Here is a 144179-nt window from a genome sequence, read left to right on the forward strand (position 1 = left end):
CATTTTGTTGCACCTTCTGACACTAGGCATGCATGTGGTGGGTGCTTTGTGAGCTCAATGAGGGATTGATTGGAGGGTGTATCTTGAGTTGTCAGTAGTAGCAATGTGAATTATGGTTGGATTTTCATGAAGAAAACACCTTCTTTCCTTTCATTTTTTTGTATCTAAATGAGAAAATCAATATTTTTCTACAAAATTGGTACAAAGAATCACCTTGGATCTACAATTTTCAACCAAGAAGAAGGAGAGAAATTTTTATTTTAAAGGCAATGGTAGGAGGCTTCTTGGCTATATATTTACCATAACATCAAGGTTGTGTACCTATAAGTTTTAGTATTGGAGAGAAGGGCGTGTGGATGCCATGCCTTCCTTATGCATGAGCAACTTTGGCATTGTGTCTCGAGCCTTTGCATTTTTCCATCACATCTTTGAATGGAGATTTTGCTACCTCATAATTTTCTCTTAGAAAAAGTCATTTGAGGTTTTTTTAGTGCAACCATAGCCCTCCACTTTTGCCCCATTCTAATTGTAATGCAACCTTAGCTCTCCACTTATGCCCGTTTACTAGTGGTAGGAGATGCCCTCTACTCTCAACAAATGGAAATATACTCCTTGTTAGAGGGATTATTGTCACCTTTTCGTATTAACAAATGAAAAAATACCATCAGGTGCACCTACCTAGTGGCCAATATGTCTTCAAGAGAAATCTACAAAGCTACTTTCTATGTATCATGCTGTTTAATTCTTCAAGATATAGTCACTACAATGAAAATATGTAAGAAATTATGCATTGATTTTTTTTTTGTAAAGAGTCTCCAATAAAAACTTTTAGTAAGCTAAAAATATATGAATGGTTTGTATAATACAAAATACGGATGAATATACAAATAATCTAATATATCTATTTTTCATTGCATCGGAAAAATGACAAATGTTGTCTTGAGATTATTACCATTGGAGAATCAAATTGCTCTATCTTTGGAATTTTGAAGAGAGTTGATGCCTACAGGTTGGGAATAACCATGGGAGATAAAAATATCAGAACTTGGGGGTCATTTGGAAAAAAGGGGGAGCAATTAGAATTATGGTTCATAATAGTCATCACTTTAGGGAGCGATAATTTTAATGAGATAAAAGAAAATGCTAGATATGGTAGACATCTACATAGTATTAGTATATACTTTGTTTAATGGTCATTATATATATGTTAATTTAAGATATTTATATGAAAATAGAGATGCATTGTTTTCTCATGTAGACTAAAAATCATTGTAAAGTTTATTCCTATATCTTATTGGAACTAATAATTGCAATGATCACATTCTTTTGGATTAAATAGCTTATGTATATTCTATATTCTTTTTTGAATTATATGACTTATATCTATTCAATTACATGCTTAGATTTTGAAAATAAAATCTCAAGTATGAAACCTTGATTTCTTAATATGTATGTGATTTACTTTAAAAAAACTCATGTTTGGAACAATATTTAGGTTTTATTAGAGAAAAAAATCATAAGCACAAAGAACAATTTGAAGCTTCTCAAAAGAAAAGGAGGTATAGTTTTAACTCTCTCTTTCTGCTATTTAGAATTTGTGATTATGTATGATTGTTGACTATATAGCTTCTAAATATTGACATATATATGTGCATATAACAAAATAGATTATATGAAAATTTGATAATTTTCTTATACAAAATTTCCTATTGAAATCATTGGGAAAATAAGTGCAATTATTAGCTTCTATGAATATAAATATATCGATAAAAGTTAACAAGCATGAAAATACTAATCATATGTCAGTATATTCTCTCTACATATACTCTACCACATACAATATAGATACAAATATATTCATAGAAAAAATTAGTGCATACACATTCATAGAGCTTGCAAAAGGTCTTTCAAAAACATGAAGATCTCTATCTGTTTCGTTGACATTATGAGCTTACATATGAATTGATTATTCTACATATATAATTTTCAGGAAAGTTTCGAAGAACATAACTCAAACTTATAATCTACCAGTGATTCTATAAATAAATAATAATGTAAACAATATGTAGATTATTTAGAAAAGTATGCTACTATGTATTTGGAAAAACTATTATTTTGAGACACATCATGTAAATCAAGCTATAGATCGAATCGAGAGAAAATATTCTTATATTTATGTGAATTCCTATATGTTTTTTATTAAATCATTTTTATACATAAAAACTCAACCAAAGTGTGAGATTTAGATATTGACTCCATCATTGATAACTATGTCTATTTCTTTCACATAACTCTCTCTCTCTCTCTCTCTCTCTCTCTAACACACATATACATGCATAAATTATCATTGCATCAATGTAATGTGTGATTTAGATTATGATATTTATTTCATCTAATTGATTACTACATATGGACATACACTAAACATTCACACAAACACATCCATGTTCTCACAAACACATCTAGCATGCTCTCTCTCTCTCTCTCTCTCTCTCTCTCTCTCTCTCTCTCGATTGAAAAGAGCACTTGCTACTTAAAATAATATTTCATTTAAGGAAGAAATAAAAAATCATGTTATTTAATGAAGATACAATTGTGCGAACCAAAAACATTATTGAAATTTCTCATTACATGTGAAAGATTATTCATCACAGATTGTTATAAAGTGAAAATAGCTGAAAACAGAGAATTATCAACAAAATATGTATACTTTAGAATCCATTCTTTGAAGAGAATAATCAATTCTAAGAAATCAAAGTGATACAATTGACGTCATTGAAAACTGGGCATTGTAGGTGAACTTATAGGCAAAGGTTGAGGTTGGAGTTTGTCCCAAGCAAAAAGATAGTGCTACCTTCTTAGCTAGAAATAGCTGCTTGCTTTTTGGCACTTTGCTAAAAACATGGGCACAGCTTTTGACAATCGACTCTCCCAATTTCCCTTCAAGTGTCCGCTTTGCTCTGTTATGCTTTGGAAAGATGAACCTAAATATTTTTTAAAATGTAAAAAAGATAAACATTGCTACACTAATGGCGAAATAGCTTTGGAAAATCTCTCAAAACCTCCTCAAGAACTCAAAGAGCTCCTTGAGCCATATGATTCAAAAAGCATAAATTTTTGAAAGAATATCCGCACTCATACTAGTACTTTGGCTTTTGCATCTATTCGAGCAAATATTGATGACAACCTTATAGGAAAATGAGTTTCTAACTTTAGAATACATGGATCCATATATCAAAGAATTGATAATTTATTACCAAATAAAAAAGATAAAATTTAGCAAACCGAAGTATGTTGAATTAAATGTTTACGACACGGAACATGAGCTAGATAATCGATAAAGGGAATGACCAAAATAGATGCAAAAATTGTTCTCAGTTTGTTAAAAAATGATGGATATGTATCCGTATGTAGAATGTCTCAAAGAATTCGAATCAAAATGCTAACAATAATGTCAAGTTAGTAATTTATCAGTCTAGCAAAGTAGCAAAGCAATATGAAGCATCTTCAGGAAGTGAAGTTGCAACTTTAATGCCAGAACATGGAGATGATGAGCATATTGAACATCATGATATTCAACTTTTGAATATTAATGGCAATATTAAGAGAATCATAAATCTAACAACTCTTATATGTTTAATCTATATTTTGCTTTTTCCTTAAGGAGATGAAGGTTGGCATTTGAATATGCCTACAAAATATGTCCATACACGAAAAGAAGAAAGAAATTATTTTATTACTCAAAGAGAGTATTATGCCTACAAATTGTAAATTAGAGAAGACATCAATACATGCTTGCTAAGAGGAGGTAGGCTTCTTCAACCATATTTAGTCGACGCTTATAGTAGCACTAAGAATCCATATTATTTTGGTTAACGAATTATCAATTGAATCTAAGAAGTGAAGTATATCAAGGAATTTCCGATATGGTGAGTACAACGGATGCTTAAATCAAAATTAATGGAAACAGTATAGGAAGAAGAATAATTCTACCATCAAGTTTTCAAAAGGGTCATGTCTCTGTTATCAAGTTTCAAAAGAGAGGTTTATCCCATTCTCATAATCTTCTAATCTTGGCAACAAAAAGCAAACCAAGCAATATTAAACACTATGATAGATTGGTTTGTGTTGAGATTTCAGACAAAAGAAAAAATTCATGAACTTTATAATATTGTATGTTGCTCTGCAATATACATGGTCCATGTGGAGATTTTATTAAAAATTCATCTTGTATGAAAAATGAAAAATGCATTCGTCATTATCCAATAAAATTTATTGAAACCATTACATTGAATGGTGATTGGATATCCAATAAACATGAGATGAGACAACGGAATATCAATACAAGCTAAAGAAGAAGAATTGGATAATAGATGGATTGTTCCTTATAATCCATTTTTTACCATGAAATTTAATACACATATAAATGTAGAGGTTTGTTCAACCATATCAGTAGTAAAATGTCTCTACAAATATGTAAACAAGGATCATGACAGAGCAACAATGTATTTACAAAGAAGCAAATAATCATCAACAAATAGAAAATGATAAAGTTGATGAAATAAAAAAGAATGCAAGATACGTGTCTTTGGAGAATCCTTCAATATAAACTTCATGACAAAAAGCTAGATATACAACGATTACAAGTATCTCAATTTTATTTATAAATCCTAAGATAAATCTTATATCTTTTAACATTATACTTTTTTAATAGATCTACTTAGAGAATCAAAACCATGTATATTTTCAAGATAATGATTATTTGAGGTAAATTATTGAAAAGAAACAAATAAAAGGACAAATCTTACAGAATGGTTTGAATGTAATAAAAAGAACAAAGAAACGCAAAAGGTATTATACACTGACTTTTCAAAAAAAAAAAGTGCTTTTGGAATAAAACATTCGTAAGTGGATAGAACAAAAAAAAAAGACTCAATTGATCTAATGTATCATATTTCCGCATCAGCAAGGGAATAATATTTTTTGAGAATGCTACTAACAAAATGCCAAGTTGCAAATTTTATGATGAATTAAAATCCTTTGACAATTTATTCTATGCAACCAATGAGGGAGCATGTCTTGCAAGAGGTCTTTTGGAAAATGTTCAAGAATGGATAATTTCCATAAGAGAAGCTTCTTTACATCAAACAGGATTATAAGTACGTGATCTATTTACGACAATACTTATCTTTTGTGATCCAATTTCTCCATTTTCATTGTGGAAAAAAAATTCAGAGGATATATCCAAAGACATTGAATTCTCTATAATAATAAAAACATGTCAATCGAAGAGATTTGCTCATCATTAGCACAAAATAGAGCTCTAATAGAAATTTTTAATATACTTGGACTAGATACATTTAAGCAATACTCTTTATAGCATCAATAATAAAATATTTTTATATGTTGGCAATCACGTTAAGATATATGTTAAAACTCCCAAATTGTTATAAACTTCACATGTTCAACCATATATAAACATTAATTTCTATAAACAGGCATGCCCATACCTATAGAAGATGAAGCATCCTTAGATTCGAATAGCCTATTACAAGAAGAAATAAACTTTGAGAAATTAGATGAAGAAGCAATGGCAAATGAAATAGAGAAAAAGCTAAATATTTATCAACAAAATGCATACAAAAACATAATAGAATGCATTTCTCAAGAAGATTCAAAGTTTTTTGTTTTAGATGGTCCTCGTGGGATTGAAAAAACATATTTATATAACTGTGTTTTCAATCGATTGCAAGGAAATAGAAAAATTGCATTGGCTTGTGCTTCATTTGGAATACAACATTACTAAAGGAAGAACAACACATTCACATTTTAAAATTCCATTGGATATAACTCCAACAAGTACTTACAATATAAAAAGTAATAGTGCACTAGTAAACTTGATTCAAAAGACAAGTTTAATTATATGAGATGAAGCATCAATGAGTCATAGATTTGCGTTTGAAGCAATTGATAGAACTTTTAAAGATTTGATGTCAAATTGGAGGAAAGAACATTCTTTAGGTGAAGATTTTTGACAAATATTGCCACTTGTACCAAAAGAAAGTAGATTAGATATTGTCAATGCATCACTATGTGTAGAAATTCTAAAGCTAAGCGAAAATATGAGGTTAAAGCACGATAGTTGTTTGCAAGATAAAAGATGTATGGAATGGATTCTTACTACTGACAATGGAAAAATAGACGACATTAATCAAGCAACAATCAAAATTGATTTAAAAAATTGATAGAAAAACATGAAGTGAGAAAGCTGATTTCTTGGCTATACGAAGGTACAAATAATAATAGATCGTTTGAAATATGATTATCAAGAAATTGTACTCATAAAAATCAACTAGATAACAATCATTTTTTTTCTTTCAAATAGGTGTAAATAATATAGAAAATTTTCAAAAGTTCTTCAAGGAGAGCTATTCTTGCACCAAGAAATGATGAAGTTCATAAAGTAAATTTGATGTCTATGGATTTCTTGGAAGAATATGTAGTAACATATCTTAATGCATGTTCAATATCAAAACAAAATGAGAATACAAACCTTAAATATCTTAAATCTTGGAGGAGGATATCCACCTCATAAATTGCAGTTGAAAAAGAATGCACCTATAATTTATTGAAAAATATAAATCCCCGAAGAGGTCTATGCAATGAAACGTGCATGATCTATAAAAAAACCTTCAAAAGAAAGCTTGAAGTTGAAATCATTACAGGAACTCGCGTTGGAGACAGTTTTTTGCCAGGAATAATGTTCATTTCAAATTTAATGACTTTATCGTTTGAAATGAGATGAGGCAATTTCCTATACAACTAGCTTTTGCAATGACAATAAATAAATCTCAAGGATAAAGTATATTCAAGTTGAGAATATATTTACCAACACCATTATTTAGCCATGGATAGCTATATGTTACGTTATCAAGGACAAATTCTTCGAAAAAATATAAGACTTTGCTTAGGAGTTAACAAATAACGTTTATTTCGATATCCATTACAAAAAATAAAAAAAAAGATCAAACATATTAAATAACAAAATAAACCTTGAATATTATTAGCATCAAAAGAAAGTTCATAAATTTCATGTTGATCCAATGTTAATAAGAGACGAACAACAGATATTGTCATGCTCAGATTTTAAGGAATGCTCAATAAAGATGGGATCATAAAGCAATCCTTTGCCTCAAGAAAAAATCACCTATACTTGTGAGTAGAAGGCATGGCATTATGTAAAACTTGAATATAAACAAGCAATTATATTGACACTTATACTTGAAAGATGCTCAAAATTTATTTTGTTTTGTAGTGCTCTATGTATGTCAATTTTTGCTACTTTTGAAAGCCCAAAAAAACTATCTACTTAACAAAAATTGCATACAATATCTTTCATTAATGTTTCTTTTTCCATCTCGTCTCGAAGATGGGTTTACACACTAGTTTCATACAATTGCGATTCACATCACTCTACCATGCATTCATTGTTTCATTTGAGACTTAAGTCCATTAGCTCACCTATCATTGAATTCCTTCGAGATTCCACACCAATAATTTCCTTCGCTCCACTCTTTGTCGCTTCATCTGCTGCATGTGCTCTACAACAAGCTCGTTTCATCTAGCACCCACCCCAAGTTACCCCCTATTGCCGCCCAAGTTCTCTTTGCATGTGATGTTCACACCATCAAGTCTCCGGAGCTATGCCATCTCGTACTGATCGTCTCATACTCTCTCCACATGAAGCTATGAAGTGATTGCTAGTGTAGTTGATGGAGATGAAGGGCACACAATTGACGTATTTTTTTGTTTCACCCACTAAGAGCCCTCCCTTATCTTTTCTAATGGGACATATGCTTTGCATGCCTCTTCTACGACAAGTTCTCATCATCAATGGCACTAGCCTCAAGCCCAACAACCATGGAAATTCCAACTGAAAGTCTCATAGAATCCCTTTAATCCCCCCCCCCCTCCCCAAAAAAAAAAAGAGATGTGAAGCCAACCATCGCTTCTAACAAAGAAGAATCTCGTTGGATGATGCCAACTATCAAGACAACACGAGAGTTACCTTGTTTATGTATTGTGTTGATTTGCACAATACAAGTGGGAGTAGTGGGAAGAGGGAGAATACCAAAAATAGTGAAAGAGAAGATTTCTCCTGGTTTGTAGAACCCTTGATGTGATTCTTATATACCTCAAAAAAACGAGGTATTATGCTATTTTCTGTTGAAGCTCGTTTCACGCATATGCTTCCCCATTTAGAAAGCCTCTAGCCAAGTAGACTCACTTTGTTGCTTTTTCTTCTCTCAACTTCCTTAGGGTGTGACCCACATGCATCCTTTACCCCTCTCCCCCCTAATCGTACAAGGTGCGACTCGACCCTAAGAAAGCATGAAAAAACCAAGGGAGAAAAGAAACTTATGTGTGTGTGTGTGTGTGTGTGTGTGTGTGTGTGTGTGTGTGTGTGTATATATATATATATATATATAATTAGAGAGAGAGAGAGAGAGAGAGAGAGAGAGAGAGAGAGAGAGAAAATTAGCACAATTTCATATTTTTTTCAAAATGGTCCCATGAAAGTGAATGGTCGAAAGACTTTCCGTGCCCGTATAAAAGGTAGTCTAGTTTGCACTCATATATTTCCTAAACTCACCCTTGACTTGTGCACTCCTACTGGCTCGCCTAAAATAAAATACATTAAATTGAAAGATGCCTTGAAGATTCCCTCTGCCCTCATTGCCTACTAGCCCTCACCTCTTGCTCGTGTCGCCAAACTTTCCCCTGTCTGCGTGTTGTCCTTCCCTACCTCTCGACACGCCTCTCTCTCTCTCTCACTCACACACACACACACGCACGCATTTTTCTTTGAAGAGGAGGTCAATCTTAACTCGATCTTGTTGGTTTGAAGTTCACATATATCAGCCTCATACTGGACTGAATAAAAGGAGGAAAAAAGATTGTGCCGTTGAGCTCATTGGCAAGCGCAGAGGCCGTTCCTTTTGAAATGGGCTCTATGTAAGACTGACCACTCACCAGGGGCACGGGCCACACTCTCCAGGCCATTTCTGTCTCTGCCCTCTTTGAAAAACGGTGGGTGGAGCAACAGTGCCTTGGTGCAGCAGGGGTTCCATTTAGTGGTGTAAGCAGTCAGTCTGCCATTACGCTGTCGGAGTCCAAAAACTTTTGTTGGCCACTAGCAGCTTTTCTTTCCCAGATGATTCTATGTCTGAGTTGTAAATGTTACTTGTCCAGCGAACAGCAGGCATCATTTTTGATAATTTTTCCAATGTATCTGGAGTGTCTCGAATTACAACCATACCATCTGGCCGCAGTATCCGGTCCATTTCTAGAATTACATCAACCAAACTGCATCTGAAAAAGAAAAAAACTCATTGCAATTAAGGTTAAAAGAGTAAGGGAGGAGATCAGCAGAATTTTAGTAGGAAGGTCAGGTAAACCTCAAAAAAGACAGCTCATGTCTGCTCTGCTCCATGCATGCATGCTTAAGACATGTTCTCACCTATTCTTCTCTCCTGTTCTATCCATTATCAAGGATTTCAAGTCCACCACATGGATGAGATCATATGTCCGTGGATAGGTGGAGAAAGCTTCACACCTGTCAGCATTGTAAGACCGATCAGGACCTCCCCAGAAAAAAAACATGGTTCAAGCCACAAATAATATCTCACGAAGTACTGGAACAGCCTACACAGCTGGAATACTAACCAATCATGTGTCACTCCTACCAGCCCACGATCATAAATGACAGGCAATGTATTCAGACTAGAACTTGGAACAACATTCATAACCCAGACAGGATCTCCAATCAAGGCAGCTGCAAATCCTCCGAAAATTGCATTCATATCCATCACATTTCGAGTTCTTGAAGTACCAAGTGCCAAGCCCAACGCTTTCTTATAAAATCTGACTCTCCTCTCCCAACGATGTATATCTGCTTGAAAGAGTACTGCTTTGTCTCCATGTGGAACAACTGAAAGCCTCTTTGTGGGGTAGGTTAACCGCTTTGGCCACTTTGGAACAGTTAAATCCTCAGGGATAGCCTTCTTGGCAGATACTGGTAATCGGCTCACACAACTTTTCAATGGTACATACCTGCGAGTATGAGTTTAACAGGATCAGCAGCTCATTATACACAACTGAAATCAAAGCACAATTCCTCTTAAATAAAAAGATTCCACGCTAAAAAATCCTAAGATATACCATGAAGCATTGGGATCATCCTTTCGGTTGCACAACTGAACCTGTGCATTTTTGTGTTTCATTAAGCACGAGTGGTTAAGAGGTTTCTGCCATATGGCAGTGTTGCCTTCCACAGACAACAACTGATAGCACATGTTGCTTGCCAACCCTTGCAAGCTTCTCCATTCGCTTTCTTGTTTTGGCCACTGTACTGGAGGGCCAGACAGCACAAAATATCCTCCTGGACGAATCAGCCTGTCCACCTCCAGAAAATAAGATCCATCTGTAAGAAATCAAAAGAATTTAGACAATTTATTGCACCAAGCCTGAACATCACATCTCTTTTGAACGTAGATACGGTATAAATCAGATTTTGTTCACCAAGCTCCTGTGAAGCTAATTTAAATTTCTTTGATAATTTCAACTGGCCAATTACTCTTAGTTTGGGTTTTTTGGAGTTTGCTTTCAGTTAGGCAGAAACAATTTCACACACAAGCCACATTTATTTGTTATATAGAAATCGTAAAGACTTGTTGAAGAGTTCGTCACTGAGTGATTTATAGAAGTGGAAGAAGCCCTTGAGCATAACTCTTGGTTGCATGCCATGCATTCGGAGCTGAAGGGAATGCGGCTTGGATGTTGGTTCCTCGGCCTAGAAAGAGGAGAGCCATCAGGACCACGTGGATCCTCAAGATGAAGTACAAGGCTGACGGTTCCATAGAGAAGCACAAGGCGACACTTGCGGCTAAGGGCTTTGCACAACGCTCTAGCGTGGACTTTAGCAAGACTTTTGCTCCTACAGGTCGCATGACTACCATTCTGACAGTGATCTCCTTGAGATCTATTACCACAAGGGATCTTCTTCTTCAGCGGAAGTATTCCAGAGACATCCTTGACAGATTTGGGCACTCCTCTTGTGGCTAAGGACTTTGCGCAATGCTCTGGCGTGGACTTCAACGAGACTTTTGCTCCTACCGCTCCCATGACTATCATTCTGACAGTGATCTCCTTGAGATCTATCAATCTTCTTCTCTCAGCCGAAGTATTCCAGAGACATCCTGGACAGATTCGGGATCTATCGGCACTCCTCTTGTGGCCAAGGGCTCCGGCGTGGACTTCGATGAGACTTTTGCTCCTACCACTCGCTGACTACCATTCCGCCGAATGTGATCTCCTTGAGATCTATCACAACAAGAGATAATCTTCTCTCAGCGGAAGTATTCCAGAGACATCCTCCACAGATTTGGGATCTATCGGCACTCCTCTTGAGCACACAGAGAATGTAACTTTGATGTGGTGGTGATGAATCTCCTCCCCTTGAGGATGATGTGACATAAGCTCCTCCTAACAATTTAATAAACCCTTTTGTTTCTTCTCCTCTGCTTGAAGTGAGATGGGGCTGATTCTTTTCCATCAAGAATAGTGACTAAGTGATCATATGAGGGTGGAAGGGCACTTAGAATGACGGCCACGTTGTCATTTTCAGGGACTTCACAATTGATATAGGTAAGTTGAGTGATGATGCTCTTAAGCCCCTTAACTAGTGTCACAAGTTTGTGACATGGCAGACTCACAGGGTTGGGGTTTAATAAACTTAACCCTCCCCAACTTATAAGATTGGCCGAGGGGGCACCAAAAGGTAAGGGTTATATAAACCTAACCTTCCTAACTTATGAGAGAATGGCCAAGGGGCCTTATAAATAAAAATAAAGCAACTTGTGAATCTTGCACACGCAACCAGTTGTACAAACATCTGGAAATCGCGGAAGCTACTGACATGGCATCCATATAAATTTCCGCGTTTTGCGGAACAGCCCTCTAGGCACCAGCTTTTGGAGGCGGAGCTTTTCATTGGCAGTTGCTTTTAGGCCAAGGGCCTCATGTAAAACCTCTATAAGCAAAGCCAAGGCCTCTTCTCTGGCTCTTCTCTGGCAGATTAGCTTCGGAGCACTGCAGAAAAAGGACCCTTGGACATTGTACCTTGTGAAGCATCAATAAGAAAGAAATACAAAAGGGGCACCAGTCTTTGGGGCCAGTGTATCTGGGAGCGGAACCCCACCGTTTCGTGTCGACTCTCTCTCTCTCTCTCTCTCTCTCTCTCTCTCTCTCTCTCTCTCTCTCTCTCTCTCAGACTTCTTCAGAGCTGCCACCACTGGACACCCGGAGGAGTTACTACCACAGCAAAGCTCGTCGCCTTACACCAGAGGCATACTGATCGATCGAGCGACTGAGCTGGGGAGATCCAGACGCCCACGACTGCGGAGGACTACACAGCATCGACAGAGGCTGCATCAGAGGATTTGGGTCACTTTGGCTCGACATGCACGACGAACGGTCAGACTACTGACCATGGAGGAGATTGATGAGATCCGCCAACGACCGATGCTGGATCTCCTGTGATCTAGCTATCCCAGCTAGCTGTTTAGCTGCTTAGTCCACACCTAGCAGCAGTAGCAGTTTAGGATTCCATAGTATTTTATTTTATTTTGTCATTCTGTCATTTTGTCATCTTGTTACTCTGACTCTGTATCACATCCACCACATTGTAACTTTCTGGTCTCATAGGTCACTTTGGCCTTTTGAAGATGTTAATATAACATTTCATTTCATCTCTCTCTCTCTCTCTCTCTCTCTCTCTCTCTCTCTCTCTCTCTCTCTCTCTCTCTCTCTCTCTCTCTCTTCAGTTGTTTGCAGTTTTCTCACGTGTGTTGAAGTAGATTTCTCGCTTGGAGTGTCCGGACCTGTTACAATAGTATCCAAGCTCAGACGATACTTCTTCTACGAAGGATCCGATCCTTTTTCCCACAGCACACATCGATTCTCATAATGAATCCGGCAGAGAGGAAAGTGTTCCATCGACCATCCAACTTCAAGAAGATGGAGTAAACCCCAATCCCAGTCTGGGAGCAGCAGAAACCAATGGAAATTCCAATGGGAGCTGACCTCCTTCCGAGGGAATCGGGAGAAGATCATGGCCCGTTTCGACAGGTGATCTTGATAGAGGGGAATATCAGCGTCAACTGCACGTTGACACTTGTGCCAAAAAGATGATCAAGTACTCCAAGGATCTCCATTCACCTCTCAAGTCAGTAATGAAACCGAAAGCAAAGCCGAGTACAGAAAAGCAGAAACTATACTCAATGCTCTTGAGCAAAAGGTCGAATTGATGAAGACTACAAAGCATTCTCGTAAGAAGAACCATTCAAAGGATTATTTATCCTGGCTACCTAGGTTGGAAATCCACTTTTGAGAAAGCTAATAAACCCAAGAAGCGTGTTCGCTTTGAGTAAGACCCAAGTTCTCTGTCTTCTTCCTTGTCTTCAGATAGCTATAAGAGTTCTTCTTCTTTGACTCCAGCACGGAGGAAAAGAAGCAAACGAAGCCAAGAAAGACAGAGAAAAGCAGATCCCAGACACTCATTCCAACACCTATGGGACTATCTATGGAAAGAAACACGAACCCCTCGTGCTTCCAGCTCAATATGATTATCTCAGGAAAAAGGGCAAGAAGAGCGAGTTCAATGATGGAGAACAAGCAGTGAAGTTTGACACGTTTTCAGGCTTCAAAGATATCCATCTAGCCCTTGCATTTAAGCAAGAGTTTGACATCGCTTTTTCGGAGGTTTGTTGCACAGAGAGCACCTCGGAAGTGGATCAAATTCAAAATAATCTTCCCTTCGGCATGAAGGGAAGAGTATGAAGAGGATGTCATCACGGCTTGGCATTGTCTGAGGATGACAAAGAAAGACACTTTGGTTACTTATTGCCAGAGGTTTTGGGGTACCTCTTTGCCAGTTGCTTCTTTTTGGAAGATCACTTTTAAGGAGCAGGTAGAGTGGTTTTGTTGTGGACTTCCAAAAGAGGTTCAACGGTTTTGCATGAAGCAAAAGTCAAAATACATTCACAAGCTTATGGGAATGCCAAGAAGCGCTTTGGTATGCATTTCGGCTCTTTGACCTATCCCACGGACAACAAGCCAATGTCTGCTTTAACGGGGAAAGACTCTTCCGACGACCAAAAGAAGAAGGGCAAGCAATAGAAGAAGAAACCCACCAGCCCGAAATTATCAATAGAGCAACTCGCAAAATACTATAAAGAGAGGGCAAGTTTTACAGTTGTGGGAAACAAGGGTACGTTCTTGCGAAGAGTCCAAAGAGAGCACCTAAGGAGCAAGCTGAGGACAAACCAAAAACATTGAAATCAGCACGGAAGCATGCAAAGAAAGGAAAGACAAAAGCAAAATTGGTTCCAGATTGTGTGGGAGCAAGCCTAGAGCAGAAGGATGAGAGTACAAAGCTCTGCACAGCATGAGACAAAGTACGAGATCAAGAAGTCCTTATATTCTTTGATAGAGGAGCCAAGGCCACCCTCATCTTACCCAAATTGGCGACTCGACTTGGAATAACACCCCAAGAAATAGGACCACCGCTAGATGAAGTTTTAGTGGCACCGGAGTATGATGTCGCCATTACACCTGTCATAGGCAAACTTCGGTTGCATTGTCACGGGTATCTAGGGCACTAGGACTTCTATATCATGCCTCTGGAGGAGTATGATGTACTCTTGGGAATCCCTTGGTACCTTAAGAAACGTGTTGTGGTTGATTATTGGGCTAGAAACCCCGCATTGAAGAATGAGGAAGGCAAAGAGATCACCTTTGATGTAAAATTAAAGGGGAAATCTGTCCCACTTGTATCATCGGCTTCAGCCGTTTCCGAATTATTGAAATCCAGTCTTTTTGTTTACTCATCTATTTGAAGATTCATACGAACATAGCAAATCAAATTTGACAAAATTAGAACAAGAACAACAAGAATTTTTGCAAGCTCAAGCCGATTGTTTCTCTGAGGGTTCACCTGGAGAGCTACCTCCTGAAAGACCTAAAGATCACACAACTGATTTGATACCTGGTAGTACGTCACCGAATCGGCCACCTTATAGAGTAAACAAAGCCCAAAATGGGGAAATAATGAGCCAAGTAAAATAACTTCTCGAAAAGGGTCTCATTCAACCTAGTACATCGCCTTTTTAATCACCAGTGCTTTTAGTTTCATATAATGCATGTCATGGATGCTATGGACAATGCACGTACTATCAAAGCCATGCCAACAAATGAGGATGTTATGCATGAAGAGGCTCTTGGTTTGTGTGCAATTGCAAGTATTGCAACTTTGCCTATTGTTGGAACGTCCGGTGGACCTCTATGGTGAGTAAACCTCCAAAATGTGCAATTGTGGGTAGAGATCTACCAAAGAAAGTGCATGCCCGACATATTCAAGCTTCTATTGATGATAATGCGGCTCATGCTCGCAATGGTAAAGTTGAAATTGATGCTCATGTAAACGATGTTTGCAATAGTTCTATTGAAGTTTCGAGACATGACGACGCCTATGCTCACAATGGGGTTTTTGAGAAAAGCCATGCTTGTGTGAAGAGTTACAGGCAACTCAAGAAGTAGGTTAAATTGCAAAAGCCGCATGTTAAGAAGGGCCAACCTCTTGATGTGGAAGCATGCCATGATTCTGGAAACGAACATGCATCTGTAGGTGAAGAAGATGAGTGTGATGATGAGCTTTTGGAAACAAAAGGGCCTGTCTTGCGTGATAGTGACGATGAAAGGGATTGTTCTATTGTGTCCATGCCATCTTGGAAAAGTGGGGATAAGCTTCATGAAGGGACGTTAAGAGACTTCCAATGTTTGTGGATATTGTGGGTCCGGAATTGGGACAAATCCCACGTGAGTTCACAAAAATCTAGCTTTTTTTGTCTCTTTTCCCGCTTGATATAATAGATATGATTGTGGAAGAGACCAATCGGTATGCTATGGAGAAGCGAGACAAAGTATTGGCTAAGCATGAGTCAACCTGTAAGTGGAACGCTTTAGATCGACACTATTTTGTGCACTTTTCGGGTGTTTCTATTGGTATGGCTTTGCAATTTATGTCTGATAAAAAGTACTACTTGAAGGGCACATGCGGTACTGTTCGATATCCTAATTATGCAAAAAAAATGGATCAAATTCAATATCCGAAAATCAAGAGATTTTTGCATATTCGGGACAATTCCCAATAGCCACTTGTAAAGGGTACTAGTGATTACAAGTTATGGCAAGTTTTGCCTTTAGAGGAGAGATTGAACCGTACATTTCAACTGCACTTCAACTGTGGAAAACATGCTACTGTTGATGAGACGATAATTTCCTCTAAAAAACCTTGGTAAATTGAATTCTTGTCGTGTGTACAACCCTATAAAGCCACATAAGCTTGGAAAACAATTACGAAATTTATGCGATTCCGAAACACGTCATAATTATGCTTTTTGGATCTATGAAAAGTTGCCATGCCAAGTGTTGTCCTTCCATGTCGTGTCAAGGCTTGTGGAAAATAATCTGAAGCAAAGAGGGCGTCATATCTTTTTTAGTAGGTGGTTTACTTCCGTAAAGTTATTGATGCATTTAACGAATGAGCGATATGACGCCACAAGAACTTACATGACAAATAGGTAGAACTTTCCAGATTCACAAATGCTACATATGGATCATCGTGAGCGAAGATCATCACGGTTTGCTTTTGATGCACGAAAAGGTCTTGTCCTATGTTCGTGGATGGAAAAAAAAGCCTATCTTTTCTGCTTCTAATGTGTATGGCATGAGGAAAGGAGAGGTCCAAAGACAAGTTAAAAGCCGTCACAAGGTTGCCCTCACGTGTCAAGATGTGCCGTGTAATACAATAAGTACAAAGCTGGTTGTTATGTTTTTGATTCCATGGTATTGGGTTCTGCATATAGCTTAGAGATGAGTATTTATGGATGGAAATGGTGGTATGCCTTGTTTTCGGGCATGATGGATGCGGTCTTTGCAAAATGCATGTATAATATGCTTACATGGGAAGAAGGGTACAAGTCGCTTTGGGTTTATGGTAAGATTGCATTTTGCCGGACTACAGACTTCGAGGGCATACATGTATTCTAGTGATTCTATAGGTGGGCATACATTGATGAAGATGGCCTCACATGCAAGCAAGTTTTGTTATGTATGTGCTAGCGAAAGGAAGTGCTTGATGAGAACTCTATATGGATGCCCAAAGTGCAACAAGTTTTTGTGTGTAGAACCATGTTTCTATATAAGTATCATGCAATGGCAGGGCATGACGGACTTGGTGTGGGTGCTCAGCATGTTGTAAGATCGTATACCTGCCCCGCCCTATTGAAGTTTGATCACATCTTATTATGAGTTCATGCTAGGTTTGGTTTCACTTGTATCATCTCAATCATTTCTATGGACTGTTTTGGCCTCAATTGATCGCTGAATTTGAGAGCTACAAGCAAGGCTTTTTTGGAGTGTTTCCGGAGGATTGCATTGTCCTTTATGGGCAGAAATTCATGTTTGTTTTGGGATCTTTTTTGGACAGTTTTACGCACAATTGCGTCATCTTCGAAGAGCTGAAGTTTCCGGACAGTTAGTTGAGAGCTGAAAGTAGGGCCTTTTTGGGTTGTTTTCGAATAATTTTGCTATTTTTAACCGGCTGAAATTCAATCTGTTTTGGGCTGTTTTTGGGATACTTTCTGCACATAACTGCTGTGTCCTCAAAGAGCTGAAATTTCAAATTATTATGGGTTACTTTTGTGACAGTTTTACGCATGACTGTCGTGAACGCTGAGCTCAAATTTCAGATTATTATGGGCTGCTTTTAGGACAGTTTTGCGTACAATTTTTGTGTCCTCCAAGAGCTGAAATTTCAGATTATTATGGGCTGCTTTTGGGACAGTTTTGTGCACGACTGTCGCGTCCTCCAAGAACTGAAATTTCAGAATATTACGGGCTGTTTTTGGGACAGTTTTGCGCATGACTGGCGTCTCCTCAAATAGCTAATTTTTATAGGCTGTTTTTGGCACAATTTTGGGGCAACCTATGGATTGTTTTGGTGGATACTAATTGGTGAAGTTGGGATATGAAGATAGGGATCTTTTTGGGGATAGCTTATACCCCGTTGGCCTTTTGAGTGCTAAAATTTCTAATTTGTATTGGCATGGATTTGACTCAATTTTGGGCAAGTTTCAAGTGCATGCTTGGTGAGTTTACTGCATGCTTTGAGCACTGAGTTTTGGTGTATTGAGTGCTCAATGCTATGTTTCTATCTCAAGATGGAGCTTGCTCAAAGTGTGTCTCGTAGATAGGAGTCAAATGTACTCTTCAGCCATGGAAAAAAGCATACAAGATCAGTGTTCAGCAGTTAAATTGTTGGATGGACCTTTTTGGCATCACTGGCAAATATGGACGATAAGGCATGGCCTTTTGTACAGGCATAGACACTACATCTACTGTCACGATTGTGACTATGTTGCAATATTACATCTCTTCCTAGTTGCAGATACGTGAAGTGCCATGCCAAGGAGGACCCCTGCGCTTGGATGGTCACACCCCTTCGCCCAAAAGACATACCTCTTCGCCAAAAGCCACACTCCTTCGACGACTGGTCACACCCTTCACCCTACGGATGCGACTCTTCGCCTAATGGTTGCAGCTCTTCGCCGAAAGGATGTGTCTTTACGTCTAAAGTCATGTCTCTTCACCAGGAGACGTCTTTTCATTTGTGTCTCTTCGTCTCCTATATAAGGAGCCTATTGTACTCAGTTTTTAACAAGTCAATCAATCAAACACAGAGTCTTCTAAGTCTTGTTCTAAGTTCAGTTTCAGTTTCTTAAGTCTTAATTATGAGTTTAAGTACTTAATTAAGGATTAGCGACTAGAATCCTTACAGTGGTATCAGAGCAAATTTTTTTCCCGGGACCCGAAGGTTGTGAGCCTCTCACCCTCGCCGCTACCCTCTCCCCCCCCCTTCCCAGAGTTGCATGGAAGCAGAAGAAAGGTGGGCTTTCCTGATGGATACTAGCCGGCGTACTTAATCTTACCCGCTCCCGAAGCAAACATTGCCTTGCAGAAAGATGACGTGCATCTCTTCCTGAAGCTTGGGCTCACGTACTTGCTGATTCTCTACATGCGTGGCCCGGTAGCAGGTGCTCGTTCTGCATATGCCTCTTCATGTGTTGCCTTCCTTGGTGAAGGGACACAGTGCACATACCCCTTGGTGAAGGGACACACCCTCTCACCTTTTGGCACTTCTACCCACTGGTGGCTGCCCAAAGTCTTGCACCCCCTGTAGAAGATCGCACCCTCTAGTGCCTCTTTGCATGTCTCTTCCTACGCACACAAATCAGCCAGGCGTCTCCTCACCAATCGCTGAAATCTTACGCTGGCTGCCCTTTGCGCGTGGCTTTTCATTGTGCGTAGAGTTTCCACGCTGGCTGATTACCTTGCGCTGGCTGAAAATTTTTTCCGCACTGGCAGCGTGCTGAGTTTTTTTTTTACGCTGAGGGTTATTACGCTGGCTGGCTGACCCTTCATAAGCTTATACATTATTAAAGTATTCCTAGCGCTGGAGTTTATTGCTAAGTGGCTAAGTGACCACCCATTAACAATTTAAAAAAAACCTTGGCCGACCGCCCAATAAGTGCCAATGGGCACCCTTTTGGTTCCCCACATTAAAAAAAATAAAGGCCACCAACGGCAGCCAGCGAAATGGCCATCCAGAACCAGCGTGCGCATTTGCTACTGCCCCCTCTTCTGCCAACTTTCCGCGCAGCACAGTCTGGCCTTCGGGACATTTTTTTTTCATGGCCGATATACCTCTTCTCTCGTACATAGATGAGATTCTGACCATTGTTCTCCCGGAAAATTCCCTGGCACCCGGCACCTGGCACTCGGCACCCGACGTGATTGTCATTTCAGATACTCCCGGAAACAAAACCAAAGCCTCTCTCGGAACCGGAACCTCTCTCAGAACAAGTACCCACACTCGTTCCCGCATTGACACCTGCAACAGTGAGCCCTCTTTCAGAACCGGTTCCACAATACCTATTACTCGCTCCAGAGGCCAACCCCATACAACAAGAATACACGTGGTATGTGACATATCATCACGCCCCACAGTTCAATTATTCCCTCGAAGCAGTCAGCATGACCAGATCACAAGATGGCAACGACCATAATATGCCGGAGGACCCGATAGCGGTTCTTAAAGCGCATATGGCAGCACTTTCAACAAGCCTCGCATCGATTCATACTCGCTTGGATCAGATGCAGACACAAACCTCTTCTCGGAGTCACCCAACAGCTTCTCGGACAATACAGGCATCTTCTTCCGACGCTTCAGTGGTCCACCAGGAAGAACCACTCAAACAAAAGCCTTCGGAACTCAAATTTTCTCACCCAGAGCATGGTTTCTCAGAGACAACTAGACGCAAAGTACCTTCGTGCGAGCAGGAAAAGTCTCAGCATGAATATTCTTGGAAATGCTACAATTCTAAGCAACCAACTTCTTATTGGAATCATCAGCAACAAAAGCAGCAATATGAAGCTTCCAACAGATTATCAGCAATATCAAGATGGGCTTACTTAGTGACACATACATCCGACCCTAGTCAAGTACTCGGTCGTGAACGCCGCGACGCTGGACAAGTTCCCCCTCGCGAGCCAAGCCCTACATTTAAGTCTTTCTTGTATGATGGTGGTAAAGTTGAAGATTTATTGATCCTTTCCTTGTGCAAGAGGATCCTTCAAAGGTCTAAGAGGCGGCAACTCCCTCGACCTCCCCCTTCCCAACTGGAAGCCTTAATACCCGCTGAGAAAGCTGAAGATTCAGAAGGTTCCAGTTCTTATGTGAAAACCAACAAGCACATAAAACACTTTCCGCCTTTTGTATAGTGTGCAATATGCTAGAAGTAAGAAGAAAACAGGGTTGAATGGTGCCTTGACAAGTGCATAGTGCCATGAAAGGTGAATTTTGTCCCCACAAAACTCTAATACAAAGTTTTTGTCATGTGTGCTTCCCTTGCTTACAAGGAGGAGCTAAGAATTTAGATCTTTTAATGTTGATTTTTTTTAATGGAGAATATCGTAGTATCACTAAAAGTGTCCGTGCTGTTTTGTACCACTCCATGGTAGGAAGGCCATATGCAGAGTGTAACTATACCATATTCTATGTTTTATAATTTTTACTAGAGCCTTATATAACATATCAGGCTTCCTCAAAAGGACATGGGCAAATTATCTCTACCAAAGATAATTTTTTCTACATACGCTAAAAAAACACTAGCGTTTTGTTTAGGTACCAAACTAGAGTTAATTGTCTTCTTTACCGGGATGAAGTAAGCTTAGTTGCTAAATCTGTCGATGATGGTCCATATACCAATAAGCCCACTCCAAGTCTTTGGAAGATCGAAGATAAAATCCATTGCTATACTCTCCCAAGGTCGGTCTAGAATCGAAACAGAAAATTGCTTTTAAACACGCCAAGTGGCACAATTTGGTGCACTTTCCTCTTGCAATAAAATGGGCGCTGATTTTTAAGTCGGGAGAGGGCTCATTTGTTGCCTACCATAGGTTAAGAGCTATTGACTGCAAGCTTTCCCTCTCATGTACAGTGTGGTGCAAGAGGCCATGTCCTACACACCTCACACCGCTCTCTCTCTCTCTCTCTTCCCCTACATGCAGTAATGTGATGCCCCACAAGAGGGCTCATCATTTGACTCATCTACGGTTGTGTGGTTACATGCGTTTTTGCTAAGGCAAGAGCCTCTCTGAGCAGGAACAGGAGTAGCTAACTGTTACTCCAAAAGCAGGCACCGGTGAGGGTGATAACCTCACCATACATGTGCCATTTCAGTGCTGGTTATGAGCTGTATTTTGACTTTTTTTCAGCCATACGGACACCAGAACCATTGGGAACAGTGCCCCACTGATAGAGGACAGTTCGGGGACTGTTTAGGACTGAAAACAGGGCAAAAACCAGTAAATACAGCGAGCTGAATTTACTATTTTTGGCAAGAATCAGAGGGTTTATGCTAATGGAAGTGAGTTCCAACAGGGTAATCGATTTTGGGCAAGTTTTGGGGCTGTTATGCTGCAGAAATTTTGCAAAAACAGGTGGTATTGTCACCAGCGTGTGACTACTATCTATCCTTTTTGTTGATTTCTTTCTTATTATCTATTTACTTTCACTTTTTGGAAACACCCCTCGGGAAATCTAACTGCCCTGCATTGCATAGCTAGTGTGGAACTGTCCAGAGGGAGTCCAGGCCTGAGGGCAAGAGAGCACTAAGGTTGGACAAGGACTATGGTTAGCCAAGTGGGGTCATTGACTAGCCAAAGTGGAATCCTTTGCTACAGAGGCTACATTTCAGTTTTGGATGTGGCCGCAGTGTACAAAGAGGGTCGGATGACCTAGAAAGATACAATGGCAGCATCTCCTAAAATTTAGGGAACTGCTATTTTGGGACCTGAAAATGTCTTCGCGTCATTACGTGCAGTTTGACATGGGGATCATTTTGTTACTCTGTGGCCAAGTCAACAGAGGCTGCAGGTGAGATATTTTTAGACCCGAGGGTCTAAAGCGGGAAAATGCACAAATGAGTGACACTTGGCACTCTGAGGCCAGTTTACTACTTATAGAGAAGGCAAAAACGTGATTTATAGCTGGGAGGCTCATTTTGCAAGTGTCTGTCACAGGTTAAGAGCTATGGAGTGCTTGCTTTCCCTCTTATGCACAGTGCGGTGCCAGGAGTGATGCCCTGCACGCTACGCACTGCCCTCTCTCTCCCCTTTGGCAGTATGTTATGCCCCTCTAGTGGGCTTTTCATTTGACCAATGTACAGTTGTGTGGGTTCATGCGCGATTGCCGAGGCAAGAGCCTCTTGCACAGGTACTGGATTAGCTAGCGGCTAATCCCCCCGCAGGTACAGGTGAATTCGGAGAGGTTTCACGCCAGAAATCTCGTCCGATTCAAAGGGCAAGTAGCCCTACAGGTGCGGGAGCTCGAGGACTTGCTAGGGATGCGACCGGCACGCGAAACGGAGCCCGAAACAGTGAATTACAGCCTGCTGTGTATTTTTGCAGGTTTAGGGTTTTGGCCCTAAACGGACCCTAATACCCCCAGGAGGTTCGGGGACGCAAGGGGACCGCTGTACAGGCGATCTGGCGCATTTTCAGGGCTGAAAACAGAGAATTCAGCGTGCTGCAGATTCTCGCCAGGTTTTGCAAAGTGCCCGTATGCGTCGGGAAAGTCAGTCAATGCGTGGGAATACTGACTGTGAAGGGTTCTAGTACAGTTATGCTGCCGAAATCAGGCTGGAACAGTGGAAATTCAGCCGAGTTTGTGCGGGGCAGCTTGTAGGGAACCACAGCGTTTATTCCCTCTTTTGAACAATAAAGAAATACCGAAAGGGGCGCCTAAGTTAGGGGCCAATCTGGTGTCCGTCTACTCATACAGGTGCAATCTAGCAGCCTGTATCCCTCTCCCCTTTGTTGTGTCTTGAAAGTACAGGTAAAATAGACGACTAATAATGGGTGAAAGCTAAATCAAGGTTTAAAGTAAAGTCTACCGCCCTTTTTGGATTGAACAGGCCGGTTTCATGGTTCCATCGACGGGATTAAATCACTTTTTCCCATAGAAGTGAGCCTTGGTCAGTTTTGGGCTTGAAGACACAGGGGATCATAGACCAGACACAGGGAATTGCAATTATGGCTGACAGACCAGATGATGTGACTGAAGAGGTTTCCTCTTCACAGGGTCAACAGACACATGAAGTGGGTGAGTCCTCAAGACCACCACAGACTGATGATGATATATTCAGGACCCAGTTGGCTACTGCTGTGGCTATGTTCACACAAGTAATGCAGAACCCAAGGTTTTTAACCTTTCTGCAACCTCCTGTTCCGTCTCAGCAAGTTGGGTCACTGGATCATATTCAAAAGCCTGTTAAGGCTCGAGCACAGGTGATTCATACCGCACAGTCAATGGAAACACCTGTACACTTGACGGAGAACATGCAGTCTCCACAACGTATGCCTAAGGTGCAAGAACAGGTGGCTGAGATGCCAGTTTTTCAAGCTGTACCAGTTCAGCCCGCCACCTTTCAACAGCCTATAGCTGGTTCTAATGGGCAGGGAAGCAACTTACAGGCTATGCAACAGGTCTTCCCACCACCTTCAGTACATCCTGTTCAATCCGAAAAGGGCGGTAGACTTTACTTTAAACCTTGATTTAGCTTTCACCCATTATTAGTCGTCTATTTTACCTGTACTTTCAAGACACAACAAAGGGGGAGAGGGATACAGGTTGCTAGATTGCACCTGTATGAGTAGACAGACACCAGATTGGCCCCTAACTTAGGCGCCCCTTTCGGTATTTCTTTATTGTTCAAAAGAGGGAATAAACGCTGTGGTTCCTACAAGCTGCCCCGCACAAACTCGGCTGAATTTCCACTGTTCCAGCCCGATTTCGGCAGCATAACTGTACTAGAACCCTTCACGGTCAGTATTCCCACGCATTGACTGACTTTCCCGACGCATACGGGCACTTTGCAAAACCTGGCGAGAATCTGCAGCACGCTGAATTCTCTGTTTTCAGCCCTGAAAATGCTCCAGATCGCCTGTACAGCGGTCCCCTTGCGTCCCCGAACCTCCTGGGGGTATTAGGGTCCGTTTAGGGCCAAAACCCTAAACCTGCAAAAATACACAGCAGGCTGTAATTCACTGTTTCGGGCTCCGTTTCGCGTGCCGGTCGCATCCCTAGCAAGTCCTCGAGCTCCCGCACCTGTAGGGCTACTTGCCCTTTGAATCGGACGAGATTTCTGGCGTGAAACCTCTCCGAATTCACCTGTACCTGCGGGGGGATTAGCCGCTAGCTAATCCAGTACCTGTGCAAGAGGCTCTTGCCTCGGCAATCGCGCATGAACCCACACAACTGTACATTGGTCAAATGAAGAGCCCACTAGAGGGGCATAACATACTGCCAAAGGGGAGAGAGAGGGCAGTGCGTAGCGTGCAGGGCATCACTCCTGGCACCGCACTGTGCATAAGAGGGAAAGCAAGCACTCCATAGCTCTTAACCTGTGACAGAGACTTGCAAAATGAGCCTCCCAACTATAAATCACGTTTTTGCCTTCTCTATAAGTAGTAAACTGGCCTCAAAGTGCCAAGTGTCACTCGTTTGTGCATTTTCCCGCTTTAGACCCTCGGGTCTAAAAATATCTCACCTGCAGCCTCTGTTGACTTGGCCACAGAGTAACAAAATGATCCCCATGTCAAACTGCACGTAATGACGCGAAGACATTTTCAGGTCCCAAAATAGCAGTTCCCTAAATTTTAGGAGATGCTGCCATTGTATCTTTCTAGGTCATCCGACCCTCTTTGTACACTGCGGCCACATCCAGAACTGAAATGTAGCCTCTGTAGCAAAGGATTCCACTTTGGCTAGTCAATGACCCCACTTGGCTAACCATAGTCCTTGTCCAACCTTAGTGCTCTCTTGCCCTCAGGCCCGGACTCCCTCTGGACAGTTCCACACTAGCTATGCAATGCAGGGCAGTTAGATTTCCCGAGGGGTGTTTCCAAAAAGTGAAAGTAAATAGATAATAAGAAAGAAATCAACAAAAAGGATAGATAGTAGTCACACGCTGGTGACATACCCCCCTCTTGAAATCTCAAACGTCCTCGTTTGCATCTATGTCGTCCATGCTTACTGTCAACACTGATGTATTCAACACCTGTCGACACATATACGACACATACATGCTCATTGTCAACCCTGGTGTATTCAACACCTCGTCGACTCATGTATTGCCTGCGTGTGAACCCTGTCCCAATGACATAGTGGTAGCTTCGCACTCTGCCATTGCTTTGAGTCACGAACTTTCCAATGACAAAATGGTAGCTGCACATTTTGCCACTGTCTTATAGTACACGTTGGATCCCGTAACACTTGCGAGCATACCCAAACCGACAGTTTAAGAATGCAGTTACACATGTACTCTTTAATAGAAGCAATCACTGTATCCTTGACAGACTGACAAGAAATACTCACTTCTATAGCACTAACCAAACTTTTGGACATTCCATAAGAGCAATTGCCAAACTGACAATCTGTACAGCTCTAACATTCATGTAACAGGTATTTGATTTGAGCTCACTTTAAATACCATGTACATCATTTGTTTCAAAAGCCATTGTCACACTGACAATCCATTTAGCTTTGAAACTCAAGGGGTCAAGGTAGGTTGCAAATCGAAGGCTTCCAGGTAAAGTGATAACACAGTTGGTGACTCTGCAAGTTCACCTTCTTCCATCCACTTAGCATCCATTGGTGGATAGTTTCTGAACTTTACCAAGTAACGCCTAGCAACCTTGCCTTTCACTTTCCTTTCTTTGTGTGCCAAAATCTGTTCAGGGACCAAGATTTCGTCAAGTTCCTCGACTTCCGGCTGATCTTCAGCTGGTATATCTTCTGGCACATCACCCACATAGGGTCTGAGAAGACTCACATGAAACGCATTGTGAATCTTCCAACTGTCAGGCAATTTCAGCCTATATGCAACATCACTGATTATGTCGCATACTTGAAAAGGCCCATAGTAACGCATGCTGAGCTTTGGAAAGAGTCTTTCCTTGCCCTTCATCTTCTTTAACCTTGCCTTTTCAAACCGTAGAAGCACCCAATCACCAAGTGAATATACCACTTCACGACGGTGACGATCAGCTGCTTTCTTTTGCTTTGCCTGAGTCCTTTCTAAGGCCACTTTGACCTTCTTGTACATTTCATCCATGTCCTGAACATACTTATCTGCTTCAAATATCTTGTCCTTTGTATGCAGTATGGGAGGAACTTTCTTGCCACCTTCAACTATTTCAAAAGGTGCCTTGCCAGTTGATGAATGCACTGTATTATTGTATGCATACTCCACCAATGGCAAATACTGCTCCCACTTTCCTTTATGCTCTGACACATAGCACTTCAGCAGATCTAGGACAGTAGAATTTGCCTCTTCTGACTGCCCATCTGTTTGAGGATGAAATGACGAAGAGAATTTGAGCGTGGTACCCATATTCTCAAACAAGCCTTTCCAGAACAAACTAGTCATGCGTGGATCACGGTCGCTAATAATCGACTGTGGCATGCCATGATACTTGAAAATATTGCTCATAAACAAGCGTGCCATCTGATCTGGCTTTATCTTCTTCCTGACAGGAATAAAATGAGCCTGTTTGCTGAATCTGCAAATAATGGTCCAAATACCATCGTTTCCTGTCTGCGTTCTCGGAAGATCAAAGATAAAATCCATAGCAATACTTTCCCATGGTTTATCTGGAATAGGTAGGGGTTGCAATAACCCTGGTGCCTTTTGCCTGTCAAACTTGACCTTTTGGCATATTAGGCATTCTCGCACAAAGGCATCCACATCCCTTCTCAATGTAGGCCAATAGAAGAATGTCTCTACCGCTTTAACTGTAGCATCGATACCACGATGCCCTGCATACGGTGGGACATGACTCTCTTCCATAACTTTGCGTCGCAATGGCTTTGTGACACACAATCTGGCATGCATCATCATGAACCCGTCTTTAAGAAGATAGTGTTCATGACGTTGTCCATCCATTAGTTGCTCGAAGACCCTTGCAAAATCTTCATCATTTGCATACTGTTCTCTCATATCATCAAGTTCATGATGATAAGGAATCGACACAGCTGAAATTTGTGGCTTCCTTGACAAGGCATCAGCCACAACATTCTTCTTGCCTTCCACATGCACAATCTGAAAATGAAACATGGACAAGATATTTGCCCATCGCATATGCTTCTCAGATAACTTTGTCTGTGTCAAGAAGTATCGCAAGGTCTGATGGTCCGTTTGGACAACAAAATCTGCACCTAGCAGGTAGTGTTTCCAACTTAAGAGCGCATGAATCACAGCCAGTAACTCTTTCTCATAGACCTGCATGGTCATCTCTGGCCCTTGCAAAATTCTGCTCTCATAGGCTACTACCTTGCCATCTTGCATTAGCACAGCACCAATGCTACTACCGCAGGCATCACACTGGACCACAAATGACTTCCTAAGATCTGGCAACACAATGACTGGATCCGAAGTCATCTTTTCCTTTAAGAGATTAAAAGCTGAAATCTCTTTTTGTGTCCATCTAAAGGTGACTGCCTTCTTTTGAAGAGCATGTAAAGGTGAAGCAATCTCAGCGAAATTTCGGATAAACCTTCTGTAATAGGAGCATAGTCCCAAAAAGCTTCGGACATCATGCACCGTCTTCAAATTTGGCCATGACTTGATCGCTTCGACTTTTGCAGGATCCATTCTGACACCGTCCTTTGAGACAATGTGTCCCAGAAAGTGAATCTCTTCCAGAAAAAACTCACTTTTCTTTGCATTGATGAGCAACCTATGACTGCGTAGCTCTTTGAACACAATGGCCAAGTGATGCCTATGCTCCTCTTCATTCTTTGAATAGACTATCATGTCATCATAGAACGTACCAACAAACTGCTGGTGTGGACGGAAAATTCTGTCCATCATCCTATTAAACGTAGCAGGAGCATTTGTGAGACCAAAGGGCATCACTAAAAATTCGTAAAGGCCAAACGTTGTTCTAAAAGCAGTCTTGTGCACATCCTCTGATCTAATGCGGATCTGATGGTACCCACTCTTTAGATCTATCCTGCTAAACATAGCTGCTCCTTCTAATTTGTCCATAATATCATCAATTCTAGGTATAGGGAACCTATTCTTGATGGTATTCTTGTTCAGTGCACGGTAGTCGATGCACATACGCCATGAGCCATCTTTTTTCTGCACCAACAATACTGGAGAACAGAATGGAGATGAACTGGGCTGAATCAGCCCTTTTTCTAACAGCTCCTGTACTTGGCCCATTATCTCTTTCTGCTGAGCCGCACTAACCCTGTACGGAGGCTTATTTGGTGGGCTACAGCCTGGCACCAAATCTATCGCATGGTCCTCGGGTCTCTCTGGCGGTAATTGAGACGGTAATGAATCGGAAAAACAGTCACTATACTGTTGTAAAAACATTGACCTTTCTTTATCTAGCACAGATAAATTTGATTCATCACAATCTGACACTTCACGTGCAAAAACCAAGTACGCAGAAAGATGCTTTTTCATTACAGAAGTAATAGCAGAAGCTGATACAGTAGGAATAGACTCCCCTTTAAGCTTTACATCCAGAATGTGAGTCTTTCCCCTGCTCTGTACAGTGATCTTTTTGTTGTAGGCATCCATGATTCCCTGTACACGAAATAACCAAGGAATACCTAACAACACATCACATCCGTCCAGTGGCATGATGTAAAATTCTTCAGCATCTACATAGGACTGGATATGTAGACGCAACTTTCCAATGATGGGTGTCACAGCCTCTGTATGGCCAGGACATGCCAAACCTGCCTCTGCTGTATACCCCATCTCTTCAGGTCTGATTCCCAACTTTGAAGCCAATTCTGGGGAAATAAAGTTGGCTTTGGCACCTGGATCAAAGAAGATAAGCACTGTTTGATCCCTAACCTTTCCCCATGCTCTGCAAAGCTCACTTGCATCTGAATTTGGCTTGTCGCCCACCATATCTGGCACTAGACCAGCCATGGGCTTCTTTCCTTTCTTGTCTTCCTTGTCTTCAGAATCAGCTGGCCTTTTCTTTGTAGGACAGTTGTAAGCGATGTGGCCAGGCTGCTCACATATAAAGCATTTGTTCTCTGTCCTCAGGACCTTCTTTTGCTCTTCTGACTTGCGAGGAAAACGTCTTTTCCATTTCTTTGCTGGTCCTTTTTCTGATTCAGCCGTAGCTTTGTCTTTCCCTGCGTTGGCCGACTCCTGAGTCCCTTTAGGAGCCTCATTGGGAACGTGCTTCTTGGCTGAATTTTTCTTGCCTGATCCTGCCTTGACGCCAGTGTTAAATTCACAATCTTCTCCCTTGAGCAAACCATTGCCAGTGTTTGCTACCTCGATGAGCTGCGTCAAAGTAGTGACTTTGGTCTTTGTGCAGTATTTTCTCAATCCTTTGGGTAGGCCACAACAGTATTTTTCAATCTGTTCTGTCAATGGCACAAACCTATAGGAAGTTACTGGAAGTAGAGCTTTCCAAAACTTCCGATTGTAATCATCCAGATTTCTGCAAGTGGCAGCATTAAGCTGGTGCCATTCTGTCATGACATCTGCTTCGAAATCATCAGATAACCATGCTGCTGCAAAAATCTGCTTGAAGTAAATCCATGTGGACGGAGCTTGCCCTTGAAGCAATAAAGTTGTCCACCATTGTCCCGCATTCCCTGTCAAGAAAGTGGCTGCCTTGCGGACCTTTGAAGCCTCTGTAAAGTTTCCCCCTGCATAGGCCTTGTCAAACTGCTGGAGGAATGAAAGAGCCTTCTTCCTGTCATCAAACCCTGTAAAGGTCGTGAATGACACTCCTTTGCCACCTTCTTTGTACGGAGTTGGCCTCTCCAGCGGCGTTAAATTGTCATATGGAAGTGACTGAAACATGGGAACACTATTAAGGTTCATCTGTGTTCCTTGGCCGCTATTAACTTGACCTGGAAATGCCATATTTGGCTGCTGATTTGTAATTCCAGCCATACCAAAATTTGCTTGTGGCATCCCAAATTGTCCCTGAGTGCTTTGAAACCCTGGTTGCATACCCATGACACTGTACATGGGGTTAGGCATCATCGTTTGAGCACCCCCGAACACTGTTCCTGGCGTATAAAACTGATTTCCAGGTGCATGACCAGCCATGCTCTGAAATACCGATCCACCTCCAAAATAGCCAGGGTGTACTAAAGGTGGTGGGAAGACCTGTTGCATAGCCTGTAAGTTGCTTCCCTGCCCATTAGAACCAGCTATAGGCTGCTGAAAGGTGGCGGGCTGAATTGGTACAGCTTGAAAAACTGGCATCTCAGCCACCTGTTCTTGCACCTTAGGCACAGGTTGTGGAGACTGCATGTTCTCCGTCAAGTGTATAGGTGTTTCCATTGACTGTGCGGTATGAATCACCTGTGTTCGAGCCTTAACAGGCTTTTGAATATGATCCAGTGACCCAACTTGCTGAGACGGAACCGTTGTTGGTGCAGAAAAAGGATGGCTCATGGCGTATGTGCATCGACTACCGTGCACTGAACAAGAATACCATCAAGAATAGGTTCCCTATACCTAGAATTGATGATATTATGGACAGATTAGAAGGAGCAGCTATGTTTAGCAGGATAGATCTAAAGAGTGGGTATCATCAGATCCGCATTAGATCAGAGGATGTGCACAAGACTGCTTTTAGAACAACGTTTGGCCTTTACGAATTTTTAGTGATGCCCTTTGGTCTCACAAATGCTCCTGCTACGTTCAATAGGATGATGGACAGAATTTTCCGTCCACACCAGCAGTTTGTTGGTACATTCTTTGATGACATGATAGTCTACTCAAAGAATGAAGAGGAGCATAGGCATCACTTGGCCATTGTGTTCAAAGAGCTACGCAGTCATAGGTTGCTCATCAATGCAAAGAAAAGTGAGTTTTTTCTGGAAGAGATTCACTTTCTGGGACACATTGTCTCAAAGGATGGTGTCAGAATGGATCCTGCAAAAGTTGAAGCGATCAAGTCATGGCCAAATTTGAAGACGGTGCATGATGTCCGAAGCTTCTTGGGACTATGCTCCTATTACAGAAGGTTTATCCGAAATTTCGCTGAGATTGCTTCACCTTTACATGCTCTTCAAAAGAAGGCAGTCACCTTCAGATGGACACAGAAAGAGATTTCAGCTTTTAATCTCTTAAAGGAAAAGATGACTTCGGATCCAGTCATTGTGTTGCCAGATCTTAGGAAGTCATTTGTGGTCCAATGTGATGCCTGCGGTAGTAGCATTGGTGCTGTGCTAATGCAAGATGGCAGGGTAGTAGCCTATGAGAGCAGAATTTTGCAAGGGCCAGAGATGACCATGCAGGTCTATGAGAAAGAGTTACTGGCTGTGATTCATGCGCTCTTAAGTTGGAAACACTACCTGCTAGGTACAGATTTCGTTGTCCAAACGGATCATCAGACCTTGCGATACTTCTTGACACAGACAAAGTTATCTGAGAAGCATATGCGATGGGCAAATATCTTGTCCATGTTCCATTTTCAGATTGTGCATGTGGAAGGCAAGAAGAACGTTGTGGCTGATGCCTTGTCAAGGAAGCCACAAATTTCAGCTGTGTCGATTCCTTATTATCATGAACTTGATGATATGAGAGAACAGTATGAAAATGATGAAGATTTTGCAAGGGTCTTCGAGCAGCTAATGCAAGGACAACGTCATGAACACTATCTTCTTAAAGACGGGTTCATGATGATGCATGGCAGATTGTGTGTCACAAAGCCATTGCGACACAAAGTTATGGAAGAGAGTCATGTCCCACCGTATGCAGGGCATCGTGGTATCGATGCTACAGTTAAAGCGGTAGAGACATTCTTCTATTGGCCTACATTGAGAAGGGATGTGGATGCCTTTGTGCGAGAATGCCTAATATGCCAAAAGGTCAAGTTTGACAGGCAAAAGGCACCAGGGTTATTGCAACCACTACCTATTCCAGATAAACCATGGGAAAGTATTGCTATGGATTTTATCTTTGATCTTCCGAGAACGCAGACAGGAAATGATGGTATTTGGACCATTATTTGCAGATTCAGCAAACAGGCTCATTTTATTCCTGTCAGGAAGAAGATAAAGCCAGATCAGATGGCACGCTTGTTTATGAGCAATATTTTCAAGTATCATGGCATGCCACAGTCGATTATTAGCGACCGTGATCCACGCATGACTAGTTTGTTCTGGAGAGGCTTGTTTGAGAATATGGGTACCACGCTCAAATTCTCTTCGTCATTTCATCCTCAAACAGATGGACAGTCAGAAGAGGCAAATTCTACTGTCCTAGATCTGCTGAAGTGCTATGTGTCAGAGCATAAAGGAAAGTGGGAGCAGTATTTGCCATTGGTGGAGTATGCATACAATAATACAGTGCATTCATCAACTGGCAAGGCACCTTTTGAGATAGTTGAAGGTGGCAAGAAAGTTCCTCCCATACTGCATACAAAGGACAAGATATTTGAAGCAGATAAGTATGTTCAGGACATGGATGAAATGTACAAGAAGGTCAAAGTGGCCTTAGAAAGGACTCAGGCAAAGCAAAAGAAAGCAGCTGATCGTCACCGTCGTGAAGTGGTATATTCACTTGGTGATTGGGTGCTTTTACGCTTTGAAAAGGCAAGGTTAAAGAAGATGAAGGGCAAGGAAAGACTATTTCCAAAGCTCAGCATGCGTTATTATGGGCCTTTTCAAGTGTGCGACATAATCAGTGATGTTGCATATAGGCTGAAATTGCCTGACAGTTGGAAGATTCACAATGCGTTTCATGTGAGTCTTCTCAGACCCTATGTGGGTGATGTGCCAGAAGATATACCAGCTGAAGATCAGCCGGAAGTCGAGGAACTTGACGAGATCTTGGTCCCTGAACAGATTTTGGCACACAAAGAAAGGAAAGTGAAAGGCAAGGTTGCTAGGCGTTACTTGGTAAAGTTCAGAAACTATCCACCAATGGATGCTAAGTGGATGGAAGAAGGTGAACTTGCAGAGTCACCAACTGTGTTATCACTTTACCTGGAAGCCTTCGATTTGCAACCTACCTTGACCCCTTGAGTTTCAAAGCTAAATGGATTGTCAGTGTGACAATGGCTTTTGAAACAAATGATGTACATGGTATTTAAAGTGAGCTCAAATCAAATACCTGTTACATGAATGTTAGAGCTGTACAGATTGTCAGTTTGGCAATTGCTCTTATGGAATGTCCAAAAGTTTGGTTAGTGCTATAGAAGTGAGTATTTCTTGTCAGTCTGTCAAGGATACAGTGATTGCTTCTATTAAAGAGTACATGTGTAACTGCATTCTTAAACTGTCGGTTTGGGTATGCTCGCAAGTGTTACGGGATCCAACGTGTACTATAAGACAGTGGCAAAATGTGCAGCTACCATTTTGTCATTGGAAAGTTCGTGACTCAAAGCAATGGCAGAGTGCGAAGCTACCACTATGTCATTGGGACAGGGTTCACACGCAGGCAATACATGAGTCGACGAGGTGTTGAATACACCAGGGTTGACAATGAGCATGTATGTGTCGTATATGTGTCGACAGGTGTTGAATACATCAGTGTTGACAGTAAGCATGGACGACATAGATGCAAACGAGGACGTTTGAGATTTCAAGAGGGGGGTATGTCACCAGCGTGTGACTACTATCTATCCTTTTTGTTGATTTCTTTCTTATTATCTATTTACTTTCACTTTTTGGAAACACCCCTCGGGAAATCTAACTGCCCTGCATTGCATAGCTAGTGTGGAACTGTCCAGAGGGAGTCCGGGCCTGAGGGCAAGAGAGCACTAAGGTTGGACAAGGACTATGGTTAGCCAAGTGGGGTCATTGACTAGCCAAAGTGGAATCCTTTGCTACAGAGGCTACATTTCAGTTTTGGATGTGGCCACAGTGTACAAAGAGGGTCGGATGACCTAGAAAGATACAATGGCAGCATCTCCTAAAATTTAGGGAACTGCTATTTTGGGACCTGAAAATGTCTTCGCGTCATTACGTGCAGTTTGACATGGGGATCATTTTGTTACTCTGTGGCCAAGTCAACAGAGGCTGCAGGTGAGATATTTTTAGACCCGAGGGTCTAAAGCGGGAAAATGCACAAATGAGTGACACTTGGCACTTTGAGGCCAGTTTACTACTTATAGAGAAGGCAAAAACGTGATTTATAGTTGGGAGGCTCATTTTGCAAGTCTCTGTCACAGGTTAAGAGCTATGGAGTGCTTGCTTTCCCTCTTATGCACAGTGCGGTGCCAGGAGTGATGCCCTGCACGCTACGCACTGCCCTCTCTCTCCCCTTTGGCAGTATGTTATGCCCCTCTAGTGGGCTTTTCATTTGACCAATGTACAGTTGTGTGGGTTCATGCGCGATTGCCGAGGCAAGAGCCTCTTGCACAGGTACTGGATTAGCTAGCGGCTAATCCCCCCGCAGGTACAGGTGAATTCGGAGAGGTTTCACGCCAGAAATCTCGTCCGATTCAAAGGGCAAGTAGCCCTACAGGTGCGGGAGCTCGAGGACTTGCTAGGGATGCGACCGGCACGCGAAACGGAGCCCGAAACAGTGAATTACAGCCTGCTGTGTATTTTTGCAGGTTTAGGGTTTTGGCCCTAAACGGACCCTAATACCCCCAGGAGGTTCGGGGACGCAAGGGGACCGCTGTACAGGTGATCTGGCGCATTTTCAGGGCTGAAAACAGAGAATTCAGCGTGCTGCAGATTCTCGCCAGGTTTTGCAAAGTGCCCGTATGCGTCGGGAAAGTCAGTCAATGCGTGGGAATACTGACCGTGAAGGGTTCTAGTACAGTTATGCTGCCGAAATCGGGCTGGAACAGTGGAAATTCAGCCGAGTTTGTGCGGGGCAGCTTGTAGGAACCACAGCATTTATTCCCTCTTTTGAACAATAAAGAAATACCGAAAGGGGCGCCTAAGTTAGGGGCCAATCTGGTGTCCGTCTACTCATACAGGTGCAATCTAGCAGCCTGTATCCCTCTCCCCTTTGTTGTGTCTTGAAAGTACAGGTAAAATAGACGACTAATAATGGGTGAAAGCTAAATCAAGGTTTAAAGTAAAGTCTACCGCCCTTTTTGGATTGAACAGGCCGGTTTCATGTGTCATTGGAAAGTTCGTGACTCAAAGCAATGGCAGAGTGCGAAGCTACCACTATGTCATTGGGACAGGGTTCACACGCAGGCAATACATGAGTCGACGAGGTGTTGAATACACCAGGGTTGACAATGAGCATGTATGTGTCGTATATGTGTCGACAGGTGTTGAATACATCAGTGTTGACAGTAAGCATGGACGACATAGATGCAAACGAGGACGTTTGAGATTTCAAGAGGGGGGTATGTCACCAGCGTGTGACTACTATCTATCCTTTTTGTTGATTTCTTTCTTATTATCTATTTACTTTCACTTTTTGGAAACACCCCTCGGGAAATCTAACTGCCCTGCATTGCATAGCTAGTGTGGAACTGTCCAGAGGGAGTCCAGGCCTGAGGGCAAGAGAGCACTAAGGTTGGACAAGGACTATGGTTAGCCAAGTGGGGTCATTGACTAGCCAAAGTGGAATCCTTTGCTACAGAGGCTACATTTCAGTTTTGGATGTGGCCGCAGTGTACAAAGAGGGTCGGATGACCTAGAAAGATACAATGGCAGCATCTCCTAAAATTTAGGGAACTGCTATTTTGGGACCTGAAAATGTCTTCGCGTCATTACGTGCAGTTTGACATGGGGATCATTTTGTTACTCTGTGGCCAAGTCAACAGAGGCTGCAGGTGAGATATTTTTAGACCCGAGGGTCTAAAGCGGGAAAATGCACAAATGAGTGACACTTGGCACTCTGAGGCCAGTTTACTACTTATAGAGAAGGCAAAAACGTGATTTATAGCTGGGAGGCTCATTTTGCAAGTGTCTGTCACAGGTTAAGAGCTATGGAGTGCTTGCTTTCCCTCTTATGCACAGTGCGGTGCCAGGAGTGATGCCCTGCACGCTACGCACTGCCCTCTCTCTCCCCTTTGGCAGTATGTTATGCCCCTCTAGTGGGCTTTTCATTTGACCAATGTACAGTTGTGTGGGTTCATGCGCGATTGCCGAGGCAAGAGCCTCTTGCACAGGTACTGGATTAGCTAGCGGCTAATCCCCCCGCAGGTACAGGTGAATTCGGAGAGGTTTCACGCCAGAAATCTCGTCCGATTCAAAGGGCAAGTAGCCCTACAGGTGCGGGAGCTCGAGGACTTGCTAGGGATGCGACCGGCACGCGAAACGGAGCCCGAAACAGTGAATTACAGCCTGCTGTGTATTTTTGCAGGTTTAGGGTTTTGGCCCTAAACGGACCCTAATACCCCCAGGAGGTTCGGGGACGCAAGGGGACCGCTGTACAGGCGATCTGGCGCATTTTCAGGGCTGAAAACAGAGAATTCAGCGTGCTGCAGATTCTCGCCAGGTTTTGCAAAGTGCCCGTATGCGTCGGGAAAGTCAGTCAATGCGTGGGAATACTGACTGTGAAGGGTTCTAGTACAGTTATGCTGCCGAAATCAGGCTGGAACAGTGGAAATTCAGCCGAGTTTGTGCGGGGCAGCTTGTAGGGAACCACAGCGTTTATTCCCTCTTTTGAACAATAAAGAAATACCGAAAGGGGCGCCTAAGTTAGGGGCCAATCTGGTGTCCGTCTACTCATACAGGTGCAATCTAGCAGCCTGTATCCCTCTCCCCTTTGTTGTGTCTTGAAAGTACAGGTAAAATAGACGACTAATAATGGGTGAAAGCTAAATCAAGGTTTAAAGTAAAGTCTACCGCCCTTTTTGGATTGAACAGGCCGGTTTCAGGTATCTACCTAGATACAGGTAAAAAATTCCCAAGACTCTACTTTGTAATCTACCCTCTTAAAGAATAAAGAAATACCGTAAGGGGCGCCAATTTTGGGGCCTACAGGTTGTCGAGCTCTGCTCCGGAGCATTCTAGCTTCCCAGCCGTGTGTGTGCTTTAAGTGTTAACTCCCTTCGCAGGTTCCTTTTGCAAAGTACTCTCTCTCTCTCTCTCTCTCTCTCTCTCTCTCTCTCTCTCTCTCTCTCTCTCTCTCTCTCTCTCTCTCTACAGTAAAGTAAAGAATTTCGAGTGAAAGCCAAAGTCTACCGTCCTACGGGCCGGTTTCACTTTACGTCCAAAGTCGTGTCTCTTCACCATGAGACGTGTCTTTACATTTGTGTCTCTTCGTCTCCTATATAAGGAGCCCATTGTACTCAGTTTTAAAGCATTCATTCAATCAATCAAACACACATTCATCTCTCGAGTCTCAGTTTGATCTTAAGTATGAAGTTTTAGTCTTAAATATAGGATTAGCACCACTAATCCTCACAGTGGTATCAGAGCACATTTTTTCTCGGGACCCAAAGGTTGTGAGTCTCTCACCCTCGCCGCTACACTCTATCCCCTTCCCAGAGTTGCATGGAAGCAGAAGAAAGGTGGTACACACATTCACAAACGGGCATGAGCTAACATGACTTTTTATGTTCCAATTACAAAAATAACAAACAGAACACAGATGTGTGTGCGACCCCATGCACCTTTGCTCGGTGACACCCTTTCGAACCCGCCCTCGCACCCCTTCGTGCGAACAGGCACACAGCAAGCAGCATACATGTGCGTGTTGAAAATTATTGCAGGCGCTGAAACCGGCCTGTTCAATCCAAAAAGGACGGTAGACTTTACTTCAAACCTTGATTTAGCTTTCACCCATTATTAGTCGTTTATTATACCTGTACTTTCAAGACACAACAAAGGGGAGAGGGATACAGGCTGCTAGATTGCACCTGTATGAGTAGACGGACACCAGATTGGCCCCTAACTTAGGCACCCCTTTCGGTATTTCTTTATTGTTCAAAAGAGGGAATAAACGTTGTGGTTCCCTACAAGCTGCCCCGCACAAACTCGGTTGAATTTCCACTGTTCCAGCCCGATTTCGGTAGCATAACTGTACTAGAAACCTTCACAGTCAGTATTCCCATGCATTGGCCGACTTTCCCGACGCATACGGGCACTTTGCAAAACCTGGCGAGAATCTGCAGCACGTTGAATTCTCTGTTTTCAGCCCCGAAAATGCGCCAGATCACCTGTACAGCGGTCCCCTTGCGTCCCCGAACCTCCTGGGGGTATTAGGGTCCGTTTAGGGCCAAAACCCTAAACCTGCAAAAATACACAGCAGGCTGTAATTTACTGTTTCGGGCTCCGTTTCGCGTGCCGGTCGCATCCTTAGCAAGTCCTCGAGCTCCCGCACCTGTAGGGCTACTTGCCCTTTGAATCGGACGAGATTTTTGGCGTGAAACCTCTCCGAATTCACCTGTACCTGCGGGGGGATTAGCCGCTAGCTAATCCAGTACCTGTGCAAGAGGCTCTTGCCTCGGCAATCGCGCATGAACCCACACAACTGTACATTGGTCAAATGAAAAGCCCACTAGAGGAGCATAACATACTGCCAAAGGGGAGAGAGAGGGCAGTGCGTAGCGTGCAGGGCATCACTCCTAGCACCGCACTGTGCATAAGAGGGAAAGCAAGCACTCCATAGCTCTTAACCTGTGACAAAACTGAAAATGAGGCTCTTCCCTCTTCAAATTCAGCGCCACTTCTTGTTGCATGAGGCAAGTGCACCAGAATGTGCCACTTGGCACATTTACAAGCATTTTCCCGTTTCGCGGTTGCCGCCTAAAAATATCCCAACCGGTTACCTAGTTGAGTTCACAGCACAGTAAGAAAATGTTCCCTTTGTCATTCCGGCGGTAATGACGTCAACACATTTTCAGGTCCCAAAATAGCAGTTCCCTAAATTTTAGGAGATGCTGCCATTGTATCTTTCTAGGTCATCCGACCCTCTTTGTACACTGCGGCCACATCCAGAACTGAAATGTAGCCTCTGTAGCAAAGGATTCCACTTTGGCTAGTCAATGACCCCACTTGGCTAACCATAGTCCTTGTCCAACCTTAGTGCTCTCTTGCCCTCAGGCCTGGACTCCCTCTGGACAATGCAGGGCAGTTAGATTTCCCGAGGGGTGTTTCCAAAAAGTGAAAGTAAATAGATAATAAGAAAGAAATCAACAAAAAGGATAGATAGTAGTCACACGCTGGTGACAGGCGCTCTCGAACTGCACCTCTTCATTGGCAACTTTCCATTGGGTCGTGCCTCTTCATAGCCGGGTGGTACCTTTCAATAGTGGCTCTTCACCGGCTGCCGTACCCTTCTTGAAGGTACCCCTCCGTCGTGCATCTACATTGCTGCCCCACCTTTTCACCTACATGGCACCCCTTGGGATGCATACCTCCCCCTGCATGAAGAGGTGCACACCCCTTCTCAAGGATCGCACCCCTTCACAAATCGTTGGGATTAACTTCTGAGTTGGCTGAAATTGAACGTCCAACCCTTCGCTGGCTGTTTTGGTGACCTTTCGCTGGTGTTGTTTTCTTAGCAGCAGCATATATATTTTTACACTTTCAGCCAGCAGTGGAATACTTTTAAATCAACCCATTAGAATGCTTTAACTTGGCCGGCCTTCCCCCAAATTAACCCCAAATTTAAAGGGTAATGTGAAACCGGACTTTTAATACCCACGAAACCTCTAGCCGTCTTACGTAAAAACAAAAACATGACCAGCAGCCATTATTCGAACGCTGCCCTCTCACCCTCCTCCAGTGCTAGCAGCATTTTGCGGCTCTCTGCGATGGCCGACGGGGATTACTAGCATATTCCCTTCATCTCGTATATAAATGTTGTTCCGGAGGACGTTTTACTGTCACCAGCGTGTGACTACTATCTATCCTTTTTGTTGATTTCTTTCTTATTATCTATTTACTTTCACTTTTTGGAAACACCCCTCGGGAAATCTAACTGCCCTGCATTGCATAGCTAGTGTGAAACTGTCCAGAGGGAGTCCAGGCCTGAGGGCAAGAGAGCACTAAGGTTGGACAAAGACTATGGTTAGCCAAAGTGGGGTCATTGACTAGCCAAAGTGGAATCCTTTGCTACAGAGGCTACATTTCAATTCTGGGTGTGGCCACAGTGTACAAAGAGGGTCGGATGACCTAGAAAGATACAATGGCAGCATCTCCTAAAATTTAGGGAACTGCTATTTTGGGACCTGAAAATGTGTTGACGTCATTACCTCCGGAATGACAAAGGGAACATTTTCTTACTCTGCCGTGAAGTCAACTGGACAACCGGTTGGGATATTTTGGAACTGCTATTTTGGGACCTGAAAATGTGTTGAAGTCATTACCTCCGGAATGACAAAGGGAACATTTTCTTACTCTGCCGTGAAGTCAACTGGACAACCGGTTGGGATATTTTTAGACGACAACCCCGAAACCGGAAAATGCTTATAAATGTGCCAAGTGGCACATTCTGGTGCAGTTTCTAATGCAAGAGAGAGTTGGCGCTGAATTTTAAGCTGGGAGAGGCTCATTTGCAGCTTTTGTCACAGGTTAAGAGCTATGGAGTGCTTGCTTTCCCTCTTATGTACAGTGCGGTGCAAGGAGTGATGCCCTGCACGCTACGCACTGCCCTCTCTCTCCCCTTTGGCAGTATGTTATGCCCCACTAGTGGGCTCTTCATTTGACCAATGTACAGTTGTGTGGGTTCATGCGCGATTGCCGAGGCAAGAGCCTCTTGCACAGGTACTGGATTAGCTAGCGGCTAATCCCCCCGCAGGTACAGGTGAATTCGGAGAGGTTTCACGCCAGAAATCTCATCCGATTCAAAGGGCAAGTAGCCCTACACGTGCAGGAGCTCGAGGACTTGCTAAGGATGCGACCGGCACGCGAAACGGAGCCCGAAACAGTAAATTACAGCCTGCTGTGTATTTTTGCAAGTTTAGGGTTTTGGCCCTAAACGGACTCTAATACCCCCAGGAGGTTCGGGGACGCAAAGGGACCGCTGTACAGGTGATCTGGCGCATTTTCCGGGCTGAAAACAGAGAATTCAGCGTGCTGCAGATTCTCGCCAGGTTTTGCAAAGTGCCCGTATGCGTCGGGAAAGTCGGCCAATGCGTGGGAATACTGACTGTGAAGGTTTCTAGTACAGTTATGCTACCGAAATCGGGCTGGAACAGTGGAAATTCAGCCGAGTTTGTGCGGGGCAGCTTGTAGGGAACCACAGCGTTTATTCCCTCTTTTGAACAATAAAGAAATACCGAAAGGGGCGCCTAAGTTAGGGGCCAATCTAGTGTCCGTCTACTCATACAGGTGCAATCTAGCAGCCTGTATCCCTCTCCCCTTTGTTGTGTCTTGAAAGTACAGGTAAAATAGACGACTAATAATGGGTGAAAGCTAAATCAAGGTTTGAAGTAAAGTCTACCGCCCTTTTTGGATTGAACAGGCCGGTTACATGGTTCCATCGACGGGATTAAATCACTTTTTCCCATAGAAGTGAGCCTTGGTCAGATTGGGCTTGAAGACACAGGGGATCATAGACCAAACACAGGGAATTGCAATTATGGCTGACAGACCAGATGATGTGACTGAAGAGGTTTCCTCTTCACAGGGTCAACAGACACATGAAGTGGGTGAGTCCTCAAGACCACCACAGACAGATGATGATATATTCAGGACCCAGTTGGCTACTGTTGTGGCTATGTTCACACAAGTAATGCAGAATCCGAGGTTTTTAGCCTTTCTGCAACCTCCTGTTCCGTCTCAGCAAGTTGGGTCACTGGATCATATTCAAAAGCCTGTTAAGGCTCGAGCACAGGTGATTCATACCGCACAGTCAATGGAAACACCTGTACACTTGACGGAGAACATGCAGTCTCCACAACCTATGCCTAAGGTGCAAGAACAGGTGGCTGAGATGCCAGTATTTCAAGCTGTACCAGTTCAGCCCGCCACCTTTTAGCAGCCTATAGCTGGTTCTAATGGGCAGGGAAGCAACTTACAGGCTATGCAACAAGTCTTCCCACCACCTTCAGTACACCCTGGCTATTTTGGAGGTGGATCGGTATTCCAGAGCATGGCTGGTCATGCACCTGGAAATCAGTTTTACACGCCAGGAACAGTGTTTGGGGGTGCTCAAACGATGATGCCCAACCCCATGTACAGTGTCATGGGTATGCAACCAGGGTTTTAGAGCACTCAAGGCCAATTTGGGATGCCACAGGCAAATTTTGGTATGGCTGGAATTACAAATCAGCAGCCAAATATGGCATTTCCAAGTCAAGTTAATAGCGGCCAAGGAACACAGATGAACCCTAATAGTGTTCCCATGTTTCAGTCACTTCCATATGACAATTTAACGCCGCTGGAGAGGCCAACTCCGTACAAAGAAGGTGGCAAAGGTGTGTCTTTCACGACCTTTACAGGGTTTGATGACAGGAAGAAGGCTCTTTCATTCCTCCAGCAGTTTGACAAGGCCTATGCAGGGGGAAACTTTACAGAGGCTTCAAAGGTCCGCAAGGCAACCACTTTCTTGATAGGGAATGCGGGACAATGGTGGACAACTTTATTGCTTCAAGGGCAAGCTCCGTCCACACGGATTTACTTCAAGCAGATTTTTGCAGCAGCATGGTTATCTGATGACTTTGAAGCAGATGTCATGGCAGAATGGCACCAACTAAATGCTGCCACTTGCAGAAATCTGGATGATTACAATCGGAAGTTTTGGAAAGCTCTACTTCCAGTAACTTCCTATAGGTTTGTGCCATTGACAGAACAGATTGAAAAATATTGTTGTGGCCTACCCAAAGGATTGAGAAAATACTGCACGAAGACAAAAGTCACTACTTTGACGCAGCTCATCGAGGTAGCAAACACTGGCAATGGTTTGCTCAAGGGAGAAGATTGTGAATTTAACACTGGCGTCAAGGCAGGATCAGGCAAGAAAAATTCAGCCAAGAAGCACGTTCCCAATGAGGCTCCTAAAGGGACTCAAGAGTCAGGCAACGCAGGGAAAGACAAAGCTACAGCTGAATCAGAAAAAGGACCAGCAAAGAAATGGAAAAGACGTTTTCCTCGCAAGTCAGAAGAGCAAAAGAAGGTCCTGAGAACAGAGAACAAATGCTTTATATGTGAGCAGCCTCGCCACATTGCTTACAATTGTCCTACAAAGAAAAGGCCAGCTGATTCTGATGACAAGGAAGACAAAAAAGGAAAGAAGCCCATGGCTGGTCTAGTGCCAGATATGGTGGGCGACAAGCCAAATTCAGATGCAAGTGAGCTTTGCAGAGCATGGGGAAAGGTCACGGATCAAACAGTGCTTATCTTCTTTGATCCAGGTGCCAAAGCCAACTTTATTTCCCCATAATTGGCTTCAAAGTTGGGAATCAGACCTGAAGAGATGGGGTATACAGCAAAGGCAGGTTTGGCATGTCCTGGCCATACAGAGGCTGTGATACCCATCATTGGAAAGTTGCGTCTACATATCCAGTCCTATGTAGATGCTGAAGAATTTTACATCATGCCACTGGACGGATGTGATGTGTTGTTAGGTATTCCTTGGTTGTTTCGTGTACAGGGAATCATGGATGCCTACAACAAAAAGATCACTGTACAGAGCAGGGGAAAGACTCACATTCTGGATGTAAAGCTTAAAGGGGAGTCTATTCCTACTGTATCAGCTTCTGCTATTACTTCTGTAATGAAAAAGCATCTTTCTGCGTACTTGGTTTTTGCACGTGAAGTGTCAGATTGTGATGAATCAAATTTATCTGTGCTAGATAAAGAAAGGTCAATGTTTTTACAACAGTATAGTGACTGCTTTTCCGATTCATTACCGTCTCAATTACCGCCAGAGAGACCCGAGGACCATGCGATAGATTTGGTGCCAGGCAGTAGCCCACCAAATAAGCCTCCGTACAGGGTTAGTGCGGCTCAGCAGAAAGAGACAATGGGCCAAGTACAGGAGCTGTTAGAAAAGGGGCTGATTCAGCCCAGTTCATCTCCATTCTGTTCTCCAGTGTTGGTACCGAAAAAGGATGGCTCATGGCGTATGTGCATCGACTACAATGCACTCAACAAGAATACCATCAAGAATAGGTTCCCTATACCTAGAATTGATGATATTATGGACAAATTAGAAGGAGCAGCTATGTTTAGCAGGATAGATCTAAAGAGTGGGTACCATCAGATCCGCATTAGATCAGAGGATGTGCACAAGACTGCTTTTAGAACAACGTTTGGCCTTTACGAATTTTTAGTGATTCCCTTTGGTCTCACAAATGCTCCTGCTAAGTTTAATAGGATGATGGACAGAATTTTCCGTCCACACCAACAGTTCGTTGGTACATTCTTTGATGACATGATAGTCTACTCAAAGAATGAAGAGGAGCATAGGCATCACTTGGCCATTGTGTTCAAAGAGCTACGCAGTCATAGGTTGCTCATCAATGCAAAGAAAAGTGAGTTTTTTCTGGAAGAGATTCACTTTCTGGGACACATTGTCTCAAAGGATGGTGTCAGAATGGATCCTGCAAAAGTTGAAGCGATCAAGTCATGGCCAAATTTGAAGACGGTGCATGATGTCCGAAGCTTTTTGGGACTATGCTCCTATTACAGAAGGTTTATCCGAAATTTCGCTGAGATTGCTTCACCTTTGCATGCTCTTCAAAAGAAGGCAGTCACCTTTAGATGGACACAAAAAGAGATTTCAGCTTTTAATCTCTTAAAGGAAAAGATGACTTCGGATCCAGTCATTGTGTTGCCAGATCTTAGGAAGTCATTTGTGGTCCAATGTGACGCCTGTGGTAGTAGCATTGGTGCAGTGCTAATGCAAGATGGCAGGGTAGTAGCCTATGAGAGCAGAATTTTGCAAGGGACAGAGATGACCATGCAAGTCTATGAGAAAGAGTTACTGGCTGTGATTCATGCGCTCTTAAGTTGGAAACACTACCTGCTAGGTGCAGATTTCGTTGTCCAAACGGATCATCAGACCTTGCGATACTTCTTGACACAAACAAAGTTATCTGAGAAGCATATGCGATGGGCAAATATCTTGTCCATGTTCCATTTTCATATTGTGCGTGTGGAAGGCAAGAAGAACGTTGTGGCTGATGCCTTGTCAAGGAAGCCACAAATTTCAGCTGTGTCAATTCCTTATCATCATGAACTTGATGGTATGAGAGAACAGTATGCAAATGATGAAGATTTTGCAAGGGTCTTCGAGCAACTAATGAATGGACAACGTCATGAACACTATCTTCTTAAAGACAGGTTCATGATGATGCATGGCAGATTGTGTCACAAAGCCATTGCGACGCAAAGTGATGGAAGAGAGTCATGTCCCACCGTATGCTACTGGCCTACATTGAGAAGAGATGTGGATGCCTTTGTGCGAGAATGCCTAATATGCCAAAAGGTCAAGTTTGACATGCAAAAGGCACTAGGGTTATTGCAACCACTACCTATTCCAGATAAACCATGGGAAAGTATTGCTATGGATTTTATCTTTGATCTTCCGAGAACGCAGACAGGAAACGATGGTATTTGGACCATTATTTGCAGATTCAGCAAACAGGCTCATTTTATTCCTGTCAGGAAGAAGATAAAGCCAAATCAGATGGCACGCTTGTTTATGAGCAATATTTTCAAGTATCATGGCATGCCACAGTCGATTGTTAGTGACCGTGATCCACGCATGACAAGTTTGTTCTGGAGAGGCTTGTTTGAGAATATGGGCACCACGCTCAAATTCTCTTCGTCATTTCATCCTCAAACAGATGGGCAGTCAGAAGAGGCAAATTCTACTGTCCTAGATCTGCTGAAGTGTTATGTGTCAGAGCATAAAGGAAAGTGGGAGCAGTATTTGCCATTGGTGGAGTATGCATACAATAATACAGTGCATTCATCAACTAGCAAGGCACCTTTTGAGATAGTTGAAGGTGGCAAGAAAGTTCCTCCCATACTGCATACAAAGGACAAGATATTTGAAGCAGATAAGTATGTTCAGGACATGGATGAAATGTACAAGAAGGTCAAAGTGGCCTTGGAAAAGACTCAGACAAAACAAAAGAAAGCAGCTGATCGTCACCGTTGTGAAGTGGTATATTCACTTGGTGATTGGGTGCTTTTACGCTATTAAAAGGCAAGGTTAAAGAAGATGAAGGGCAAGGAAAGACTGTTTCCAAAGCTTAGCATGCGTTATTATGGGCCTTTTCAAGTGTGCGACATAATCAGTGATGTTGCATATAGGCTGAAATTGCCTGACAGTTGGAAGATTCACAATGCGTTTCATGTGAGTCTTCTCAGACCCTATGTGGGTAATGTGCCAGAAGATATGCCAGCTGAAGATCAGCCGGAAGTCGAGGAACTTGACGAGATCTTGGTCTCGAAACAGATTTTGGCACACAAAGAAAGGAAAGTGAAAGGCAAGGTTGCTAGGCGTTACTTGGTAAAGTTCAAAAACTATCCACCAATGGATGCTAAGTGGATGGAAGAAGGTGAACTTGCAGAGTCACCAACTGTGTTATCACTTTACCTTGAAGCCTTCGATTTGCAACCTGCCTTGACCCCTTGAGTTTCAAAGCTACATGGATTGTCAGTGTGACAATGGCTTCTGAAACAAATGATGTACAAGGTATCTAAAGTGAGCTCAAATGAAATACCTGTTACATGAATGTTAGAGCTGTACAGATTGTCAGTTTGGCAATTGCTTTTATGGAATGTCCAAAAGTTTGGTTAGTGCTATAGAAGTGAGTATTTCTTGTCAGTTTGTCAAGGATACAGTGATTGCTTCTATTAAAGAGTACAAGTGTAGCTGCATTCTTAAACTGTCGGTTTGGGTATGCTCGAAAGTGTTACGGGATCCAATGTGTACTATAAGACAATGGCAAAATGTGCAGCTAACATTTTGTCATTGGAAAGTTAGTGACTCAAAGCAATGGCAGAGTGCGAAGCTACCACTATGTCATTAGGACAGGGTTCACACGCAGGCAATACATGAGTCGACGAGGTGTTGAATACACCAGGGTTGACAATGAGCATGTATGTGTCGTATATGTGTCGACACGTGTTGAATACATCAGTGTTGACAGTAAGCATGTACAACATAGATGCAAACGAGGACGTTTGAGATTTCAAGAGGGGGGTATGTCACCAGCGTGTGACTACTATCTATCCTTTTTGTTGATTTCTTTCTTATTATCTATTTACTTTCACTTTTTGGAAACACCCCTCGGGAAATCTAACTGCCCTGCATTGCATAGCTAGTGTGGAACTGTCCAGAGGGAGTCCAGGCCTGAGGGCAAGAGAGCACTAAGGTTGGACAAAGACTATGGTTAGCCAAAGTGGGGTCATTGACTAGCCAAAGTGGAATCATTTGCTACAGAGGCTACATTTCAATTCTGGGTGTGGCCACAGTGTACAAAGAGGGTCAGATGACCTAGAAAGATACAATGGCAGCATCTCCTAAAATTTAGGGAACTGCTATTTTGGGACCTGAAAATGTGTTGACGTCATTACCTCCGGAATGACAAAGGGAACATTTTCTTACTCTGCCGTGAAGTCAACTGGACAACCGGTTGGGATATTTTTAGACGACAACCCCGAAACGGGAAAATGCTTATAAATGTGCCAAGTGGCACATTCTGGTGCACTTTCTAATGCAAGAGAGAGTTGGCGCTGAATTTTAAGCTGGGAGAGGCTCATTTGAAGCTTTTGTCACAGGTTAAGAGCTATGCAGTGCTTGCTTTCCCTCTTATGCACAGTGCGGTGCCAGGAGCGATGCCCTGCACGCTACACACTGCCCTCTCTCTCCCCTTTGGCAGTATGTTATGCCCCACTAGTGGGCTCTTCATTTGACCAATGTACAGTTGTGTGGGTTCATGCGCGATTGCCGAGGCAAGAGCCTCTTGCACAGGTACTGGATTAGCTAGCGGCTATTCCCCCCGCAAGTACAGGTGAATTCGGAGAGGTTTCACGCAAGAAATCTCGTCCGATTCAAAGGGCAAGTAGCCCTACAGGTGCGGGAGCTCGAGGACTTGCTACGGATGCGACCGGCACGCGAAACGGAGCCCGAAACAGTGAATTACAGCCTGCTGTGTATTTTTGCAGGTTTAGGGTTTTGGCCCTAAACGGACCCTAATACCCACAGGAGGTTCGGGGACGCAAGGGGACCGCTGTACAGCTGATCTGGCGCATTTTCAGGGCTGAAAACAGAGAATTCAGCGTGCTGCAGATTCTCGCCAGGTTTTGCAAAGTGCCCGTATGCGTCGGGAAAGTCATTTAATGCGTGGGAATACTGACCGTGAAGGGTTCTAGTACAGTTATGCTGCCGAAATCGGGTTGGAACAGTGGAAATTCAGCCGAGTTTGTGCGGGGCAGCTTGTAGGGAACCACAGCGTTTATTCCCTCTTTTGAACAATAAAGAAATACCGAAAGGGGCGCCTAAGTTAGGGGCCAATCTGGTGTCCGTCTACTCATACAGGTGCAATCTAGCAGCCTGTATCCCTCTCCCCTTTGTTGTGTCTTGAAAGTACAGGTAAAATAGACGACTAATAATGGGTGAAAGCTAAATCAAGGTTTGAAGTAAAGTCTACCGCCCTTTTTGGATTGAACAGGCCGGTTACATTTACCCGAAAATCATTTTCCACGAGAGATGATCATAATTCCGGCCACTGTTCTCCCAGAAAACCTCCCTTGCACTCGAAGTGATAAGTATTCCTGATTCCCAAACTTCAGAGCCGGAACCTGTTTCCGAACATAGCTTCCGCTCTCGGAGTGCCCGTTCCAGAACCTGCTCTTGCACCTGTTCGAGTTCCCTTTGGGTGTAACCATGCCGACTTCTCAGAACGGAGGTGGTCAATCTGACGATGCCCTTACTCTTATCAAGGAGCAGATGGCCACACTTTCCACAAGACGAGCATCATTTCACACTCGTTTGGATCAGATGCAAACGCAAAACACTTCCCGGAATCGTCCTACAACTTCTCGGACTACACATGCTCATTCAACACCTTCATTTGAAGCTTCAGTGGACGACGAACCAGATCCAACTGATGAGATAACCAATCGCGAACTTCAATTACTTCATAAAATTTTTAATGTTGCACAGAAGAAGAAAATGGATGTTAAACTGCCCGAGCCTTATAATGGTCGTTGCGACAGGCGCATACTGGCCAATGGCTATTCAAAATGGAGGTTTACTTATCAAACGCAGACTTGGTCGAGAGTAAAAAAGTTGCACTTCCCGCGTGCTATTTGCAAGGCGTTCGAACCTGCCAATGCGGATTTTCGTGCCCGATCCTCTCTTCGTCGTCTGAGCCAAACTGGTTCCTTCGCCCCGTATATCACAGATTTTCAAAGACTAACTCTGGAGATAGAGAATCTCAACCCCTCTGATATACTACACAGTTTCATTGACGAGCTTGAACCAACCCTGAAGGACGATGTGCACAAATACAACCCTACCACCTTGGATGCTGCAATAGCCTATGTGGAGCGTCTTGGCGATAATCGGCACCCTACACGGAATTTTCTCCCTGGTGACAGATCTTCAAATAGCGCTCGTTTTTCACAGCGCGATTGCAGGGAAAGTTATAGCCAAAGTCAACAGCAACAATCTCAGCTCAGAAAACAAGCCAAAGCGCCTTATTCAACTTCAAGGTTCTATTCTAAAAGATTGACAATCTCAAAGCAGATCTTCTTCAAATGCTCCACTTGATTGTGGTAAAGGACGTGATCTTTCTCAAGATTGGCATTCCAATGGTCAACAAGGCTCTTCCTCAAATGCATCTTCGACTTCAAAGAAGGAAGGATTATGTACAATTTGCGGTGGTGACCATAGATGGTATCAATGTCCAAAGAAACCAAATCCGTCTAATTTGAAAAGAAATTCCAACACGAAAACATCATCGAGTGCTGAACAATCAGCTTCTGCTAAAGGAAAATCTGTGGTCAACACAATTCTTGTTTCCAAGGATACAATATTCTTATGAAGCATGCTCAGTGCAATTCTTCAGTTTTGGAGCCTCTCTCAAAACAACTTTTGAGCCTTCTTGGAACTCTCAATGGTCGCTCCATCAATACTTTGGTGGACAGCAGATGCTTAAATAATTTCGTCAAATATTTTGGCGCATCTCAGATTTTGGTCGTTTATGCATTAGTTTTGGCATAGTTTTCTGAACATCAGACAAGATACACAGGTTATCTTCTACGAGCATTTTGGCAGTGATTTTGGAGCTTTTTGCACACAGGTTTCATGCATTGAGAGCTTGGCATGGTTTATGTGTCTAGGTTGTTAGCAGGCTTGCTCGACTAGACTATTTTATGCGCAATAGATTCCAGAGTTGGGATTTGATGATCTTTTCTGATCTGCCATATGCTATGGCTGTTATGTACACCGATATGCTCTTTTGAGAGAGTTTCTTCATAGGATTTGACCACAATTTTTGTCTACTCCCAAAGTTCTCATCGAGTGGGAGTTGTTTTGGCATAATGCTTGCACTTTTTTTGGCGTCCGTTTGTGCACATATCCTATGATTAGCAATGAGAACTGTACGTTATTTGTGGATACTGCCATCGTACGCTTTTGTGGAGCCATATTTGGCTTGTACGGCATTCCCGGCCATTTCTGAGACTTGGTCCGGAAGATAGCCATTTTTTAGACTCGGCTGTACGTTTGTTGCATATCCTACGTTGAGAGGGTCGTGGTGAGGTTTTCTTGAGCTGGGTTTTCTTGAGTTGGGGTATTCTCAAATGTGGAGATACTTTCGGTGATATAGGTAGCTGGAGATCCCCCTTCGTGGCCTCGCCATAGGATATGTATAGACTCTAGAGAGGACTAGGTGCTCATTAGCCATGATGGCATTTGATATGTCAGTTTGACAGTTTATGCATAGCTAGTACTCTCAGTTGTTCTTGCTATTTGGTCAGAGATACCCTTTTATGCGTTTGGTTACATTTCTTGGCACTTTTGGTCTCTATTTTGGTTGAGATTTGCTCCCAAAAACAAAGGAGACTCTACCGAAATTTTGGGGCTTATAGTTTGCCAAGATGTTGCTTAAACAGCGTGATGTCTTTGACATAAAGAAGTTTGATGGCACAAACTTTGCTCTTTGGAAAAACCAAATGCAAGATGTTCTTGTCCAAAAGAAGCAAAAGTTGCCTATCATGTACAAGGAAAGAACTGAGCAAATGGACATGACTCAGTTTCCGTGGGATGAGCTTGATGAGCTATGCAAGTCTACTATTAGATTGCATCTTGCCAAATCTGTTTACTTTTCCATGTTGGAATGTGAGTCTGCTTACGCGGTATGGCAAAAGCTATGCAATACCTATGAAAAGGATACGGCTAGCAATAAAGTTTTCTTAATGCGGAAACCGTTCAACCTTCGTATGTAGGAGTCTGCTAGTGTTGCCAGCCATATCAATGATTTTGACTCTTTGTTTGTTCAGATACGTGCGCAGCACATGAATATGGATGATGAGATAGATTTTCAAGAAATCTTTTCTCCAGTGGTCAAGATGACGACACTGAGAATGTTGCTTGGTTTGGTTGCCAATGAAGATTTGGAGCTTGAGCAAATGTATGTCATTACTGCATTCTTACATAGAGATCTTGATGAGGAGATTTATATGCAGCAACCTGAAGGGTTTGTGCTAAAGGGAAAGGAACATTTAATCTGTAAGCTTCTGAAAAGTCTTTATGGCTTGAAGCAATCATCTAGACAATGGTATCAAAAGTTTGATGCATTTATGCGTTCCCAAGGCTATAAGCGCAATACTGAGGATCCATGTCTTTATGTGAAAAGACAACCCAATGGACAACTAATTATGCTTATTCTTTATGTGGATGACATGCTCATTGTTGGTCATTCAAAGAAGTACATTGCTGACCTCAAAATGAAGCTGAAGAGTCACTTTGACATGAAAGATTTGAGAAATGCAAATCACATTTTGGGTATGCGCATTACTTGAGACCGTAAGAAGAGATTGTTATACTTATCTCAAAAGGATTATGTGCATAAAGTTCTTGAGCATTTCAACCTGCAGAAGGGGACGGCATTGAGTACCCCATTGCCTGCATATATGAAACTTAGCAAGAACTATTGTCCCAAATCTGCTGGGGAAAAAGCTGCGATGGCTAAGGTTCCATATGCTTCAACTTGTGGCAGTCTCATGTATGCCATGGTGGCTACGAGACCTGACATTGCACATGAAGTGGGAGTTGTCAGCAAATTTATGTCTAACCCTGGTAAAAAGCATTGGAATGCAGTCAAGTCGATTCTCAGATACTTGATTGGCACAGTGGATAGACAATTTTGCTATGGTCGTGGAGATCTATCCATCAAGGGATATGTGGATAGTGATTATGCAGGCTGTGTTGATACACGTAGACCAACGACAGGCTGGATCTACACATTTGCAGGTTCTGCTATCTCTTGGAGATCTGTTCTTCAAGATTGTACGTCGATTTCCCCTACGGACGCCGAGTATGTTGCTTTGAGTGAAGCATGCAAGGAAGCTATATGGCTTGCTCGCCTAGTGGGAGATCTTGGACTGGAGCACAAATTGCCAGTTCTTCACTGTGACAGTCAGAGTGCTATTGTTTTGGCCAAGAATCCGGTGTTTCATTCGAGAATGAAACACATTGATGTGCGGTATCACTTCACACAAGAGTGCTTGGCAAACAAAAAGCTTGACTTGGTGAAGATTCATAGTCAGAGAACACAGCGGATGCACTCGCGAAAAGTCTCTCCAGCCATCAATTTCGGCACTGTCGTGAGTTGATGGGCATTGGGTGAGATGTAGTCGTCCTCACTCATTCTTTCTTTTGGCCTCCCACATTGGCCATCAAGTGGGAGATTGTTGGGTTTGCTGGCCTATGTCCGGCCGACCATCACTAACTCCCGTCACTAACTCACTTACACTTTCTTTATCCAATTGTATAGATAATACATTATGAGCCATACACACTATCTAGATATAGTGTGTGTTGTGTAAGAGGGCAAGGCTCACCCTCACCTGTGTCTGCGTACTCTCTTCTCTCTCGCACTCTCTCTTTTTGCTCCTGTACTCGATCCAACGGAAAGCTGCTTCTCGGACAAGAAGTATCATAAACTCTGATAATATGTAAATACCATGAAGTCTGCTCCAAGAAAAAAATGTCTCCACTGAGTCAGAGCATGTATGATTGCTAACAGCTCTTTCTCGTAAATATGTGCAACCCTCTCAGGTCTAGAGAACATTCTACTCTCGTAAGCTATGGCATCACCCTCCTACATTAAGACCGGTCCTAGACAAGAAGTACCATAAATTGTGATGATCTGTAAACACCGTGAAGTCTACTCCAAGCAAGAAATATCTCCACTGAGTCAAAGCAAATATGACTGCTAACAGCTCTTTCTCATAAATTTGTGCAACCCTCTCAGGTCTAGAGAACATTCTACTCTTGTAAGCTATGACATGCATAGTGACCCGGGACCGGAGATCGAAACGGGGAATGTGTTTCGGACACTCACGTTTGAAACACAAAATGGGGATTCGGAACGGGAAGCTAGATTGGGAACGAGGAACGGAAAATGGCCATTCCCTGTAACTATGATGACATGGCCCTCCTGCATTAAGACTGGTCCCAAACTGCCACCACAAGCATCATAGTAAACCTCAAAATGTTTCTGCAAATCTGATAGAATCAAAACAAGATTAATTGTCAACTTTTCCTTGAGTGTATTGAACGTTGCAATTTCGGAAGGTCCCCACGTGAAGGAAACACCTTTCTGAGTCAGGGTACGCAATAGCGCAATTTCTGCAAACTTTCTAATGAACCGGTGGTAGTAAGAGCATAAACCCAAAAAGCTTTGAACTTCATGCACATTCTTTCGTTCTGGCCGATTCCGAATGGTCTGTATCTTGGCTGGGTCCATTTATACACCATGTGCTGAGACAATGTGTCCCAAAAAGTGTATCTCTAGCAAGAAACCCTCACTCTTTTTCTCGTTGACTACCAATCTGTGCAACCGTAGTGCCTCAAAAATCTCTAAGAGGCGGTTCCTCTGATCTTCGTTCTTGGAGAATACGTTGATATGCCTTCAAATGGCCTGTACTCCCTAAAAATCCGGTCCATCATCATGTTGAACATTGTAGGAGCATTTGTGAGACCAAAAGGCATCACCATATACTTGTACAATCCGAAGGATGTCGTGAATGCGGTTTTGTATACATCTCCAAGAGCGATCCTAATATGATGGTAGCCACTTTTCAGATCGATTCTGCTAAAACATGTAGAACCTTGTAAGTATATCATCGAGTCTGGGTATTGGAAATCTGTTCTTGATGGTGATTTTGTTGAGAGCTCTATAGTCAATGCACATTCTCCAAGATCTATCTTTCTTTTGTGCATCATCACATGGCAATTCGACCACATCAAGCACAAATGGTAATTTTGCTTGAGGCAATACATTGGAGTCTCTTGCCATGGAAGCCTCGCATTTTCTACATGCCAAAAACTCACCAAAGAAAAGCTCATCATTAAGCTTTTGCACATGCATGTCGAGCACTTCTGCAACTTCAAGAATGATATGACTACGTATGGAATCCCAAGAAAGCATGTAACGTGTTTCATCCTCATCGAACCTGCATTTGGAGAGTTTTTTGCATGCATTGAAAGATTCACTCACATCTTGGTCTCCCAATCAATGGGGTGTTCACGTTTTGCCCATTCAAGCCCGAAATCCACGGCTAAATACAACAGCTCACTGCCTTCTAAAGCCCAGCAAACATAGTCACCACTCGAAGCGGAAACGAAAAAACCGGTGTTTCGGAGTTTCGCCAAAGGTAGAAATGGTTGAGAAATGGCACTTTTTTTTTCAATTTGTAAACAATGTATTTCATAAAACAAGTAGCCAAGGAGGGGCCATAGGTGTATTCACAATTGAAAAAGGAGAAGACCTAATTCAAAAGTTTCACACTTAATGCTCAAACACAGAAATGGTAAACCTACTAGTTACAAGTTTACAACTTACCACTTCATAGACTGTTTTGCAAACCAGAACCTAGTACAGTGACGAGTCAAACCAAGATACAATCACACATGATACAATTAAAATGTCAAGAGCCATGACTCATAGTATCCATGATCCAAAACATTAATGTCATAAAATACGAAAGGTGAGAGTCCTAATATGTCTAATACATATCACTGAAATCATTGCAAACATAAGATAGGGTCCATAATCAAAATAGTAGTCCATAATGTGAATGATCATGCTCAAGAATCTGAGTGCTGAGCATCATCCTCTGCCTCATCCTCTTCGCTCTCCGCACTGGAAGAAGAGAAAGAGGACTCTTCTGCACTTCAAAACAACTGAACTGAAAGAGGTGCACGAAAAATGAGAGGCGTAGTAGCAGAGTTCCACCCCAAGTGAGCATTTGCAATTCCCATACTTCTCCCACCATGAGACACGCTTGAGTTGTGTGTCCCGAAGCTTTGCAATGGCTCAACCAAAGTGACTGCTTTGATTCCGAAAAGCCAGCAAATCATCTTCTATTCTTCTTGCTATCCTTACATCACCGAGCGTGTACTTTGCCATATACTCTTGAAATCCCTTGTGTAGCTCATTTGACAAAATTGGTCTTCACTACGCTCTAAAGGGTATAACACATGCGCCACAGCATAGATTGGTTTGTGAAACACACCTCCCTCAACTCATCAACCATGTGACATTGAATGGCATGACACATATGACTTAAACATGACATTTGAAGTAGCTACAAATTAGATAGGACTTACTTTTCTAATGGCCAGTACGTATATTCCTGTTGAGAGCTTCCCCAATTTTATCTATGTACTCATAGAGTAGGCCTAATGTGCTCCCCTCCATGTCGGTGATGCATAGAACCGTGTAGATTGGATTCAAGGATTTTACCAATGCCTACGCCTCCACCAACCAAGATTCATTGAAAATTATTACGCCGGAACTCAAGGAACCTTGGCTTAGTAATGTCATTCCAAGCAAGCCGCACTCTAACGAGACACTCAAACACAATGAACATGTAAGCAAACCTAGTGGAGGAGGGCTTCAAGAGCTCCAAAGTACTATTGGCCCGAAACATGCTGAGTGATTTAGGCCTCTTAGTCACAAACTTGACCATCTTCCTAGCAATAGCAAAGAGCTCACTTACCCAAGGTATATTGCCAATATCCTAAATGAGCAAGTCCAAGGAGTGAGAAGCACAAGGTGTCCACACAATGGTAGGAAACTCATTTTCCAACATGTGTCCTGCTGATACACATTTGCCGATACACATTTGCTGCCATTGTCAGTCACTACTTGCACAACATGCTCTTTTTCCAATCTCCTCAATGACCCTTTTAATTTGTCCAAAGTTGTAAGCACCCTGTGACAGTGACACATGCACCTGAAGCATCTATGGCCTTCCAAAACATAGTTCCCTTGCATTAAGAAATCAAGACATTGTAGACACTTCTCTTGCGCACATCTGACCATCCATATCACAAAGAATAGTGATCCATACTTCTTCCATGTTTCCTTCAAAAAATCAAGCTGAGTCTCTACACATATCTTCTCCTTCTTAAGCTCCCGTGTGCGCAAGGTCTCAGATGAAGGACCTTCCCACTCACATCCTATGCAACTGACTACCCTCATTGTCCTCTTCCATTGCTTAGTTCCGGCTACATTGAATGGAATAGCACATCTTATGAAGAGGCATGTCACCTCACACGTAGCTATCTTCATAGCTTGCCTTTGAATGCCATCTTTAATGCTTGCAGATTGGAGAGTGATAGACCCCTTTTTACCTCCATCAACATTTGGCAAAGGAGTCCTTTTTGCATGAGAAATCGATGACACACCTGCACTTCCTGCTACTGTGGATTCCAATCGACTTCTTTTTTAGCTCAATTGGCTTGCTTCTCATGCACTCTGACTTGTTTGAGTCTCCTCTTCAATGTCAACCAAAGCCAAGCGCTTTGCTTTCCATTCTGTAGGGCCAGTTTTCACGTCAACTTGGACGTGTTCACAAGGTGCCATATCCTTGCCAGGTACATGCCCAAGATGATCTTTCACATGAGTTACACTTCCTGTCTTCTCAAGCCCACAAAAGTTGCATCTCCATTTTTTTGAGCCCCCTCTTCCTCCATAGCCGGCCAATTTGGTCACATACCTCCAATATGTGTCATGGATGCATGAAGACCTAGGAGCCCTGCAAGATACGCACACAATGCACACACTCAACCCACAAAACCCACACACTATCACATGTGACATTAAGCACTCACATAGCCTTAGATGGCAGCGCAAATCACATAGGATCAGGGGTGCAAAGAGGGGCATAAACGCTACCTGGAATCGGCGCAACACGTTTCCTTCGCTCAAAAAATCGCCCACGCGTTTCTGTCCGCAAAAACCAGTGCTCACATTTTTGCCCAAATTGCACTTTTTTTAAAAATAGCACCCCGAAACGCCGTTTCGGCCGGTCCGAAACGGTGGGGAAACTCCGTTCCCATTTCCCCTCCCGAAACGTTGTTGCATGTGACTATGCCAGCAAAGAGGCATCATAGGTAGGGAGGAGGTCACCATGTGCTAGAGCTGAAATTGCAACCTTTCCAAGTGCTAGAACTCCCTGCACACACACACAGGTCTGTTCTTCTAATCCACGCTCTTTTGATTCAAAATTGGCTCCTGTTGTTATAGGTTGGACACTCCAAGCAAGAAATCAATAGCTACACACAAACAAAAACTGCAAATAATTGAACGGAACTTGAATAGAGACAGAAAAGGAGAGTCGACACGACACGGCAGAGTTCCCAGCCAAGACGAACTAGCCCCTAAGATTAGCCACCCTTTTGGTATTTCTTTTATTATTGCTCTTCACAAAGTACAACTCCCAAGGGGTCCAACTCTCTCTGAGACTCTGCGTCCAGATGCTCTCCGAAAGAGTGGCCTCTTACAAGCTTGGACACTCCAAGCAAGAAATCAATAGCAACACACGAACAGAACCTGCAAATAACTAAACTGAACTTGAATAGAGAGAGAAAAGGAGAGTCGACACGGCACGGTGGAGTTCCGAGCCAAGATGCATGCGCCCCAAAGACTGGCGCCCCTTTCGGTATTTCTTTATTATTGCTCTTCGCAAAGTACAACTCCCGAAGGGTCCAACTCTCTCCGAGACTTTGTGTGTCTAGATGCTCTCCAAAAGGGTGGCCCTCTGGGTGCTACAAGGGATATCCAAAAGCACTTATCCCCAAAAGCTTTGACCCCAAAATAGAACTCGAAAAAAAAGCTAGTTTTAGATTTAGTTTTGAATTTTAGATTTGAAGGTGAGAAAACCTACAAAAGTTAGAGGAATTTACTGTAAAAACCTTCAAATTTAGTCAATCTCCCTCTGAAATTTCTCATTTGTAGGTTCGTCAAGTTGTTGGGAAAAAGCTTTTTTGAGCTGCCCCAAAAGCCTTGCGTAAAACTACCAACTCAACAACGCAAATCGCGGAAATCTCGTACAACAATGCCATGTGGCAACCAACCAACGCGTTCTACGAAAATCAGCCCATAGTTCAAGCTTTTGACTTTGGCCCCTCGGCCGGTGCTCCATTAGTTGGGTAGGGGTAGGTTTATATTAAAAACCTAACCCCTTCTGTTTAGGCCCCTCGGCCAAACTTCTCAGTTCAGTTCTTCTTGTCTTCTTGGCCAGTTCTTCTCTGTTGGGCACGCCACGTCATCACTTTGTGGCATTCCCCCCTCTTAAAAGAATTGTAATCGCCCTCGATTACACTTGCAAAACAGCGAAAGGACATAAATTTTCTTCAACAGACACTAACTCTATGTACCCATGCACTAGACTCCACCAATCAAACACTTTTACAAAGACATCAGTAACTGATCAATCACACTTCTGTCGAGGGTCTCATATACAAATCATGATCATTGTAACCCATTTAGCAATCACATCTAGACCACGTTGATTTTTTCACGAATGTCTTGAACTACTAAATCTTGTTACTATCAGATTCATATCCTTTCTTTTCACATTTCAATCAAGCAAACCATCCCCATGACTATCCCCACCAGACAATACATCCACTTAGCATGCAATTCACAAAATCACACACTTATTTCACACTGAACACTCTGTTTCAATCATTCAATCTAGCCATCTCATCCCGTCCAGAACTCTTGATGCACCTAGATACTTTGCAACCATCTCATCCTTCTAGAACTCTTGATGCACTCACAACAATATCCAATCATCTCATCTAAATAGACATCTTGATGCATTAGAATCTCATTTAGTTCGCATTCACTTAGCCATCACATAAAAATCTCGCTGATCTCTAACAAATGTGTAGATTCACTAAGTTCAAATCATTCATCAAAACAAAATGCTCGAGACATTTCATCTTTCTCTACATGTCTCTAACAATACACACATGAAAGAGCACACGTCTTCAATTTAATCAAAGAAATTTTCAATTCAATCACGTATGTTCATAAAATCATCCGCAAAATGTTGTCAGCCTATCAGTATCCCTAAAATCTCATATAGAAATTAGTAACTTTATTCAATCTAGGCAATGTATGACAAAGGAGTGGAATGGCTCCCCTCTTGTGCAGTCCACACCGCACCAAATTCAACCTACTGATTCATCGGTAGCTTTTGGCATAGAGACTGTTGATATTCCAAAAGCTTCAAGGTACAACTCTCTATGAAGAGAATTTGAGATGTTCTCCTCCTCCATCCACTATGCATAGAGGGCCAAAAAGTACCCTTGACCAAATCATCCATTGGACCTAGCTTACCTTTCTGTTCTTTTTTTGTGCCGCCTGTGATCTGTTGGTAGCCCCGCTGGCCTCCCCTATCCACTGGCACCTCAATCTGAATCATTCGAATTCTATTATGACCCATCAACCAATTTCCTTATTTCGTTGAAACCCTCGGATGCACTTTCATCAGAGAATCCCTTACTTTTGATTCCCTTACTTCTTCGAAATCCTCTGATGAAGTTTCATCCGGTTCCCTTGGTTCTTTCTCTTCATTGGAAGACTCTTGCCCTGTTGAGGTGGACACTGGCTTGTCCCTAGGATAGAACAATGAGCCGCATGCATTCCAAAATCTTGTTTGGCATGCCCCATAAGTCTTTGAATGGAGTCAGAATTCTCTTATTGACAATACCGTCGAATCTCTTTTGGCAATCCATAGCAAAACCGCTCAAGTTGGTCCTTCAAAGTGACCCTCCGAAACGAGGACACTGGCAAATAGGTATCCGAAAACCTCTAGCAATAGTCATCCAATGTGTCTTTCTTAGTCATTCTCATATGAAGCCAAGCCGTGATGACGTTGTCAAGCGTTTTTTGAATGGGCAAGAAGCTAATCAGTAGAGCGGGAATGCTTGTCAAATTGCCTGTTGTACATAGGCATGCATAGCCCATTGCACTTGGGAAGTGGTTTGTAAAGGCAGATGTAGAAAGGTTTGGTTTGTCTTGTCTGTTTGCTGATGTTTTTGGTCAAAACGGATATCATATGTATTGTTATTTGGAGCTTCTCCATTGAAGCTATGTTGAAGAATTTTTGGGATGTGCGAGCTCGATGCAGTTGGTGAGTCTGAGCTTGTGTGAGTTTCGTTGAGAGGTTTTGTATTGCATGCTTGGACTCACTTTATTATTGGTGCAAGGGTGGGCTAATGTATCTACAAGCAAAGGTAGAGGGTTAAATGAAAAAAGCGTCTTTCATAACTACGGGAGAGCTGTGAGTAGTGGAAGGTCATTTTTGGAAAGGGGAGTGGTGGCAAGCAGAGAGAGAGAGAGAGAGAGAGAGAGAGAGAGAGAGAGTGCCAGCTTGGGGGAAACAGGGATGCATATGTTTTGGCTGGAGTACTATCATTCAGCCTATGTAAGGGGAATCACCAATTAGAAGGGGGGAAATGGAGCTACCAATGGTAGCAGGTGTGGAGCATGCAGGGAAGAGCCAGGTTGTGGGTACATGAAGGAGCTTGCTCCCTTGTGGAGGGGTGTTGCGTGGTTTGTTTTTGTGCCGAGGCATCTTAAAGCAGACCGGGGTAGTCATGGAGGAGTTGCTGCCAATGATAAGTGAGTCGGAGTTCCCTACAAAGTTACGCAACATTTAGCCTGTTATTTTGCAAAGTTCATACTTTCAATTGTTGATAAGAGCCATCATTCACCTTGGGGGCCAGTGAGATAGATGGAGACATTAAAAACCAGATAAAAGAAAGCGAGACCTGGCTATGGATCACAGTTTGTGGCACTCAAGCTTTGTGGGGGGACTTTTGAAGGTTTCGAATGAGGTCGCTGGCAATTAGAAAAGCCATACATGCCATTACTGATGTGGGGCTATTGGATAGGAGTTGATATCTGTCCTACTCGTGGCCTCTCAGATGAGTGTGTGTTTGCACAACTCGGCATCAAGGGTAATCTGCACTGATCTACCAGAGCATGCGTTAAATGAGGCAGATACATCAGCCTTTTGCAGAAGACGGCTATTCTGCCAGCCTTTTCAGCGATCAATCCTAGCGTGCAGATCAGCCAGCAGGACAGGGCGGCCTTTTTGCTCCACAGCAGCATTTTCAGATTTGCAGGCCGCCTCCTTGTGATGAATCGGCTCAGATAGAGACAGAGAGCTGTTGTGTAAGCAACTATGACAATCGAACTCGCTCTGGTGTAAGGGCATTGCATCAACAAACAAAAGTGGGGAGTTAGCAGCAAGGATGTTGCTAAATAGATGCGAAGGATAATCTGCAACAAGGACAGAATGGTACTACGTTTATGTACTTGAAGGAGTTCATAGCAGCCTTATTGCCCGACTTTATGGAGTTTCCTTTTAAGTTAAAGCACTTGGGAGAGGGCTTGAGTTGGTAGCTCTATATAGTCTTTGGAGTTGTAATTGCACGTGTTTGAGTGGATAGGTTTGTGATCCCGAACTGACAGAGAAGCATTGCTATAGAGGTGCCCCGCTCCGGCTTTCTTCTGTCAACGCCGTCTTAATATTCTTTTGTTATCCAAGCTAAAGTGAAAATTCTCTTGAACTTTACCCGCTCCTCTGCGTAACAACAGGTAAGATGCCACCTTTCGCACCTTGGAGCGTTCTGAGAACTAACCTCCCGAAAAGGCGACATTAAACTGTTGTATGAACTCAAGGGCCTGATGGGTGTCTTGGTAGCCTGAAAACGTGTCAAACCTAACTACTTGACCCCCATCCTTGAACTCCTTGGTCTTCTTGTCCATTCGTTCACTGTCAAAAGAGGATGAACTCTCCTCCTCTAAACTGCTAGAGGGCCTGCCATGCCTTCTATACTTTTTACAAAAATTTGCTTTTTTTGTTTTTTCTCCACTTATTTCCGCCTTTTCTCATCCTCTCTAGGACTAGAGGACGATGAACTGTCGAAGCTCTCTGAAGATGAAGAAAAATCTAGGTCATCCTCGAAAATGAACATGCTTCTTGGATATGCTTACTATCTTGAAAGTCAACTTCCGGCCCAAATAACAGGGGAAATCTACTGATTTCCTCTTCTTTCAAGAGTGCTTTAAGACTTTCCTTGATTGGTTCATGTTCTTTTGAAGAGCTCTGTCCAACTCTTTTTGCAAGTACTCTTTCCACTTTTTTGCACTCGACTTTCTTTCAACTTTCTTACCGCCTTGAGAGGAGAATTGACGGCCTCTCCCCATCTCAAGTGAATCTCATCAATCGGGTAATTCTTCAAGTGTTCCACATATTTCAGGTCGCTGGAGTACTTGATCAGTCTTTTCACACATGTGGCAACCTGCAATTGACGTTTGTACTCATCTCTGTCAAGATTTCCCACTAGAAATTTGCCGAAATCTCTGTTGGTTTCTTCAGTTCTCACGCTAGGATTCAACTTTTCTTCATCTCCCCACAAATGGGTTTTTTCTCTGTCGGATTCTCCCCAAGAAACCATGTGTGTTGCAGAAGGATCAAATCCTTCGTAGAAGAAGAATCGTTATGAGCTCTGACACCACTGTTTCAGGCTTGGACACTCCAAGCGAGAAATCAATAGCAACACACGAACAAAAACTGCAACTAATTGAACTGAGCTTGAATAGAGAGAGAAAGTACTTGTTACTATAATATCAAACCTGGTATTTTTAAGTTTGTCACTGCCTATATTATCTCCAAACATGTAATTTATATAAACTCCATTTATACATGTATCACTTCACAATCACATCACTTTTGCCAGTGCTAAGCCTTTCACACTGTACCATAATGCAAACGCATGTTCATCACATACAAAGAACTACATAAAATCTTTGTTCTATCTCAGTATGACTAATTGGTAGATGAAACCTTAAATAAAAAGCTAAAATTGCTAGAACAAACTTGCAAAGACGAAGTAATACATCACACGTGGAAGTTAACAGATAAATAAAGCACAGCAACTAAGATGACTCACTGTATGATGGAAAGGATATTAGACAACGAGAACAATGTGCAAGGTCAAATCCAAAGGAAGGAAATGGAAGCCGATGAGTTCCAAGCATGGCTACAAATGCTGGGATCCCCCTTTCCAGAGCAAACTGTATCTGCGCCTTATGGGAATCACGAGGGGCAAATGAGATCGTTAAGACATCTTTCTCAAGCATATAGCCTCCAAAACTTGCCACCTGCCAGAATTCCATATACATGCACATTGCAGTCATTCAGAAAACATTTTTATAACACAATGTAAAACCTCAAGAAAAGAAACCAGAGAATAGATGTACATACGCCACTTCCAATATCCAGAGCAGTCCTCATAGATCCGTCATTCAGAGGTAAAATAGTTTCTAGCTTCTCAATATATTGACGTGCCCCATCAGTGAACATGGTGCCACCTCCAGGAAACACAAAATAGCTTCCTTGTTCTTTCATCCACCCCTGATGACCTTTTCGCTCTGCTATCTTGCTATGCGGCATGTTACTGTACCAAATCTGCAATCTTCCACTAGAACTGTATAAGAAATCATGAATACACAAGCTAAATAACTGCCTCTTCTGATACAGCATGACACGGATCCTATTTTAGTCACAACATAAGCTAACAAAACATGATACATCCACAACAAACATTTAATAAAACAGTCATTTCCACAAATTGAAACAAAAAGAAATATATAATCACGGCACTTAAAGGCTAAGATTTCCTGCCTCTTCTGATACAGCACGACATAGATATACCTAGATGAATCCAGGGAAAGCCCACATTTACCTTAAAAGGGAAATGCAAGCTATAGAGTCATGGTAGTCATCCCAAAAAAAAAACAGCCATCAGCTCCATCATGCAAAGTATGGACTAAATATAATGACATCCTCTCTAGATTCTAATTCAGTCACAAAATAAGCTCACAACTAAACACAAGCGTGACGCGATACAGCCACAAGCAGCAGTCTATAAAACGGTTGTTGTAGGATGGGTGCCCAAACAGCTGCTGCATACGTCATAGCAGGGGTGACTTAAGTGATGAAAAGCCACCCCTTTGTGCAAGGCTCTTGAAATTGTGCTTGGTGGAAACGCTCTAGCATCACCAATGCTGCATACCCTCTAGTAAGTCTTTCTTGGGCTGCACTCGCCATGGAGAAGCGTCCTGTGCTGGCTGTTGCAACAACGAAGATATCTCCACATAATGTATGATGCTCCTCACATCATGTAGGCCAATTGCAGATAGCCTCTATTTTTGCTGCATCTATAGTAGCACCCATTGTCACGATTGTGACTATGTTACAGTATTACATCTACTCCTAGTTGCAGACATGCAAAGTGCCATGCCAAAGAGAAACCCCTACGCTTGGATGGTCACGACCCTTCGCCCAAGAGACATGCCTCTTCGCCAAAAGCCACACTCCTTCGATGACTGCTCACACTCCTTCGCTCTACGGTTGCGACTCTTCGTCCAATGGTTGCAGCTCTTCGCCAAAAGGATGTGTCTTTATTTCACGAGGACGTGGCAATTGTTAACTATGTCACGAGGACGTGGCAAATGCTAACCTTAGTTGTTGGTTTCTTTCCAATGACTTTTGTTTTATTTTTGAGACCCTCTTTTTGAGGTTGCAAATGGTCGGACATTGTATGGCCAATGTGAACGATAGTTTCACCCGCAGACGGGAAGTTGGTTGGCACTGGAACTCGTATAGTAAGAGGATGTCTAGGCTCAGTTCAAGATCATGTATCTCCCCCCCCCCCGCACTTACCAAGTTGGTGGATACTAGGAAGTGAACGGAATAAAGGCATAAAGCCAAGGTGGGGTCACCCAAGGAAAGTACCCAACAGTTGGCCCACATTGCATTTTTGGATGCGGTCCCAATGGGAATAGATGGTAAGAAGACCAGTGGGAGCCCAACGGAAGCATCTCCTAAAATTAGGGAACTGCTATTTTGGGCCATGAAATCTACTCGCGTCATTACCTCCGGAATGACAAGCGGAACGTTTTAGAACTCTGCCGCAAAGTCAACTGGGCAACCAATCGGGAGATTATAAAGCGGCAACCCCGAAACGGGAAATTGCTTGTAAACGTGCCAGGTGGCACAATTTGGTGCACTTTCCTCTTGCAAAAAAATGGGCACTGATTTTTAAGCTGGGAGAGGGCTCATTTGTTGCCTACCACAGGTTTAAGAGCTATTGACTGCAAGCTTTCCCTCTCTTGTACAGTGTGGTGCAAGAAGTCATATCCTGCACACCTCACACTGCTCTCTCTCTCTCTCTCTCTTCCCCTACATGCAATAATGTGATGCCCCACAAGAGGGCTCATCATTTGACTCATGTACAGTTGTGTGGTTACATGTGTTTTTGCTAAGGCAAGAGCCTCTTCGAGCAGGAACAGGAGTAGCTAACTGCTACTCCAAAAGCACGCACCGGTGAGCGTTATAACCTCACCGTATAGGTGCGATTTCAGCGCTGGTTATGTGCTGTATTTTGATTGTTTTTCAGCCATACGGACGCCAGAACCATTGGGAACAGTGCCCCACTGATAGAGGACAGATCGGGGACTATTTAGGCTGAAAACAGGGCAGCAACCAGTAAATAAAGCGTGCTGAATTTACTGTTTTTGGGCAAGAATCCAAGGGTTTATGCCAGTGGAAGGGTGAGTTCCAACAGGGCAATTGGTTTTGGGCAAGTTTTGGGACTGTTACGCTGCCGAAATTTTGCCAAAACAGGTGGTATCTACCTAGATACAGGTAAAGAATTCCCAAGACTCTACTTTGTAATCTACCCTCTTAAAGAATAAAGAAATACCGTAAGGGGTGCCAATTTTGGGGCCTACAGGTTGTCGACGTCTGCTCGGAGCATTCTAGCTTCCGAGCCGTGTGTGTGCTTTAAGTGTTAATTCCCGTCGCAGGTTCCTTTTGCAAAGTACTCTCTCTCTCTCTCTCTCTCTCTCTCTCTCTCTCTCTCTCTCTCTCTCTCTCTCTCTCTCTCTCTCTGTGTGTGTGTGTGTGTGTGTGTGTGTCTAAAGTAAAGTAAAGAAATTCGGGTGAAAGCCAAAGTCTACCGCCATACGGGCCGGTTTCACTTCACGTCCAAAGTCGCGTCTCTTCACCATGAGACGTGTCTTTTCTTTTGTGTCTCTTCGTCTCCCATATAAGGAGCCTATTGTACTCAATTTTAAAGCATTCATTCAATCAATCAAACACACATTCATCTCTTGAGTCTCAATTTGATCTTAAGTATGAAGTTTTAGTCTTAAATATAGGATTAGCACCACTAACCCTCACAGTGGTATCAGAGCAAATTTTTTCCCGGGACCCGAAGGTTGTGAGCCTCTCACCCTCGCCGCTACACTCTATCCCCTTCCCAGAGTTGCATGGAAGCAGAAGAAAGGTGGTACACACACACACAAACGAGCATGAGGTAACGTGACTTTTTATGTTCCAATTACACAAATAACAAACAGAACACAGATGTGTGTGCGACCCCGTGCACCTTTGCTCGGGTGACACCCTTTTGAACCCGCCCTCGCACCCCTTCCTGCAAACAGGCACACAGCAAGCAGCACACATGTGCGTGTTGAAAATTATTGCAAGCGCTCTCGAACTGCACCTCTTCATTGGCAACTTTCCATCGGGTCATGCCTCTTTATAGCCAGGTGGTACCTTTTCATAGTGGCTCTTCACCGGCTGCCCTGCCCTTCTTGAAGGTACCCCTCCGTCGTGCCTCTTCATTGCTGCCCCACCTTTTCACCTACATGGCGCCCCTTGGGATGCATACCTCCTGAGTCCCCCTGCATGCAGAGGTGCACACCCCTTCTCAAGGATCGCACCCCTTCACAAATCGTTGGGATTAACTTCTGCGTTGGCTGAAATTGAACGTCCAACTCTTCGCTGGCTGTTTTGGTGACCTTTTGCTGGTGTTGTTTTCTTATGCTACCAACCAGCAGCGTATATATTTTTACGCTTTCAGCCAGCAGTGCAATACTTTTAAATCAACCCATTAAAATGCTTTAACTTGGCCGGCCTTCCCCCAAATTAACCCCAAATTTAGAGGGTAATGTGAAACCAGACTTTTAATACCCACGAAACCTCTAGCCCTCTTACGTAAAAACAAAAACATGACCAGCAGACATTATTCAAACGCTGCCCTCTCACCCTCCTCCAGCGCTAGAATCATTTCCCCCTCTCTGCGATGGCCGACAGGGATTGCTTGCATATTCCCTTCATCTCGTATATAGATGCTATTCCGGAGGACGTTTTACCCGAAAATCCTTTTCCGCGAGAGGTGATCGTAATTCCGGCCACTCTTCTCCCGGAAAACCTCCCTTGCACTCGAAGTGATAAGTATTCCTGATTCCCAAACTTCAAAGCTGGAACCTGTTTCCGAACATAGTTTCCGCTCTCGGAGTGCCCGTTCCAGGACCTGTGCGTGCACCTATTCGAGTTCCCTTTGGGTGTAACCATGCCGACTTCTCAGAATGGAGGTGGTCAATCTGACGATGCCCTTACTCTTATCAAGGAGCATATGGCCACACTTTCCATAAGTCTCGCATCACTTCACACTCGTTTGGATCAAATGCAAACGCAAAACACTTCCCGGAATCTTCCTACAACTTCTCGGACTACACATGCTCATTCAACACCTTCATTTGAAGCTTCAATGGACGACGAACCAGATCCAACTGATGAGGTAAACAATCGCGAACTTCAATTACTTTATAAAATTTTTAATGCTGCACAGAAGAAGAAACTGGATGTTAAATTGCCCGAGCCTTATAATGGTCGCCGCGACAAGTGCATACTGTACCAATGACTGTTCAAAATGGAGGTTTACTTATCAAACACAGACTTGGTCGAGAGTAAAAAAGTCGCACTTCCGGCGTGCTATTCGCAAGGCATTCAAACCTGCCAATGCGGATTTTTATACTCAATCCTCTCTTCGCCGCCTGAGCCAGACTCGTTCCTTGGTCGCGTATATCACAGAGTTTCAAAGACTAACTCTGAATCTCAGCCCCTCTGATAAACTACATAGTTTCATTGACAGGCTTGAACCAACCCTCAAGGACAATGTACACAAATACAACCCTACCACCTTGGATGCTGCAATAGCCTATGTGGAGCGTCTTGGCGATAATCGACCCCCTACACAGAACTTTTCCCTGGTGACAGATCTTCAAGTAGCGCTCGCTTTTCACAGCGCGATCACAGGCAAAGTTATAGCCAAAGTTAACAACAACAATCTCAGTTCAGACAGCAAGCTGTCACAAAGTGATGACGTGGCTGCCCGAGAGGAAAACCCTGACTGCTGCTAAAAACCCTAAATCTGCAAACCCTAACCCTAAAACCTGCAAATCCTAAAATCTGTCAGAAACCCTAAAATCTGCAGGAACCCTAAACCTAACCCTAACCTAAAAGGGAAGCAGTGAAATGCGCAAACCTAATGACGTGGCACTGTACGGCACAACCCGCTTTTTGCGGCGTAAATTACGGAAAGGCCAGCTTTTGCATGGAGATAGCTTTTGCGGCAGCTTGCTTTTGGCTTAACGTAATTGGAGGGAGAGAGAGAAAGAAAGAAAGAAAGAAAGATTTTTAACGTCTATGTCAGGCCGAAATCGGCCTATGAGACAGATCAAATGTACATGGTGTGTATGTCATCCGTCTATCGAAAAGACAAATGAAACAAAATTGATACAAAACTGAACTGAATGTAGGTAGTGGAGTATCTGAGGAGGGATGGAGCTCTATCTCTAGGGGTATATGCATGTCTGTATGCTCAAGGTAGTACAATCATGAGAATGCATCAAGCTATCTAGCTCCATCCTGTACTAATGGGGGGATGTAAGATGTGGTACATGGGTGGGTCTGGTGCCAAGGCTACCCGGATGAAAGCTGTCGGGTCGGCCCTCATCTGAGCCACTCGCTCCTCAGTGGCACGGCGCTCCCGGGCTCGGATCTCCTCGATCTGTCGGTGGTGGGAGCTCGCGCCCCTGTAGCCTGTGACTCGTGGTCGTCGTCTAGCTCGGTTCACCTCCGCCTGTGGGAGTGTCACTCCCCTCTGAGTGTCTGGTGAGGGGGGGGCGGAAATCCTCTGAAAGAAGTCTGAGCTGCGACTGTCTCCCCTCTGTCTGTGTAGCTGTGTGTGGCTGTAGTAGTGTGTCCCGATGGCTCTGTATCTCTAGTAAGAAACGTCCGAGCTGTCTCTGATCTCGAGATTCCATGATCTCTCGGAGAGTGGGTTGTCCTCTGAATAAGGCCTCATACCTGCCTCTGATCTCAGTGTATGCTCTGCATCTACATACAAAGTGCTCCTCACTCTCCACCTCCTCTGTGCAGGCTCTGCAGATTCGCTCCTCCCTGGGAACACCAGTATGTCTCTCGATCTCAATCTCTAACCTGTGTGAAGCCACTCTCAGCTGACCAATCGCCACCCGTGAGCTATGTGGCATATATGTGTCCATGTAGCGTGGTCTCTATATGAACCCCCCAGACAATATGGTGAGAAACTGGTCTCTGTAATCTGACATCCTCGTCCCCAAGCTAGGTGCCTCCCAGACTCTCCTAGTGTATAGCTGCCACAGATCCTGTCTCAATACCAAGTTCCTCTCACTGCGAGAGAGGTGAACATATGGTGAGTGGGGGTCGTACTGGAATGGTGGTAGGCTCTCCATGTCAAGACCGTGTCCCTCAAACCATGCTCTGACCTGTGAGTACCATGCTCTCTCATGTCCATTCTCTGATAGCTATATAGCTGCCTCAAATGCTCTACGGGTAAGTCTGTCAGGAGGTAGCTCTCTCATCCTCTGGATGAAGCAAACTGTCTGGAATAGTGCCTCTACAACCATAGGTGGTGTGGCGAGCTCGGCTCTAATAATGTCATGTGGCACTGTCTTCTTGCTGCGGAGCAAGCGTGAGATCATATATACCTGTGGTCTCTCAAGCTGTGTCCACTGGTCAGCTGTCAATCCTGGTGCCCATACTGCCGCCGAGTACATCAAGGCCGGGGTGACTAAGGTGTCGAAAAGCCACCCCTTCGTGCGGGGCTCCTGAAAGTGTGCCTCTGAAATCAACACAATATCATCAGCATATAACATGATGTGGACCGGAGTACCTGCCAAGTCGCTCCCCTCTCCCCCTGCTCGCAGTATGTAGTCGGAGATCTCGTCGATGTATAGCCCAAAGAGTGTCGGGGAGAGTGGGCATCCTTGCTTAACACCAATGGTGCTAGCAATGGTCTCTGAAAAACCGCCTGGGCAACGAACCCGACCCGTCACCCTCTCATAGAGAGCATATATGGCCCAAATCATCTCTGTTGGTACCCCAATGCTGTGAAGGCGCTGGAAGAGTCTCTCGCGTGGGACTGTGTCAAAGGCCTTGCGGAAGTCCACAAAGCAGCAGTAAAGCCTCTTCTTCCGCGCCTTTGCCCCATCAATGAGGCAGCGCAGAACGAAGATGTGGTCAATGGTGGAGAAAGCTCGTCTGAAACCTGCCTGGCCTGGAGCTCGTAAACCCTCGATCTCTGCGTAGCAGCTGAGCTGTGCCTCAAGTACTGCTCCATATAGCTTGGCCATCGTGTGGCCAATCATGATAGTCCTGTAGTTCCCTGGGTCCAGGGTGTCGCCAGATTTGTGGATAGGCACTATGGTGTGCTGTGTCCACTCCTCTGGGAAGCCCTCCCCTATAGCCCGGTTGAAGACATGTGCAATCAACGGGGCTATAGTGGAGGCCGCATAAATTATGTGCTCACTCTGTAATCCAGTATGGTCAGCTGATCGTCTGTGCTGCATGCGGCGTATGGCCCTCTCTACCATCTCTGCTGTAAAGAAGGAGGAGCACGTGGGGCGTGGCTCGTGTGGTTGTGGGATAAGAGGCTGCCCTGGTACTTCATAAAGTCGCTCTGCATAATCATGCCATATCTGTGGATCCTCAATAGCTGTAGTCGGACGTGGCTCGCGCAGGGTGCGCCATGCCGTCGCGCTATCCATGCTCATGAATAGGCGGTATAGCTCAAGCTCCTGTGCCTCTTTAAATGCTCGCCGCTTTTGGCGTGTCAGCGTCTTCATATGCCGTCTGGCCTCTCTCTCTGTGATCTCTCCTAAGGCTCGCCGTGCACGGAGGCGTCGGTATAGCTCTCTGCACTCATCATCATACCAGCGGTTCTGAGGCATAGTCCCGGGGGGGGGGAGTGCGTCCTCTGTGAGTGGTGTGTGGAAAAGAGCTAATAGCTGAAGTGTGGAGAACGGAAGAGATATGTGATGTGAGAACTGAGAGTGGTGTGGATGGGTGGAGGAGACATAGGCCATGTTCGACCTTGGCCGAGTAAATAGAGGCTAGTTCATGTGTGAAATGGATGGTGGTGTGTGGAGTGTGTGTTGTGGAGCTGTGTGGGATGGTATCTCCGGTGATGGAGAAAGAGAGGTATGTGTGGTCGGCTCCGATGGGTATGGGTGGAATGGTGAAGGATGTGATAAGGTGTGTAGCCTCCCTGGGTCCCAGAATATAGTCGACTGTACTCCCCCCTCCTTCTGCAACTCCATGTGGCATACAAGTCAGGCCCCCTGAGGTGGGCCACTGGACCATCCCGTTATAAGTAACGAGACGGTGCTGGGAGCCAAGTCGAAGTAGATGTCGTCCGTAGGCTGTGACTGGAGCTCTGTCTGCTGTATCTCTCATAGTAGCCTCCTCATCTAGAGTGTGTAGTGCCTCTGGGTCCTCATGGTCATATGCCTCACACTGCTCACTGCGTGTACGAGCATTGAAGTCTCCCATAAGGAAGACTTCACCCAGTGTGGAGTACTCCATAATCTCCTCCGTGAGGCATGCGTACGGTGACTCCTGCTCAATAGGGGCGAATCTGGAGCCTGTGGGAGCAAAGTAGCAAAGGGCAATGTAGACGATCCTGTCTCGTGAGAGCTCGAGGCGAATCCACATGTAGCGGGCCTGTGGGTCCCGGGCAACAATCTGTAGTCTGCTGTGAAGCCCATGTCTAAAGAGAGAGAGAGAGAGAGAGAGAGAGAGAGAGAGAGAGAGAGAGAGAGAGAGAATACCTTTGCTTTGTTTTTAAAACTCAAGAGAGTTGAGAGAGAAAAAGAGCCATTGCTTTTATTTTTAGGCTTTTTGGATTGGAAGCTTTTGGGCTTTGCTTTTGGCATCCCTTATAAACTTTAAATAAGTGGTTTGGGCTCCCACTCTGCAGAGCATCTGGGGGCAGAGTCTGAGAATGAGACCCAACCACTCTTGTACTTTGAACTGATCAATACATAAAGAAATACCGAAAGGGGCGCCAGTCTTTGGGGCCAATATCTCTAGGCATAGAACTCCGCCGGGCAGTGAAAATCTATTGTGAACTGTGAACTGTTTTGAAGTGGTTATTTGGTGATGTCGTGATTGATGCTCGACTTGGAGTGTCCAAGTCTGTTACAGTGGTATCAGAGCACGGCCGATTTCTCTTCTACGGGAAATCCGATCCCAATTTTTTTTCCGCGGCACCTATGGCTTCCGTAAGGATCAGTCGACTCCCTCAGCACCCGAAGATGCGGGCAGGGATCACAACCAAGATTCCGACAGAGAGTATGGCCCACCTCGGCCTACTCAGCGGAGCAACCAGAGATGAAGCGTCGTCAATTGATCGGCGATGCAACAAAGATGATGCTCAGTTTTGCGAAGGATCTGAAATTGGCAAAATATATGAGCGAGACTTCTTTTCAGGAAGTGCACGAGCAATGGCAGAAAACCACAACACCACCCCCGAAACCCGCTCTCAAGAAACCTTCTGCTCACAAGAAATATTCAGAGAAGGAATTAGAAGAGGTGGTTGATGCACAGATTGCTCAGCTTTTTGATGCGCAGAACAAAGATAAAAAGCACCGCAAAAAGCAGAAGAAAGGCACTGACTTCCCGGGTTATTTGGGTCGTCAGTCAACGTTTGATAAAGCAAAGAAACAGAAGAAGCGTGTTCGATTTGAAGGAGTACCCAGTTCTTCTTCTTCTTCTTCTTCTTCTTCTTCTTCTTCTTCTTCTTCTGACAGTTCTTCTAGCTCTTCAGATTCGAGAGAAGAAGACAGAAAAGGCAAAAAGCGAAGCAAGAAACAACGCTTCGGAAAGGGCAAGAAAAAGGCAAAGAAGTCTAAATCTCGCCCAGTGAGTGACAATTCTACGGAGCACTCGTCTACAGACAGTTCAGACTCTGATGACGGAAATTTTTATGCGAACAAGAAGAATTTTTATAAAGCCAACCAGTATGACTTTCTGGAAGATAAAAGCAAGAAAGTTCGAGAGTTTAAGGAACGTGGACTGTCGATCAAATTTGACACCTTTTCAGGATACTAAGATGCTTCGAAGGCTTTGTCTTTTATACAGCAGTTTAACATCGCTTTCGCGGGAGGACGCTACTCAGAGCACTCCAAGATTCGGAGAGCTGCCTCTTACTCTAAGGGGAATGCTCGAACTTGGTGGTCCACGCTTCTTTTAAACAAGACTGCGCCAGTTAAATGGTTGAAATTTAAGAAGCTTTTATTTCTTCTTGGTTGACGCAAGAGTATGAGAGCGATATACGAGCTGCTTGGAACCATCTTCGGATGACCAAGAGAGATACAATGGACGCTTATTGAGAGAGATTCTGGAGCTCTTTTCTACCCGCCTCTTCATTCAAGAAGATCTCGTTCAGAGAACAGATTGAGCGATTTATCTTGGGTCTACCTACAGAGATCCGAGATCACTGCTTGGAGCAAAAGTCAGCTTCTATTCAGGAGTTGATGAGTCGTGCGAAACGGGGCTTTGCCATTCACTCTGGCAGTCTGACCTACCCCACCGATGAGGTCATGACACAACGAGCCGAACAAACTTCAGTGAATGAAAGTAGAAAGAGAAAGAGCAACCCAGAAAGGAAGGATGCACGACCCAAGCTTACTCCTCAGGAGAGAGCTCGCTTCATCAGAGAGGGGAAGTGCTTTGGATGCGGGGAACATGGACATATCTCTGCGAAGTGCCCTAAAAAGACACAGAAAGAACAGAATGACAAGAACGACGACAGGCCTGAGAGTTCGAGAGGAGAAGAGGAACGTGGAAGAAAAGGCAAGATGAAAACAGGACTGGTTCCACATTGTGTGGGTACTGATCCCAACACCATGGACGAGAGTACATAACTTTGCCGAGCTTGGGGCAAAGTGAAAGACCAAGAGGCCCTGATCTTCTTTGGTGGAGGAGCCAAGGCCAACTTCATTTCACCGGAATTGGCGGCGCGGCTCGAGATCACTCCCGATCGGATGGGACCACTTGCGGAGGCAGTTCTAGTGGCACCCGACAGAGACGTAGCCATTACACATGTCATTGGCAAACTTCGGTTGCATTGTCAGGGGTATTTAGGCCATGAGTACTTTTTCATAATGCCTTTGGAAGGTTGTGATGTTCTCTTAGGGATTCCCTAGTACCACAAGAACAACGCCGTGGTCGATTATCGGGCGAGGAAAGCGACATTGACTACAGAGAAGGGCAGAACCATTGTACTTCATATTAAGCTGAAGGGCAAGTCTGTCCCTATTGTATCGGCTTCGACCATTTCTAAATTAATGAAATCCAGTCTGTTTGTTTACTCGATCTTTATGAAAGAATTTGAGCGATAAGGATAGGACAAATATCTCTAAACTTGATAAAGAAAACCAAGATTTTCTCCACTCTCGCGCCGATTGCTTCTCAGAGGGCCTACCAGGCGAGTTACCACCTGCTCGTTCTAAAGATCATACCATTGATCTGATACCTGGAAGCACACCACCGAACCGGCCACCTCACCGCGTGAGCCGAGCACAAAATGAAGAGATTATGAACCAAGTGAAAGACCTCTTGGAAAAGAGTCTTGTCCAGCCTAGTACTTCACTGTATTGCTCTCCAGTGTTGTTGGTTTTGAAGAAAGACAGATCTTATAGAATGTACATCATTATAGAGCTCTGAACAAAATCACCATCAAGAACAGATTTCCGATTCCAAGAATCGATGATATACTCGACAGATTACAGGGATTCTCATGCTTTAGCAGGATTGATTTGAAGAGTCGATATCATCATATCAGAATCACGCCAGGAGACGTCTACAAGACAGCTTTTCGAACGACTTTTGGGTTATTTGAGTTTTTGGTGATGTCTTTTGGCTTAACCAATGCTCCTGCGACATTTAACCGGATGATGGACAGGATTTTTTGAGAGTACAGGCTATTTGTTGGCACTTTCTTTGACGATATCATTGTTTTCTCCAAAAATGAGGCAGAACACAGAGATCATCTGCTTCAGGTCTTTCAGGCATTACGAGATCACAAGTTAGTGATTAATGCAAAGAAAAGTGAATTTTTCCTACCAAAGATACACTTTTTGGGACACATTGCCTCAGCAGCAGGAGTGCAAATGGATCCGGCCAAGATATAGACTATCCGTGATTGGCCCGATTTGAAGAATGTCCATGAAGTTAGATGCTTCTTGGGACTGTGTTCGTACTACAGGCGGTTCATTCGAAAGTTTGCAGAGGTTGCTTCCCCTTTGCATATCTTGACACAGAAAGGAGTCCCTTTCTCGTGGGGACGCACAGAGGTGACTGCCTTTCAGACATTGAAAGAGAAATTGACTACACGACCAGTTTTGACTTTGTCGGACTTGCAAAAGTCATTTGAAGTATATTGTGATGCTTGTGGTCGTAGTCTGGGTGCGGTCTTAATGCAAGAAGGCCATGTCATTGCTTACAAGAGCCGATTGCTCTCAAGGCCGGAGATAACAACACAGATTTATGAGAAAGAGCTTTTGGTGGTTATCCATGCTCTTACTCAATGGCGGCATTACCTACTCGGAGCGGATTTTATTGTCTTTACAGACCATCAGAGTTTGCGCTACTTCTTGTCACAGAAGCAGCTTTCGGAAAAGCAGATGGGGTGGGCGAACATCTTGTCACAGTTTCACTTCCACATTGCAAGGACAGAAGAATGTGGTGGCAGATGCTTTGTCTCGGAAGCCGTTGGTTCTGGCTATTTTCGCGATACATTATAGGAGCTTCGAGGATATGGTCGACCAGTATGCCGCAGATACAGATTTTGCAGACGTTTTCACACGGATACGGGATGGGGAGACGGTAGCAAGATATTCCATTCGGGATGGCTACTTGATGAGAAAAACCATGTTGTGCGTTACACAGCCGTTGAGGGAAAAGGTTATGACTGAATGCCACTGTCCACCTTTTACGGGTCACCGCGGCATTGCTACCACCATGACAGGGGTAGAGAGATACTTCTTTTGGCCGAGACTCAAAAAGGATGTGGAAGAGTTTGTGTGCAGTTTCTTAGTATGCCAGAAGGTCAAATTTGACAGGCATAAAGCACAGGGATTGTTAGAGCCTTTACCCATACCCACCCACCCCTGGGAAAGTATTGCAATGGATTTCATTTTTGATCTCCCGAGAACACAGAGTGGTCACGATGGTTCTGGACTTTTATAGACAGATTTAGCAACCAGGCTCATTTCATTCCAGTGAAGAAAACAGTCAAGCCGGATCACTTAGCGAGACTGTTTGTGGCCCAGATCTTCACATTACATGGCATGCCTGAGACGATTGTCTCCAACAGGGACTCCACATTTACAAGTTTGTTTTGGAAGGCAATTTGGGAGAACGTTGGCACGCGGTTGTAGTTCTCGTCATCGTTCGACCCGCAGACTGACGGGCAATCTGAGATTGCCAATTCAGTGGTTCTAGATTTATTGAAGTCTTATATCTCAAATCACAAGACTCATTGGGAAAAGTACCTACCTTTGGTGGAATTTGCCTACCATAACACGATACACTCTTCAACGGGGAAGGCGCCATTTGAGATTGTTGAAGGTGCTGCGAAGGTTCCACCCTTCCTAAGCACGAAAGAGAAGATTTTTGAAGCGGATGAATATACGCGAGACTTAGATACGGCTTTTGCCAAGGTTCGCGAGACTTTGCAAAAATCTCAAGAGCGACAGAAAAAAGGCAGCGGATCGCCATCGTCGTGACTTGAAATTGAAGGAGGATGATTGGGTGCTCGTACGTTTTGAGAAGGCACGCCTGAGAAAGAAAAAGGGAAAGGAGAGGCTTTTTCCAAAGCTTAGTATGCGATACTACGGACCTTTCTAGATCTCTGAAAAGATAAATGATGTCTCCTTCCGTTTGAAACTGCCTGATACTTGGAGGATTCACAATGCATTTCATGTGAGTCTCTTGAAACCTTTTAAAGGTGATGTGCTTGATCATGGGGAGCCTAATGAGCAACCCAAAGTGGAAGAAAACGAGGAGATCCTTGTTCCTAAACAGATTTTGACACATAAGGATACGAAGAATAAAGGTAAAGTCCGAAGGCGGTTCTTGGTTAAGTTCAAGAACTATCCTGCATTGGATGTGAAGTGGATGCAGGAGGACCCAACAAATACTCCTCAGATTGTGAAACTTTACCTCGAGCCTTTTGGTTTAGCATAGTCTACTCCAAATGGAACCCAGAATTCAGCTTGGCCGGAGATCTGGTGTAGTGGGATACACAAGAGGGAAGTCACTCCGCTCCTTTGTCAACAGATGCCTTGATTTAGATACTAGAGTCACTGATGTCTCTTCGAGCTTCAGGAATACTCAAAGCTGACAGTATTCTGTTGTTGACTTTATGAAATGGAATTCTTGATTATAATACTGATTTGTTCTTGACTTCTTTTAAGTGCAGGAATTGATAGACGAAATGACTGCAGCATTTTGGTCTGATTGATCTCGAATAGACATGGTTGAGTTAGGGGTTAGTCAATCGGACATCGATGAGGTCCCGATTGGATCTAGATGCGATTGCTAGCTACATTGCCCATAAATCATGGTCTAAGATCCGAATGAATGTTGAATGTCATGTGATGTCTTGTGATGTCGTGTGATGTGACTGTCGATTGGTACATGTGCTAGATGTGTGTTCCTAGTACATAGGTACTAACAGTCGGTGTCTGCAAAGACGGTTTATGGCCTCTGTCTGTTTTGCATGCGTAATCGAGGGCGATTAAAATGCTTTCAAGAGGGGGGTATGTCACAAGTGATGACGTGGCTGCCCGAGAGGAAAACCATCACTACTGCTGAAAACCCTAAATCTGCAAACCCTAAAATCTGCCAAAAACCCTAAAAACTGCAAAAACCTAACCCTAAAAGGGCAGCAGTGAAATGCGCAAACCTGATGATGTGGCACCGTAAGGCAGAACACGCTTTTTGCGGCGTAAATAACGGAAAGGCTAGCTTTTGCATGGAGATAGCTTTTGCGGCAACTTGCTTTTGGCTCAACGCAATTGGAGAGAGAGAGAGAGAGAGAGAGAGAGAGAGAGAGAGAGAGAGAGTACCTTTGCTTTATTTTTAAAACTCAAGAGAGTTGAGAGAGAAAAAGAGCCATTGCTTTTATTTTTAGGCTTTTTGGATTGGAAGCTTTTGGGGCTCTGTTGTTGGCATCCCTTGTAAACTTTAAATAAGTGGTTTGGGCTCCCACTCTGCAGAGCATCTGGACGCAGAATCTAAGAGTGAGACCCAACCACTCTTGTACTTTGAACTGATTAATACATGAAGAAATACCGAAAGGGGCGCCAATCTTTGGGGCCAATATCTCTAGGCACGGAACTCCGCCGGGCCAGTGCAAATCTATTGTGAACTGTGAACTGTTTTGAAGTGGTTATTTGGTGTTGTCGTGATTGATTCTTGACTTGGAGTGTCCAAGTCTATTACACAAGCCACAGCGCCTTATTCAACTTCAAGGTTCTACTCTCAAGATCGACAATCTCAAAGCAGATCTTCTTCAAATGCTCCACTTGATCATGGTAAAGGACGTGATCTTTCTCAAGATCTGCGTTCCAATAGTCAGCAAGGCTCTTCCTCAAATGCATCTTCGACTTCAAAGAAGGAAGGATTATGTACAATTTGCGGTGGTGACCATAGATGGTATCAATGTCCAAAGAAACGAAATCCGTCTAATTTGAAAAAAAAAACCAACGCGGAAACATCATCGAATGCTGAACAACCAGCTTCTGCTAAAGATAAAGGAAAATATGTGGTCAACGTCTCCAAGGATACAATAATCTTATGAAGCATGCTCAGTGCAATTCTTCAGTTTTGGAGCCTCTCTCAAAACACGTTTTGAGCCTTCTTGGAACTCTCAATGATGTTGAACAACTAGCTTCTGCTAAAGATAAAGGAAAATCTGTGGTCAACACAATTCTTGTCTCCAAGGATACAATATTCTTATGAAGCATGATCAGTGCAATTCTTCAGTTTTGGAGCCTCTCTCAAAACACGTTTTGAGCCTTCTTGGAACTCTCAAAGGTCATTCCATCAATATTTTGGTGGACAGCGGATGCTCAAATAATTTCGTCAACACTCACATAGTTTGACAGCGTGGCTTCTCAACTTAGAAGACATCTCACTTATATGATGTGGAATTAGCAGATGGATCGATTTTAACTTGTGATGAGACAGTTCGACAGTTGCAGTTCGGTATTCAAAATTATGCAGATCAATTGGATTTTGAGGTCATGCTTTTATCTTATTACGACATGATTCTTAGTTAGCATTGGTTATTCCAGTACGATCCAACAATTAGCTTTCGAGGACGTACTATTAATTTATTCAAAGATGGACGTGAATTGATTCTACACGAGCTTTATCATGCGGAACGAGTGATTCAAGCCTCACGCGTACAAGTCAAACAGCATGATACAAACTATTATGAAGAGAATATGATCTCCAATGCAGATGCAGAAATTATTATTGATAAATTTTTGAATTCATTAACTTCTCCTGAATCGATTGATTGAAGACAAAGATGATCTCGAGCAAGAAGCTTTTCCAAGTGATACTTCATTACCAGACAAAGATAAGGACATAGTTGCAGATTCCGAGTCTGAAGACGACTATGCTTTCTTTGATTCTTTGTTGGACGATGATATGCCAATTGCAAGTTATGAAGTGACAGTTGTTGAAGATGATTCTGAAGAATTTTGGGATTCATTATTGGACGATGATTACACTCCAAAATCCTCTCCAGTGATTACTAAAGTTGAAGTTACCCCATCTGAAGAGTGCCTTGAGAATATTTCCTCTTCACTAAATATTTCGCAATTATTGAAAGATTCTGAACCAAAATTCTTACATCGCATGAAGAATTTTGAAGATCAACCTCTTGTGCAGTCAACCTGATTATGCCAAATTCCTTTAAAAAGTCTTTGAACAATGCAATGACATGGGATTTAGCAGTCGAAGCAAAAAGGTTTCGCAAGACGCAAAAGTTCAAGACAAAGATTTCTAATAACTCAAAGACTGAAGATTTTCAAAGATTCAATGCTTTTCCAAAATTCTATCAACATCAGAAGTCATTTCTTTGACACGGACTCTCATTTTAAATGGGAGGGAATGTCACGATTGTGACTATGTTACAGTATTACATCTACTCCTAGTTACATATACGCAAAGTGCCATGCCAAGAAGAACCCCTACGCTTGGATGGTCACGACCCTTCGCTCAAGAGACATGCCTCTTCGCCAAAAGTCACACTCCTTCGACGACTGGTCACACCTCTTCGCTCTATGGTTGCAACTCTGCGTCCAATGGTTGCAGCTCTTCGCCGAAAGGATGTGTCTTTACGTTTAAAGTCGCGTCTCTTCACCATGAGACGTGTCTTTTCATTTGTGTCTCTTCGTCTCCTATATAAGGAGCCTATTGTACTCAGTTTTAAAGCATTCATTCAATCAATCAAACACACATTCAGTCTCTTGAGTCTCAATTTGATCTTAAGTTCGAAGTTTTAGATTTAAATATAGGATTAGCACCACTAATCCTCACACCCATGGACGCAACAATGTGTCCCAACTTCCAAGAAGTGTATCTCTGGCGCAAAAAACTCACTCTAAGCAATATGTGTGCCCTCAGCGCTCTGAACACTCGTTCAAATGCTCTCGATGCTCTTCTTCCAACTTGGAGAAAACAATATCAACTAAGAATGTGCCCACATACTATCTATGCTCTCAAAAGATTCTATCTATCATGCTTATAAACGTTGCAGGAGCATTAGTGGGCCCAAACAGAATCACCAAAAACTCATACAACTGAAAGGACTTCATGAGTGCGGTCCTGTATACATCTCCAAGAACCATCCTGATCTAATGATAGCCACTTTTAAGATCAATTCCATTGAAAAAAGTACAATCCTGTAATCTATCAAGTAAATCATCGATCCTCTGTATCAAAATCCTAATCTTCATGGAAATCTTATAAAGAGCTTTGTAGTCTATATGAACTCCAACATCTGTCAAGTAGCATTGGTGAACAAAAAGGTAAAGAACTTAGGTTGGATCAAGCCCTTTTCCATTACGTTGTTGACTTGGCCTGTGATCTCTTCCATTCAATGAAGAGTACTCCCTAGTATCAAGTCAATGGTATGATCTTTTGGCTGCTCCGGAGGTAGCTCACCAAGCCCTCTGAGAAACAATCCGCATGAGACTGAAGGGGAGACGCTCTAACTCTTAACTCTGACAAATTTGAATCCTCAGATTCACTCATAGGTTTGACAAAGATTAAGTAAAAGATTGGATTCCATTAACTTACAAAATGGCCAAAGTAGATACAATAGGTACAGACTTGCCCTTAAGTTTCACATCTGAAAACACATCCTTGCCTAAACTGTTCTTCAACTAGAGCTTCATAGCCCGAGAGTCCACTAACACACTGTTCTTGTGGTGCAAACGCATCCCTAAGGGCACGTCACACCCCTTGAGAGGCATGGTATGGAAGTCCTTGTGCCCAATGTAGCCCTAATAATTTAGGCGAAGCTGGACAATAAGAGGCATCACTGCGACCTCATGCCCTAGTGCCACCAACATTGCATCCAAGAGTGGCCCCATGTTGTTCGGCTTCACTCCCAAACGAGTCGCCATCTCTGGTGAAATAAAGTTGGCGCTGGCTTCATTGTCAAAGAAGATCAAGGCCTCTTGGTCCTACCTTGCCTAACGCTCTGCAAAGCTCGGTACTCTCATCCTCCTGATGCTTTGGCGTCCAAATTAATTCTCCTACAAGTCCTACTTTGGTCTTCCTTCTTAGCCGCTCTCTACTCTGCTGCTTTTGAAGTCTCTAGCTTGTCTTCAAGCTTTTCCCCTTTCTTTAAACACTTTGCCAAACGGCGGCCTATGTATCCACCATTAGTCAAAGCACTAGAGGCCGATCTATTAAGAGATGATATACCAACAATCCATCGTGTCGGAAATCCCATCCCCTACAAGGTGCCCTGCCCCAATATACATAGTCATATGACTTCTCAAAATAACCATAACAAGTGGCTGGCCAGATTGTCTCGCCCAGTGAACTGCCCCATAGAAAGTGAAATTGTTGTCCAAGATACAACAATCCTGGAAAAAAACTTGTCTGCGAAGTATGAATAGGATCTGGCAAGAAAAGGCACAATCTGGTAGCAATCACGCAAGCCAATATCTTATACACAGAGGACATGAGTGTGATAGGCCCCCATTGGTAAAGATTGGAGGTGTCATCGCCCTTTGGTGTAAGCGAACTCAGCCTAGAGGACATAGACGCAAGCATCTCAGTAGTATGAAAGATGTGTTCCAATCCTTACAGTAACGGCATACATATCAAATCTCAATACTGTAAGAAGAACCCACGAGTCAAGCCATCCTCTCCTATACATAAGGCACTCATCATGCATGTAAATCAACATAAACGGTATCAATAACAGCACAAATCTCTACAGTCACCACTAGACATATATGTAATCAAACCTCCTCTTGAGTCAAAGAAACAACATTAGTAACTGAATCTGACATCGTAATAATCAGAGGCCATAACAAGAACTACATCATGATCAGTAAGCAAGGAATCAGATACATCTCTCAGCACACGCCAGGACACTCTCAGAAGTGCAAGAACAAATCCTTATTCATCCCATCTTCTTTGGTAATCCAAGTCAAAATTGAGGCCATAGGTGTATCAGATTTCTCTAGCTGAAGATAGGTCAGAGTCGCTCTGGCCTCCCCCTCTTTGTCGTTGAGAAAACCAGCCCAGGAAACTCCTAAAGACGTCTGTGTATACATCCAAGCTGAAAGTGCAGATCTCTCTCTCTCTCTCTCTCTCTCTCTCTCTCTCTCTCTCTCTCAAACAGTTAGCTCTTGAGGGGGACACTTCATGCTGGTATGCACAGATGACATCATGGTTTCAGATGCATGGCTTCACCATGGACAGGCTGACCCCTTTCCGGTACTCTCTTCAAGCACCCTCGATGTCTCTTACACGGGTGGAGATTACTAGACTCATTCGTCAGGACCTGATCCAGCTGGATACCAGCAGGCCATGGATAGAACCGCCACAGGAGTTGGGCACGAAGATCGCTTTCTATAGAGAGCATCTTCTCCACCTTACAAGAGATGGGTTTGTGATTCGACCCAGCTTCATGGACACATATGTCTCATGGTTTGCGGTGTGCCATTGGTCAGATACGCACATCCTCACATCAGCTGGAGATTGAGACAGGTAGATTCAGAGGAATACCAACAGACAACAGGATATGCCGCTTATGCCAGCTAGAGCCAGAGACAGAGCTACATTGTCATTGCACAGTGTACTATGAATTACGGGGCCGTTTCCACTGCTTATTCAGAGAGGGTTTCGGTCCTTTCTTTAGGGTCATGAGTTATGAGGATCAGAGATGTCTTGGGCTATATCTACTTGAGTTACACAGATATAGAGACACTTCACTGGGGAGAGATAGAGAGAGACAGTCCCAGAGACAGATTACAGATTTCTTTTCACTAGATATGGGACAGCTAGAGGAGCAGCCATCAATGCAGAGCTCGGCCCACACTCATTCGACCACTACCGGCACTCTCATTGACCGAGCATTGGAGCTACGGAGATCTAGACGGCCACGATTGAGGAGAGGGGCTACACAGCATCGACGGAGACTACAGCAAAGGATTCGAGCCATACTCTCTCGACATCCAGAATGCAGATGAGGATGGATTCTAGCAGTAGTATCTTTGTTCTAGTTCTTTTGTACCCAGACATGGTATTAGATTCACCATTTTGTAACAGCTTGGTCTCATAGGTCATTTTGACCTTTTGAAGACGTTAATATAACATTTCATTTCATTTCTCTCTCTCTCTCTCTCTCTCTCTCTCTCTCTCTCTCTCTCTCTCTCTCTCTCTCTCTCTCGCGCGCGCAATTGTTGCTGCAGGTCCTGAGCAGTGCGCAGCTGTTGTAACAGGGTGGAGGTAGTACGTAAGAACCTCAGGAGGGAAGTCAAAGAAGAAGCCCAAAAAGACAAGCATCTCATCATACAAACAACAATTGAAGAGGAAAAGATGAGACAAGCACGGCGTCTCAATGTCAGAGTGACATGCATTATGGAGACAACTACCTCTACTCCCGAGGAGGATGCCAAAGGGCTATGTCTCAAGCTTGGCTACAAAAGCGAATCTCTCCCATTTGCCAAGGTTTGGAGAGTAGGGAAAGATACAACCAAGAAAAGAGCTCTCATCCTCCACTTCCCCAACGAAGAGGAGAGGACCACTTTCATGAGAAAGAGGGTAGCATTGCGTACTCTACAAGGGCCGCCTATATACCTTGATGACGATTTCACACGCATGCAAGTTGAGCATCGACGAGCATGCATGCCTCGAGTGCTACAAGCCCGCAAGGAGGGCAAGAGATCCATCTACAAAGACGACCGTGTCATCATTGATGGCAAGGCTATCGACTAGGGGTTCGCGGCCTATGAGACACCTTACTCAGAGCTACACATGGCGGTATAGAATTGCAATGGTTCCTTGTGGACGCATTCGGGGAGACTAGAGGAAGTGATGGAGGATGGAGATATCATACTTCTGACAGACACGCACGAGAGCCCAGAGAGAGGACTACGAGGGTATAGGGATATGTATGGGAGTCATCGCACAGAAAGAGCATGTGTCAACACACTTCCAGAGGCTCCGGAGGGGTAGCAGTATTATATAGATGAGAGCTACAGAACAGGATACAGATTGTGGCTAGAGATGCGGAGGGACGCTTCATGTGGATCAGAGTGGAGCTACATGAGGGGAGTATTATCTACATTGCCTTATGCTATTTCGCCCCATCAGGATCGAGGTTTGCCACAATCAGTGGAGACACAACAAGGGGTGACACAGAGTTTCAGGAGAGAGACGGAGAGGCAGGGGGAGATGCATTTTCTGTCACGATTGTGACTATGTTGCAGTATTACATCTACTCCTAGTTGCGAATACGCGAAGTGCCATGCCAAGGAGAACCCCTACGCTTGGATGGTCACACCCCTTCACCCAAGAGACGTGCCTCTTCGCCAAAAGCCACACTCCTTCGACGACTGGTCACACCCCTTCGCTCTACGGGTGCAACTCTTCGCCCAATGGTTGCAACTCTTCGCCGAAAGGATGTGTCTTTACGTCTAAAGTCAAAGTCATTTGAAGTATATTGTGATGCTTGTGGTCATAGTCTGGGTGCGGTCTTAATGCAAGAAGGCCATGTCATTGCTTACGAGAGCCGATTGTTCTCAACGCCGGAATTGAGAGCACAGATTTATGAGAAAGAGCTTTTGGCGGTTATCCATGCTCTTACTCAGTGGTGACATTACCTACTCGGAGCGGATTTTACTGTCTTTACAGACCATCAGAGTTTACGCTACTTCTTGTCACGGAAGTAGCTATCGGAAAAGCAGATGCGGTGGGCGAACATCTTGTCACAGTTTCACTTCCAGATTGTCCATGTGCAGGGACAGAAGAATTTGGTGGCGGATGCTTTGTCTAGGAAACCGTTGGTTCTGGCTGTTTCCGCGATACATCATAGGAGCTTCGAGGATATGGTCAATCAGTATGCCACGGATATAGATTTTGCAGATATTTTCACACGGATACGGGATGGGGAGACAGTAGCGGGATATTCCATTCGGGATGGCTACTTAATGAGGAAAACCATGTTGTGCGTTACACAGCCGTTGAGGGAAAAGGTTATGACTGAATGCCACTATCCGCCTTTTACGGGTCACCGCGGCATTGCTACCACCTTGAAAGGGGTAGAGAGATACTGCTTTTGGCCGACACTCAAGAAGGATGTGGACGAGTTTGTGCGCAGTTGCTTAGTATGCCAGAAGGTCAAATTTGACAGGCATAAAGCACAGGGATTGTTAGAGCCTTTACCCATACCCACCCGCCCCTGGGAAAGTGTTGCAATGGGTTTCATTTTTATTCTCCCGAGAACACAGAGTGGTAACGATGGTATCTGGACTGTTATTGACGGATTTAGCAAGCAAGCTCATTTCATTCTAGTGAAGAAAACAGTCAAGCCGGATCACTTAGCGAGACTGTTTGTGGCCCATATCTTCAGATTACATGGCATGCCCGAGACGATTGTCTCTGACAGGGACCCCATATTCACGAGTTTGTTTTGGAAGGCTATTTGGGAGAACATTGGCACGCGGTTGCAGTTCTCATCATCTTTCCACCCACAGACTAATGGGCAATCTGAGATTGCCAATTCAATGGTTCTAGATTTATTGAAGTCTTACATCTCGGATCAGAAGACTCAATGAGAAAAGTATTTATCTTTGGTGGAATTTGCCTACAATAACACGATACATCATCGACGGGGAAGGCGCCATTTGAATTTATTGTAGGTGCTACGAAGGTTCCACCCTTCCTAAGCACGAAAGATAAGATTTTTGAAGCCGATGAGTACACGCACGACTTGGACACGACTTTTGTCAAGGTCCACAAGGCTTTGCAAAAATCTCAAGAAAGACAGAAAAAGGCAGCAGATCGCCATCACCGCGATTTGAAATTGAAGGAGAGCGATTGGGTGCTCTTATATTTTGAGAAGGCACGCCTGAGAAAGAAAAAGGGAAAGGAGAGGCTTTTTCCAAAGCTTAGTATGCAATACTACGGACCTTTCCAGATCCCCAAAAAGATAAATGATGTCTCCTTCCAAATGAAGCTGCCCGAAACTTGGAGGATTCACAATGCTTTTTCATGTGAGTCTCCTGAGGCCTTTTAAAGGCGATGTGCCCGAAGATGGGAGCCTGATCAGCAACCCGAAGTGGAAGAAAACGAGATCCTTGTTCCAGAACAGATATTGGCACATAAAGACAGAAAGATTAAGGGTAAAGTGATAAGGCGGTTCTTGGTTAAATTCAAGAGCTATCCTGCATTAGATGCGAAGTGGATGGAGGAGGAGGACCTCGTAGATACTCCTCAGATTGTGAAACTTTACCTTGAAGCTTTTGATTTAACATCAATTGGAACCCCGATTTCAGCTTGGCTAGAAATCTGGTGCAGTGGGTATGCACAAGAGGGGAGTTACTCCGCTCCTTTGTTAACAGATGCCTCGATTTTTGATACTAGAGTCACTGATGTCTCTTTGAGCTGACAGTATTCTGACGTAATGACTTTATGAAATGGAATTCTCGATAATATGATACTAATTTATTCTTGACTTGTTTAAGTGCAGGAACTGATAGACCAAATGATTGCAGCATTTTGGTTTGAATGATCTCGATAGACATGGTTGCAATAGGGATTAGTCAATCGGGCATCTATGAGGTCCTGAGTGGATCTAGATGCGATTGCTAATTGCATTGCCGATAAAATCATGGTCTGAGATTCGAGTGAATGTTGAATGTGATTTGTCATGTGATGTCTAGTGATGTCCTATGATGTCGTGTGATGTGACTGTCGATTGGTACATATGCTAGATGTGTGTTCCTAGTGCGTCGGTACTAACAGTCAATGTCTGCTAAGACAGTTTATGGCTTCGATCTGTTTTGCAAGCGTAATCGAGGGCGATTAAATGCTTTCAAGAGGGGGGTATGTCACAAACTGGTGACGTGGCTGCCCATGTGTACACACACTGGCATGGACAAGCCCGGGGAATGTAGACAGGCTGGAATGATGACGTGGCACCGTACGGGGAGGCCCGTAATTTGCGGCGCAGAATCCGGAAATTCCGTACTGCTGACGTGGCATCCCGTGAATTGCGGCGCTTTTTGAGACAGATTTTACGGCAACCTTTGGCCAGCTTTTGGCTACGCAAATCAGCCCTGCTTTTTGCTACGCAGGAGAATCACAGAGACAGAGAGAGAGAGAGAGAGAGAGAGAGAGAGAGAGAGAGAGAGAGAGAGAGAGAGAGAGAGATCTTTTGCTTTATTTTAAAAGCTTTTGATTTACCAGCTTTTGGGGCTCTGCTTTTGGCATCCCTTGTAAACCCTTTAAATAAGTGGGCAGGCCTCCCACTTCTCAGAGCATCTGGACGAAGAGTCTGAGAGTGAGAGCCTCCCACTCACTTGTACTTTTGCAACAGATTAATACAAAAAGAAATACCGAAAGGGGCGCCAGTCTCTAGGGCCAACATCTCTAGGCACGGAACTCCGCCAGGCCAGTGTCGAATCAATTGTGTACTGTGAACTGTTTTGAAGTGAATTCTTGTGGTGTCGCGGTAGATTCTCGACTTGGAGTGTCCAAGTCTATCACACTCCCCAGTACCTACACGTAGCAGACATTGGCTATGCTCATGTGCAATTAGAGGGTACACAACTGACCTAAAGTACCTAGACATGCGCGTCCTGCATACAAGCTCACAAGGGTGCTAGAACACTTCCTAGGTTGTCCTAAACTCTAGAAAAAGGAGTTAGCTTGTCCACATGCATATAGGGTCAGATATGCACATGAAAATAACAATGTGAGGGCTATGTAGACATCAAGGTGGCCAGTGGGAGGAATGCAATAGAAACCCTTGAGAAGGTGCAAAATGACATGTGATGTGACCATGGTCCAGACGGAAAAGAACACAAGATCTTGCATGTCACGTGCACATCTAACCCTATGTGTATGTGGACAAGCTATCCCAGGTCTAGGGTTCAGGTCAGCTTAGGAAGTGTTATGGCACCCTTGTGAGCCTGTGCGCAGGCTGTGCATGTCCAAGCACTTAGATTAATTGCATATCCTCTGGTTGCACACATCATATTTTAGCATGGCATTCAATACCTACCATGAGCATTTTACATAGCATAGAACCCTTTTTCCCAAAATACACATTTTTCACTTATTTATTAATAAGTGACTTTTGTTGGAAAAGTAAGTAGGGCAAATTGCTAAGGAATTATAAAAGAAACCCATTGGTCACTCAGTCGAAGCACAAGAGACAGAAGAAGTTCCAGCAACTTGTAGTGTTCTCTCCTCAGCAAGACCGGCAAAAGACAACCTAGCATTTTCAGCCAACAGCAGCAGCCAACGTTTTTGGAGCCAGATCCTCTAGCGTTTTCTGCAAGAGATCAGCCTGGCGTTTTCAGTTTGCAAAACAAGCTGAGCGTTTGCAGTTTCCGGCGCAAGATCAGCCAAGAACATCAGCATTTTCAGTTTCAGCACTTTGCCGCAACAAATCCAGCCCCTAGCCTCGCAGATCTCGCCTACCCGCAACAGATCCTCGCCGTACCGTCGAGTCAGCCAGCGTTTACAGTTTCAGCCCGTTGTTTTCAGATTTCAGCATCTGCGTTTTCAGTGCATCGTCGTTGAGTCATCACCATCGCCATCGCCATCCTCATCGACATAGTGTCAGCATTTAGCAGAAAGTCAGCATCTTCCATATTTCAGCATTTCAGCCCTAGCGTTTTCAGTTTTCAACCTGTCCTTGTCGTCGTCGTAATTGTCGTCGACATCGTCGGGAAGTCCATTGCATCTAGACCATTGTACTAGATTTGTGCAATCTATAGCATAGACCTCTCTCGCCATAGAGAGGGGGGCCCTTGGAGGAGGGTTTGAGAACCGCCTGGTGTCGTATTCTTCTCTCTCTTTCTCTTCTCTCAGCACTTTCTTTCACAGTAGCATTCACTTTGTTTATGATCATTGCACTCTCTAAAGGAACGGAAGGCTCTCCCTTCCCTAAGTAAAAGGAACCCTTGAGCACAGTTCGGAGCACTCATCTTGAGCAATATCAACATTCACTTCCGCTGCACCTTATGTCTGAAGAAATGAACACCTACGTCTCTCCGCTGCCCTGGAGGAGCCTGCTGCATTCACTTCCGCTGCACCTTATGTCTGAAGAAATGAACACCTACGTCTCTCCGCTGCCCTGGAGGAGCCTGCTGAAGTGTTCCAACTGCGAAGAGCATGTAGTAGCTCAGTCCAAAGAGCTGTCAAAATGGCGAATGTAGGAGAAGACTGTGAGCCGAAAATGTGAGCACGAGCCTTCCACAGGGTCAAAAGAGTAATACTATAGATCGTAGTAAAAATTGTCCCGTTGGTAAAGATCCAAACAATGACTTGTATCCGAAACAGTCTGTAGAGTGCCCGGTATAGATCCCATTGAAGTAAGCATGAGAAAGGATCTGTGCGCAAGCCCTTGAAAAACTCTCTCTCTCTCTCTCTGGATAGATCTTTGAGGTCTCTTCGGATAGTTTCCTACAACGTTAGAAGTCTTTTCTTCTCAAGTGTGCGCGCGCGCGTTAATAAAAAGAGGGAAATGGTATAACCTTTCTATCACCCAAGTGTGGTGGATTGGTTAAGCCATTTCCCTCTTGAATAGCAAGTCTTGAGTTCAACTCTCGTCGGATAGATCTTTGAGGTCTCTTGGGATAGTTTTCTACGACATTAAAATTCTCTTCTTCTTCTTCTTCTTCTTCTTCTCTCTGAAAATCTTCTATCGAAACAAACATGTCAAGGGCACAACCTCAAGATAAAATGTATAAAAGTCGATTACCACACAGGTGTGATCCCACAAAATGTCCAATAAATATACAATGAGTGAGTAAGACTATCTCTTCCTTTTCAAGGAAAGTCTCTCAAATCTCCTAGCATGTAAATTATTCTCGTGATCCAAGAGGGAGAAAAATTCTCAAACCAACCATGCCATACGCACAAGAAGAGGAACATAATCACTATCAAAACGGCATGAAGGCACAGTAGAATCCCTAGGTACCCTATAGGGCATGGGAGATACGCATGGCATCTCTGCCTAAGGAGATGGCTACTTAGTAGACTCTCTCTCTCTCTCTCTCTCTCTCTCTCTCTCTCTCTCTCTCTCTCTAGGACTCTAGGGAGGCTTAGCGACTCTTTAGGGAGCAGGGAGCACTCACCCTCTCCAGTCATAACTTTACAGAGACATGGACACTATGCATCCTCTCTATACACATTAGCAGAGCTATTATCAACTTTCTTCACAACACACATGGTGAGGTGAACCATTGACAAATTGCACACAGGGAGGGCATAGGATCACAATGATACGTATAGTGGTAGAGCATTTCATACATGCTAGAGACCATGTAGATGGTTTGTGGGCCTTCATGTTCAATAGGACCATTGACAGATTGCACACAGGGAGGGCACAGGATCACGATGGTATAGTGGCAGTGCATTTCATACATGCTAGAGATCATATAAATGGTTTGTTGGCCTTTATGTTCAATAGGGCCATGATGTGAGGGGTTTCTTGAGACATCTATGATTGTACCACTACTCAAGTATGGAGATCCAACCCTAATAGCTAATTGTTGCTATCATGACTAGACACTCATTGGCCAAGCTATATGTATCTAATATCTATACTTGAGTATGAGTTGAGAAGATGGGCAGAGCAAGAGGGTGTACGATCTTCAACGTAGGCTGGAAGGACTTCTCGGCAGCAGAGCACATGGGAGGAGGATTTATTGTAGCTTTGTCCATTTCCACAAAGCCTTGACGCGGTCCAGAGAGCCAGATTGATATGTGACTTGGGAGTCTCACGGGAGCTTGTATGGGGCAGCATGGCACTCTATGAGACGGTTATAGGGAGAGTACAAAAAGTAGAGGGTCTTTTAGAGCCTATTGGAGTGAAGCAGGAATGCCCGCTATCTCCGACTTTGTTTGGATTGTATATTGATGAGATTTTTTACTATAATGAGAGTGGAGGGGATAGAGGGACACACTTGTCAAGTACATGGATACCTCTTGCTTTATGCCAAATGCTTATTTCAGACTCTCCAAAGCGTGTGCACAAACATCTGGATGCGTTACATGCTCATGCACATGATAGTGGGCTCTCCATCAACCTTGGCAAAACCAAGATAATCGCATTTAATACTCCAGCACAGTGGGTCACAAGATCAGCACCTATTTTTTACATATGGATAGGAGATAGTGGAGTATGTAGACTCATATACATATCTTGGTGTTGTATTCATTGGACCTACTTTCTCTATGAGAGGTGCAACACAAACGAGATTGACAAGGGGATATACAACATTAGGAGGACTAGAGAGGATATATTCACAAGCGCAGTTTAAGGAGCAATGCACTAAGTTGTGGCTATTTAACACGTTGGTCACTTCCACCATGCTTTATGTAGTGCAAATACATGGATCATCATAATAGATTAGGACACACATACAATGGATCATCATAGTGGATCAGGACACACATATGATGGATGGAGGTTCATTGCGAGACCATTTGTATCCATGATCTCGAGGCTGATCTGGGCAAAAGCCTCAATGCCACATGAGATTATTAGAGTGGTTGAGATGAGTGCACTCGAGGGAGAGCTCATGGCTAAAAATGTGGAGAAAGCAAGCTCTAATGTGATCAAGAGATGAGCACTCAAGTAGGGTGTGATGCTTAGGCTCGCAAACTTGAATTCACGAGTTGTGCCGTGGGAGGGGGAGAGGCCAACTATGCGCATGGCCGCTGCTAGCTGGTCCGCATCTAATGCCTACTTCCGCAGCAATCTTACGTCATCATGCACAACCATGAAATTGCATTCTGCAATACAGTAGCCATCTGAAGTGTTTGCTTATCGCTTGCTTCAATAGCTACAAACGAAAGAGGAAATTGTTTATTGCTTGCTCCTGGTTGCAATTTTCCGCTGCTTGACTTGCATGGTTCTTTCTTGGTGGATAGGCTCTTCCCAACACATATAGCAGGAATCTTGGCTAACCTACTATCGTCTTCCCACCCCCCCCCCCCCCACACACACACACACAGCTTTATCATTCTTCCGGAGTTCTCCACTTCATAGCCTCGACATCATCAAATGTCCCTTGGCTCTCTCTCTCTCTCTCTCTCTCTCTCTCTCTCTCTCTCTCTCTCTCTCTCTCTCTCTCTGTGTGTGTGTGTGCGCGTGCGCGCGTGCGTGCAGTAAGAGTGGGGATTTGACCCTTTGCATCATATAAAATCTGCCATAGGTCCATATACAAGAAATATGGGGAAAACGTTGAAAGATATACAATGAAATCATGGTGAAAAATCCCAAAACAAACCATAAGATATATCTAGGTAGAAGAAACTCTAATCAAGTGGTGAAATGTAGCTATTTGGATTGTGATCAAGTCTACACAAATCTACACAAAGCTTTGTCCACCTCAAGCAATGTAGCGAAAACCAGAAAGTTGAATGTTGTGTGACTAATATAAAGCATCCGTTGTAGAAACCTCCTATAGCAGCTTAAAAAAGCCAAGGGGCTGTGAAACCCCTAGGCTGTGCCTCCAAGATCATTTGCATCTACTCTTAACATTTCCTGATGTTGTACCCAAAAAAAGGATGCAGATCTGCCGCACAACCATACTATAAGCGAGGCAGGAGGGACCCACTCGTCGTCCATCACAAAAGCTAAGGGAAGGTACTAAGATGCACATCTCTCTAATCAAACCAACTTCCCCAAGGCCTCACTAAATGGACTCTCAAACAAATCTGCAAATTGTCTGATATCCACCATAAAGTAGTTGGCCTCAACCATTGTCTGCTCCTGTATGGTATCATAAACAGCCTCCCTCGTCCAACAGAAGTCTCTCTCTCTCTCTCTCTCTCTCTCTCTCTCTCTCTCTCTCTCTCTCTGTGTGTGTGTGTGTGCAAAACCAAAAAGTAAATTTTTGGGCTAAAAGAAGGCAATGTACCTTGTGAAGACTTTCTGGCCACGGCACTGGAGACTTGTAGTCTTTGGGCGGAGAAATTAAGCAAAGAAGCTTCTCAGAAGGTGGCGGGCAATGCCTCTCTCGGTAATAGTTCCTATCCTTGCTAAAAAAGCGAGCTCGTTTGGGATCTTCACATGGCATGTGATCCTCAAGTTCTTGAGGGCATTGTTCCAAGGGGTGACCATGCTCGATTGCAGTCAAGATTTTCTCTCTGCCTTTTGAATCCCTGATGGTCAGAGCCAAAGATTGTCGCCCTGAAGCTGCAAAAGAGTCTCCTAGTGGAGTGTAAACAAGAACTAGAAAGACAAAAACCGCCGCAAACAAGAGTCCTGATACACAATCCAGAAGCTTCCATTGGCTGCCTTGCTTCTTTTGAGTGGGAGTTCCCATATTCAGAAGATAGCTATCAGCAAATTCACCAAGATTTGATGGCGAAGGGAAAGCAATCTATACATACTTCAAACTGGCCCTGACACTGGAAAAGCAGCCGTAATGAATACCCATGCATAGCGATAAACACTAGCAGTAGAGAGGTGGACAGAGATTTAGCTTTCTCTGATCTTCTTTAGTCACCTTGGGTGCGTCTTAAAATGTGCTGCATTTACGAAAACAGCTCCCAAAGTAAATGCAGGATCTGCGATTGTTGAGGAAGCATTGGCATCAGGTATGGGCGGGAAAATGGGCGGGAAACCACCAGCAAAAGGCACGGGAGGTGTTGAATCTGAAAGCCTACGCCTTCGGCAAGCATGCCATCACCAGACCCTAATCGATGTGTCTGGTAGTTGCATTGTTGTCATTGAAGACGTGCAAGCCCTCTTCTGTTCTTCCGGCATCCTGTTCTCCTTTCTCCTTTCTTCATCCAAAATTTTAATTGAGTTGGGCGTTGACATGGGAAACTGAATCAGCTGACAAGAAGAACTCCTACACAGGGCTTGGGAAAAGATAGGTTCGCTTTATCCAAAGCGTGTTCATAATGAAAAATGGCCGGCTCAATTTTGGGCAAGAAGATTCTCAAGCCGGTTCAAATTTTGGAATTTTTAGTTATAATATGAGATTTTTAGTGTGATTATCCCTCTCAAATTTAGAGTTAGCCTATTCATGTGCGTGTGAAAAGGTTCCAAAGCCGGGTCCACAAAAAATGTTTCCCGAGCCTTACTCCAACACTCAGCAGTTCAACGTGTAATGAAATCATCTTCAACCTATTGGCACTATAGAACAAAGGGACCTTTGTTCTCCACTGAGTCCAAGGGAGACTTCTTTGAATGACATAGCTAGGGAAATGAGACTCAGAAGCATCGTTAGTCTCTTTACAAAGGGATCCAGATTTTCAACAAATCTTTCCATAACATGGGCCAATGAAAACTAGGGGTAGTGTTAAATACCGACTAAAGCCTGCATATCCATAAAATTGCTCCTCTCCACATATTCCACAGGGGTGTATCCCACCCTCTAGCAGTACCCAATAGAAGGTCTTTGACTTCCAAACTTTGGGGGTTGAAAGACAGGAGCAGCTTCTTCAGTACCTGTATAACATAAAGATTGTTTTGGTAGTTGTAGGCACATCCCATCCCCTATTCCAAAATTTCTAGCTTTGTCTCCACACCAAAGACCCTGATGGATGATTAACCAAAGCATACATTGTGCTTACGGGCTACTGGGTAACTCCAGATGTATTTAAACTTGTAAGTCCATTGCTTGGCACTCCAATAGACCTTCCATTTTGAGTTAAGTTTCTTCTTGAGCTACTCTTCCACATTGCCTTTAAACTTGAAGCCCCTTAAGATTTCCTTATCAAATTGTTCCATAGAACCAGAAGACTTACTTCTCTTTGCTGGGAGGTAGTGCTTTGATAAAACGGTTTGAACTCTCTGATAGCACCATTCAGCCTCTTGCTATGAGATCCATATTCTCTTTGGATGTTGCCTACTTCGTTACATAGGTGTCATGTTGCTCTTCATGACAATGTAATTTCTTTATGTGACAGGGCTGACCCACCCCGTACATGTGGGCCCCATGTACTCTTTGTTAACTGTTTTTCCTCTAATTAAAATTCCGCTACTTTCAAATAAAAAACAAGTGATGAAATCACGAGGCCTGCCTAAATATGCCACCTCCACGGGCCACGACCTAAAAGATTGTATTAATTTGATAGATTCACTTAAGGAATCTATAACGGTATCGCATGGTAAGCTACTATGGTGTGTGGTGTAGTGATAACTTGTTTATTGCTCAATGCTCTAGATTTTGGAGGATTTCTCTTTCTCTCTCTCTCTCTCTCTCTCTCTCTCTCTCTCTCTCTCTCTCTCTCTCTCTCTCTCTCTCTCTCTCTCTCTCTCTCTCTCTCTCTCTCTCTGTGTGTGTGTGTGTGTGTGTATGTGTGCGCGCATGCGCGCAAAGCAAGATATGTGTAGGAATAAGGGCTCCACAAAATCTCATCTCAATTTGTTTTGTTCGAAGTTTGAACCTAACTAGGGGACGAAATGCGCAAGGAAGCGGGAGGCAAGGTAGTGTTCAGATGCTATAGGAAATCATGAGACGCTTTCTCATGAGGATCCGTTGCAGTTGTAACATTGGGCCTAGGCCATGTGACTCTGCACGTCCACTCCTTGTATGGCTGTAACGAAGGATGAGGGTGTTCATGAAACCTCTCTCTCTCTCTCTCTCTCTCTCTCTCTCTCTCTCTCTCTCTCTGTGTGTGTGTGTGTGTGTGTGTGTGTGTGTGTGTGTGTGTGTGTGTGTGTGTGTGTGTACGCGCGCGCGCCATTTCGCACCAAGATTGAAAAATTCGACTATAGTGGATATGGGTGAGCCAAGGATAGGATCCATGAGGGGAGGACAATAGCAGTGGAAGTTCTTACCATAAGAGGAAAGAGAGGATGATGGCTACAAGGAGGATGAGAGGGCAGATAGTAGGGCATCAATATTAGATTGCTACTGGGGATGGGAACAGAGCAAGCTTTATGAGCGAGCTCTTGAGGAAGCTTTTTTGGGATATTAAGTCAACTATTGTTTACAATGAAAATTCTCCCTCAAGAGCCAACTAGAGAGAGCTTTTGGGAGGAAGCTTTTTTTTATATTTTTAAATTTCAAGAGAGCGTCAAACATATATATTTACATGTCCAAAAAAATTGTCGTCAATTTGCTCTACAAAGGTAACATCATAATTCCCTCTATGTTTGACAAACAAGACTTTCTACATAGTGGACACCACTTAGTTGGAAAACAAAAAAACACAAGCCACCATCATGAACTTTAAACAAATTCTTGGAATATCTGAAAAAAGAATTACAATTTTAGAAAACAAGTTTTTAAAGGGCCATTTCCAGACGGCCATTCCTAGAGGAGTAAGAGATTCTTGGGATACAACTACTAAACATCACTTCTTGCTCAAGTAGTACGTCGACAATTCAAGACACGAAGCAAATCCTCGTTTGTTAGCTTGCTTTGATGGATAAACATATTTACAACAAGTTGCAATTTGACACTTTCCCAAATGCCCACCAAGCTCGTATGTTTTTGCACAAGTTGGTTGCCTCATCCTCACTCTTTGCACAACGCCATAATTCACACATACACTTGTGCTCATCTTTGAAATCCTTATGTACATATTGAGTGGTGTGAATGTGTAAGCTCTACTCCCAGTGAAACAAGGAAGAGTGCTCTCTCCCTTACATAACATTGTTAGGACCTCCGTTAAACATCGCGCAAATTGCTTTCCAATTTGCTCCAGCCTCATCAGCCATGAATCCTCTAAAATCAGTTGGATGGTGTCCATTATCCAACAACACCACATTCATCATTTCCCATAACATGATTTGTGCTACGTGTCTTCTTCTTTCACCTCGCATACAACAATGGTTTGCATATCTTGAATTCTGCATAGAGATAGGGTTATTCAATGCCTCAAAAAATGAATAAGAAAAGATTCACAGTTTACAAAGGACTTACGCATGTTACTTACATAGGATCGTAAACATGTGATGCCATTGTTGTCCACCCGCAACCCTTCGTATGTGATCAAAGCAAATCCAGGTCCATTGCAAGTCTCCATTCCCATCTTGTCGAATTCTATTCACCAACTCCACACCAAATCTAGGTCTGTTGGTCGACATGTTGAATAAGTGACATCTTTTAGTTGGATTTGTGGATTGTCCTGGAAATAGCATGCCATGAAAAAACTTATTACTGCAACTGTTCTTCAGCCTCAACAACTAAGACTTAGTGCCAACTCCAATCCTTGTAGTAGTGGCTTCTCTCATCAAGTGTTTAAACCTAGCAATGTGGGCACTATTCGAATGTAAGCCTACAAAAACATAGAACTTGATCATAAATACGTTGCAATACTGCATTTATGTATGGATCAATGGCCGCATCTCCTCCATATAGACAAAATCTTGTTGTTATTTAGCAATTTTGTGTTCTCTCGAACAAGTGCTCCCATCACCATCTACTTTGCAAGATTTAGCTACAGATGCCTAGGACCAATCGTAGGTGTTTTAGACACCACACAAGACACAAGCTCCATTGTTCTGTATTGTCGATCACAAAAATCCATTTGCAATAGGGTGGTTATGGCTTCCAAGGTGGATGAACAAGCGGGTCCAATTGTTATCAACAAGCAAGTAATAAATAGTACAAGGACATTCTCGAAGTAGAACTGGACTTTGCCTACAATGGAAGCACCTCAAAGTTTCGTTTGTTGAGCTTAACATACCTACATATAAAATTGATTTCATCAACTTTCCAGTCCAAGATGTTTCGTTTGCCTATCCATTTATTGCTCTGATAGAGCATGTCCTATTTTTGAAGGATGTCCACCACATTTACTTCTCCTTATTATAGCCAGATACTTCGTTTCAAATTGAACAGGCTTAATCCAACAATGGCCATCATACTTTTGTTCCATCCCTACCATTTTGGAAACACCTTCCGGTATAGTATTATCCAGCTCGTAAATGCAATCACCGTTATACAGTTGTGGTACTTCTACAACCTTCTTCTTAATCAAACATCTAAAAATCATTATGTTCAAGTTGGGGTACTGGTGGCTATTTAGCACTATGATCTCTTCTTTTATCCAAACATCTTCTATTGTATCTTGGCACACGAATCCAAAATCCTGTGTGTTTTTTTCTTTTGAATTGATCAACAAGTTTTTCCTTTTCTTCTGAAGAGCTGTCATATAGCTCAACCATTGACACATTTGATGTTGATGACATATCTATGCCTAGATTGATGTTTGTACCCTCGTTTATCACCAATAAGAATTTTGTAGACAAGGTTGAATCCAATATAAATTGAAACTAATCACCAAATGTCACACCATCTTTCACTTGAGTTTGAATATCTCCATCAGCATGGGTAGACAAGACAACAATTAACTCACTGTTACTACTACCCCCAAAATCCCATGGATTGACCATAGCAAATCTTGTTGATCAATCAAGTAATATTGGTTCAACACAGAAAGTATCTAGAAACAAATTAACCTTGCATGATGAAGAGGAAGCCCATTGTTGTGAGAGAGTTGTCAAGGCAATTACAAGATGAAATTTGTTGGACAAAAAGGTATATTTATAGAGGATTCACATTATCATTGTCTCTTCGTCAATACCCACCTCCCCCCCCCCCCCCCCCCCCCCCCCCCCCCTCTCCTCTCTCTCTCTCTCTCTCTCTCTCTCTCTCTCTCTCTCTCTCTCTCTCTCTCTCTCTCTCTCTCTCTCTCTCTCTCTCTCTCTCTAGACCTGAGTTGAGTAAGCACCCACGCAACTCAACCAAGAGAGAGATGAAGAATGAGAAAGATTCAAAGAGAGATAGAGAGAGAAGATGTCAGTGAGAAGAATATAGTGAGATAAATATGAGGAGTGCGATATGAAAAAACTTTGAGCACTAACATATATCTAATAAAGACACTCCCACTCACTTTCTATTTCTTTCTCTCTCTCTCTCTCTCTCTCTCTCTCTCTCTCTCTCTCTCTCTCTCTCTCTCTCTCTCTCTCTCCCTCTCCCCCCCCCCCCCCCATGCGTTGAGTGGACGCTAAGCTGCATGAGAGAGAGGGAGAGAAGGACAGACACATATAAAGAATGTACATATACAAATTCATCAATATAGATAATAATAAAAAACAATTACTCTCTCTCCTCCTCTCTCTCTCTCTCTCTCTCTCTCTCTCTCTCTCTCTCTCTCTCTCTCTCTCTCTCTCTCTCTCGTGTGTTATTGGGCGCTAAGCACCCAATGATGCATGAGGGAGGGAAAGAGGGCGGGGGGGGGGGGAGGGGGAGGTGGGGGGAGAGAGAGAGAGAGAGAGGGGTGGAAACATATAGAGAATGTCCACATTTATAATAAAAAAAGTCATAGCCCTCTCATCCCCCTAAGGTTTGTAAATCTTTCCTCTCTCTCTCTCTCTCTCTCTCTCTCTCTCTCTCTGTCTCTCTCTCTCTCTCTCTCTCATGAAGTGAGTGGGTGCTAAGCGCCTACGTTTGATTTTACTTTTTAGTTTCTCTATATAAACAACCTACATGTTCAAAGAGATATCAAAATTTTATCTTTCGATGAGCGAGCACTCATGCGAGAGAGAGAGAGAGAGAGAGAGAGAGAGAGAGAGAGAGAGAGAGAGAGAGAGAGAGAGAGAGAGAGAGAGAGAGAGTGAAGGAAGGAGAGGACGAGAGAGAGAGAGAGAGAGAGAGAGAAAGATGTATTTTCAAAAGAAAAAGTTCTACCGCCATCTCCCCTAGCGCTTTTGGATTATCTCTCTCTCTCTCTCCCCCTCTCCATCTCTCTCTTACGTTAGCTTAACATTGGGTGCGCTTAGCGCCATCTAACGCATGAGAGAGAGAGAGAGAGAGAGAGGGGGGGGGGGGGGGGGGGAGGGAGGGGGTGTGGCTATCTATATAAAGACCTGTCAACGTAATTTTAAGAGCATTGTTTTGCAATACTTTACGAGCTTTCAATTGTGTTCACATTTCGAAGGTAAATCTCTCTCTCTCTCTCTCTCTCTCTCTCTCTCTCTCTCTCTCTCTCTCTCTCTCTCTCTCTCTCTCTCTCTCTCTCTCTCTCTCTCTCTCTACCATGGGATGGGAATCATAGGCTGGCTACATCGATGGGTGTTGAGAGAAAGTAAGTCTTATTATCGAGAGAATAATCCAACTCGTTTATGATTTGTTTGTTCCTTTGATTTTACATGCTACCTACGAGGGAGACATCAATCTGCACCCAGACTTCCAGTCGAACTAGTGACTGTGGACTCTTCAAATGAGGCTGACATGTTGAGCATAGTTATGCCTATAAATAAGCAAGCTCCTTTCTCTTTTGATAGCTTTGCAGCTTTAAATGCAATTTATCTAAACACCTTTGTTTTCCATAACCATGCAAATTAAATGACACTAGTTATGTGGCTACCTCCTATACAAACATGTTATGGATGGTGCGGGCAATGGGACAACTTGCTTTGAAAGAGGCTATCATGGCTAAGCTTTTGTGTGTCGATATAGTTAGATGCAAGCCGATATTGACAAAAGAGTCAGAAAGAAAGCATGGTACAATGTTCATGTTGCTCTCATGTTGCAACTTCTATATCTGGTATGTTACTTCAAACTATTCCAATATCGAGATAAACCATGTGGTATCTAGAGGTGAATTGATGCAGCATTGGAAAATCATTTGTGGGGTAGATATTCTCTTTCCCTGAAGAATATTATGGCCAAGAAGGAAACAATGATCCCCTCAAAGTTCCACGCCCTATACAAAAAGGCATTCTTTGAAACGGATGGGCCTTCTAGAAGTATAACGAAACATGCTTTGGTCATTGTTGATCTGACATTGTGACATGATTGGTGGAGGTAAGTAGCATGTAATATGTTAATAGTGTTCACAAACAACCATGGGGGTTGGATATTAAAATAGTCTTACAGGACACTATGCACAATTGAGTGGAACAATTGACCAAAGTGGATTAAAGAATAACAATTGTATGGATTGGCTTGTGCAAACCTCCCTACAAGGAAAAAGACCTACTTTCTTTGTGTGATGGCTTTAAGTGATCCTACTGATACAAAAAGTTTGTACATCCCTCAATTTGGTAGCTTAACTTATTCCTATAGCCGCCTAAGATGTGATTGGAGTTTGAGATTGTTAGAAACATACGATGTGTAATTGAAACATGAGAATTGGATGTCTTTCAATAGTGGTTGTGGATCACTGCCTCATTGTGTGCCACAACATACCCTCACAATGCCATCCATCATTACAGAGTGTAGTGTGCACGTGTCTCAGAGAGAAGAGATAGCTACTACGTCTCCGGTGTTTGAATAATCAATTCACCAAAAAACTTGGATATTTAGTTTGATTGTAGAAAACATTTAACAACTATAATTTTTTTGTTGCACAGGTGGAGCATTCTAGAGAAGCTACAAGCTCGCAAAGACCAGTTTGCATAAAGGAAAAAAAGTAGGTTGTGTTAACATTCATAAAAAAGTTTCGAACTTCTCAAATGAAAGTTTTGATTTTATATCTACCATCTAATACTCCTGTGCATGGCTCTCAGAATCAAAAGTGCCAGAGTGGAACAAAATGGAAGTATGCTGGTTCAGTCAACTCGCTCGACTCGCATATGCAACGATCGAAAACAAAGAGGTTTTTGTGGTTCTCTGCCAGGCAGACAATTATGCCATGATTTGTGACATCTCAGGTGTTGCTCGATGGCATGAGGACCACACAAATGTAGTAGTCTGCAAGACACCAATTTGCAAGAAACAAAGTAGGACCGTGTTCTCATTGTTAGTCTTTGTAATGAGGAAAGAGCTCACTTCACCAACGGAAGCCATAGAGTTTCCACTAGACAATACTTGGTTTGATACGTTTGAGAAGAATGATTGGACAAAAACAAGAAGATGACACACCATTACGAGGTATACTTTGGCTTGTTATAATTAGAAAAACATGTGCACAACTTTATTTGGTTTTGCAGGAGGTATGGAACGCGGGCATTGCTTTATTTGGAAATTGCTTGCACAATACACAAATGAGGATGATGTTGTAGTGCAATATGGAGGAGACATAGGGGCATTGGTTTTGTTGGGAAGTCATATGGGTCTTATGGTTACAATATTTTAGGATAACAAGGATTTTTCCACCAAATTTCCCTCTATTTTGGATCTGCAAGCCCTCCACCTTAGAGAGATGCATGAGCGTGGAAAGAGGCACACAGAAGAGATGGATCCTACGATAGGGGAAAGCCTCATTGGTGGGGCACAAACATTGTAGAGTTAGAACCACCAACCCATGACTTAGAGTAGAAATGTCGACGTCAACCTACCATTTTGCACAATATGAGCTTTCTATACATTGTTGTAAACGACAGCTATTTACATGAGATATAATGGGGATATATTTTTGTGAAGTTGTGTAATGTAAATATGTTGAGCGCATAAGTTGTTTAGTCTTATGATTATTTGAATTTTTTGTCTTCTTGTGCACCATTTTGTGATTTGTAATGAAAATGGGCTATGACTTTTGAGAGTAGCGGAATTAGAAAAATTAGAGAAAGAAGTTTTGTGAGATTACTTTGGGAGCATAGAGGGTGAACTTAATTGATGTAGCAACAAAAACATAGTACTTAATTAACTTGGCATGAACGATACTTTTGCAAGAGAGAGAGTTTAGAGAACATGACAACACTTGAGGACCAGATTTATGTGGAGCTAGTCCCCCCTCCAATAGGCATTTGTATTATAGATTTTCCCATCAAGAGAGACTTGGTACAATAAAATCATTGTGTTCCTTGTGACCTAGGTGATGCAATGAAGATGGAAACTTGCAAGCATGACGAGCATAACATTAACTTTGCAAAAAACGTTAACCATCCCAAGCCTCAGTCCCAATGCCTCAAGCATCTTCGAAGGTGGAGAGAGCTAGTGGCGGGGAGTGAGGGTAGGGAAGAGGAAGAAGAAACATTCATAGGAGAAAGAACTAGTTCCTCACTTATCATCACTCTTCTTGCTAGCATACATAATAGCATAGTAATGAAGATAGCAAAGATGGCAAGCTTAAGCATTGAAGCATGGCTCTTGGTTGGATTTGCATTCCATTGCCAAGACTGTTGGTGTAGGCTCTCAACTTATCTACTAGCTTGGAGAAGGAGATGGAGCTCTTGCACTTTGCACTTCACACAATGAGAGTGTGTGTGTGTGTGTGTGTGTGTGTGTGTGTGTGTGTGTGTGTGTGTCGGAGAGTATACCCCTCAAGCAACCTCCTAGCTTGCTTTGGTCGACCCCCCCTTGTAGCTCATGCTTGAAGATAATTGGAGCTCTCCAGGCCTAGCCAATTGCATGCAAGGGGCATATCAAGCAACAAGGGTAGCCTTGGGACAAGTGTCCCCCTTTCCCCTTTGAGAGAGAGAACTTGATAAATGCTAAAACAATTAATTAAATTAACTAATTTATCATTGGACGCCTTGGGAGGCCAACCAATAGGCTTCAGGCACACCATGAGGGCAACATGAAGAGGAGCTTGACAAGTGTCCTAAATGCTTTCTTTGTACCAAGCTTGCCTTGTGTGAGGGTGTGTGTTCTCTCTCTACCCCCCTCTTGTAGGACTCGCCCCCTCCTTGTAGGGATAGTTGTTAGACTTTGTGGAACACCTTACCCTCAAGCACCTTAGTCAGCAAGCATGACAAAGCACCTCAAGCTTGGGTAATGCTCCCACAAGCATCTCAAGCTCCCTGGTTGGCAAGCATGACAAGCACCTCAAGCATCTTAGTCATCAAGTACGACAAGCACCTCAAGCACTTTAGTCATCAAGCACAACAAGCACCTTACTCATCAAGCACCTCAAGCTTGGGTCGGGTTCCCACCTCAAGCTCAATCCTAGCTTACCTAAGGTCAAAGGACTCCTAACACTAACCTTTGGAGGTCTTTAATGAAGCTACTGAAAGGGATTGGGGAGCACCACAGACAGAGAGTGAGAGAGAGAGAAGGAGACACACACACGATGTGGGTGGGGAGACTCAAAGAGTGAGCAGCCCCCTATACACTTATGCTATGTATAAGGTATACAAGTCAGTGGGCGCCCAGACTCTGGGCGGCCGGGCAAGGCACAGACGCCTATACCCCAACAACCTCCCACTTAAAGGCGACTGTGCCTTTAAGCAAGGGAACCTAGTCTAAAGACTACAAAAGGTGAGAGAAAACCGCTCTCAACCGATGCCCACTGGCTGGCTGTGATCGTGTGCATCCGGTTGTCCTGCTCCCGTGTAAGTCCATACACCACCAGACGTACCGCACACGTACTGCAAGTATGTACGCAATACCTGCATATCTCCCTCGTGCACTATGCCATCATCAGTTAACAAACGACTGACAACCCCAACTGCAAATGCTCCCACTGCAGTTGCGATATCCGGTCTCAAGATCAACATATCATACATGAGACCACCGAATGCCGATGCAATGCTAGCGGGCAATGCTAGCTCTACGGAGCATGCATCGACATATATATCCCTGGCAATAGGCATCTCTGACTGACAAGGCGTGTCAGCCACATGCATCTCCTGACTGTCCACAAAAGACGCATCAACCTGTCGTGCAACCTCAGAGCAAACCAGCTGCTCTAGATGTCTGCTGGAAGACATATCCTGCACAACTATATCTCCATGCTCACTGTCGAGCATAGAAAGGAATGACTGCATAATCACTGACATCTCAGCCTCCTCCGCAATCATCCACTGCAAACATGACCACTCAATCTGCTGTGACTCACTAGAGCTCTCATGCTCTAACTCCGTATACATAGACTCTTGCACAATGTCCTCCTGTTGTGACTCACTAGAGCAAGACCGCTCTACCTGTCTATCCTGCATAGAAGTATCTCGCACAACTGACTCTCTGCTTTGCTCAGTCACTAGCAAAGCATGCATGTCTGACTCTGTCACCTCTCTGTGTGACTGCTCAAGTCGTGCCCCAACTGTGTGCACAACGAGCTCATTACTATGCACCCCATGCAAAGCACCCTGCAACCCATGAGCAAAAGAGACTCGCCTGCTCTCTCGCTGTCTATGTGGCTGCATGATCACAGAGACAACACCGTCTCTCCCGTGATCCACATGCAATGGGTAACCTGTACCACTCCTGGCACCTCTCGCAATCACTAGCGAACCCAAATGCATCACAAAATCTTGCTCTCGTAGCGAAATCTGACATCCACAATCTCTAAGCTGACCAATCGAGATCAAACTCACTGTCAAATCTGGTACATAGCGCACATGTCGTAACAAGTAAGATGCACCACTTGGTAATGACAGTCTCACATCTCCTGCACCTGCTATCACATGCACCAATCCATCGGTCAAACGTACACTGCCAAGCATCCCGCTAGAATAGCTACAAAACCATGCACGATGCGGCGTGACATGAAACATAGCATCTGCGTCTAGCAACCACTACGAAGGGACTGCACTATCCACATGTATAGCATCTCATGCATAGCTCGAGGTAAAAGTGACATCCCCGTCACTAGTATACTCCGACACTACATGTGCCTCAACTGTCAAAGCAACTGAGTCCATGGCATCACTACATACATCTCTGAGACTGCCATGTCTCCTACGATGTCGCATACGACGAAAACAACGCCGTCTAACGTGTCCAGAATGACCACAATACCAACATATCACCTGTCGGCGTACTCGTGAATGTACATGTCTCACACGAGTCCTTGATGACTCAGATCTATCATACATATCATGTAATCTGCGCCAAAGTGCTCTCGTAGTAGTCTCATACATAACAAGAGCATATACAGATTCCGCAAGGTGCAAAGAGAGCGTAGATAGTGCCATCTCCTCTAGCTCCTGCCACTGATCGTCAGACATGTTTGAAGGTCTACCTGCATCACCACTCAATGGTCGATGCAACCCTCGCTGTGTCAATGCATCAAGCATACACTCTCTCCATGCCGCAAAGTCTGACCCATCAAACACGCGCATCTGTGAGAGGTCACAATCGGATCGATCACCTGTCTCTGCCATGAGTACAAGTAGCAAGCTAGATAGCAAAACCACCTCACCAACAACACCTGGAAACTGTCTACCAATATGGCCAGAAACACAATGTAAAACCTGTGAGACACACTCCAAAATAGAGCTCCCGCAATGTCAATACAAGCCTCACATGCTCTAGTATCACACTGCAATCTGTGAGCTAATCACCAAGCCCACACTGTGCGGTATCGATGCATACACACACACAAATCTCCCACCTGCAGAGAACACCGCACGCAAATGCTGAGTGCAACCTGCAATCTCTACCTAGATCGCATAAATGATATGCATAAAACTCTTGGGAAAATTTCGCCAGAGTTTCGACGCACAATGGCTATCAACACAAAATAACCATTGTCCTGCAAGCTCAATACAATGAGCAATCAATGCGCATCAAACTACACTCAACATACATGCATAAGCTCTGCAAAACTATGGCAAACAATGCTCGAAATCACAAGACTCTCCCACCCGAGAGCAAACCACTGTCTCAAGCAAAGAAAGATATACAACTCACTCTTGCGAGAGTGGATACAAAAACACAAAATTGTGTCCAAACTGACAAAACCTGTCAAAGTGAGAGTAAACACTCGATCACAAACTATGGCAAGAATCTGGGAAAAATCGGATAGAAGTTCCCCTGAAAACTGAGCAAAAACTCAAGTACAATCTCTACCATAAACCATAACACTACTGAATGCCAATGAGTAAGAATGCCAAAATGGCTCCACATTTTCACATACAATGGCAATCCGCACTCAACGTACATCAACGGAGTGACCGCGCATAAGCAAGCGCCAAAAGATTTGCAATCCGGAAACTTGATCAATGCGAAAACAATACTCTCAAGAGAGCTCACCGGCACTTGAAAGTGCTCGCCAAAATGCATGTATAATGGGCATCAACCATGCGCCATAACCATATGCAAACCATCCGCAAAGACCATGAATCCAAGCACAAAATCACTGCCAAAGTATCCTGTGAAAACCAGTGAAAGAAGCTCCACCTGTGTGCTCCAAAAAACTGCGTCTCTCAAGAGACCGCCTCGATGGTGTGTAAACGCCTCCGTACTTCGTTGCCCAAGTCTACCAAAAAACCCTCAAACCACAAGCTTAACACAAGCTGCAATTGCATCTTCAGCTCAGAATTTATGCACTCAACTTCAAGCATCTCCCGTGCTTCCAAAAGTGCATCAAACTCGCACACAATGCGACAACAGAAAATCTGGAATTTTTGTATACAGTCAGTCTAAGCTGAATATCAGCAAAACGGTGAGGAATTTGCAAAAAGTTTCTTCTGCAAAGTTGTAGACCACGTCGAAACGGATGGGCAACGAGGACAAAATTCTCAGATCTGCATTCTACAAGGAGAAAAACGAATATGAAAATAGTGCTGTTGCGCATACAGTTTTAGGGCAGCACCTTCACTTACACACAATCTTCCACACTTTGCATACATCATTGCAAACACCTGCAAATCTAGTACACAAATATATGCTCTACCTGTGACTGCAAAAAAAACATGCTCGAGGCATACATTGCCAAGCTCAAAATGAAATCACATTAGTCTCCCTGAGCATCAAACCACATAAGGCATACATCGTATCCTCCCACCTGTGAGGAAACTTGCAGCAAATATCACTCTCACATTTGAGAGCAAACCATGTGTGGAATCCTCGACACACAATAAACAACTGCTGCTGCAGAAAATTCAGCGTTCAGAATTTTAAAATTTTGATATGACAAGCGCGTCCGGAGCGTGCCAAAACCCCAAGGTTAGACTCCTGGATCACATGTATCCGAATCCGGGTGTGAAAGCTATGCCAAAAACCTCCGTTTCGACCCAAAAACGTAGCATAAACTACCAAAAGAGGGCTGAAAAATGCAGCTTCTCAACCGTAGCTTGAATGAAGTTTTTGATGGCTCGAATGGCTTCGAAAGGGAAGTAAAACACCAGGACGCCTGGTGGAAACGCTCTCTGAAAGCTGAATTTATCGATGCCGAAGTCGAAACCCTGTTTGCACTCTTGAAAGTGCGCGCGTGCGGACGCAATTTCGGGAATGAAACTGGCTCTTCGCTGTCGTCGTGACTGTGCACACACGCGCTCCCTCCGTACCTACGCTCTGATACCAATTGAAAGGGATCGGGGAGCACCACAGACGGAGAGTGAGAGAGAGAGAAGGAGACACACACACAATGTGGGTGGGGAGACTCAAAGAGTGAGCAGCCCCCTATACACTTATGCTATGTATAAGGTATACAAGTCAGTGGGCGCCCAGACTCTGGGCGGCCGGGCAAGGCACATACGCCTATACCCCAACAGCTACCTCTAAGATATTTAAGCTCCATTAGTTAGCCTTTCTCTTTGAGAGATCATCTCTCATTTGGGCCCCTTTACCATTGTCCCCGTGTCGAGATAGACCTGGAAGCACATGTCTATATTCTAACCCTTGTTCCTGTTTCTCCCACTTTAAATGATCAATTTAATATGAAAAATCATTTGGGTTGGGTAGATAATAGATTTTATGACATCAATAATGAGAAAGAGAGGGTTGGGAAGAGATAGGAGGAGAGAGAGACAAATTCATGCATGACAGAGATAGAAAGAAAATCAGGTCGAAAGAGAGAAAGGGAGAGTGGAGAGAGTGAGAGAGGGTGTGAAGGGATGGAGGGAGAGAGGCTAAGGAAGAGATAAAGAGATAGAGGGATAAATTCAGACAACTTAAGAGAAATACAAAGTGAGAGAGAGTGATAGAGAGAGCGTTGTGTGGCACATAAGGAGAGCTTCACATAATTATTTTGTGGAGCGAGCTTTTTGGAAATAGAATTGTCAATTGGAGGCTCTGGGGTGAGATTTTTGGAGAGAGCTTTCCAATAAATTTTCCTTGAGGTTCAATTTCCACAAAAAGCTCTCTTTGAAGCTCGCTCGATACCCCAACTCATTCCTACTCATTTGCCGCCATCAGACAAAGACCAAGTTGGACAAGCATGGCTTGCGTTGACTTACAACAAGGATAATGCATGGGGATGTTCATAATTTGTTGTGATAAGCATAAATTGATACGCAATTATTGAAGTATCTCTCCATAACATTTGATAGGTTTGTTATGTTTTTCTAACCTATTTCAAGCATGGCTCAAAATTGTAATAGCAAGGTTGTGAATTGCTTATGAAGCATATTGTCTCGATGGAGGCAGAGGCAGATACAATGTTTGACTTTGAGGGTTATCTCATGTCTTGCTTGACAACTATATATGATATACTAATGGACATGAGTCATCTTCTAGAGGTTAGGGACACGGTAAGCCTAATCGAGTTCGACAAATTATAGGACCATTTTCGGCGATTTGCATTCAACATTTTCTACAAAGCCAACTTGACAAGCAAAAGTTGCTTCAGTCAACAAAGGTTTTGTAGTAAGATGAAGCTTGATGGCTAAGTTTCCTGCGCTATCTCCTTTCAAGGTTGGGCGTAGTAAGGTACTTTTATGATTCTAAACACGACATAGAATCTGACAAGGTCGATTATTTGTACATAATTGAAGAGGTCAAATTTATTTTACCATGATATTTGTATATCGAAAAGAGAACCCATTGGCTATGAGCACAAAGGCTCCATCCTATCTTTTTTTTTTTTAATGTACATATGCAAAGCAAGGCTTTAATTTTAGGCCTATTGCATAGAAGTTTCCAAAGTTTGGAATATTTTATCAACATACGAACTTGTCGAGACATTGCAACATGTCTGGATGATATCTCATTGGGCGTCGATATGAACCAAGCCAAGAGGGCATGCATGGTACGTACAATAACGCTCCAAAAAAATCTTCAAGCACATTAACTTTCATTTAGCAGATACACCCATGCATAGATTGACATCATGAATGAAAATCACATACACCAAATAGAAACCAAAACACAAAGCATGCATGGATCCAAAAATGGCCCTATGAAAAAGCTACTATCTAGCTTGAAATGATGGTTTCTTTCTAGCTTTAGAGAGATATGTTTATTGTCATGATCGTGAGAGACAAAGAAGGGCCTACTCAATGCACAGAAGGTGTAGAATTGCAAATGGTGTAGCATGCCAGCTGACAAGCACCCACATATCGCAAGAGGGGCACACCCATCAGAGGGCAGAATATTTTGCAAAGTTGAGATATCTATGTGAGTAAAAATATATTTTCTCTCTTTAATAGGGAGAGACAATGACCTTTGTTTCAATCTATGGAATTGGTGAGAATGGTCATGCCAAAGTTTGGAGCCATGGAACTTTGAGACATTCACGAGGGAACCCAAGAGGTAGGCAAGCCATAGTCGAGGATGACTATGATTTTAATAGAGAGGTAATGTCACCAAGTTTTCTTTTTCGTGATTTTTTAATGCTTTTAAGAGGACCACAATTTGAATTTCCTTTAGAAGTTTTTTTTCGTAAAAGCAAAAGTAGTTTTCAACAAGAGAAAGTGCTTTTCCAAAAGAAAAAAAGTGCTTTTTAACGTGTTCTTGAAGACGATAACTTTATGATCAAGAATCTATCATTGGATATGAAATCTATGAAGGGTAAGTGCTCACAGTTTAAGGTTTAAAATTTTCCATGTTTCTTAGCTAATTTTAGTATGTAAGTATTATAATTTTGGTTAAAAAAAGATGAGAGAGGCTAATAAAAGAAAGTCAAAAGCTTTAAGAGGAGAGCAAGGGTGTTTTGGCGTGTCGATGATTCAATCGATTAGAGAAGTAGGCAGTCGTGTGTTGCGGATAACTCTTTAAAAAAAATGGTCATAAATTGAGCATCGATTGTTAGAATTACCCAACCGAAGACTCGAATGAAAGCTCTATTCAAGCTCTACATATCTATTGTATCCATTTCATGTTTTACGAGGGCCAATAGTATTTGCGGTAGCATCTTTGTTTGCTAATTATTCTCGCTTGTCCCAAAGAAGACGATTAAGAAGTTATATGCAATACATCATTAGGACAAGGATGGAGTTTAAATGATAAAAAATGGGATTATAGATGGCAAATGGGTTGATGCCATGTGGAAAAAAATGGTGGGTATGGCAGGGCCTACAAGTGAGTGATCAAACTTGTAGGCCTAGAGGTGGAGCGAATAAATCTTTAGTAAAACAATGAGAAAGCCTCTTATAAATTAAAGTTTTTTGGGATTAAAATCGATTTTCTCTCTCTCTAGTGGTTGCTAGTTTCTTCCTCTCTCCGAAAGGGGTTCCCTCCAAAAGCATGTTGGTCATTCTCTCCCTCCTCTCTCTATTGTACCATCTCTATTCTCTCTCCACTTCACCTTGCAATTGCATCCCCTTCTTTAAAGTCAACTTTTCCTCTCAAAATCCTCTTGTAGTAGAGGTTTGAAACCTCCTTTCCCTCCTCAAGTTTGCTACATTTATCCTCAATGGTAGCCACCACCTATTGAAGCTCTCCATTTCCCAATGAACCTCACTCCAAACCTATCCTAAAGTGGTAGATCTAAAGCATATCCTACTTCTAGAGCTTCTCTCTTGAGATTTAATTTTCTCAATAGCTTCCTTGCTCCTTCTTGCTCGAAGGCATAGACTTGGCAAAGCTGGACCACTAGGGCTCATCATGGAACACCAAGAAGGAAAGGTCAAAGCAAGCCATATTTTTTGGGTGGGTGGCCTTTGGCCTATGGCACAACACATTGGTGTGTGCCATCTCTAGCTCATTGTTTGGTTAGACCATTAAGCTTCTTTGGTGCTTTGCTAGGTAAGAAGAGTGAGTTTCATTTTCTTTCCTATTTCTCATAGGTATGCATACCATATTACAAATTATTTACAACAATTAATCTTTAATTTCTTTGTGAAGGTGATGCTACTTTCCTTCTATGGCTTCACCAACTGCTTGACAACCTAAGAGTACTATTGAGTTAATATTATGCAGCAATGTACAAGACTACAATGGTGTCGTGATTGTTATTAATCGATTATAAGCAATTAATGTGGGTAACAATGGAGCCAAGTTCAAGAGGTTCCAACAAGGTCTCAAGGAGACACATGGCTTCTTGAATGCACCATTGGAAGGAAACAATCATGGAGTTCAAGCAAACTCAAGACAACAAGTGGCTAGCAAAGGTGCAACAAGTGTATATAGCTTCTCAATTGAAGCTAGTGACTTTTTTATCTCAATCAAGTTCTCCTGTAAACTATATGTCCACTTATATTTAGACTCTCAGGATTGTCTCATTTACTCTTTCATCTCATTGGATAATTTAATGTGCACATAATATATGTTGTTTGTTCATTCTCGCAGATTTATTGGAAGCTAATAGAATCCTTCACAGGCACCTCTAAAGCCATTCATAAGGAACTTTGCAAGTTGTTATATGTTGGTTGTCTATCCTTTAAGCTTGCCTAATTGGACATTTTTTTTTACTAATATTCATACTTATGTCATGCTTAGGCAAAATAGGTATGGCAATCTATCTCCCATTCACTCACCAAACTTAGAGAGTTTGAAATGGCCTAGACCAAACAATGCAACGATAGTAGCAATCAAAAGGACAATGGAGGTGGATGTACACATAGCCATGAAGTGTATCTATGGGTCACAACACTAATATTGTTTATGACACTTTCATGTGTTGTGCATATCCTTTGATTGCATGGTGTCTATAAAACATTAGTAATGTGGGTTTGAGAAAGGTGGTGCAATCAACGCCTTCCTTGCAATTGGATGAGAAACCAAAGTGGTCAATCACAAAGGAGATTCCATAAAGTGTTGTGTGATTGGCAAGAAATTCAAATACCATATTGCAAAGCAAATCCTTTCAATGGTAAACAATGGGAGGAAAGGATGCCCGACTCTGATCTTGCTGCTTGAGACATCATAGATCTTCAAATATGCCTCCACAATGATGGGGCACATGACTTCTCTGTCAATAGCGATTGGCACTATTGGCCATTTTTGTGAGTATCATAACATTGCTCAAGAAGTTACTCTTTGTTATCAATGACAAAGTTGTTTGGTTTAAAAAAGAAAAAGGTTTTCTTTGTGAGGACATTGTGTTCCTGTGATGTACTACTATAAGAGTTTGTAATTGTGTCCTTATTTAATTAAGACAATGTTTTGTATCTCAACTTTACGCATATTAGTTCATTTCAAGTTTTTGTGGGGTATTTCAATTTTTAATAAGCTTTTGAGTAGAAATGTTCAACTTGATTGATTGTGGTTGTCAAATAGTCAAGATGGTGTTTTGTGTTGTTTTGTCACAAGAATATATTTTAATTTTTAATTTTGTAGGGGTTTTTTAATGAGTTTTTAAAGTAACTTTATATATATATATCACTTTGTAAGGTTTTAGGGTTTGTATGCTACTTTCACCAAACTCTACCTCTATGCTCTCTTTGCTACTTTCTCGCGCATGCACCCATGGTAGCATCAAGTGAGGCTATACTTGTGTAGCCCGGTAAGGTGGGAATCATAGATCAAGTACAAGCAATAGTACTTGTGTTCGACTCTAGCAACATGCAAGCCATAGCCAAACTTGCATAAAGAGAAAATTCAAAATCTTTTTATAGTACTTGGAGAAGCACATGGCTGAATATGTAATTGTGTTTGAGGGATCCGACATAGTGGGGTTGTTGGTTGATTTCCTTAAACATTTATATCGTGTTTCCAAGGACTTTTGCTTTTGCATTTTGAAGTTCATCAATGGGCTCATCAAACAAGATTACAAGACAAACGTTAAGGATGACCTCATAAACTTGAACATGGGATATATAGGAAACCCATTGATCAATCGGGACATGGTTGTGCTCAAGGACATGGAGAATGGAAAAGAAAAAGAAAAGGCATCCAACAAGGACCTTGTAACCATTGTGGATAAGGCAAATGAAGAGGTCGAAGACATTAGGGACCAAATGGAAGTATCCATGGTACTTGTTCTCTTATAAGAGCCTGCTCCGTCGAGGAGAAATATCAAATGGTAGAGGGAGAGGAATTGTTGAAAGAAGTCCCAGACTTCCAATCAATCACTTTGCATGTAATGGTGGAGGGCCGTCAATTTCTTTTCCTCATCAACATTGCAACAAATATGCTTGGACTCAAAGAGGATACTCACTCTCGTGCTCACTATCTATGCTAGCATGAAGGATCCAATTGGAAAGTAAGTCCCCACACAATTTGAAATTTATTTTGAAGATCAAACTCTCCTTGGAAGGCTCTCCTATTTGCCCAATGAAGATGAGCAAAATTTGATGCAAACGGTGAGAAGCACCCTGGTAGGAATCAAGGCTTGTGCTTCTTTTAATGAGAGTGTGTTGAAAAGCGCCTTCCACCTACACAAATAATTGATTCCAATGGGTGGAGACAATTGTTCAAGCACTGAATTAAAAAAGAGAGCTCTTGAAGATATGAATGAGGATATTGAGGTAAAAATTACTTAAACCTAAACTATTGTCTATATTTTTCATATGGATAAAAGTAATGCTATTTAAAATGTTTTGCAAACCACATTCCACATTTTCTATGCAAAGTAGAGGCTCTAGGGATAGCTCGCTAATTTGAGCTACCTAGGACCATTTTTTGAGGGGTTCACACAGAGTACTTGGAGTAACAATTTTGCAGGCAAGCACCCTAAGTTTGTCCTATCCCATTGTGCCCTATGCTTAAGTCAAGGGGTGATAAACCCTAAAGAAATTGTAAAAACCTTTGGAACGATCTGTGCCATTTGTTCCCTCCCAGATGATGTAATTTGGCAAATGCTACACATTTGCTGATGTAAATACAAATACAAAATGATTAATATTGCCATGTTTTGTCTTACCTATTGTCTTCATTTGTATAATTTTGAATTTTGTTTATTTTATTTGTACAAAAGCTTGCAAGAGTGTGTGGGTCGAGGAACGACGTTCATAAAACTTTTGACTACAATGACTAAGTGCGGGTATTGGGGGTCTTCAGCGGGTCATTTTTTGTCAAAAGCAAGCCACGTGAAGCGGGCGAGGCAGTGTGGCACTTAGCAAACTCAAAAAGAGCCATATCCATATAGCCCCCTATGGATTGATTTTCCATGACATGATGCCTGCCGGAGGCATTTAGCAGCTAAACGCTATCGTTGCAATCGAGAGTTTCTCTGAATGTCGTTCCCCCTCTATTGTTTTGAAATAAATTAATCAACACTTCATCACTTAACTTAACAAAATTAAACATCTTGAAATGTGCAATTATGACAAATGAGATAATATGACCATTTATGTTATATGAAATAATTAAATTATTTTCAAAAGAGCGTGGGTACACGAGAATAATCTAGCTCTCATGGAGGCAACTTAGTCATGTAAGTTAATGGATAGAGCTAAAGCTATGTTTTTCAAGGTGAACCTCTTGGTGTGAGCCATATACAAGACTTCATTTTAAAAGAGCTGCACAAAAAAGTCCTCCATTGCATCTTGTAATGCCATTAGCATAGTGCCTTGTATTCTCATCATTGAGTCACTATATTCGTCCACAATTTCATGGATTACTCAAAAAAAAAAACTTCAAGAATTATTGGTTATATGTTTATTTTTTCTCTTGTTTGCAAAGCCGCTATTCCCAATCTCTATCTCTGTTCTTTTAAGTGGTTGTTGTGGGTGGTGGAGGTGGCTATTGAGCCCATTGGGGAGGGTTCTTCAGGAGTTGTTTTTCCTTTTTTCTTTTTTACACATTTTTTTGGACATTGCAGGATCCTTATGGGATTGGAGCTCCTAGTTGTAGCTTGCTGGAGCTCATGTGTGCTCCTTGATTGCCTTTTGTTCCACCTCTGCGTTTGCTTGTATATTGGCAAGTAGGGCTCTCTTAGCCTTTGCTCTAGCTTCTTCCTCTTGTTCCAACCTTCTTCTTGCCTCCTCCTCTTGCTTCCTTTGCTTCTCTTATTTTGTCTCCTTCTTTCACTTCTCTTCCGCTCTCTTTAATCTCTTTGCTTCTCTCGCTTCTAAAACAGGGTTGTTGGGTATGAGCTTCCTAACTTTTGCCTCATGCATGGGGAAAACTTCTATGTGGTAGGCTGCATGTGCTACATGTTGGGTCATTGGTAGCACCATCTTTGCATTTAGAAGAGGGCTGACGTGCTCTTCTTTGTTGGCCCTTCATTCATCCTCCACTCTTCTTTTCGTCTTAGCTCTTCTTGCCTTCTTAATCCCTTGTTTCTTCTTCCTCTATCCCCATCTAGTGTGGAGCTCTTCTTTTGTTTGTAGTAGAGAAAGGGGGGGGGGATTCAACAATGGTATGCTCGTGACATGCATCAAGGGTAGGATATTAATGAATATATGTCATACGGTTGATGAATCATCTCGATTTGGTGGAGATAGAGGAGTCTCATTGGTAGACTCATCATGTGAAGGAGGTGGCGGGCTTTTCAATCCCTGTTCTTATATTGGTGGATGTTGAGGGGCTTTAGGAGCGTGTTCTCCAATAGGTGGAGGTTGCGAGTTTTCTATTGTAGATTCCACTAGAGATGGAGGTTGTGGGATTCATGGGGTTGCTTGTTGGGGTAAAGGTGGCATGTACTTTGTCTCGGGGTAGAATATTTGGTGTCCAGCTGTCCACTGACTTCATTGACCATTGAACTTATTCTTTGCACATAAAAGAATAAGGGGTCTCCCTCACTTAGTAGTGAGTACTCCAGGCATAGATATGCCAAAAATAGTGTCTTGGAGCCCGAAAATGACAAAAATAAGCTACAAAATAAATTATTCTCACTTTTGTTATGCTCTCCATTACACAATGTCAAGGTTACTGTCACCACTCCCCTTGTGCTTTGATACCAGTTGAAGAGCACGCCAATGCAAAAGCTGTGTGGGTGTGTGTGTGCCGTGAGTGTAGAGGGATGGGTTGTGTGTGGGACACAAAGTCAGATGGATATAATCTAGGAGTCTAGGTTGGGGTTTAGCACGTTTCAATTGTAATGGTGATGTTTATTTTTCAAAATTATATTTTAAATTATAGAAGCAACAACAATAGCAACAAGTTTGTTCTCCACTTTTGACTACAAAATGTTGTTTTGGGCGTATCTCTCACACTCAGACTTGGATATATATGATATAAGAGTCTACTCCAAGGCTTGTTTTAAATGCACTGGAAATATCAAAAAAATTAAATTCTAAATTCTAAACTTTTTATAACAACGTGCAGTAATTTCTACGCATAGACACTTTGGCAATTGGAGTCCTACACTGTAGAGCATTATGGAGTTTGCATCTCTGGATATGTATGTCACTATGGTGCTATTTGAGAAATGATTCACCTTGGGCTTCACAAGTTTTGTGTAAGCCAATTTTTTGTGAGATTTTTTGAGATTTCCCCCAAATTACATAGGAAATTCTATCTGATTTTTTTTCAAGTTCTTGCCATAGTTTCTGCATATTTGTAGTTTATTCTCTGATGCTTTAGTGGTCAAGTGTGACTCCCACATTGATAGTGATTGAGTTTGACTCTCACTTGATTAGGTTTTTTGTCGCTTTCGGACATGGATTTAGTGTTCTTGTATCCACTCTCATAAGAGTGAGATATGGTTATGCTTGTAGTGGCTATAGGTTACACATTATGCATTGTTTTCAATCAAATAGATATTTTGATCATGAAATTACTACTTACATGTTATAGGTAGTCACAAGTTACATGTTCTACATGTTTCTTTGGTAGAGCTACATTGAGCTACAAGTCGCGTATACATTGATCATTGTTATGATTGTGTAGTGGTTGAGGAGATCTCCCACTTTGGCATCTTGGATGTAGTTTATGGTTTGAGAGTTTGATTGAGATTTTTCTCATTTTCCAGGGGAGACTCGTAATGTCTAATAGGTTATAGATTATGCAACGTTTTCAATCGATGTATATTTTGATCATGAATCTACTGCTTACATGTTATAGTAGGTAGTCACACAAGTTACATGTTCTACATGTTTCTTTGGTAGAGCAATTGAGTCAATGTTGTTCCTTCCAAGGTCAACCAAAATTCTTCGTACTTAGTGTGGAAATCAACCACTTGTTGTGCTCTTAAGACTTGCTTAAAGAGTGAAACATGCGCATCTTGGCAACACACTTGGCCACTTGAGATGGTTGAATCCTTCGTGTTTTTGCTACCATTATCATCATTGTAGGCTCCCCTACTACAACATCTCGCACTTCATATCCACTGATAGGTACTCTAGAGGGAGTTTGGCCAGTCGCTCTCTCATCACATCTTGCATCTCTAGCTTTAGTTTAGGTATCTAGAACTCTCGTAGTGGGAATCGTGTCTGGAGCCTCATTGCACTAATGCGTGGTCATTGAAACCCTTGAACTCAAGGATCACATCAGTCTAGGTACATAAAAATGTGGTTGATTGAATGAGTCTTCCACTCTAGTTCTTGTCGGACTCGCTCTTGCAGCTTATGGCCTCGTTTCAAAGATAGATGGTCTAAGTTGCATTAAGCTCCAAGTCACATATACGTTGATCATAGTTATGATTGTGTAGTGGATGAGGATATCTCCAACTATGGCATCTTGGATGTAGTTTATGGTTTGAGAGTTTGCATTGAGATTTTACTCATTTTGCAGGAAAGACTCTCTCCAATTTACCCTATATTTCTCGCCATATTTTTGATGCATCTGCAGTCATTAGATTGAGATGGTGATTCCCTCTTGTTGTGGTTGAGCTTTACTTCCACGTTGATGCATTTGCGGTTTATGCTTTATGTCATCTTTTTTGATTGACACTATGTATGACGCTTGCTATGGATACAATACATGAGAAACGAACTTCTCGGTCATATGAGATGTTGACATTATGATCATATAGGGCACACAAGGCATCGTTGCTTTTGATGTATGAGGCAAAGATAACAATGTATGCGAGATGTAGATGTGGTTTTGACACGTGCTAGAGAGGTGGCTTTGTATACCAAGGACGATGATGCCACGTGTACCTCTAGTGTTCCTCTTGCTTACATATCTTTAAGAGGTGAAATTTATTCCCGTTGGTTACTAATTATGGGGATGTGTTCTTCGACATCACACCATGTCAATGGGTGGTTTAACACTTTCTCTAGTGGGAGTCTTGGTTGATGATTCGAGTTTGACATTACCCAGTGGTATTAGAGGAGCAGGAGACATATGCTTGTCATTACCCAGTGGTGCATCATTTACACTACGACATGTGCATTATGTTCTTGAGATCGTGCAAAGTTTGATCTTGATGAGACAACTAACAAATTGTGGTTGTCGAGGAATTCCAAACTCCGAGTGAACCACTCCGAGCTAACACAAAACTGAGCAATTTTTGGCAAAGCACCTTGAATATAATGCGTTGTATAATTGATGCAATTTAGGATTAAGTAAGAAAGAATCATCTCCATCATCTATTTCTATGCCTCCAACTTCATCTATGCATCTTCTCTATCATCTATTTTTATAGCATCCAAACTTCATGTGTGCTTCCAAAACGTCAATGGATGCAAAGATGTATGGTCTTCAAGGGCCATAAAATTTTCTTTCAAAAAGCAAACTTCATCTCAAACATTCTACATTCCAACATCAAAGGACCAAGGATAGTGATATGCCTATACTCCCTTGCCCAGATGTTTATCTTATACTCCCTTGCCAAGCGCCTAGAAGTCCTACGGTCTATTGCAAAAGCGGCAATGATGATGATGAGGCCATGTGAGTGGTAGCCTCCTTGACAACGGCCTTAGCACCGACAGTGACCTTCATCTTGGTTGGGACGACAACACGCTGGAGGAGAGATATTAATGGTAGCACGGATGAGACAAGGAGGGTGAGGGCCACAACGTCACCAAATGCAAACTTGTTGGCACTCACAAATGACATCTAGCCAGATCCAATGATGCGATCACCAGTCTGACTCACCATGCTCCTACTTGCGCCATATCACCATCTACTCGAGTTGCCCCTCCTCCGATGATCCCAATATTACATGGATAACTGCATGCTCAATTAATATGTACGCCACTGCATGCTTCTTGCTGGAGGAGAGGAGTGTCTTTGAGGGCCACAACATCAACACATCATGCAAGCTTGTAGGCAATTTTTACAGATGACATCTAGCCAAAACAATGATGCAGTCACCACACCCTTACAACTTGCATCCACTCCACCATCTCACCATCCACACTTGGCCGCCTCCCATTACACACATACCTGCATGCTCAGATCACTCCTTCTACAAGACTTACCAGCTATCATTCTTATGAGCTTCCCCCTAATGGCACATCTATCATTCTTGTTCGCAAAGCCACCTTCCTCACTCACAAATTACCCCCATGCACCCCTTTCACAGTGCGCGTCAATTGATCAGGCCCCCTACAAGCTCTAACTGTCCTCGAGTTGCATGTAACTAGCTGCCCATGCTAGCTGGGTGAGCTTTCTCCTCTTTGTACTATCTAAACCTCCCTTATCCTCCAGCGAATTTCTGTAGTTCCCGTTTCTTTATAATTTGGTGGCTCCTCAGGCCTCCCTTCACAATCTCCTCTTTAGTGCTACTTCCCTCCTGTCGGTTGCCTTCCCCCATAGCTAGCTCTCAGTGCTCCAACCCTTAGATCTCTTCACATACCAGCATGTCTTTGCTCTAGCTGGCTCATGATGCCAAAGCCTTATAGTTACGAGTTTTCATGCTTATGAGCTACCTCACCCTCACCTCTTGCTGTAGAATTTAGAGAGAGAAATAGAGAGATAGAGATAGATAGATAGATAGATAGAGAGAGAGAGAGAGAGAGAGAGAGAGAGAGAGATCAACTAGACATTGCTTCCGATGACATGGTTAATGCATTGCTTGCAATAAGTAGAGGCCAAAATGTTGAGGAGCGTAGCGAGCATGCATGGGCACAAAGCAGGGTTCCGATCTTAGCTTGCGAGGCTGTAAGTCAGCAGGTTCATCCTATTTGTGTGCTGTGAGGTCGACATGGCCTTCGTACACAAAGACGCGTTTGTAATATTTGAAACGACATTTTATTAGATCCGTTTGTTAAGTGTTAAAGTTGAGCATCAACTCGAGGGTTGGGCAAAGATGATGGATTCCAAATTGCTCCCAGTTGATGCATCTGAAGGTCGAATAGTCCTATGGTCAACCACCTAGGGCTGTCTACGCAAGTTTTGAAGCAGGTTGGAGTGTGTGTATAAGCAAAAGCTTCCGAGGTTAAGATCAGTGAGGATGGTTCTTTGAACCCTAAAGGTGGCAATCGGACATATACCTTTTGGACGACATTCTAGCAAGCTATGAAGTCGGTAATGCTCTCATCAAGTGCTAGCCGTCATCTCCTCGACAAAGTCAAAGCTCGAAAGCTAAGAGGAGGTTTTGAGCTACTATGATTGTGGCGAGCATGGGCTGCACAGTGGGCGTCGCCCCGGTCAGAGCCGCTTAGAGAGGGCAAATGGAAGGGAAAAGGTGGCCATGCATGGGCAACCCATAATGTTTCCGGCCATTCAAGGTGGGAACCCACTCTTGAAATGAAGTCTTTTGAAATTGATTCAATAATCAAAAGCATTTTCTTGTTGAGGACGACAATTCCCAGTGTGGGACTTCACGTGCAGCCGCCAAGGAGAGGAGGGGATGTCGGGTGTTGTGAGTAAGACCTCAAGCTAGTGTGTCGTTTTAGAACGAGAGGGAAGTAATTAGGCCGCAAACAGTTGCAGAGAAAAGGGGGGCTGACCACGGACTGCAGGAGGGAGAGCAAGGAAATGGCCATGCTTTGGTACGTGAAGGGGTTAGAAGCCGCATAAGGAGCTCGCCGAAGGGAAGCTTGCAATAAGGGAGGGGCCTAGGCAAGCAGCTGAACTTGACTGTGAGTGAGAAGGAGGCCACCTGCGCTGCAGAAGTGAATTTATATTGTGAATGTAATTTATGAAAGAAACCTACCTGTAGCCATCCATGCCGGTGTGGATGGCTACAGGCAGTTTCATTTTCTACAAAAGTTGTGGCAGGGAGGTAGAGGAGCCCCGTGCAGTCAACGGATGGAAGGCAGTGTGGCCGCTGTGTGTGTGTGTGTGTAAGATACCTTCTCTCTTACGTGATATCATCACAGAAGGTTTCCCTGGCTGCCCTGTGAGGAACCTGTTGGGGTATAGGCGTCTGTGCCTTGCCCGGCCGCCCAGAGTTTGGGCGCCCACTGACTTGTATACCTTATACATAGCATAAGTGTATAGGGGGCTGCTCACTCTTTTGAGTCTCCCCACCCATATCTGTGTGTCGTGTGTCTCCTTCTCTCGCTCACTCTCCATCTGTGGTGCTCCCCGATCCCCTTCAATTGGTATCAGAGCGACAGGTGTGAGAGCGTAGATAGACGGCTTCGTGATGAACTCGTCGGCTATGGAAGAGAGGTCACAGATTTGAGCAAAGAAATAGAGGAGGCTTGTGGAAAACCATACAGAGGCTTGCAGGAGAGCTCTCAGGAGCTTCCTAGTGCTCACAGATCAGTCCACAGTTCCTCTACAGATCAGCCCACTGTATACAACATCTTCCCTCTTCTCGGCAAGCTTTGCAACGGCTACATCGACGACAAGTTGGAGCTTGGAGCTTCCATAGACATGGAAGCATTGTGAGATTGATGCATTCAGCTCACGCATCGAGGTGGGAAGTGAGTTTGAGCCTTTCTATGAGCTCAAAGAAGCACATAAGAAAGTCGTTCAGTTTTTGATAGTTTGACAAGAGTCCATTGTTTTGCTCATAACTTGAGCTACACAGCTCCAATTCCAAAAAAATTTGGTTCAAAACGGAGCTGGCTTCAAGCTCTACGACTTTGTAGAAGGAATCATTTTCTGATTCAGAGTGCAGGTGGATCTGAAATTAAAAACACAGAGACTGTTTTTCAGGACAGTTTTGGGCTCTGTTGTTTTCTTTGTTGCAGACAGCTTACCCGTGCACACTGCAAGTAACAGGCACAAATCAGGTGTTACAAGATCGGGTTTGACTCCCAGGTACAGGTTGAGTCTAGTACTCCCACAGGTGTTGCCAGTTGCAGTTGAGTGGTTCTTCTGCAGTGTTGTGGCTTGCATACATGGTCTTTGAGCGGGTAATGCTCTATGTATGCTTATGTGGTGAGCAGTAGATCTTGTGAGCAAGTGCAGAGGTTGGTTGTAGATGACATGTATGGTCAACTGTGGTACTCTTTGTGAGCATTTTTTGGACACAGGTTTGCAGAGCTTATGCATGTATGTTGAGTGTAGTTTGATGCGCATTGATTGCTCATTGTATTGAGCTTGCAGGACACTGGTTATTTTGTGTTAATAGCCATTGTACGTCAAAACTCTGGCGAAATTTTCCCATGAGTTTTATGCGTATCATTTATGCGATCTAGGTAGAGATTGTGGGTTGCACTCAGCATTTGCGTGCGGTGTTCTTTGTAGGTGGGAGATTTGTGCGTGTGTATGCATCGATACCACACAATGTGGGCTTGGTGATTAGCTCACAGTTTGACAGGCGTACAATTATCTTGGCACACTCATAGGAGTGAATATTGTGATGTATGCTTGTGTGGCTACGAGCTAGGTAGCCGGATTCAAGTCATATTGACTTGTGATTTTGTGCAAGGTTTTGCACGGTTATTGGTGCAATTTTGCATCAGGTTTTGAGCCATATTTGCAGACTTTTGTTGATGCGATACGAGCCAGTTTAGGGCTGATTTGGTTGACATTTGCTACTCATTGTTGGTTGCTCTTTTGCGAGCATTATGGCTGATTTTTCATTTGACTTCTAGCGTTATGGTCTGACACAGTTTGATGGTGCAGATTTTGTTGCTTGGAAGGAGCATATGCTTGTTGCATTGACGGATTTGGGGCAGGATAAACCCTTGTGTGGTTTATCGGCGAAGCCCAAGTCTATGTGTGATGATGATTGGCAGGATCTTGATGAGTTCGCCATGTCTACGATTCATTTGCATCTGGTTGAGTCCGTTTACTGGCAGGTCTCGAGGGAGACTACAACTCATGCTTTATGGCAGAGTTTACATGCTATGTACGCGACATCCATGTCTACAGGGGAGTCTAGTCCCACTTCTATGTCCATGGGAGAGATTGGTCCCACACGCAAGTCTCGACGGCATAGAGACTTGACATGTTGGCATTGTGGACATAGAGGGCACATTAGGCGTCGATGTTTCAGGCGTTTGAGACAACGAAGGCGACAGAAGCGTGATGCAGATTTGGGCATGACAAATGCTAGTGAGATCAGTATGGTGGTTACTGAGTATGCTTGTGACGGTGATGTCATATTTACATCTAGCTCGTCTTCAGACGATCTTTATGTCTACGGATTGCATATCGGATTGCACATTGTCTTCACATTGGTTACTAGATTCAGATGCTACTTTCCATGTCACGTCGCATCGTGAGTGGTTTAGCACGTTTTCTAGTGGGAGACTTGGTTGTGTGCACATGGCTGATGATGTTGTGTATGACATTGAGGGTGCAGGAGACGTATGTTTGTCCTTGCCCAGTGGTATGAGATTTACCCTGCGTCATGTGCGTTATGTGCCAGATCTGAGACGGGATTTGATCTCAATCAGACAGTTACGGGATAGTGGATGTCAGATTTCGCTACGAGAGTGAGATTTTGTGATGCATTTGGGTTCGCTAGTGATTGCGAGAGGTGCCAGGAGTGGTACAGGTTACCCATTGCATGTGGATCACGGGAGAGACGGTGTTGTCTCTGTGATCATGCAGCCACATAGACAGCGAGAGAGCAGGCGAGTCTCTTTTGCTCATGGGTTGCAGGGTGCTTTGCATGGGGTGCATAGTAATGAGCTCGTTGTGCACACAGTTGGGGCACGACTTGAGCAGTCACACAGAGAGGTGACAGAGTCAGACATGCATGCTTTGCTAGTGACTGAGCAAAGCAGAGAGTCAGTTGTGCGAGATACTTCTATGCAGGATAGACAGGTAGAGCGGTCTTGCTCTAGTGAGTCACAACAGGAGGACATTGTGCAAGAGTCTATGTATACGGAGTTAGAGCATGAGAGCTCTAGTGAGTCACAGCAGATTGAGTGGTCATGTTTGCAGTGGATGATTGCGGAGGAGGCTGAGATGTCAGTGATTATGCAGTCATTCCTTTCTATGCTCGACAGTGAGCATGGGGATATAGTTGTGCAGGATATGTCTTCCAGCAGACATCTAGAGCAGTTGGTTTGCTCTGAGGTTGCACGACAGGTTGATGCGTCTTTTGTGGACAGTCAGGAGATGCATGTGGCTGACACGCCTTGTCAGTCAGAGATGCCTATTGCCAGGGATATATATGTCGATGCATGCTCCGTAGAGCTAGCATTGCCCGCTAGCATTGCATCGGCATTCGGTGGTCTCATGTATGAGATGCTGATCTTGAGACCGGATATCGCAGTTGTAGTGGGAGCATTTGCAGTTGGGGTTGTCAGTCGTTTGTTGACTGATGATGGCATAGTGCACGAGGGAGATATGCAGGTATTGCGTACATACTTGCAGTACGTGTGCGGTATGTCTGGTGGTGTATGGACTTACACGGGAGCAGGACAGCTGGATGCACACGATCACAGACAGCCAGTGGGCATCGGTTGAGAGCAGTTTTCTCTCGCCTTTTGTAGTCTTTAGACTAGGTTCTCTTGCTTAAAGGCACAGTCGCCTGTAAGTGGGAGGTTGTTGGGGTATAGACGTCTGTGCCTTGCCCGGCCGCCCAGAGTTTGGGCACCCACTGACTTGTATACCTTATACATAGCATAAGTGTATAGGGGGCTGCTCACTCTTTTGAGTCTCCCCACCCATATCTGTGTGTCGTGTGTCTCCTTCTCTCGCTCACTCTCCGTCTGTGGTGCTCCCCGATCCCCTTCAGAACCCCACCATACCTCCTGTGCTGCAACCCCTGTTATGGCAAGGTGCCTCACCTCCAACCCCCAAGGCTCCACACGAGGCCTACTTACCTACTGGTTCTGATTGAGATGCAACAATCAACAGACGAATTATTGCTGCCCCACTCCGTCATCCCACTCCCGACGTCTCTAGACTGCCCAACAACGGATCTGCTTCTCTTGAAGCCTCTAGCACAGGCGGTGGTGCAGGCATTTAAACCACGCGCAAAGCTCTTTATTCCTATGTTTGTGCTGCAACGAGCTCTCTGTGTGGAGAGTGAACATGCCACCAACCCAACATCTCTCTCTCTCTCTCTCTCTCTCTCTCTCTCTCTCTCTCTCTCTCTCTCTCTCTCTCTCTCTCTCTCTCTCTCTCTCTCTCTCTCTCTCTCTCTCTCTCTCTCTCTCTCTCTCTCTCTCTCTCTCTCTCTCCCCCCCCGCCCCAGAATGAGTGGCGAGCTAGTCTACAACCCGAGGAGGTAGGAAGTGAGGAAGGTGAAGCGGGGAGGCAAGCACAGGCAGCGAAGACGTACACAGGGGCGTCGCAGATCTCTCTCTCTCTCTCTCTCTCTCTCTCTCTCTCTCTCTCTCTCTCTCTGTGGACGCGAAATAGACAATGGGCATGACCAAGGTGAGGCGATGGGAGCAGGGTGCGGAGTGCAGAAGGTGCCGACATGGCTTTTGTGGGGCCTTGCAAAGGGGGAGCAACACTAGGACTCTAGGAGTGTGACGTGGACTTTGGGGGTGGGGGCAATATTCTGCGGCATGTAATAAAGATCTAAATTTCTTTATTAGTGAGCCAGTATAGTGTAGTAAGTATGTCAGGTAGATTATGAAAAAAGACGAATTGACGAGAATGTTGGGAAGAAACGTTTTGTCGTCCATGTGGCAGCAGTGGAGGAGGAAGAGGGGTCAGCGGCCTGACGAGTTGGGCGGTCAAAGTCTTTATCTTGAACCTCTCTCTGGAGGCCGGGTGGCGCATGCGTATGCAGGTCTCTCTTCTTTTCTAATGGAAACCGCCCAAAGATGGTCCGACACCTTTGCCTCAATCTGTCTCTCTCTCACAACCTGTTTCAGAGTCAGTGGGCGGCTCTCGTAGGCTTTTAACTCTTTCTCTGTCTCTCTCACCCGCAGTGAGCCACCTACAGGAGTGTATGCTCTCTCTCTCTCTCTCTCTCTCTCTCTCTCTCTCTCTCTCTCTCTCTCTCTCTCTCTCTCTCTCTCTCTCTCTCTCTCTCTCTCTCTCTCTCTGGCGGGCTATGCATGCTCGTTTCCTTGAGTTTAGCGAGGAGCTTGAGGGAGGGTAGCTATACTGTCTACTGTCTGTGCCAAGGGGGCATGCTGGGTGTGCAAATGTGAGGAGGTGATGAGCATCAGAGGTGCGATGGAGAGGTGAGCAGGTAGAGAGAACAACATGCTCGCAGGTACAGAGAGCAACTCAGCACGGCGCTGCAGTCTCTCTCTATCTTTCTCCGGAGAGAGTTGTTTTGCTACTGTTGTGATGGCGATCTCTCACTCCGTGTAGAGGGATGAGCAACGAGTTGATCGGTGTAGGCGAGAGATGAGGGACATGTAGGTGGGGTATGCAGGGGGCAAGGCCCAGGGGGCAGTGGTAGGGGGGTGTCTAGAGGGGGCGGTAAGAGAATATTGGAGGGAATCTGTGAAAAGTGTTTTTAAATAAAGTTGAGCGAGTATGTCAGTATAAGTTTGTCTCCACAATTTGAAAAAAATGGTAAATGATATTGAGCGAGTATGTCAGTATAAGTATGTCTCCACGATTTGAAAAAAATCGTAAATGATATTGAATCTCTGAAGATGCGAGCACTTTCTAGGGCCGTGTGGCATCGGAGCAAGGGGTGTAGGCAGGAGTAGACAAGTCAGTCGAGACGCGGTGATCAGACATATGGGAGGCTACCGAGGTGGGGCAGCGCAGAGGTGGACAGCGGCAAGAAGCTGAACGCAAAGACCACCACATGGTTTTTTTGTAGATACGAGGCTGCATCAATTTGTTGGTATTTCCGGCTCCCCGGGTTCAAGTCCCAATACTGTAGTGATCTTTTGTTCGAGTTGAAGGATTGATGAGAATCATCAAATGAAACTTAAAGGGATCTATAAAAGATTCTAGGTAATATAATAATGAGGCTACCAGTATAGAGTTGTGAGATTCAGATGATGACAAATTTAATGAATTTTTTAGTGCATGGCAACTTTTGTGTACTTAATCCCTTTGAGCACTTTCGCATGCAACAAGAGTAACATTTTTGCTTACTTGATCAATCGCGAACAGACTTAGTTGGCTTTTGTAAAGTGCCCTACAAATATGCATAGAGAGAGGACAAAGTTTTGCAAACTCTATCCGCATTGATGGCTAAAGAAACAGCAATGGAGGAAAATATTATTAATGCACACCAAAAATTATAAATTATACTAAATCTCATTGCCTTAGATGGCCCTCTTTGACCATAAAGAATTGCACATATATATCCATGCTAGCTTGAATGGCTGCAAGTCCTCTGCACCCAGAAACCAAAGCTAGTGCTCACAATCTCCTTTCTTTGTCACCTTCCATTGCATGCACCCATTTGTGTCACTGCAGATAGCTACAAACAATACAAAGAGATGGATATATTATTATTATTTAAATATACATGAGAGACTACACATTGTTGCTCCCCAATTTCAAGATACAGAAACGTAACATGATCTCCTTTCATTGTAAAACACACACTAGAGAAGGGAAAGAAAATAATTGGAGAGATGAATCTTCATGGGCATGTTCCATTGCGACATGCTAGTTGTTCATTCCAACTTTTTGATTAAGTATCTATTGATAGGAAAAGACGCGGGTTACAATGAAAACATTACCCTTGTTTTGTTGCAAAGATGATACGGTAGGGTGGGTGGCAAAGTATACTCATTCATTAGACTTGATTATTAGTCGTTTCTTTATGGTTCTTCACCATATTTCTTTTGGCTATTTTGATTTCCTGGGTGATTTCACTAAGTAAAGCATGTTTTTACTTTTAATGAAAATTCAATCAACATCATGGATATAAAGCGTTTCAAGCCATGGTCATTGTTTTTGTGATGGTCATGCAAATATTCTATGATCTTCAAGGGGTATAAGGGAGGTGCGAGTCCAATTGAGGAGAGGAAGCAACTTTTCTAGATCCTTGAAGTATGACCAATTGATTCATTTATGTGACACCAAATACTTAGTTTGGCTCTAGATCTTGGAAGTATGACCAATTGATTCATTTATGTGACACCAAATACTTAGTTTGGCTATGACTATACATGTTTTCTTTAGGGAGTCAGGGGCTAACTCTCACTCTCTCTCTCTCTCTCTCTCTCTCTCTCTCTCTCTCTCTCTCTCTCTCTCTCTCTCTCTCTCTCTCTCTCTCTCTGAGATTGCTCGCTCGGTTATTTCCTTGCTCGAAAATATCCGCTCGTCATATGGTGACTCGTGGTTGTCATGTACTGCTTCAAGAGCAGCCTTTGCTGTAGCATTTAATGCACTAGTAACATGTGTAGCGGAAATTGATAACATAGTGAGCATTTCATTAAGAATAAGTTCCTAATAAGCATAGAGAGAGTTCTTGCCTTTTTCTTCTCTAGTTTTCTCTCTTCTCTCTTTGAATTATGGTGTAGAGAAGTATGCGATGGTCTTCTCCATTTAGGGGGTTTGGAGAGTGTTTTGCCCGCCATCTTCATGGAGCCATTTCCGTCGAGGTGACAGGAGACTCACTTCTTTGTCGTTCTTTCGGTGAGGGCTCTGCCGTTGAAATTTGGGTTCTCCTTTGGGAGGGAGATGCATCATCGAGTGGTAAGTTTTTGAGCCCTTCGTATGGATCCTCCTCTTATTCCCTTATCAAAGAGAGCCCTCTTTTGGAAGTCTCACTAGGAGGCTTCCTAGGTACTCTTGGTGGGGTGTTTGGAGAATACCATGGGTGCACAATTGCTGTAGTACTTAACCTTGGAGGGATGGATTGCCCAGGGCTTGTTAAGCCTAGAAAGAAGATAGTTTACAAGCATAGGGGCATCATTAGTGGCACTTTCATTAGCAAAATCAAAGCTATCAACATTCATTTCAATCTCTTTTCCCTTGTTAGCCATACTAGCAAATTTTAGGTGTAAATTTTTACTTGTACTTTGGCACTTCATGCCCTAGTTTCTACTCCTCTCTACCTTCAAAGATAAGCACTTAAGCATCTATACCCATGGCTCGAATATTATTAACTGCAAGGAATAGAAGAGAGGGTTCAACATAGCCAAGACAGCACCGGTTCCTACCAAGCTTCTAATAGCTCAATAATGGTTAAGCCATAAGCAAGCCCCGTAGGACTCAATTATTAAGACCATATCTCTCGACGGTATCCCCGTTAACTGGATAAAGCAGGCATGCTTCAAGGATGAAAAATCCCTATTCTACTTACTATTTTGCAATTAATAACACCAACCATCTATAGCAAGCTCGTGGACCTCTCTTCTTGAGCAAGAAAAGAGAAACCAATAGCTATGATACCAATGTAACATTTAATGCACTAGTAACTTGTGTGTAGCGGAAATTGATAACATAGTGAGTATTTCATTAAGAATAAGTTCCTAATGAGCATAGAGAGAGTACTTAATTTGAGAAATCAACATAGCCACTTACACCTAGCTAATTTGGCATTGACAATACTTGAAAAGAGAGAGAAATTGTACAATTAACAACAGTTGAGGACCGGATTTACATGGAGCCGCTCCCCCCCTCCATAAAAGATTTGTATTATAGCTTCTCCCATCAAAGGAGACTTTTATACAACACAATTCTTGTGTTCCTTGACAAAACTTGCTGGTGCAATGAAGATGGAAGATTCATGCACCAAATTATGTTTGAAAAACACACCTAGTGTCCCTAGCCTCAGTCCCAAGACCTCACACACCTTCAAAAATGGTGAGAGCTAGCAGGGAATGAGGATAATTTGAGAGGAAGAAGATGTATCTTACGAGAAAGAAGTATTCTCCTCACATAATATTTCTAATAGCATAGCTTAGCTTAGTGATTAGCATGGCAGAGGAGATGAGCATGCCATTGAAGCTTGGCTCTTGGTTGGATTTGCATTCCATACCCATGAGTTGTTGGTGTAGGCCTCTACTTCTTAATGCTTGGAGAAGGAGATGGAGTTCTTCTTGCACACATGAGTTGTGTGTGTGTGTGTGTGTGTGTGTGTGTGTGTGGCAATGTGTTAAGAGTAAAATGCAACCCTCTCTCTCTTCTTGGTCGAACCCTCTTGCTAATTACTCATGGTGGCCTCCCATTGGCTCCTGTAAAGCTTAGCCAATCACAAATTAGAAGCATATTTGATAGCCTTTTGACAAGTGTCCCCCTTTCCCCTTATGTGAGAGCTTTAGGTCATTAAATAATTCAATTAAACTCTCATTGGACCTCTTAGTCTTCTGGCCAATAGGAATCAAGCAAGCCATTGGGCTGTTGAATGCTCATTGGACCGCTTGATAGACTGTTCAATAGTCTTCTAGGGAGCTTAATTTCTATCGGTTCTTTTATCAAGCATTTTTATATTGACTAGATTAACTTTACTCTAACCTAATTCTCATTGGTCCACCTCTATGGCCATCCAATAGGATTTGAGGGGAGATCGGGGGCAACTGGCCTAGGAGCCTGACATGTGTCCAGTATTCCCTTTGTGTAAAGGGGAAGCTTTGGAGTGTGTGTGTGTGTGTGTGTGTTTCTCTCTCATCCCCTATTAAAAGGGCTCGCCCCCTCCTTCCTAGGGATGTGGGAAGACTTTTTAGTCTTCCCATGACCATCCAATTTTCCCCTTGCTTTGGCCATTGGACAATTGAGTTAATTTTTGGAACCTTAGCCTATGGAAGTCTTAATAGAGTTGAACCTTAGGTCTTTTAGGCCCCACTGAAGCACATTGCTCTTTTGCAGACTGTCCCCCTTTGGACCTATTTTCCCTCATTTGGATCCCTGCAGAGACCGGTTTGGCAACCTTACCAATATTCTAGCTTTTACTCCCTTGGTACTTTCCCATATTAAATGATTAGTTTAACATGAGAAATCATTTGAGAGAAGTAGATATAAGTTTTTATGACATTACCTCTCTCTTGAAATCATAGTCGTCCTTGACTATGAGGTAGAGAAGATAAAGCTTAGTCATTAGTCCGTTTGCTAGCAGATAGAGGATCCCTATTTTACCCTACGACAACGTTCCAGATTATGACTAGTCCATTTGGTGCTTGAGAACCTTAGCTGCCGAAAGCATGTGTGCACATTAGTCCATATCAATCTTCCATAGTAGAGTGACAAACTCTACTTGGTGTTCGGGAGACGTCATCTCCACAAACATGATCCTAAGCATGCATACTTATTAACATTTGTGCACAATTAAAAAAAAGAGTCTTATAAGTCAAAAACTTTGTTCATTTAAACATATTTACATTTGCTTACTCTAGGGAATCATTGTAAGCATTGTCAAGTTTAGGTTATCCTTTAATTGTATGCCTTGCATCCATCTAGCATCTTCAAAAGGATAATTTTGAAACTTGATAAGATATCGTGAGATAGTCTTACCACCTCGTAATACCTTGTCTTCATGTCGGAGAATGGACTCGGGCTGCAACACCTCTTCTTGGTCCTCGATCTCCGGTGGGTCTTCAATGTTTGCTTCTTGAGGTGGCTCGCCTATTCACGTGGAAGGTTGGGCAACTTAAGTTGATAGGTCATCTCATTGATTGGTCCACAATAGATCCACGAGCTCTTTTGGCTTGACAATGTGCTACAATCTATTGCTTAAGAATCAAAATCAATTCCTATCATCATGCTCACCGAATCCCTACGGGTTGAAATAAAGTCAATTAGTAGCGTGCAAAAATCATAGCATACATATCAAAAGTATGCAACCATTTCCCATACATAGTTTGTCAAATCCTGTATCAAAAGTATGCAACCATTTCCCATACGTAGTTTGTCGAATACGTTTCTTTTGTACTCTACCATCTATAGATAGCACTAACGTCACTCTCTTGTGTTTGCATACATGGAAGCCAAGGGGAATCTATGTGAGATGTTTGATTCAATGTCACATATTACGTGCAATGTGTTGAGCTGAACATAGTTGTCCAAATGTTGCTATTGCTCCTGGTTTTGTTGCTTTAATTTTTGTGTGAGCTTCACGATTTCATCATTGAGCTACTTGGACTTCTCATTGAAATCCTTGTGAACTTCTTGAATGTCCTTGACATACTTCTCATGCAGAGAAGAGTACGTAGCAAAGAGTTACTTTCTTGCTTCCATTCACTGAAGAACATTGAGTACATTCTCCTACAATAGCCAAGTAAGCCTTCTTGTCTATCATCTATGAAACACAACAACTTAGTGAAATTTCAAAATGGTGGTGATGCATCGGTTAGAGGATCACTCGAGTAAATACAACCATCAAACCATAAATTGATGGCTTTGCACCCAATGCTCCGTGGTTAATCAACAACATTGGGATTGAATATACTAGCTCGCACGACTTCATATTCTTGGTCCAAATTAGCATAAAGACGATATTGTTTTGGCATGTTGGCAATGTTTTGAAATGGAAGTAGATTAGATGACAACTAGAGTACGCTTGATCGAGCTAATTAGAGAGACAATGTGTAATGGTGATTCACGATGCAACAACTATAAGTAGAGGATATTGTCCATGGAGGGAAGAACTAGCTAGAGATAACTCAAGAATAGAAATTTTGGCTTCTTTGAATTCAAATGGTTGCTCATGGTTGTCGGAGAGAGAGAAATGCTACTGCACATATGTAGAATATGGACTCACATTGCTCTAAGCTTGAGGTGGAGATGGAGAAGCATGAGAGAGAGAGAGAGAGAGAGAGAGAGAGAGAGAGAGAGAGAGAGAGAGAGAGAGAGAGAGAGAGAGAGAGAGAGAGAGAGAGCACATCAACGAGAAAATTGTAAATGAATGCATACACATAACAACACCAATAGTGCTTGCTATGGCTCCAAGTGACCCTAAGAAAGGCAAGGAAACAACCATAATGAAGCCGCTTACTTTCTATTTTGGATTCAAGGCATTTCCACTGGATTTCCTGCTTAGAGGTCGAGATCTTGTTTTTGTACATACATATTTTTTTTTCCCCTTGTCAGATTGAGGTGAACCGAGGCTTAGCTTTGATGCGGTTGAAACTCCTTGCCAGTGGGACATTTATGAGACATCTGTCCAGTCTAGCTTTCCTGGCGTTCTCCTCTTTGGAGTAATTTTGCCAGGTGAATTCCCCAGGCGTCCCTGCATCCCAAAGCTCCAAAATTAGATTTGAGGAGGTCCCACTCCCTTCTCTCGGATGCAGCCATGGTTTGCCCTTTTCGTTTGTATCCGTCCTCTAGATATTCAACCATGTTGAAGTCTCCAAACATGATGACCCGGCCTTGAATACTATTCAGATTTTTCCATAGAGTCGTCCTTTCTCTGGCAGAGTTGCCTGCATAGACTAATACTAGGGTGCATTGGAGGGGGGCTTCTATAGATAAGGCTACCCAGTATTCGCCAATCGACGAAAGGTTGCGATTAGTTTTCCAGCTTTGGGGGATTCCCAGGGCAGTTCCTCCCGAGCTCTTCGAGTGGGAGGAGTGAATCCACTCGTGGTCCTTGGAAATGGAGCTGAGTCTTTGTTCAAGCTCAACTCCCGTAGTCTTTATCTCCTGTAGCCCTATCACCTCTACATGGTAGTTAGCTATCCATGATTTGATTTTGATAGCTTTGGTAGGGTCAGATAACCCTTTGATATTCCATGAGGACTTTCATCTAGGGTTTTGTCTATCCTTGCGACTTTTGTTATGAGTTTGAGGAGAGGCCTGTGACACCGAGTTGAGGGCCCTCTTATTATCTTTTTGAACCTCCATGGGTGCGGTGCCTGTCTCCACAGTTCCCTTTGGTTTGCGTGCCACGTTTTCCTTATTAGGAGGGATATGAGAGGCTTTGTTGAGGTCTAGAGAGGTTTCTCTGTCCACTTTGTTGACTTGAGCCTCAAGGTGGGATACTGAGTCGTCATCCTCTCCTGATTCTTGACCTAAAGAGTCGGCCACGTCTGATTCCTCCCACTCCGGGAGGAATGCCATGATAGCGTATATGTTGGGGCCTTTAGCTCTGTTCCTATTATTGACATGCTTATCAGCAGGGGGAGTCACAATTTTCTGAGTCGGGGGGGGGGGGGGGGGGGGGGGGGGCGGGGTAGAGGGATTAGGCGGGCTTTGAGGGTTCTTAGCAGGGCATTCTCGGACAAAGTGACCTTTGACCCCGCAATGAAAACATGCATTCGGAAGATATTTTTACACGAGTGGTTGGACAAAAAACTCCCCATCGTCAAGCGCCACAATCATCTCCTGAGGGAGGTCTACCAACGTATCCATCTCTATCAGGGCGAGGGTGCCATCCTGGGATATACTCTCTATCATAATAATAAATATCTACTTTTCCTAAACGATTTTCTCATGTTAAACTGATCATTTAATATGGGGAAGTGCTAGGGGAGAAAAAGCTAGAATATTGGTTAAGCTAGCAAACCGGCCACATTAGGGATCCAAAGGAGGGAAAATAGGGATCCAAAGGGGGGGCCATCTGCAAAAGATCCATGTGCAACAATGGGCTAAAAATACCCTAAGGTTCAACCCATTAAGACTTCCAAAATGCTAAGGTTCCAAAATTCAAAGGTTGTGTCCAAAGGTCAACCTTAAGGGAATTGGATGCTTTGTGTGTGTACAAAAAAGTCTTTGCAATCCCTACTTGGGAGGGGGGCGAGCCTTGCATGTAGGGGATGAGAGAGAAAGCCACACACACACACAGAAGCTCCCTTTACACAAAGGGAATGAGGGACACATGTCAACTCCCTAGCCCAAATGCCCACAAGGTGAACCCAATTCCTATTGGATGGCCTTGGAGGTGGACCAATGAGAATTAGGCTAGAGTAAATCTAGTTTAATTAATTTAAAAACACTTAATAAAAGAACCAATGAGAATTAAGTCCTCTAGAAGACTATTGGACAGTCTCCCAAGGGGTCTAATGAGCATTCAACAACCCAATGGCTTGCCTGATTCCTATTGGCCAGGAGGCAAAGGGGCCCAATGAGAGTTTAGTTGAATTATTAAATTAATTAAAGCTCTCACAAAAGGGGAAAGGGGGACACATGTCAGAAGGCTATCACTTATGCTGCTTAATAGTCATTGGCTTGACTTGGGGAGGTCCAATGAGGGTAGAGCAAGAGCAAATAGCAAGAGGGCTCGCCCAAGAGAGAGAGGGGGCTGATTTTTGCAAGGCATTATCACACACACACTCTCACACAGTCTATGTGAGAAGTAAAGAAGACTATCTCTTCCCAAGCTTTAATGGAGATCTCATCACCTACTCCAAGCTTGTGAGATAGAAGCCTACATCGACACACTCTTGGTATGTGGATGCAAATCCAACCAAGAGCCAAGCTTCAATGCATGCTCATCTCCTCTACCATGCTAATTACTAAGCTAAACTATGCTAATATGAGTGATTATGTGAGGAGATGTACATCTTTCTTGTAAGATACTCCTTCTTCCTCTCAATCTACTCTCATACCCTGCTAGCTCTCACCATCTTTGAAGGTGTGTGAGGTCTTGGGTTTGAAACCGGGGATAATTGATGTTGTGTTTGCTAAGTGTTTTGCTTAGTGCATGAAGCTTTCATCTTCATTGCACTAGCTAGTCTTGAAGGAACACAAAGAATTGTATTGTACAATGTCTCTCTTGATGGGAGAAACCATAATACAAAGCCTTTTGGAGGGGGGACCGGCTCCATGCCAATCCGGTCCTCAACTGTTGTCAATAGCTTAATTTCTCTCTCTTTTGAAGGTATTGTTCATGATATCTAACTAGGTGTTATGCTTTTTGTTGCTCTCTCCAACCAAGCACTCTTGTAATTCTCATTAGGAATCTATTCTAATGAAATGCCCACTATGTTTATGCTAATTTCCGCTACACACAAGTTTTTAGGCCATTAAATGTTACATTGGTATCAGAGCACAAGGTTTCTCTTTTCTTGCTCAAGAAGGGAGGTCCTCAAGCTAGCTATAAATGGTTGGTATTATTAATTGCCTATGAGTAAGTAGAATAGGTATTTTTCAGCCTTGCAGTGTGCCTGCCTTCGTGCAGTAAACGGGGCATCACCGTTGAGAGCTATGGTCTTAATAGTGGAGTCCTACGGGGCTTGCCTACGGCTTAACCACTATTGAGCAATTAGAAGCTTGACAGGATCCAGTGCTGTTTTGGTGTTGAAAGACCCTCTCTTCTATTCCTTGCAATTAATGGTATTCGAGCCACGGGTACAATAGCTTGAGTGCTTTTTTTAAAGGGGTAAAGAGGAGTAGCAACTAGGGCTTGAAGTGCCAAAGTACACCTAAAAAGTTTACACCTAAAAGTTGTTAGAATGGCTGACAATAGTAAAGAGAGTGAAATTAATGTTGATAACTTTGATTTTGCTACTGAGCAAACTACTAATGATGCTCCGATGCTTGTTAACTATCTTGTTTCTAGGCTTCAACAAGCCATGGGCAATCCATCTCTCCAAAGTGAAGTGCAACGGCAGCTCCGTGCTCACGGGATTCTCCAAGCTCATCACCATGACGAGAGAACACCTAGGAAGCCTCCTTGTGAGACTCCCAAAAGAGGTCTCTCTCCGATTCGGGAAGAAGAAGAGAATCCATACGAAGGGCTCAAGAATTTACTTCTTGATGATGCATCTCCTTCCCAAAGGAGAAATCAAGAGCCTCCACCGAAGGAACGAGAAAGAAGTGAGTCTCCCGCCACCTTGGCGGAGATGGCTCCACGAAGACGGCGGGCTAAACGCTCTCCATCACCACCAAAGCGGAGAAGACTATCACACTCTTCTCCACACCGTAATTCAAAGAGGGATGATAAAAAGCAAGAGAAGAAAAAGGCGAGAAAGAGGACACCCTCTTCTCCATCTTCTTCATCCTCTTCCTCTTATGAAAGTGATGGTGAAGACGACGAAGATCAAGACAAGAAAAAGGCGAGAAAGAGGTCACCCTCTTCTCCACCTTCTTCAAATTCTTCACCTTCTAAAGAAGGTGATGGTGCAACCTTTGAACCATCAAAAAGAAGAGGCCATAGGAAATCCTATGCCGCATGGAAGAGGTCATCCAAGCTGAAGAAGTTCAAAGAGGGAGGGAAGAGCATCTCTTTCCTTACCTATGATGGGACCTTTGGTGCTACGGACAAAGTCTTGGCCTTTATCCAACAGTTCGATGCGGCGTTAGGAGATGAGGGCTTCACGGAGTCCTCTAAGCTACGCTATGTAGCTATGCACTTTTAAAAGTCCGCCAGACAATGGTGGTCTAGCCTACGAGCCAACGGTGAAGCTCCACGAACATGGAAAGCTTTAAGAGCTTCCATTATGAAGCAGTTTTTGGCCACCGATGCCAAAGACAAAGTACTCACCGAATGGCGAAGCTTAAAGCTATCTCCCTATGAATCCATCCACAAATATGTAGACAAGTTTTGGGACCTACAACTCAAAGCCACTGTCTTCAAAAAGTTGGATTTTGGAGAGAAAAAGCAACAATTTTGTGCGGGCTTAACCGAAGAAATGGCGGAGTATGTCAACTCCCAAAGGCCACGTACCATATCGGCGGTAATACACCATACTATGGTTGCCTCTCGAATCAATTTCCAAACGGGGGCTAAAAGAAATAATAAGCCCCGGGAAAACAAGGGTTCCAATCAGCCTAAGGGGAAGGACAATGTCCAAAAGTCTCCCAAGGGCAACTCCAACAAAGCTAAAGAGAAGGGAGTTTACAGAGGTAAGAACAAACTCTCTCCTGAAGATCTTGAGCATTATCGCAAGGATAACCAGTGTTTCAAGTGCGGCGAACAAGGGCATGCGTACCGCGCTTGTCCCCAAAAGAACAACCGCCAAGATCCTCCTAGAGCTTCCTTGGTTGAAATCCAAGAGGAGGAGACTCGCCAAACTCACCACAAAGGATCTCCTCTATGCCATGCTTGGGGAAAGTTAAGAGAACATGATGCTTTTATTCTCTTTGACCCTGGTTCTACTCACAATTTTATATCTATAGAGTTGGCCACCAAGCTAGGCATACAAGCTTACGAGATTGGAGATGTCTTACCCGCAGACAGTGCCTTCAAGGGGCAAGAAGCTTCAGTCACTCCCTTAATCGGAAAATTGAGGCTTCATGTCCAAGGATATGTGGACAAAGAGGACTTCCTTATCTCTCCCCTCAAGCATGAGGATATAATCCTAGGGGCACCATGGTTTGACCGCCTGGCTGCCAATGTTAAATTTCCTGAAAGGAGAATCTCCTTTGAGTTCAGGGAAAAAGACATGTATATAGATGCTAAGGAAATGGGTAACACTATCCCATTGTACATACACTAGCTTTCAACAAGTCAATAAAGAGCTCTATTTTCGTGTACATGATTTTTGTTAAAGATTCTCAAAATGAACCTAATGCTTTAGCAAAAGAAAATAAAAGCAACCAAAAGGAATTAGAGTTATCCAATTTTCTCAAGGGGTTTCAAGATGTTTTTATTGACAACATCCCTTGTGAGCTACCTCCTAAACGAGGTAATGATGACCATGCAATTGAACTTCTTCCAGGAAGTTCACTGCCTAACAAACCTCCTTATAGAGTTTCTCAAGCTCAACAAGAGGAGATTATGCGGCAAGTGCATGAGTTAGTTGATAAGAGCATGGTTAGGCCTAGCTCATCTCCATTTTGCTCCCCTGTGCTATTAGTGCAACAGAAAGACGGCACATATCGTATGCGTGTCGACTATAGAGCACTAAATAGGATCACTATCAAGAATAGGTTTCTCGTTCCATGGGTAGAAGACCTATTTGATAAGCTACAAGGATCGACCTACTTCAGTAGGATTGACCTAAAAAGTGGCTATCATCAAATAAGGATAGTTGATCAAGACATTGTAAAGACCGCATTTCGCACCACATTTGGTCTTTATGAATACATTGTCATGCCTTTTGGCTTGACCAATACACCAGCCACATTCAATCGCTTGATGGAGAAGCTGTTCAGGCCTCATCGAACCTTCAATGGAGTGTTCTTTGATGATATTATCATCTACTCTAATTCATTAGACGAACACAAGCAACACCTCCAGGTAATATTTCAAGTTTTAAGAGAGAATAAACTTTATGTTAATCGAAAGAAAAGTGAAATTTTCTTGCAAGAGATTCAGTATTTAGGTCACATTATCTCTCAAGATGGCATCCAAATGGATCCATCAAAGTTGGAGGTAATAAAAGGATGGCCTAAACCAAAGAATCTTCATGAACTAAGAAGCTTTATAGGTATGTCTGCATACTATAGACGCTTCATAAAAAAGTTCTCACAAAATGCGGGGCCATTACATGACCTAAAAAGAAAAGTGTTAGGTATACATGGTCTGCTAAGGAGAACAATGCTTTCAAAAAGCTTAAAGAAAAGCTTATCTCTCAACCTGTGCTTACACTACCGGACCTCTCAAAACCATTTGAGGTCCAATGTGATGCTTGTGGTGATTGCCTTGGAGCTGTTTTGCTTCAAAAAGGGCACGCCATAGGCTATGAGAGTCGAAGGCTCGACCCGGTTGAGCAAGCTCTAGGCATATATGAAAAGGAACTCCTTGCAGTTCTACATGCCTTAGACTCATGGAAGCACTATTTATTGGGGACTCCTTTCATTCTGCGAGAACGGATTACCAAAGTCTTAAGTACTTCATGACGCAGACCAAGCTCTCCGACAAACAAATGAGGTGGGCAAATTTCCTTTCGCAATTTCATTTTCATATTGCTCACATTGATGGCAAGCATAATCAAGTAGCTGATGCACTCTCAAGACGGCCGAGAGTGAATGCGGTTTCCATAGCAACTCACAATCATCTATCTTCAATGATAGATGAGTATGCTATTGATCCCGATTTTAGAGATGTGATTTCAGCCCCTTGCATTAGGGAAGAAAGAAGAACCATTTACTTTACAAGATGGTTATCTCCTCTATGGCAATAGACTATGCGTTACTAACTCACTACGTGAGAAAGTAATGTATGAATCTCATGCTCCACCTTATGCGGGGCATAGAGGGATTCAGTCTACCTTAAAGGGAATTGAAACATATTTCTTTTGGCCTACCATGAAAGTGAACATACAAGAGTATGCTTCTAAATGTGTGGTATGCCAAAAGACAAAATTTGATAGAGGGAAGCAACTTGGATTGCTTCAACCCTTGCCAATCCCTAATTCACCATGGGAGAGCATATCCATGGATTTTATCTTTGGATTGCCTAAGTTTATCCATGGGAATACGGGAATATGGACGATAGTAGACAGGTTCAGTAAACAAGCTCATTTTATACCTATCAAAAAGACTATCAAAGCCCATCAAATGGCAACCCTCTTCATTTCACAAATTTTCAAGTACCATGGCTTGCCAATGTCCATAGTGTTGGATAGAGATCCTAGAATGACCAGTAATTTCTGGAAGGGTCTCTTTGAGAATTTAGGGACAAGGCTAAACTTCTCTTCGGCCTATCATCCACAAACGGATGGCCAAAGTGAAATAGCTAACCTAACCATTCTCGATCTACTAAAAGCCTATGTAACGGAAGTAGATCAAAGATCCCAATGGGAGAAGTACTTACCCTTAGTGGAGTATGCTTACAATAACACTGTACATACTTCCACGGGAAAAGCACCTTTCGAGGTAATTGAGGGAAGATCAAAAAGTCCCTTGCTACTTAAGGTACATGGGAAGATCTTTGCTACAGATGAGTATAGCCGAGACCTACAAGAATCTTTTCAAAAGATTAAGGATGCTATCTCTATCTCAAAGCAAAGGCAAAAGGCTACTGCTGACAAGCACAGAAGATCCCAAGCCTTTAAAGAAGATGATTGGGTCTTATTAAAGTTTCCCAAAGCTCGATTAAGGCACACGACGGGCAAGAATCCTACGGGACACCAAAAGTACTATGCTAAATTAGCAAAAAGGTACTATGGTCCCTTCCAGATTCTTAGGCCAATCAATGAGGTGGCCTATCAACTCAAGTTGCCCAATCATTGGCTCATACACAATGCTTTCCATGTGAGCCTATTAAAGCCTTACAAAGGAGAGCCACCTCAAGAACCAACTATTGAAGACCCACCGGAGATTGAGAACCAAGAGGCGGTCTTGCAGCCCGAGTCCATTCTCCGACATGAAGACAAGGTATTAAGAGGTGGTAAGACTATCCGACGATATCT

At 43.3% G+C, this 144179-nt stretch overlaps 1 protein-coding gene and 1 pseudogene across 1 annotated transcript; both read right to left on the reverse strand.

Annotated features, from left to right (window-relative positions):
• Positions 1-8531: 8531 nt before the first annotated feature.
• Positions 8532-95783, reverse strand: QUA3 (S-adenosyl-L-methionine-dependent methyltransferases superfamily protein). Its single transcript, XM_086510209.1, has 8 exons — positions 95602-95783; positions 95011-95503; positions 64388-64591; positions 64074-64284; positions 10222-10483; positions 9727-10113; positions 9521-9616; positions 8532-9372 (listed from the first exon to the last, which is right to left on the reverse strand). The coding sequence occupies exons 2-8, from the start codon at positions 95416-95418 to the stop codon at positions 9159-9161; spliced, it is 1782 nt and encodes a 593-aa protein (XP_086366335.1). The 5' UTR covers positions 95419-95503; positions 95602-95783; the 3' UTR covers positions 8532-9158.
• On the reverse strand, positions 56128-57681 carry LOC147458768 (uncharacterized; annotated as a pseudogene).
• Positions 95784-144179: the final 48396 nt, after the last annotated feature.

The sequence above is a fragment of the Adiantum capillus-veneris genome, chromosome 4 (genome assembly GCF_014529385.1).
Source record: "Adiantum capillus-veneris isolate H3 chromosome 4, ASM1452938v2, whole genome shotgun sequence".
Classification (NCBI taxonomy): Eukaryota; Viridiplantae; Streptophyta; class Polypodiopsida; order Polypodiales; family Pteridaceae; genus Adiantum; species Adiantum capillus-veneris.

What these genes read in the sequence shown, in the direction of transcription:
- QUA3 (XM_086510209.1), bottom strand. Translation starts at nt 95,418, where the DNA reads ATGGGAACTCCCACTCAAAAGAAGCAAGGCAGCCAATGGAAGCTTCTG. An exon ending in GTAGGAGTGACACATGATTG is followed by an intron (nt 9,617 to 9,726) that starts GTTAGTATTCCA and finishes CAATGCTGACAG; the next exon opens with GTGTGAAGCTTTCTCCACCT. An exon ending in AGAACAGGAGAGAAGAATAG is followed by an intron (nt 9,373 to 9,520) that starts GTGAGAACATGT and finishes TTTCTTTTTCAG; the next exon opens with ATGCAGTTTGGTTGATGTAA.